Below are 140,762 nucleotides of genomic sequence, written 5' to 3'. Positions count from 1 at the left end.
TGCTTGGAGGCTCACTTTCCTACTCTGTCTTTCCAGGCTTAATGTTGGAAGAGTTAACTTCACAAAGAAGTAACAAAATAGGTGATGAATATCACTACTAAGGTAGCTCACGTAAGAACTAAGGAATAACCAAGATAATTCTTACCAGTTACAGAGATAAAGTTATCATTCAGCTATTTGACTGAATCTTTGACTGAAAAGTTGAATCTTTTCCAAAAGTAATGATGTTGGCCCTCGAAGTACAGAAATTCTCTTGCACTGGGTCACTTGCCTGCTCACCAAAAAGCAGAAATTCTCAATCCCATCATAAAACACATACTTTTTAAGAAACTGCTGAACTCACGGGAGGTAAGGGAAATCACTCAGGTATAAGATAAATGGAAACAGATATAAACCATCACCATTTTTTTCTAACACATATTTTGAAAATCTCGTTTAACCAACCTGAAATAGAATTTGGAAATAATATAACCTACCTATGCATATAATTTTTTAAATCAATTTAATGTCTTAATTGCAACATAAAGTAGAAATAAAGATAAACAACTTATACTAAAATATACTCATGGATACATGTATAATAATAACGAATAATAACTAATATAATAAGTAATAGTCTTACAATAAATAAATTGGTTTTAAGATAAACACAATGATATTCATCTAAACATTGTTGACTTCCTTGCTTTATAACTGGCACTGTAAGATAAGGACTGAAGTGTGTGGGTGTGTGTTCACTGTGAGTGTTTGGGTTGAATGCTATGAAGAAGTCACATAGGGTGAAAGACCCAAAAATGTCAACTAGATTTAGAAGCATGGAAACTTAATGGTGAAAATTTCAGTGGGGTGGTGGGTTACAATCTAGATTGGGTATGAGTAGGAGAGAATTGAAGATAGTAATTCTAGATAAATCTTTTGCAATTTAGCTATAAAGTAGGAAAGAAAAAAGATTGGCAACTGGAGGGGGAGGGTGTTAAAAGGTGAGCTCATTATATTTTCCATTGTTTGATCTGAACATGTTTTAAATGTTTCTGAGAATGGAACAGGAATGGATGAAGACACGAGAGAGAGAGAAAGAGAGAGAGAGAGAGAGGATGAATCAAACTCCTGGAAGACATGGGACAAGATGGAGCCCAGAGCACAGGTGGCTTCAGAGAGGAGGAACAGCTGGTCCTCTACAATTAGGAGGGAAGGGGGAAAGGACATTTGTCATCAAGGGAAAGGTTTAGCTGTGATGATGTGATTTGCAATAGTTCCCTTCTGATAGAACCTGTGTTCTTCATAAAAAGGTAGTCAATGCCACCTGCTGAGTGACAGGGAAGGAAGCAATTTTAGCTTTGAGGATTAAAAGATGGATGAAGAGGTTAAAAATAACTGTTAGAGAAAGTGAAAGGGAGATGACCAGAGAAACACGGTAGGGTTGAAAGAAAGACTTGATCATAACAGTTTTTGTCTAATATATCTAATTGTGTTTCTTGGGACATGCGCAAAGTAGATTTTTGTTAAGTTTAATTCTATTTCCCCCACCGCCACCAATTTCTATAAAAGTAGTTTCAAGTAGTTCGTCTCAGTGAAGTTTGATCTCTAATAGCTATTTTAAAATGTGTTGGCTTCATTTTTGTTTTCTGTGTTAGAAATGAACAATCACAAGTGCAACTTTGAGCTCTAGGCAACCAGAAAACCTCCACTCCCAATTTTCCCACAAAGTGAATAATCAACACCCTTGTTAATTGAATGTTGTTTGATTCCATTTATTGGACCTGAAACCTAGCTTACTTCTGTAACTGCCATCATACACACAGCGTACTGTTAAAAATCTAATTTTAACCAACAGTTAAAACTTTTCCCCAACTAGAGAATTCATTAGGCCTTTCTCTTCCTGGAGTGTCTTCCTGTTACAAAACAACTAGTTCCTACATAAAACATATACTTTTTAAGAAACTGCTGAACTCACAGGAGGTAAGGGAAATCACTCAGGTATAAAATAAATGGAAACAGATATAAATAAACAAATAAAACAAAGCTCTCCTTGGCTCCTGGTGGCAGCAAATTCAAGTCCTTTCTGGAAAAAAGCAACCTGAGTTCAGATCAACCAAATAAGGAGCTCAATGTTCAAGATCAGCAAACCACAGGTGAGAGTCAGTAGAAACACAACCCCCAAGGACTTCAAAGAACAGAATTATCAAATAGAATAATGACATATTAAATATCTAAAAAATTTAAGAATAGGGTTGCAAAAAATAAGTTAATCAATAAAATGATAAAGGATTTTATACCCCAGGGGTACTTAAATGGCTGAGTTTAAGCATTGTAGGGCATCCTATTCTGGGAGAAATGAAGACAAAGCCTGGGCTGCTCTGGATGGGTCCTCCTTATTTTACTGAGCAGGTTGCATTCTCAGTACATTCTGCCCTAGAATTGCAGGAACGAGTGGGGAGACCTGCATCAGCCAAGGCTATTCAGGAACTTTTCCTCCTGCAAAAATCACAGTAAAGGCTCGGCACCTGTAGCTCAGCAGCTAGGGTGCCGGCCACATACACTGGAGCTGGTGGGTTCAAACCCAGCCAAGGCCTGTCAAACAACAATGACAACTACAACCAAAAAATAGCTGGGCGTTGTGGCGGCTGCCTGTAGTCCCAGCTACTTGGGAGGCTGAGGCAAGAGAATCACTAGAGCCCAAGAGTTGGAGGTTGCTGTGAGTTATAATGCCATGGCACTCTACTGAGGGCAACATAATGAGACTCTGTCTCAAAAAAAAAAAGAAAAAAAAAATCACAATAAAATTAAAAATGGAGGGCGGCGCCTGTGGCTCAAAGGGGTAGAGCGCCGGTCCTGTATGCTGAAGGTGCTGGGTTCAAACCCAGCCCTGGCCAAAAAAAAAATTCAAAATGGATTAAACTTTTCAGTTAACAGATAGAGATTCTCAGACTAGATTTTTTTCAATATACTTACCTTCTATTTATAAGAAGCATACCTAATGATTAAAGGTAAAGATCTGGAAAAAGGTGTATTAAGCCAAAAAGGCCCAAATTAAAGTTGAGGTAGCTAGATTATTATCATATAAACCATACTTTATGACAACGGACATTATTAGGGATAAAGAGAATCACCACACAATAATTAAAAGAAGATTTAAATATTTTAGAATTATACACAACAATTACATACATAAAACATAAAGCAAAACATGAGAACAAATCCATCATCATACAGGAGACCACAACAAGCAAAACATTATGTGTATGTGTGCCCACGCATCTATGTGTATAACAACACAAGTTTGATATCAGAAGAAATAAAACAAATTGTGTTCTTCCCAAGAAAACAAATTGAAAGCATATTATACCATACAGGAAATGTCAATAAATTTCAAAGAATCATACAGACTGTCTTCTCGCAACTGAATTAAAGAAAGTTAGAAATCAAGAACAAAATGCTATATATTAAATGCCCACACATTTTGAAATTTCAAATATACAGTTCTAAATAATCAAAGAGGAAATTATAATGGAAACATTTCAAAAATTTAAAATTGATTATTAAGTATCTCCATATCTGCATTTGGGGGATGCAGCGAAAAATATTACTTAGAAAGTCAATAGCCTTGACGGAAATTATTACACAAAGAATCTAACCCACAGAAAGTAAAAGAACAGTATACTGAATGTTAGACTGGGAATTAGTGAAAATAAGAAAAAAATACACAATAAAGAGGACTGACAAAGCCAAAGGTTGGTTTTTGGATAAAACTAATGAAATAGGTTAATTTTTGATAAGGCAGATCATAATAAAAAGATAAAATGCTCGAATAAATAATTTTATATTTACAAAGCCAACACTATAGATGAAACAAATTTAAATGATAATAAGAGAATAACATAAGATTATGCAAATAAATTTGAAAACTTAGAATGGGCAAAAATATAACTTACCAAAACTGACCCAAGAAAACAAAAAAAATCTGAATCTTTCTAAAGCTTATATTAAAGAAATTATATAAGTAGTTTAAAATCCACCCCCCTGGGGCCTTGGTGTGTGTCACACTTTATGGGGGCAAGACATGATTGCAAGAGGGACTTTACCTAACAATTGCAATCAGTGTAACCTGGCTTATTGTACCCTCAGTGAATCCCCAACAATAAAAAATGAAAATAAAAATAAAAATAAAGTGGGCGACGCCTGTGGCTCAGTGAGTAGGGCACCGGCCCCACATACCGAGGGTGGCGGGTTCAAACCCTGCCCCGGCCAAACTGCAAAAAATAAAAATAAAATAAATAAAATAAAATAAAATCCACCCCCCAACATACACACACACAAACCCCAAGGCCAGGATAGATTTACAGCAAAATCCTACTAAACTTTCAAAGAACAAATAATTCTATGTTTTCCAATCTCTTTCAAAAATTATAAAAAGATGGACTATTCCACAACTTATTTACTGAAGCCACGAGTGATAATAAAACTGGACAAGAAATATATGAGAAAGGGAAAGTATAGGCTAATCTCACTCCTAACACAAATGTAAAAACCTGTACACAGATGTTAACAAACTAAACCTTTCTTTTTTCTTTCTTGGAGACGGTCTTATTCTGTTGCCTAGGCTAGAGTGTAGTGGCATCATCATAGCTCACTGCAACCTCAAACACTTGGGCCCAAGTGATTCTCCTGTCTCAGCCTTCCAAGTCATCGGGACTACAAGGAGAGCTACCATTCCTGGCTAATTTTTAATTTTTTGGTAGAAGTAGTCCTCACTATGTTGCTCAGGCTCGCTGAAACTCCTGGGCTCAAGCAATCTTCCCATTTTTGCCTCCAAAAGGCAAGTCAAAATCTTGTAATATATAAAAAGGTCATACCTCATGGCTAAATTTGTTTATTCCAGGAATGCAAGTATGGTTTAAAATAAGAAATCATAAATATCACTCATCAAATTCACCACATTAAAAATGATTATCGGCTCAGTGCCCGTAGCTCAGTGAGTAGGGAGCCAGCTACATACACCGAGGCTGGAGGGTTTGAGCCCAGCCCAGGCCTGCTAAAGCAACAATGACAACTGCAACCAAAAAATAGCTGGGCTTTGTGGCAGGCACCTGTAGTCCTAGCTACTCGGGACACTGAGGCAAGAGAATTGCTTAAGCCCAAGAGTTTGAGGTTGCTGTGAGCTGTGATGCCACAGCATTCTATCGAGGGCAACATAATGAGACTTTACCTCAAAAAAAAAAAAAAAAAGTTGATTATCTCAATAGATAGGGAAAGCAAATGACAAATTCTTTTTTTTTTTTTGAGACAGAGTCTCACTTTGTACCCCCTTTGGTTGAGTGCTGTGGTGTCATAGTTGATAGCAACTTCAAACTCTTGGGCTCAGCGATGCTCTTGCCTCAGCCTCCTGAATAGCTGGGACTACAGGCGCCTGACACAACGCCCGGCTATTTTTAGAGACCGGATTTCACTCTTGCTCAGGCTGGTCTCAAACTCCTGAGCTCAGACAATCCACCAGCCTCGGCCTCCCAAAGCAAATGACAAATTCTATACCTATTGGTGATTCTTACTTAGCAAAAGAGGAATAATGTGATCAATTTTAGCAGGTTGTTAAAAAAAAAAAATGGGAGAGAGAGAGGAATGAAAGGGAACTTTCTTAATCTGATAAAGGCAATCTAATAAAAACTTACAAACAATATCAGTCTACCGATGAAATGTTAATAAGCAGTCCACTTAAAATTAGGACAAAGGCAAGGGTAACCACTATTATCACTTTTGTTTAAGTTTATACCAGTAGTCCAAGGGAATGAAAAAGGAGAAAATAATTAAAACAAAACCAAAAAAATGTGTGTAGAACAAGAGAAAAAAACACAAAACTATCATTATTTGTAGATAATATATTGCTTACCCAAAAGATACCCAAAAGAACGTAAAAATTATTATAAGTAATAAGATAATCTAGCCAGATGGCTGATTTTAAATTAATATAAACATTCTTTGATTACACCAGCAATGAATGGCAAAACAACAACCAAAAAAAAAAAGCCACCTCTTTTAATAGCAACTAAAAAATAATAATAATAATAAGATACATAGAGTAAATCTAATAAATATGTGGGAGACCCTGTAATAAGAAAATCACACAATTTTTACTAACAATTGCAATCAGTGTAACCTGGCTTATTGTACCCTCAATGAATCCCCAACAATAAAAAAAAAAAAAAGAATAAATATAAGGCCGAAAAATGAAAAAAAAAAAAAGAAGAATAAGATATCTACCGTGTTCCTGGAAAGGAAAATTAACACTTTAAAGCCATTACTTGTCTCTAAAGTGATTAATAAAGTCAGTGCAATAAAAAACAAGCTTCTTTAAAAAAAGAGTTGGTAAGCTGGTTTTTTGTTTGGTTGGTTTTTGAGGCAGAGTCTTACTTTGTTGCTCTCCATAGAGTGCTGTACTGTCATAGCTCACGGCAACCTCAAACTCCTGGGCTCACAGAATTCTCTTGCCTCAGCCTCCTGAATAGCTAGGACTACAGATGCTCACCACAATGCCCAGCTATTTTTAGAGACGGGATCTCACTCTGGCTCAGGCTGGTCTTGAACCTGCGAGCTCAGGCAATCCACCTGCCTTGGCCTCCCAGAGGGCTAGGATTACAGGTGTGAGCCACCACGCCTGGCTCCGTAAGCTGTTTTAATAAGTTTCATTATTATTTATGTATGATAAGCCAAATAAATAAATTGCCATTTGTCGTACTCTGTATTGGTGGGTTTATATTTGAAAAGCACACCCACAGGAGGATGACTCTTCCCAAGAAGGGTGAACAAGAGAGGGGAGAGACTAAAGGCGAAGGTGGCTCAGCCTCACTCCCAGTGATAAGGTACCTTGAGCATATGCGTGCAGGACAGATGTTAAAGCATCAGGTTCACAGAGTTTAGAAACGTGGTGAATGCACAAGCTTATTCCAAAGTTTCTGTGGAAAAGTAAAGTCCCAAGACTAGTAAGAGACTTATAAAGAACAAGATGTGGGAAGTTGCCCTACCAAATATCAGAGTTATGCTAATTAAAACAACATGGTAAGCACAAGGACAGATAGAACAGAAATTTTAAAAGCGCGGTAGCTCAGGTTTATAATCCTAGCACTCTAGGAGGCCAAGGTGGGAGGATTGCTTCAGCTTAGCAGTTTATCTCTACTAAAAATAGAAATATTAGTTGGGTGTTGTGGCCGGCATCTGTATTCCCAGCTGCTTGGGAGGCTGGAGCAGGAGGATCAATTGAACCCAGGAGTTTGAGGTTGCTGTGAGCTCGGTTGACACCATAACACTTTAGCCTGGGGCAACCAGAATGAAGTTCTGTCCTAAAAAAAAAAAGAAAAAGAAAACTTACACAAAAGACCTACACTACACAGATCTGAAAACTTAATATAATGTAATATTGATTTTTAAGATACACACTTTTCACATTTTAACATCTTTCAATTTGGAATGCATCTACAATTGATAGCATCTATGATTACTAATGGCCAGGGAGCAGATACTTAGTTGTCTTGGCCCACATATATATAAACAGGATTTTTATTCCTATTGGCAGTATCGATCTTTCTGCCAACAACTGACTTAGGGAACATTAGTAGAAGAAGTTGGAATCCTGGTGGTTTTCACAGCTACCTTCTGGTAAAATCAAGAAAGTGGTTTTATTAGAATTTACAGAATAGATGTCAACAGCTTGGAAGAAAATTGCAGAAAAAATAGTGGAAGCACTTTTTTTTTAGGTCCTGTATTATTAAAGGGAATGACCTGCTGATACATACAACACAGATGGGCCACAAAATCTTTATGCTTATCTGAGAGAAGTCAGACATGAAAAAGTACAGACTACATGAATCCACTCGGATGGAGTTCTGAACAGGCAAAATCAATCTGTTAAGGGAAATAAACTCATCAATGATGATAGAAATCAGAACAGAAGTCGCCTCTGGGGAATGGACACTGGGAGTGGGTGTAAGAGATCTTTCTGGGATAATGGAAATGTTCTGTATATTGATAAAAGTGTGGGTTATAGAGGTGTACATAAGTGTTAAGAAGCATCGAATTGTATACCTAGGATCTGTACATTTACATTGTATAATTGAGGTATACAATTTATACCTCAAAAAATAAATTTTAGGCTTGGTGCCAGTAGCTCAGTCAGCTGGGGCACCAGCCACATATACTGGAGCTGGCAGATTCGAATCCAGCCTGGGCCAAAAAATATCTGGGCATTGTAGCGGGCTCCTGAAGTCCCAGCTATTCAGGAGGCTGAAGCAAGAGAATCGCTTGGACCCAGGAGTTTGAGGTTGCTGTGAGCTGTGATGCCACAGCACTCTACCCAGGGTGACAGCTTGAGACTCTGTCTGAAAAAAAGAAAGAAAGAAAGAAATTTTAAAATTATGTATCAACAACATTCTTGATGGACCAGAGTTTGATATTTTGTAGAAAAATATGGAATCAATTACTTTCAGTCAAAAGTGACTCCGAGAGTATGTCAGGGAAAATGATGGATAAAGACTTCTGAAATTCTCTCCTTCATAAAAGCAATGAGAAAACTAGCCAAAAAAAAAAAAGTCAGTATCAACTTTTTTTCAGAATGCTAGAAATTAACCAAAGACCTGTGATAATCTGGGGAGCATTTGTTCATGAAAAACAGCTGAATCCTCAATAAGAACAGAGAGCTTTGGGGTGTTATGACTTGCCTTACTCCCATCCCCCACTCTCTAGTTCTGCAATTGCCTTGAAAACCAGCAGCCTATAATCACAGAGAAAGCCTGGCAGCTCCTAGCAAGCACAGGGCGGACTGGAGCTCCTTCAAAGCCTCTTTACCAGAGCACTGCCATTGTCTGAACTGTGTGGGGATTTCCTAAAGTCCTCATGACAGAAAGACTGCCTATATTTGACCTGACTCTGAGTGCACCCAGCAAAAAATGCTTTTTCCCAGGGACATTTGTTTAAAATAATTACAGGAAATTATTTAACTTTGTGGCTACCTGAGGTCTTGGATAGTAGGTGGGGCAAAGAGTACACCAACCACAAAAACGTAAGAGGAAAAGCAGAGAAATGAGTTGTCTATAGGGACTTTGGAAAGCTGCAACGTGTTCCTTGGAATTTAGATGTCCACGTGCACGCAGAGGGTTGTGTCACGCTCAGGACTGTGCATATGCTCTGGAAAGACCAAATAAGGCTCTATGCCCTCCCCTCCCGCTGACCTTAAGGCACTGCAGAAACATGAATTGACATTAATCTACACATCCAAAAAAGTCAATAAACTCCAACTAGGATAAATTCAAAGAAATTCACACCTACTGCATCATAATCAAGCTGTCTAAAACCAAAGGAAAAGACTCTTGAAAGTAACAAGGCAGGAGTGATTAATCACATACAAGGGATCTTCAACAAGACTGTTAGTGATTTCTCTTCACAAACTACGGAGGCCAGTGGCAGCAGAATGGCATACACAGAGTGCTGAAAGATAAAGACAGTCAACCTCAAATTCCAGATGCAACAAATCTTAAAAAGTGAAAGAGGCTCAGCGCCTGTAGCTCAAGTGGCTAAGGCACCAGCCACATACACCAGAGCTGGCAGGGTTCGAATCCAGCCCGGGCCTACCAAACAGCAGTGACAACTACAACCAAAAATGGCTGGGTGTTGTGGCCGGCGCCGGTAGTCCCAGCTACTTGGGAGGCTGAGGCAAGAGAATAGCTCAGACCCAGGTGTTGGAGGTTGCTGTGAGCTGTGATGCCATAGCACTCTATCCAGGGCGACAGCTGGAGGCTCTGTCTCAAAAATAAAAGAAAGAAAGAAAAAGAAAAAGAAAGTGAAAGAGAGATCAGCATCTGGCATAAAAATGTAAGGAGTTCCACTGACCCACTCCCCAGTGAAACTGATAAACATTATTATTATTTGGGGATTTTTTTGAGACAGAGTCTCATTTGGTCACCCTCAGTAGGGTGGTGTGAGCCACCATGCCCAGCTCCTGATAAACATTATTTTTAAAGAACCATTTAAAGCCTCTAGACTGTATATGTTTTTTTCCCCTTTTTTTGAGGAACAGTCTCATGTCACCCTCAGTAGAGTGCCATAATATCACAGCTCACAACAACCTCAAACTCTTGGGTTTAAGCAATTCTCTTGCCTCAGCCTCCCAAGTAGCTGGGACTAAGGCACCTGATACAACACCCAGCTATTTTTTTGTTGCACTTGTCATTGTTGCTTAACTGGCCTGGGCCGGGTTCTAACCCGCCAGCCTTGGTGCTTGTGGCCGGCACCGTAACCACTGTGCTACAGGTGCCAAGCCTAAAGCCTCTAGGCTGTAATCCTAGCATTCTGGGAGGCAGAGGAGGGTGGATTGCTTGAGCTCACAGGTTCGAGACCAGCCTGAGCAACAGTAAGACCCTCTCTCAAAAAAATAGCGGGGCACTGTGGCAGGCGCCTGTAGTCCCAGCTACTCGGGAGGATGAGGCAGGAGAATCACTTCAGCCCAAGAGTTTGAGGTTGCTGTGAGCTATGACACCATAGCACTCTACCGAGGGTGACAAAGTAAGACTCTCAAAAACATAATAATAATAAAAATAAATAAATAAAAATAGCTGTGAGCTATGGCAGGCGCCTATACTCCCAGCTACTTAGGAGGCTGAGGCAAGAGAATGGCTTGAGCTCTAGAGTTTGTGTTTGCTGTGAGCTATGACACCATGGCACTCTTTCAGAGGTGACAAAGTGAGACTCTGTCTGAAAATAAATAAATAAAGCCTCTGGAAATGGTCCAAAGGTCTATGGAAAATGAAGAAATATATACTTAAGAATATTTACAAAAATAAATTGGTAAGAAAGCCAGAGGGTGTGGTATTTGAATCAGCTCAGTGAGGTGCACATTCCACTCTAGACTGCTACAGTCAAGGACAGAAGGCTACCTCTTCCCAAGATGCAGGTGAAGGAGCAACATCAGAGATTTAACACTGTGTGAGAGGAAAGGAATATATTCCACTAAAAAGATCTAGCCGGTCACTAAAAACCAAACATGCAAATAAAAATAACAAGCTGTGGGCGGCGCCTGTGGCTCAAAGGGGTGGGGCTCTGGCCCCATGTGCCAGAGGTGGCGGGTTCAAACCCAGCCTTGGCCAAAACGGCAAAAAAATAAAAATAAATAAATAAATAAAAATAACAAGCTGTGAAGGCACAGGAGTACTGGAGTTACTAAAGAATATTGTCTAAAACTTCTAGTCTCCAAGTGAGGCATGCAAGATGCAGGAAGAGTATGACCCATATACTGCGGGAAAAGGTACAACAGAAACTGTCTGTGGGAATGACCAGATGTCAAATTTCACAGAAAATACTTCACAACACCCATCATAAATACATTCAAAAATTAAGGTAAACAAAAACCAAGATAAGTTGTCACTAGCAGAGATGCCTTAAGAAACATATTAATGGGCTCGAAGCCTGTGGCTCAAGTGGCTAAGGTGCCAGCCACATACACCTGAGCTGGCAGGTTCAAATCCAGCCCAGGCCCACCAAACAACGATGACGGCTGCAACCAAAAGAAAATAGCCGGGTGTTGTGGCGGGTGCCTGTAGTCCCAGCTACTTGGGAGACAGAGGCAGGAGAATCGCTTGAGCCCAGGAGCTGGAGGTTGCTGTGAGCTGTGATGCCATGGCACTCTACCCAGGGTGACGGCTTGAGGCTCTGTCTCAAAAAAAAAAACATATTAATGAAGCTGGGCACAGGGTAATCCCAGCACTCTGGGAGGCCAAGGCTGGTGGAATGCCTGAACTCAAGCAAGACCCCTGTCTCTAAAAATAGTCGGGCATTGTGGTAGACTATCCATTAGGTCATATAAAACAAAGCTGGAGTGCAATGGCATGATCACAGCTCACTGCAACCTCCAACTCCCAAGCTCAAATGATCCTCCTGCCTCAGCCTCCAAAGTGTCCAGTACTACAGACAGGTGCCAACACACCCAGCTAACATTTTTTAATTTTTTGTAGAGATGGGGGTCTTACTGTGTTGCCCAGGCTGGTCTTGAACTCCTGGCCTCAAGCAATCCTCCTACTTTCAGCCCTCCAAAGTGCTGGGATTACAGGCATGAGCTGAAGTCCCTAGTCCCAATAAATTTTAAAAGATTGAAATCATAGAAAGTATATTTTCTGGCTGTAATGAAATTAAACTAAAAATTAATAACAAATTTGGGAAATTCATAAATATATGGAAATTAAGTAATACACTCCTTAGTAACCAAGAAGTCAAAGAAGAAATAACCAGGAAAATTAGAAAATAATGTTGAAATGGCTCGGCGCCTATGGCTCAAGCGGCTAAGGCACCAGCCACATACACCTGAGCTGGTGGGTTCAAATCCAGCCTGGGCCCGCCAAACAACGATGGCTGCAACAACAAAATAGCCGGGTGTTGTGGCGGGCGCCTGTAGTCCCAGCTACATTGGCAGGAGAATCGCTTGAGCCCAGGAGTTGGAGGTTGCTATGAGCTGTGATGCCATGGCACTCTACCCACAGCGACAGCTTGAGGCTCCACCTCAAAAAAAAAAAAAAGAAAAGAAAAAGAAAATAATGTTGAAATGAATGAAAAAAAAAACACCAAAATTTAGGGAATACAGTTAAAACAATGCTTAGAGGGAAATTTATACATGTAAATACCTACATTTAAAAAATCAGAAATAGGGCGGCGCCTGTGGCTCAAGGAGTAGGGCGCCGGTCCCATATGCCGGAGGTGGTGGGTTCAAACCCAGCCCTGGCCAAAAAAAAAAAAAAAAAAAATCAGAAATAAGTAAACCTAAACTTTCACCTTAAGAAATTAGAAAAGCATATTTCTGAGAATAAAGTTTCTTGTAATATTAAAAAAAAAAAAAAAAAGAAATTAGAAAAGAAAAAAACAAATCCAAAGAAACTATAGGCCGGAAACAGTGACTTGTAATCCTAGCACTCTGGAAGGCCAAGGTGGGTAGACTGCATGAGCTCAGAAGTTCTGAGACCAGCCTGAGCAAGAGTGAGACCCCATCTCTAAAACTAGTGGGCATTGTGGCAGGTGCCTTTAGTCCCAACTACTTGTGGGACTGAGACAAGAGGATCACTTGAGCCCAAGAATTTGAGGTTGCTGTGAGCTACAATGCCACAGCACTCAACCCAGGACAACAAAGTGAGACTATCTCAATAAAAAAAAAAAAGAAAGAAAGAAAGAGGGTGGCACCTGTGGCTCAAAGGAGTAAGGTGCCGATCCCATATGCTGGAGGTGGTAGGTTCAAACCCAGCCCTGGCCAAAACCCGCAAAAAAAAAAAAAAGAAAGAAAGAAAGAAACCACAAAGAAGGCAGTAGCACAAATTTATATAAAAACTTTAGAAAACAATTTTGCATTATCATATAATGTTGAATATTTACATGCCCTAAAAGCCTGTAATTTTTCCCATATGTGTATTTAGAAAAATTCTTGTAGGTGCGATAATAAACATACATTTAAAAATATTCATGGGAGTTCTAGGAAGGCAGCAACCTTAATGGCGCTATTATTTAATCTCTCCAAATCCCCCATAAAGACACACAAAGCCACCAGGATTGCAAAACTAAAAACCAATGGACAATAATCACAACAAACCAAATGACATGGAATTCCTACAAACCCTCCAACACTAATGGGTAGACATGCCTACAAGATCTGCATGGTATCAGCATCTATGTTAGAGGAAGCAACAGAGCATCCAGATGGACCTAAGCACTTCACAGTAACCAGCTGGCCAGCAGGGGAACAGCACCTGACTGGGGAAGTATCTCCAACCCCCGTGAGCGCCAAAGCAAAGTCAGCAAGGCCAGGGAAGACAGGACCTAATAAGCCCTCAAAACTAACCGGCCCCCATCCAGAACAAATGCCAACTGAGGAGCAACTATTAGGAACAGAATCCAAACAGAGCAGGTTAGCAAATAGAAAAAAGGGGAAGAATCCAGGCAGACCTAGGGGGAAACAGAATCAGAATATCTCAGGAAGGGAGGTACCATATTTTTTTGATGCTTAAAAAACAACAGAAGAGAGTGTTCTACCATTGTGAAATGAGAGAAACTCTTAAATTGTGCCTCCTTTCAAAAAGTTCAGGAAATCTAATATTATGTAAACATAAGTAGCAGAAAAGGATTGAAGTCAAATCCCACACAGTTACTCAAAGGAAAAATAAGGAGTAGAATAACATCCCTGCAGACAATAAAAGCTGCCAGAGAAACACAGTGAAAACTGTAGCCTAATATTTTGACAGAAAAGAAAAGAAAGAAGAGAAGGGAAGTGGAGGGGAGGACAGAGAGGGTAGGGAGACTGGTGGCTACTCCTAGCGGAAGAGGGCATCGTGTTTGGGAAAGGAAACGTGGCAGGCTTGTGGGATCAGAGAATCAGTTTCTTTTTCATAGGGATGCTTAAAGGTGTTCATTTTTCAATCTTATTAACCTTTCATTTTGTTTTATGCTACCTATACGTGTATGTGTGTAATATTCTTAACAACTATCTTTTTTAAAAAGAATATTCATAATTACTCCAAACTAGAAACAACTCAAATTCCATTCAGATGATGGCCTGTTATCCAGCAATGAAAATAAATGATCCAGAAACATTATGGCGTGGGAAGAAAGCAAGCAGCAAAAACTATGTGCTATATGATATCATTTTTATAAACCTCAGAAACCAAGTTAAAATGAAAGAGTATGTGATTTAGGGATACATACAGATGTAATTCCTAAAACTATATTTTAAAGAAGTGAGGCTGGTAAACACAAAATTTAGGATAGGCTATACATCAAGTGGTACCATTTTTATAATGCTCAGAAATGAGCAAAAACTAAGCAACATTGTTTAGGAATGCATACATATGTGATTTTTTTTTTTTGTAGAGACAGAGTCTCACCTTATCGCCCTCAGTAGAGTTCCATGGCATCACACAGCTCACAGCAACCTCCGACTCTTGGGCTTAGGCGATTCTCCTGCCTCAGCCTCCCGAGCAGCTGGGACTACAGGCGCCCGCCACAACGCCCGGCTATTTTTTTGTTGCAGTTTGGCCGGGGCTGGGTTTGAACCCACCACCCTCGGCATATGGGGCCGGCGCCCTACCCGCTGAGCCACAGGTGCCACCTACATATGTGATTTTTAAAGTATACTTTAAGAAAGTAAGAAATAATAACCCCCAAATTCAAGCTAGTTTGTATTTGTAGGGAAACAAGTTGGAAGGGAGAGGGGAGCTATCCCAAATTTTCTGCTTACATTATGTGGTGGATTCACAGTGCACTTTTTTTTTTTTTTTTTTTTAAAGAGAAAGAATCTCACTTTATCGCCCTCGGTAGAGTGTAGTGGCATCACAGCTCACAGCAACCTCCAGCTCTTGGACTTAGCGATTCTCTTGCCTCAGCCTCTCAGGTTAACTGGGACTACAGGCGCCCGCCCCAATGCCCAGCTATTTTTTTGTTACAGTTTGGCCAGAGTTGGGTTCAAACCCGCCACCCCTCTGGATATGGGGCCAGCACCCTACTCACTGAGCCACAGGTACCACCCACAGTGTACTTTTTATTATGATATTTCATAATTTACAAATATGTTTCATAAGAAAAGTTTATCAGATCTATACAAAAAGAAAAAGAATTAAAAATTTAATTGTCCCTTTTATCAGCCATTCATTCAGTCACTCAACAAAGAGCTATTGAAGGCTTACTCCGTGTCAGGCCCTATGCTAGGTCCTAGGAAGGGCCGTGAGCAGACACCACAGTGGCCCACTCAGGCAGCTCCCTGCACTTACTGTGCTGCTGGCAGTGGGGGCGAGTGGGAAGCAGTCTTTTATTAATAAAAATCTGCATGCTGGCGTAGTGGCTCATGCCTGTAATCCTAGGACTCTGGAGAGCCAAGGAGTTTGAGACCAGCCTGAGCAATAGCCAGAGCCCGTCTCTACTAAAAATAGAAAAACTAGCCAGGCATTGTGGCAGGCACCTGTAGTCCCAGATAATGAGGAGGCTGAGGCAGGAGGATCACTTGAGCCCTAGAGTTTGAGGTTGCTGTAAACTATGATGACACCACAGCACTCTACCCAGGGTGAGAGAGTGAAACTCTTGCTTCAAAATAAATAAATAAATGATTTAAAAAAAAAAAACCGTAGAGCATAACAGCCAGGACAATCCATGTTTAGAACATCCAGTTTCAGGATAAACAGAAGATACCGTCTTGGTATCACTTGAAGGCAATAATTTTTAAACTAAGGTAATTAAGACAACTAACAAAAGACAGCAGAAGTGGCTGGCACTCCAGGACGGTGGTTCCCAACACTGCCAATTCTGTTCCATGAAGTTTTCATCTATCTCAAGCAATATGATATGTGTACATATATGTATCCACCCATGCATGCACACACACAGAGATTATTCCGAGTTTGTTTCCTCTCTACATTTCCTGGTTATGGTCTGCTTTCATTTATGCATTCAAAGTGATGACAGATAGCTGCTGTACTTTGCTACTGTTTATGGAAATACTGTTTAGTTTTTAATGTCCTTACTTAAAAAAATAAAGAGCTGCCAAATCCAAGTCAGTCTCTAAGATTTAAATTCTTTATTATTTAAATTCCAAAGTATGAGAATCATGGCCCAGAGTCATATTTAGACCCAACATTTTCTTTCTTTGTTTCTGTTTTTTTTTGAGACTGAGTCTCACTTTGTCATCCTGGGTAGAGTGCCATGGCATCATAGCTTACAGCAACCTCAAACTCATGCGATTCTCTTGCCTCAGCCTCCCAAGTAGCTGGGACTACAGGGAGGCACTCGTTACATATCTAGCTACTTTTAGAGAGGAGGTCTCCTTTGGGCTCAGGCTGGTCTCAAACTCCTGAGCTCAGGCAATCCACCCGCCTTGGCCTCCCAGAGTGAGCCACCGTGCCCAGCCTCCCTTTCTTTCTTTTCTTTTCTTTGTTTCTTTTTTCTTTTTTTGAGAAAGAATGCAGGAAAACTGAGCTTACTTTTCCATATCAAATAATTACCAGAATAATCTGAGGTGGTTAAGTCCTAGCTTGGCTGCAAGAGCAACCCAGCCTTGCCACCCAGCCCAGTACCAGCCCTATGGGACTTACTACCTCAGCGGGCGTCCCCCCACTCTGGACAAGTTCCTCAGCTTGTCTCTGCTCAGCTTCCTCACTCATGAGTGGAAATGAAAACCACCCTATAGGTTGTCATGAAAATGCTTCTGGCTCAATTCCTGGTATGTAACAGTAAAGGCAGCAGTGTATGTGTGTATGCAAGACGTCTTACAAACACATCTGCTCCTGCAAGATGTCTCTGTTACAGAACCAGCCAAATCACCGAGGTTTATCTGAAGCTCCAGGGACCCTTTGGGGAGGAGCCATGGCGAAGGTCAAGCATTTAATCTGCTGGTCCCTTTCTCACTCTAGTGGCCAGTGTAGCCACCAACTGCACGCGTTTAGTTCACCCCCACACCACCTGCTGCTCCCACACAGCACTTGTACCTCATTCTCTTTACATCAACGTTTGCTTCAAATCAACTCACTTTTCCCCCAGAATACATTAACTTTCAATGGACTTTATGGAGAGCTGGCGTAACACAGGGTTAAGATCACAAGGTCTGGAGCCACGCCGCCAGGGTTTCCGCACTGCTTCCACCACTTCCTAAGCTAACCCTCCATGCCTCAGTTTCCCCATTATAAAACGAGGGTGATTATACTTCTTACCACATAGGTTCGTTATTAGGTTATGAGAATTATAAGAGTGTCTCCTTGTATAGAGTTGTTTTTTTTTAGAGACAGAGTCTCACTTTGTTGCCCTTGGGTAGAGTGCCCCATGGCATCGTAGCTCACAACCACCTCAAACTCTTTGGGCTCAAGCGATCCTCTTGCCTCAGCCTCCCAGGTAGCTGAGACTATAGGAGCCAGCCACAATGCCCAGCTATTTTTAGAGACAGGGTCTCAAGTTTTGCTCAGGCTGGTCTCGAACTCCTGAGCTCAGCCTCAGCCTCCCAGAGTGCTAGGATTACAGGCGTGAGCCACCACACCCAACCACTTTTTAGAGTGAAAACAGACCTTCTGGGCTTGGCGCCTGTGGCTCAAGTGGCTAAGGCGCCAGCCACATACATCTGAGCTGGTGGGCTCAAATCCAGCCCAGGCCCACCAAACAATGACGGCTGCAACCAATAAATAGCCGGGCCTTGTGGCAGGCGCCTGTAGTCCCAGCTACTTGGGAGGCTGAGGCAGGAGAATCACTTGAGCCCAGGAGTTGGAGGTTGCTGTGAGCTGTAAAGCCACGGCACTCTACTCAGGGTGACAGCTTGAGGCTCTGTCTCAAAAAAAAAAGCAGACCTTCTAAAAAAATAAAAAATAACAGAGTGCTGTGTAGGTGCTAAATGAACATCTCTGTCGTCAATGGAACACCAGTATTATTTGCCATTCAACCTTAAAACAAATGCAACATTAAAATAAAAACGTCATATTATTAAACTCTAGCTAGACATTTACCTGCTAAAAATGCTTAGTGAAGACCTGCTCTCTCCTTCAAAAGAATAAAGTAGAGGGAGGCTAGTGGAGAGATATGGACATACCAACACCAAACTGAGACCCCCATCCACTCACCCAGAAGACCTGAAAAAGAACTGGAACAAGAGTACTATCTTACCATGTTACCCGCCCTCAATCATCTCCAGGCCCACTCGGAATAGGTTATGCATGTTCTGGAAAGTTCTGGAAAGACCTAAGGTTTAAAGAGTTGAAAAAGTGAGAGGAGTCCTGAGTAGCCCATATAAATGAAAAATGAAGCCAGGCATTCCTGTGTTGATCTATTCATCACAAACACCCTTGGGCTGTGAGGGAAATATCTCACCCTGATAGGCTGGCTCTGATGCAGTGAATCTGTTTTCACTTTGAATTGAAGCTCTGTTGTCCGAGCAGCTGCCAGGGTGGGACTGTCACTCACCAAGCCTCCTTTCTGTCCTTGATCTCTGGGTGACTCAGCACTTCCTGGCAGGTGATTCCAGGTGACAGCCAACTTGTCCCCTATTCTCTTTCTCAGTCAGAGCTGGCTCTGAATTTTCATGTATTTATTCTTTAACCACCTGAGATGGATGGCTGGAGGGATGGGTAAGAGATTTGCAATCTTGGCACCTCCAAAACTGCTGTCCGGTGTGGCCCAGGTTACAAGCGCTGGTGAAGTGTCAGCTTGGCAGGCCCTGATGGATGGGGTGAGCACCCCAGTGCATTCTCCCCCCACAAAAGGATTAAGGGGCGGGGGGGTGGCGTTTAGAAAGCAGAGCTCCATCCCTGGAGGGAAGGTGCCACTGAGACATCAACACACCGTCTGCATAACAAGTTCAACAACCGAACAACAAAAATGAGAAGAGAAGATTAAAAGTAATCCAGATTTTGTAGCATTGAGAGGTGTGATGAAATGGAGAATCAGGTGGAAGCATTAAACCCAGAATCATTAAACACATTCATTTCGCCCTTCTAAAACCTCAAGGATGAGGCAGGAAGCAACAGCATGCCCTTGGGAAGACTCTTCCGTGTCCCTACTGAAGGAAGCGTGTCCACGTGTGAGGTTCTCTTGGATGATGAGCACAGAAGCTGTGGAGTCCAGCCATCTTGGAGGGTATCACCAATAATTAGCTGGGCTGTTCAGGGTAGAGAAGTCCTAGTTAGCCCCCACTCTCAACCCCAGAAATCTCTCTGCAGGGCCTCAGTGGGGAGGAAGAGCAGGTTCCTGAGAGATGCTTGGTGGCCTCTCCCTAGAGGCTTGGGCCAAGGCACGGTCGGGGGGTAGCACTCAGCAGTCTGCTGGCATCTCCCTCCCCCTCCCAATTCTTTGTTTTATATCATGTGCTTGGCAGGGGAAGCTTCAAGTGCCCCCCACTTCATGCTACAACCCCCCACCCCACATTCCTGGGCAAACATCCCAGGGTCTGCCTTGGTTCCAACTCTCTCCTCCCCCTGTCTTTCTGCATTCCTCCTCCAGTTCCTATCTCTGCCCCTTTCTCTTCTCCACATTCACTTCTATTTTACCATGTTTAAAGACCCAGACTTGAGGATTTTCCCACTTCTATACTGTATATGATCAAATCCAAAAAAAATCAGACACCGGGCTTTGGCAATGGGACTGAATCTTGGAAACTGGGGCCCCCATAGAGCCTCTTGTACAAGTGAGCCCGACGCAACTGCACGGTGACAGGGCCTCAGACTTTCAGAGGCACAGCAGAGGTGTTCAGGGTTGCTTTCCTGTGAGCATCCAGCTTTGCCACTTGCTCACTCATGAGAGTGAAAGCAGTTTCAGACATCAGGCTCATCTCTCCTCCAAGCCACATCCTTTTCCCCAAACCCTGAGGTCCACAGACACCTCTATGGTTAACAAGTACCCAACTCCCATCGCATGTCCTCTCAATCCTCATAGCCACGAGAAGTGTGCACATCCTACCAATGATGATAGTTCCCTAGCCCTAACAGAGCCATGCCACAGACAGGCACAGTGCCAAACTCTTCACAGACGTCCCAATTCAATTCTGACAACCCAGGAAGTAGGCACAAGTAGCCCGATTTTACAGATGATGAAAACAGGGCTCAGACTAAATCACCCAGAGTCAGACAGCTCATCAGGCCAGAGAACATTTCCCCAGCAGGTCTCTGCCAACCCAGAGTTTCTGCCTTACCGACTGCAGTACTGTACCCATAGAATCCCCAAGAGGCCTCAAGGGGTCACTGGGCTTGTTTAATTTTGATCTGGGTACATATTGCCAAATTATCTCCACCCCAAAAATATTGCTCCAGGTTTTCTTGTGCTGTTACTATATGGAAATACTCATGTACACATTGGCATGTGTTTATTTTGCATACTATCCATCTTTTTATTTCTTTGCATTCTAACAGCTAAAATATTTTTCATATTTAAAACTGAAATACATGTCCATGGATAAAAGATTTTAATTAATTTAAAATTTAAAATTTTTAATTAAATATGTCATGGATATTTACCAAGAAAATCTTATGGTGACAGTTTTCTAAAGGATTTAACTTATAATTTCATGTGGATGAATTTAGATTTGAGCATAATGTGAACCTGTCCTCTGTAGTACTGATGGCAGAGACTTTAGGCAAATTAACCTGTCTGAGCTTCAGTCTTCTCATCTGTGAGAAGAGGATTCCAGGCTCATGGAGGAAATCAGAGGGAGTCTGCTACAGAAAACCCACCACAGGCTGGGCACAGTGGCTCATGCCTATAACCCTAGCACTCTGGGAGGCCAAGGCAGGAGGATCTCTTGAGCTCAGGAGTTCAAGACCAGGCTGAGCAAGAGTGAGACCCCATCTCTACTAAAAATAGAAAAAGTAGCTGGACATTGTGGTGGGCACCTATAGTCCTAGCTACTTGGGAGTGTGAGGCAAGAGAGAGGATTCCTAGAGCCCAAGAGTTTGAGGTTGCTGTAAGCTATGACACCAGGGCACTCTACCCATGGTGACAGAGTGAGACTGTCTCCAAAAAAAAAAAAAAAAAAAAACCACCACAGTTCACACTAAACATCATCATTCTTGTCATTTCCTTAAATGGGGAATACAAATTTATTTACATGTTCTTACTAAATTCTTAAAAATTGATAGTTTAGTCAAATCCAAATTATAATATATATACACACATATATATAAGAAATAAAATTATCTACTGTGCATAAAACCATTTGGAAAGGATGTCACAGTAACTATCACCTGACATTTTATTTAACAAGATATAGTGCTGTAGTCTCAGGCACAAAGTGACCTTACCTGCTTCCAAATTCCTTGCCTTTTTTTCCTGCAACAAATCATATGGTGAAGGAAGACCTTCATCAGGGCCATGCATCTTGGAAGGGCTTCCTGGGGACATGTGCATTGGAGGAAAGTCTCAGTAATTGGCTTTAAGGGGGCTTTTCCCCCAAAGGTCAGTCTTGCCTCCCTTTTTATGTGTTGGGACCTCCATAGAGGAGACCACATTTTCTCTGTCATAGCCAGCTCAAATCAGCAAATACACTGTAAACAGGTGGTGCATATCCAGTGCTGTGTTAGGCCATGGAGAGATTAGAAAAGAAACAGAGACTATGGTTCTGGCTCTGAGACGCAGATAATCTCATCAAGTAATTTTGGCAGAGGCAGAGTTTTCTGGATATTATTGCTGAAATCTGAATTTCTTCTATCTTTTTTTTTTTTTTAGAGACAGAGTCTCACTTTATCACCCTCGCTTGAGTGCCATGGCATCACAGCCCACAGCAACCTCCAACTCCTGGGCTTAGGTGATTCTCTTGCCTCAGCCTCCCTAGTAGCTGCGACTACAGGCACCTGCCATAACGTCCAGCTATTTTTTGTTGCAGTTTGGCTGGGGCTGGGTTTGAACCCGCCACCTTCAGTATATGGGGCCAGCGCCCTACTCACTGAGCCACAGGCTCCGCCCTGAATTTCTCTTTTTTTTTTGGCCGGGGCTGGGTTTGAACCCACCACCTCCGGCATATGGGACTGGCGCCCTACTCCTTGAGCCACAGGCGCCGCCCGAATTTCTTAATATAAGTTCCAGAAAGCCCAATAACTTTGTGGAAGAGCATTATGATATAGCAGGGAAATGAATCCATTCACTCATATATAAATAGACCCACACACTTACGAACTCCCAATATGTGCAGGCAGTGGAGATACAAAAGCATGTAAGACCCAGTCCCCAACCTCAGGGAGAGCCCCATCTTACGGGGAAGATCAATATATAAAAAGGCAAGGCCACAGCATGCTGTCGGTGCTAAAAAGACTGGCCAAGACATGGTGAGGACCCAAAGGAGAGCAGAGCCATGCGGTGGTGGGAGGGCAGGACAGAAAAGACCTTCGGGACAAGGTGGTCCTGGGCTGTGTCTCCCAGGATAAATGCCAGTGTGTGGACGGAGTGAGGCGTTCCAAACAGAGAGTGAGGGACAGGGGAGCCCTGGGGGGGTCAAATGACACAGAAGAGACTGGAGGTGTGGCTAGAAATCAAACCAACTTGGAATAAATCATGTGCACTTTATTCCCAAGGAAATAGAGACTCATCAGATGGTTTTAAGCAAGGAGAAATACCATGAGACTTGCATTTTCAAAAGTTCACTCTGGCAGCAAGTGTGAAGCATGAGCTGGACGGATGAGAGTCTGCAGGTAAGGGCATCAGATGAGAAGGTGTCTGCGCCGTCAGGATGAGAAATGGGGAGGCCCCTGGACAGTGGCAGAGAGAAGAGGAGGGCATTCTTGTGGGCCATTAATTCCAGCAATTCTGAGCTGATTCCTGTTGAGGAAGTAACAGCAAGTAGTGAAAGGCAAAGAAGGGTATCACTTCCTCCATTACAACTAGGAGTTTCTTCCTAGCAAGCATCAGGAATTTCCCTTTACCCATGAAGTCCTTCCTGATGGCTGGTTGTGGCTGGCTCTGTCCCTTACCAGCTGGATGACCTTAGGCAGGTCACTTTACTCTGAAGTGCCTCCCTGCACATCTGTAATATGAAGATAGTAGCACCTACCTTGGGTGGGGAGGGATTAAGCATTAGTGAGTAAATACCTGTCACTAAATGCTGGTTATCACTACCCTGGCCCTGTCTCTCTTCTGATGGCTTAGCTCTTCCTACTGACCTTGCTGAACCTTGTGGGGAAAATACTTGAAATTTTGAAAAATACCTTTTGTCACCCAAAAAGGTCTACATAATGAAGGCAACCAGAAAGCAGGAAACTGTCACACTTTAGTCCTTACCACGACAATAGTATATGGGTTCTCTTTTACATTCACAAGTTTGGCCCAAGATCTACCCCTCACCCCACCACCCCTGCCATGAGGGCCTTGTACCCACAAGTACATGAACTTCAGCAGGTTACTGAAAAGAGAGAGAATACTGTGTTTTTTAATAAGAGGTCCCATATACTTTTTTTTTAAAGGGACGTTTCTGTGTTTGTTCAGAACAAAAGGGAATATGACATTGATGGTCCATGAAGGAGACTTGATGTCTGTTCAAAGACATTCAGATCCTTTTTGATTACATGAGTTTTTTAACTGACACACAGTTCTTATGAAGGAAACTTATAAAGGAAGCTTATGAAGGAAACTGATTTCCTTAAAAAGCCTTTCTAGAAAATAAAGCCATTCTCTCATCACTCTTGAAGAAGGTTAGATTTGGACAAAATTCTGTGTGGCTTTGTTTGTTTAATAAAATAGCATTGTTGTTAATAAAATTCCAGTTTCTGGCTCGGCCCCCATAGCACAGTGGTTACGGCGCTGGCCACATGCACAGAGGGTGGTGGGTTCAAACCCGGCCTGGGCCAGCTAAACAACAATGACAACTGTAACAAAAAAATAGCCAGTTGTTGTGGCAGGCACCTGTAGTCCCAGCTACTTGGGAGGCTGAGGCAGGAGAATTGCTTAAGTCCAAGAGTTTGAGGTTGCTGCGAGCTGTGATGCCCTGGCACTCTACCAAGGGCGACGTGGTGAGACTCTGTCTCAAAATAAATAAATAAATAAATAAAACAAAATAAAATAAAATTCCATTTTCTTATGATAATAGAATTTATCTTGGTTAGTTAAGTTGGGAAAATGAATTGGACCACATATATTTTACTCTCAAATATTCAAAAATAGCAATGGTACATTTCAAAACTATTAAGAAATGAGTATAATTGTGATGCACGTGTTACTTAGTCCAACGTAAACATTTCACGTTGTATATCAAAGCAGTACCCTGAACCCCATAAATGCAACAATGTACAAAGTTATGATTTAATACAAAATAATTTTAAAAAAATATTCAAAAATAGGGGCACAGAATTCATCTATGGTGACAGAAACCAGAAGGGCTGACGGATGACAGAGGAACACGGAGGAAACTGAAATGGGCACAAAGGGATTCCAGGGCAGCAGGCATACTTCTATACCTTGGTTGGGATGTGGGTTGTGCATTCGTCAAAACCCAGAGAACTGGTGGGGCACGGTGGCTCGAGCCTGTAATCCTAGGACTCTGGGAGGGCAAGGTGGGAGGATCACTTGAGCTCAGGAGTTTGAGACCAGCCTCAGCAAAAGTGAGACCTCCTCTCTACTAAAAATAAAAAAATTAGTCCGAGTGTGGTGGCAAATGCCGGTAGCCCCAGCTACTCAGGAGGCCGAGGCAGGAGGATTGCTTGAGCCTTAGAGTTTGAGGTTGCTGTGAGCTATGATGCCATGGCAATCTACTCAGAGTGACTGAGAGACAGTCTGTCCCCAAGAAAAGAAAAGAAAGATCTTCGCATCTCACTGTATGTAAATTATATTTCCTTTTTTTTTTTTTTTGAGACAGAGCCTCAAGCTGTCACCCCGGGTAGAGTGCCGTGGCATCATAGCTCACAGCAACCTCCAACTCCTGGGCTCAAGCGATTCTCCTGCCTCGGCCTCCCAAGGAGCTGGGACAATAGGCACCCACCACAACGCCCGGCTATTTTTTGGTTGCAGCTGGCATTGTTATTTGGCGGGCCCGGGCTGGATTTGAACCCGCCAGCTCAGGTATATGTGGCTGGTGCCTTAGCTGCTTGAGCCACAGGCGCAGAGCCTATATTTCCCTTTTTAAAAAGGAAGAGAAGAGCAAGAAAGCAGATTTCTAGTTTAACATGATAGAATGATGCTATGCATTTTTATCATCTCCCAGGAAACCCTGCCAAGATGGAAATAAAGGGATAATTAGGTATAAACCCATGAAGACAAAAACACCCAGAAAAAAGACATTAGGGCCACAAGAGGTGGCCCACATTTTGAAGGCAGAAAGTGGATGGAGGCGGAGGAAGAGACGGAGTTAAAAATCTCTGACTCCAGCACCGGTAGAAAGCCACCTCCACCAGAAGCTGTCACACTCAAGACTCCTGCAAGCCACAGGCCTGTCCTGGGCAGGACACTGGGGTTATTCCCTGGACTCCAGGGCCAAGAGCACTGACGGAGAGCGGTGACTCTGGGTCACCATGGGTTCATGACCAGCTGAAAGTAGGTGGGGTCCATGCTCTTCCCCTCACCTGCTCACCAAAGGCAAAAAATGGAGGCTTGCTCTCTGCAGGAATTGAATAACTCCAGAAAAGATACTCCTTTTGAGGAGTTTTTGAGTTTCCGATACTAATATTTAAGGTGCTTGCAACAAGATGATGGTGTATTATTCAGAGTAGTCTGGGTAATGCTGTGGTAACCAAAAAATTCTCAAATCTCTGTGCTTCACATCATTAAAGTTTATTTCTTTTGCCACCAATGAAAGGCTGGTGACTTTCCAGGGCAGCTGTCCCCTGTCTCCCTCTGGGACCCCAGCAAACCAGACAGCTCTGCCTCCTGGCTCTGCCATCCAGTATGTTATCTCCATGACTGGTGAGGAAGGAGCAGACAGACTCTCCTGCACTGGCTTGTAAATGTTTCATTTAGCAGAGCTGGTCCCATGGCCACACCTGCCTGCAAGGAGGCTGGGGAAGGTGGGGAGGTGGGAAGCCAGAAGGAAATCAGATGTTAATGATCAGTGAGCATCAGGGCAAAAGCCAGCTTGGTCCCCAATCACCCCGCAGAGCCCCTGTCCTGGGCAGCCTCCATGCCTCGCTGCTGGTGCATTCTCAACCGGCATTTGAGAAAACCCTCCAACTACAAAAGAAGTGACCAAGGCTGGGCATGGCAGCTCACACCTGTAATACTAGCACTCTGGGAAGCCAAGGTGGGTAGACTGCCTGAGCTCGTGGGTTCGAGACCAGTCTGAGTAAGTGAGAGACCCCCGTCTCTAAAAAGTAGCTAGGCATTGTGGTGGGCGCCTGTAGTCCCAGCTACTCAGGAGGCTGAGACAAGAGAATTGCTTGAGCCCAAAGTGAGACTCTGTTTCAAAAAAAAAAACAAGAAGTCGGGAGGCTGAGGCAAGAGAATCGCTTAAGCCCAGGAGTTGGAGGTTGCTGTGAGCAGTGTGAGGCCACGGCACTCTACCGAGGGCCGTAAAGTGAGACTCTGTCTCTACAAAAAAAAAAAAAAAACAAGAAGTGACCAAAAGAAAGTGGGGGAAGGGAACCCAAAGAAACAAAGTAATGCGGGAAGCAGATCCAAGCATAGAGGGCTTGTGAGGAGCTTGTTAGGACCTCAAGCTTAAACACAAATGGGCAGACATTTGACAAATGTAAGAAAGAAACTAAAGCAAACAACTAGGAAAAGGAACCCGGAGAAAACAGGCAATTCAAGGAGAAGAACAAGAGATTTAAATAAAACTGCAATTAACATCTTTTATTTATTTTTTTTTTTTAGAGACAGAGTCTCACTTTGTCATCCTCAGTAGAGTGCTGTGGTGTCACAGCTCACAGCAATCTCCAGATCTTGGGCTTAGGCGATTCTCTTGCCTCAGCCTCCCAAGTAGCTGGGACTACAGGCACCTGCCACAATTTTTTTGTTGCAGTTTGACCAGGGCCGGGTTCAAACCTGCCACCCTTGGTATATGGGGCCGGCACCCTACTCACTGAGCCACAGGCACCACCCCAACATCTTTAGAGAGAAAGAGATGCTATTATGCCCACGAGAAAAGAATGCTCTAAAAAATAAAAACTAGACATTGAAAATATTACATAATAAAAGAAACATTTAATAATCAACAGAAAAATAGGAAGATAAAATTTAGCAAATTTCCCAGGAAGGAAAACTAGAAGACAAAGATAAAAGCTCTAAAATGAAAATACAAGAAGTTGAACATCTGGCTAAGAGGAATTCCAGAAACAGAGACACTGTTCCTCAGAGAGGAATTCTAAACAGAGGAGAAAGAAATCATCAAAGAACCCCTACAAGTACCTTTCCCCAAACTGAAAGAGATGAGTTTTTAGGTTTAAAAAGTCTACCAAATATCAAATCCAAAGACTGAGTTGTTTGGGGGGCCTGAGATTAGGGAGAGGAATTAGATCAGGCAACTATTATTTAAAACTTTTAGTACTATTAGGCTGTTTTTTAATTTGGTAAAAATATATGTTTTTAATTCTCAAGTAAAAAAGGGGGCTTGGCGCCCATGGCACAGTGGTTATAGCGCCAGCCACATACAACAAGTCTGGCGGGTTCGAACCCAGCCCAGGCCAGCTAAACAACAATAACTGCAACAAAAAATAGCCGGGCATTGTGGTGAGTCCCAGCTCCTTGAGAGGCTGAGGCAAGAGAATCGCTTAAGCCCAAGAGCTGGAGGTTGTTGTGAGCTGTGAAGCCACTGCACTCTACCAAGGGCAACATAGTGAGACTCTGTCTTAAAGAAAAAAAAAGGGTAAAATAAATAAATAAATAAATAAAAATAAAATAAGGGTAAGTTTTAAGTTCTTTTCATAACTTGGGAGTAGAATTTCATCTCCTTTCCAATTCCATTAACTTATCTATTTTCCTGGTAACTGAGATTAAGAGGCAACATTGTCCTTCATTAAATATTAGGCTGGGCCAACATGGCATAATATGTATGAATTTGCAATTATAAACCCATCTGTGAAAGAAATGTTGTATTTCTTTCTTTTCTTTTCTTTTTTCTTTTTTTTTTTGATACAGAGTCTCACTCTGTAGCCCTCTGTAGAGTGCTGTGGCATCACAGCTCACAGTAACCTCCAACTCTTGGGCTTAAGCGATTCTCTTGCCTCAGCCTCCCTAGTATGGGACTACAGGCGCCTGCCACAAAGCCCAACTATTTTTGTTGCAGTTGCCACTGCTGTTTTAGCTGGCTGGGGCCAGGTTTGAACCTGCCACCCTCAGTATATGGGGCCAGTGCCCTATCCACTGAGCCACCTGCGCCGCCCTATTTCTTTATTTTCTTAAGTTGGATTCCAAGTCCTCATCTGACAGGAAATTCAATCTCAGTCATTTTGGACTTCCCTGTCCCATTACCTCAAGTTTACTCGAACTTCCTGGAGCAAAGTATTCCAGGAAGGCTCTTTTAGACTTCAGTTCACACTTTCCCGGAGATGCCTGTTGTCTCAATCCTTGTGGTTCTGAAAAGGGCCTACTTGCTCCCTACCAAGTGAAGGCCTGGCGTCTTGGGCAGCAGTGGTTGCCCTCTGAAGATAGGCCACCTCCCCAGAACCAGACACCTACCAGGGGGAGAACCCACAAGCTCCATCTCCTGGGTCCCAGTCTTGGTAAGTCACTCCAGCCTCCAGCCTCCTGTCCCTCTGCTGCCTCTCAAGCCATCTAGCACTGAAAGAGTCTGTCTTCAAACTGTGCTGTCTCAACCCCACAGCACCCTTGGGCTAGGATACTAAAGAGCCCAGCTAGCTACCTGAGCCTGAGTGGAGAAGAGAAGACAGTGAACTGCAAGCGAATTGCTGTCTCCATAAACTATGCTGTCCCCTTGATCTAGGGACCCCAAGGGTTACTAAGACCTTCGCACAGCAGGTTCCGGCACACTTCTAGTTAACACAGGGGACTTAAGGCGCGGAAAGCACACAAGGTCAGAGAGTCCCATTCAGCCCAGGCTGTAAGAACTGGGGAAAGGAGAGCTGGGTCAGGGCTGGCATACTGTATGCTCCTCCCTCACATAACTTTCTTAGGACCCTCCTCGCCCCTTTTCAGCTTCTGTGTTTCATCTTATACTTAACTAAGTCTGTCCTGGACATCTTAGTCTAGAAACATCTGCCAGCTGTGGGGCATGTGTTAAAGGGCTGCATGGCTTCAACAGGACCAGGGACTAAACCAGACACCAAGGGAGTTCCCAAAGGTTGAAGAGATGCTGCTGTCTTAGACCCACTCTCAGGCCCCGCACCTGGCCTGTGCCATGGTAGCTCTCTGCTACTGGCCGGACCCAGCAGAAGCAGGAAGAGAACCCACAGAAGCACAGTCCTGCACCTGGGCAGTTGAGCTTTTATACTGTTTGCTATCCTAAAGTGAAATTCCTTAATTTTTATAATAACTTAGGAGCAAACACAGGGTTTTGTACACAATCAAAGAGTTAATGGTGTTGGGGTCGTCTGATCACGTGTGAAACATCAAGCCTTGAGAAGGGAAGAGGGACATGCCTTCCTGCAAAGCAATTCCCACGTCCCTGCAGTGGGAGTTACTCTTTGACCCCTAAAGCTCTGAGGGCTGCTTGAAGGCTCCCCTTCGCACAAGCCAAAAAGTAGCTTCCATGCACCTCCACTGAGAAAAAAATTCTCTCTGCGATTGGTTTGGGAAGGAATCTTTCTGGTTTTTGAGACAGAGTCTCACTCTGTCACTGGGGCTAGAGTGCCATGGTATCAGTCTAGCTCACAGCAACCTTCAAACTCCTGAGTTCAAGCTATCCTCCTGCCTCAGTCTCCTGAGTAGCTGGGACTATAGGCATGTGCCACCATGCCCCACTCATTTTTCTATGTTTAATAGAGATGGGGGTCTTACTCTTGCTCAGTCTGGTCTTGAACTCCTGAACTAAAGCAAGCCTCCCTCCTCTGCTTCCCAGAGGATTACAGGCATGAGCCGCCATGCCCGGCCTAGGAATTGGTTTAAGCATCTCACCTAGGCCAACAAAAAGGAAGTTGCATACGATACAACACAGCATGCTCGGGAGTTCTCAGCAAAGGACCCATTAAACTTGCTTGCCATCTTTCAATGTTCAGCTTTAAAAAATAATCCTCAACAGATAAACAGGGGTATTTTTCAAAGTGTTAACACATTATTGATGTTCTTTTTAGAAATAAGGTACAGACGGACAGCTGACTAAAGTTAGTTAATGGGTTTGAAATAATTATGCACTGACTGTTTTGTTTTTATTTTTGTTTTTGGTAGAGATAGTCTCACTATGTTGTTCAGGCTGGGCTCAATCTCCTGGACTCAAGCAATCCTCCCACCTCTGCTTCCCAAAGTGCTGGAATTACCCATGTGAGCCACCATATCCAGCCTAAGCACTGACTGAAAATAAATCAAAAATTTAAGTAGAAGCAATCAGTCAATCACTTTTCAGCACTAGTACAACACTCCATGCCAATACAAGTTGAAGCTGCAGGACTCCAAGGCTGACTTACAGGATAAACCTACTAAACCAATAACCAATAAGTGAGTCCTTAACCAATAAGTGAGACAGGCTCTGCCCACCTTGTCCCAGGACCAGGTAAACTCTGCTGCCACCTGGTGGCTACAGGTAGGCAAAATAAGGGGGAGTCCAGAACCCATTTTCCTGGGCCTGACCTGTACTTCTCTGGGTAATAAATACTGGCTAAAACAGCAGGAAAGGTGTTATATGAGAAGGAGAGCTGCTCTGCAACACCTACAGATTAATTGCTGGGTATTAATATTCAAACTGCAAAATCTGCCTTTGCAAGATTTTTCTTCCCAAAGATTACATTTGTTTGGACAACCTCTGTTCGTTCATTCAACCATTCATTCAACCAACCCACCCAAACCCACCTCATTTTAGCAAGTTAGAGCCTGAGAATAGAGAAAAGGATGGAGTACTTTTACTCTCACAGAAGGGAAATTTACATTGTTCTGCTGTTGTTACGAGTTCATTAGTCCTGCTCGGGGGAAAAATTCCAATAAGAAAGAAAAGGTCGTGTAAAAGAAACATTTGACAGGTAATGCATTTAGCATTAGCCGCATCCAAGAGCAAGGCACTTCAGGAAAGGAAATGGGAAGCTAAGTATTCTTGGAAAACTAAAAATGAGTCCTTCCCTGGGTCCCCAGAAAGCTGCTGGCCCTGCTGGGTTGTGCAGCTGGAGCTGACAGGTGGAGGAAAGTGAATCACCCGCCAGGCTACAGGAATACTAGGGCGTGCAGGAAAAGACCCAGCTCCAATGGTGGACAAGGGATAACCTCCCATTCAGCACCCAATTTTTCTCTCTGTGTGTTGGGATTCATATCCTTAGAGGAATAGCAATGTGACAGAAATTCTCTCCCAGACAGAATATGTGTGCCTGGGACTGAGCTAGATCACCTTAATGAAGCCTCAGAGGAATCGGTGAGGTCAGTGTTATCCCCATTTAATGGAGTAAGAAACTGAGATCTAGAAAGGCTGAACAGTTCGCCCAAGGTCACATCTCTAAGCTAGTGACCCTGTGTGCATTCTTCCAACCCCGGGCCATCTGACGTCAAAGCCTCCTCACGCTTGCCTAAAGCAGCCTCAGAAAGATAAATAATTCCAGTCCATACAAAAGTGCAGCATTTACTTTTTCCCATTTGTATAATTTTAAATGTCACCACAAGTTCACTTCTAGGTCACTTTTAAAACAAGCAACTTTGCTTTAAGGCAAGTGGGGGAGAAACTCTGCCTTCATTTGTACAGTTGTACAATCCACTGTTCGGTTTTCTACTCAGCTTTCCAGGGAACAGTTCAAACAGAAACAAATGACAATCTAGGACACGCGTTGTGCCTGTTGTGAATAACCACCACAACGTTTTTTCCAACTGGTAAAAAAGCCCTCACACAAGGTGCAAGATCGCCTCCGGGCACACACGGAGCACGCGGGGGAGGGAAGAACTGTCAGCAAGCAGCATGAAAACGCAGGGGTGTGGCAGCAGCCCAGTTCAGACCCAGAAAACTGACTTTAAACTCGGTTTTTCATCTGGTTCTCTCTACTCCATCTGACACACATATGGACTCAGGGCCGCTGACCAGTTATTCCAGAGCTCAGTTAACATCAGTTTACAAATCTGGATGATTATTCCTCAACTAAAGACACTTTTAGAGAGTTTAGATCTATCTTGCTATGAGATGAGCTTTAAGAATCTGCAAAATTTTGCTTTAAAATTCAAATACAATCTTAAAGTCATTCATTCATTCAAGAAATATCTATGCTGGCCTGTTAAGTGCCAGCCACTGTTCTCCACACTGTGGATATTCTAACAATAGAAGACAGAACAGAAAAATATTTTTTAAAAGAAAAAAGGAAACCAGAGTTAGAGAAATGATTTCTGCAGAGATGGGCATTTGCTATACATAGGGTGAGCAGAGAAGGCCTTTTTGATGGCACCCGAGCAGGCACCTAACAAAGGGGATGACCCTTGCAAATAACTATAGCAAAGGCATTGTGAGCAGAAGGAGGAGCCAGTGCAAAGGCCCTGGGGCGTGAGCATACTCGGTGAGTACCAGGAACAGAACCAAGGCCAGAGAGGCTACTGCAGAGGGAGAGGAAGTGCTAGATGAGGTCAGAGAGGTGGTAGGGGCAGGTGACAGGGGACCCAGCAGGGTACTGCCTTTTTCTCTGAATGAGCATTCTGAAGTGAAGCATGAAAAGATCCGACTTATGTTCTAGAAAATCACTCTGACTGCAATTTAGAGAACTGTAGTAGGGCAGGAGCAGGAGGAAGAAGCCCAATTAGAAAGAAGGCTTCTGGCTCAGCACCTGCGGCTCAAGTGGCGAACGCACCAGCCACATACACCTGAGCTGGCAGGTTCGAATCCAGCCCAGGCCTGCCAAACAACAATGATGGCTGCAACCAAAAAATGGCCGGGTGTTGTGGTGGGAGCCTGTAGTCCCAACTACTTGGGAGGCAGAGGCAGGAGAGTCGCTTGAGCCCAGGAGTTGGAGGTTGCTGTGAGCTGTGATGCCACAGCACTCTACCCAGGGGGACAGCTTGAGGCTCTGTCTCAAAAAAAGAAAAGAAAGGAAGAAAGAAAGAAGGCTCCTACAATAACCCAGTGAGGGACAGAATGCCTTGGACCCCATGGTAGTAGAGAAAAGGCTGAGACAAGGCAAGACTTGGGATGTACGTTGAAGGTGGAGCTAGACTGGAAGTGGGGTAGGAGAAAAAAAGAGAAGTCACTCTAAGGTTTAGGCCTGAACAAACGGAGCACTGGAACGCCTTTCCCTTGGTGGGGAGGACTGAGGCTCAGAAGATCAACTTTAACATGTTGGAGTCTGAGGCATCTCACTGGACACCTGCCAGCCACCTTCCCAGGGAGGGACAGTCACCAGGGAGAGACTCCAGATCTGGGCTGTGGCAAAAAGCTGGGAGTCAGCAGCATCTAGCTGTTAAAGCTGTGAGCAGCAGGGCAGCGCCTGTGGCTCAAGGAGTAGGGTGCCGGTCCCATATGCCAGAGGTGGTGGGTTCAAACCTATCCCTGGCCAAAAAAAAAAACAAAAAAAAAAAAGCTGTGAGCAGCAGAGGTCATCTTGGGAGTTGAGGTAATCAGAAAAGTTAGAGGACTGTGCCCTGGGGCGTTCCACTGCGTAAAGGTACAAAGATGAGGAAGACCCAGCAAAGGGCAATGAGTATGGCTGGTGAGGCCGACCAAGGAAAGGGGGTTGCAAACAATGGTCCATTGATGCTGTCTGTCAAATGCTGCTGATGGGTTAAGCAATTCGAAAGCAGAGAATTAAACTCTTATGACAACTAGAACATTTCTTGACTTTGACGAGAGTTGTTTCAGTAGCGTGATGGCCAGAAGCCCCACTGGAGAGAGTTCGGAGGCAATGAGGGGAGAAAGTAGAAAACAGAGGGTGTGGATAACTCTGTTCAGGGATTTGACTATGAAAAGAGGGGGTGGCTCTTGGGCAGGGTTCAGCTGGGAGACATTAGAACATGTCCCTATGCTGGGGGGGTGGGTTCCAGTGGGGACAGGAAGCTCGATGACGCAGGAGCGGGAGGACCACGCTGAGTGCGCTCAAGAGAGGTGGCAGGACCCGTGCACAGTGAGGACAGACTCAGGGATGGGCACTACTAGTTCCCCCATGAACACGGGACGGCAGGCAGGGGACCTAGGTGCAGTCACAAGGAGAGGGCACCAGCACACGGTCTTAAGATGGTCCCATGCGGGGGTAGCAGCTTTAGGAGGGGGAGTGAGGGGAACTGCAGCATGGCTTCAGGGACAGACTGGCATTTAGCAGTAAGACCTATTGCTCGGTCAGGGAACAGGTGCAGCCCGTCCAGTGCAGGTGTGGAGAAGGCATGAAGCAGGGACTAAGCCCAGGCAGAGGGTTGTCAGGGAGGTGAGGGTCTACACAGAGCAATGATGAGTAAGGCTCAGAGGATCTCAGTCAGGACGGGCAGAAGAGTGAGAAGACAGTGGATTAGTGAAGTGTGGGTCAGTGGAGCAGAAGAACCCTTGAGGGGGTCAGGGAGGGTCACCAAAGGCAGAGACATGGAAAGGCAGAGGCTGGGAGCTGCAATATGGAGACTGCTGTGGCCCACAGTGTGGTGACTGACAGTGACTACGGCTCAGGTAAGCCTGCAGGCTGGGATACAGGAGATGAGAACCCTGCAGTTGAGTTCTGACCTAAGGGGCCCCGGGGTACAGGAAGGCTTGTCATGTCTACCCTGAATTATGACAGGAACCATATTATAGACAGTGGCAGCCAGGACCTAAAATCATCGAGGGAGAACAGCAGGGGGCCCTGTCTGCACAGAGGTGGGGGCCTGGGGACAGTGTATCGTCTGGTGATATAAGGCGCAAAGCCAAGCTGGGGTTACAGGGAGGCAAAAGGAGCAATGATCAGGAAATTAAACAAGGTGGCTGTGTTTTGATGAAAAGATTGCAGAGGACAGCTCTCCAGCTTCCCAGCTCTCATTCCTTACCAAGTCAGAAATAGAAGGGAAGATGCCCCCACAGTCCTCATCCCTATTCTCAAAGAGTCAGAGGCAGAAGATTGTCACTGCCTTGACTCACCAAATTTGACTGATCACAAGAACACCGTTATCAGTGGTGGAACTATGTGTTGGACTTAGTAAGAATGAAGCTAAAACCAAAAGCTCCTGTCTCTAAAGCCACATTCCCCAAATGGTCTGCTTTTACTTAGTTCAGAAGAGTCATATGCTTCATCAGGGACCTGAAATGGATTTTCTCCATTTTAAATCTCACCGCCTATGAATGAAATTACTTACTGAACACCCCTAGGAAGAGCCAGCAGCACAGAAGAGGGTCACTGTTCTCTAAGAACTACATTGTAGAGCAGAGTGACACACATCCTGTATGTTTCTTTTAAGTCATTACACATTATATGATTCTCTCATTGACTAATTATAAAAATGACTCTCCAAAGGCCATTATCTAAACTCTTATGTTCATATTCTAACCCAAAATGCACATTTGGGGATGGGGAAAGCTGGACACGGGTCTTATTCATTGAATAAATTTATCTCCTTTGAAGAAAAGAAATGACAAAAGCCGAGCCTTCCTCCTCATCTCACCTGCTCTAAATGCTGGAGGTACAGAGTGGAAGGCAGAGAGTGGCTGTGGGATTCACACTGGGTTCAGTGTGAGAAGTGGATACTTTCCGGGTCCACAGACATTCAAGACCCATTGTCTCCATGGGGTAGAGTTCAAAAAATTAACCTCAAACCGAGTAAGTAAATATTCCACTTCAATTACCTTTGCTATTTTCATTAATCTTGAGTTGCTGAGAGTACAATGAAGTGAAATCGCCAGTAAGCAATAATCAGAGCCTTCCTCCAACACACATGTGCACACACAAAAAATGAAAAAAAAACAAGAATCTGGCTCCCTGGACACTGTCGTACTGGACGCCTCTGCCCACCAGAGAAGCGGACCAGCAACGTGATGCCCCCTTCCCACCACGCACACACATTAGCAGACAAGGGGAAGCCCTGCTCTTCCCTCGCCCTCCTGACCCCAGCCAGCAGCAGCAGTTTTCCAAAGGATCCCAGGCCAGGCCACTTTCTCTGGGTATCCTAAAAAGGCAGAGCATCATCTCTCCTGCCTGTGTCTGGAGCAGCTGGGAAAAGCAAGCACGTTTGCTTTGGAAAAAAATCCCCAAGCTCACATGAACCCTGGCCCAGCCGCTGGGGCTCAGGCCTGTCTGCTCCTTTGGCACAGGAAGAGAAAATAAGTTCTCTTCAACTGCAAATGACAGAAAGGCAAGCGAAGGGGTGCCAGCCAACACGGACGACGGGGAACTTGGCCCCGATGACAACCTTTCCACCATGTTTCTCTAAGTGCCTAACTCCCCTTGTTTTCAGAGTAGCAGAAAGTGGGATTTGAAGCCAGAAGAAACCTCTTTAACTTATCAGATTTTAGGCCTCGGGCAAGTGGCTTAATACCTGGTAGAATCAGGGTTCCTTGCTCCAAGATGAAGTTGAGCTTCTGCACACCCAGCTCACAATGAGCACAATTAGAGGTGTAATGAGCACTTAACCTCGTGCTCGGCCCTCTCTATTAAATGCCTTGTCAGTAATGTTTCACTTGATCCCTAAAACTCTATAAAGTAGCCCTTCTTATCTTCCTCATTTCACAGACGGCGGGGCTGGGACTCCCCAGAGCTCTATCACAGCCTAGTGTGAGAATGAAATGAGATAGTACATAAAACACCTAGTATCTGGCACATAGCAGTGACTGGAAAAATGAGACTTCCTAACCATATTTAAAACAATAATCATGGCTCAGCGCCTGTGGCTCAAGCAGCTAAGGTGCCAGCTATATACACCTGAGCTGGCGGGTTCAAATCCAGCCTGGGCCCGCCAAACAATGACGGCTGCAACCAAAAAATAGCTGGGTGTTGTGGCGGGTGCTGTAATCCCAGCTACTTGGGAGGTGGAGGCAGGAAACTCACTTGAGCCCAGGAGTTGGAGGTTGCTGTGAGCTGTTGACGCTACAGCGCTCTACCCAGGGGGACAGCTTGAGGCTCTGTCTCAAAAAACAACAACAATTGTAGGCTTGGTGCCCATAGCTGAGTGGTTATGGAGTCAGCCACATACACAGAGGCCGGTGGATTCAAACCTGGCCAGGGCCAGCTAAACAACAATGGCAACTGCAACAAAAAAAATTGCTAGGTATTGTGGTGGGCACCTGTAGTCCCAGCTACTTGGGAGGCTGAGGCAAGAGATTAACTTAAGCCCAAGAGTTGGAAATTGCTGTGAGCTGTGATGCCATGGCACTCTACCCAGGGAGGCACAGTGAGACTCTGTCTCAAAAACAAACAAACCAAAACAATTGTAATACATCATGTAAAGCATACAATGGTGCTTTAAAATGCATACCTATGTTTAAATAATGATGTATGTGCAGAATGAAGGGTCCAAAAGTATCCACACCAAGCTATGCAAAGGAGTGACATTCAAAGAAGGGAATTTTTACTTCTCCTTCAGAATTGGCTGTTTTTAACAAGCAGTTATGTAGTATTACTTGTATAACTTAAAATACATTTAAAAAATCAGAAACACAAAAAATATACGGAAAAAATAATCTAGATGAAAATACGTCCAAATGTTTATGGCAGTTGATGAGTTTTTTCCTGCTTCTTTTTATTTCTACACATGTATTCGTTTCCTCTTTACCAACTTTTTAACAGACAGCATCTTGCTATGTTGCACAGGCTGGACCAGAATTCCTGGACTCCAGGGCTCCCTTCCGCCTCAACCTCCCGAGTAGCTGGAACTATAGATGTACACCACTGCTCTCAGCTTGTTTTTACTAATTCTTAACACCAATACAGTCTTCTTTTTTTTTTGGTTGCAGTTTGGCCGGGGCTGGGTTTGAACCCGCCACCCTCGGCATATGGGGCTGGCGCCCTACTCACTGAGCCACAGGCGCCGCCCCAACACTAATACAGTCTTCTTACAGAGTTAAATGACAAGACTTTCTACCACCTTCACCTCCCAGTTTTAGCCCCCTCCCCAGAAGCAGTCGAGGCCATCAATTTGCTGTGTATCCTTCTCACTGTATGTATGCACGTGTACACCATGTGTATAGTCTGCCTGCTGTAAAAGAATACCATAGACTGGATGGTTTATAAACAACAAATTTATTTCCCACAGTTCTCTAAGTTGGGAAGTCCAAGGTCAAGGCACTGGCAGATTTGACGTCGGCAAGGGCTGACTTCCTTACAGACAATTGTCTTCTCACTCTAACCTCAAGTGGTGGAAAGCAGGAGAGGTCTCTCCCGGGATTAGGACACTATGACTGCAGTACCACACTGCACTCCTGCCTGGGTAACAAAGTAAGATTCTGCCTCTTAAAACAAAAAAATACGGCCCTTAATCATTTTTTAAAAATTGTTTTTAGCAACACTGAAATTTGTGCTTTCTGCTGAAACCTGAAGCTCTGGCACGGTGCTCTGCCTGTACAGATGCTAGTCCCTCCTCCTGAAAGCCTCCCCTTCTTTCTTTCTTTACTTTCTCTCTCTCTCTCTTTTTTTTTTTTTTTCAGTTTGGCTGGGGCCAGGTTTGAACCCGCCACTCTTGGTATATGGGGCCGGTGCCCTACTCACTGAGCCACAGGCGCCTCCCCCCCCTTCTTTTCTTCTAAGCAAAAATCCCTATCCAATCTTAAGTACAGCTCAGGTGGTACTTCTTTTAAAAATAAGATAAAAATAATCCCACACAGAATTACCCTGTCAACAATTTTCTTGTAGGGTTTTTCCGATTCTATTAAAATCATTTGTTTATACTCTACTTTTCTGCACTCACTCAGGTGAAAACTGTGTCTTATTTTTATTAACTCCCCAGAAACTCAGCACTTGGTTTAGTAAATGGAACAATAAATAAAATTTGGGGGTTTTATTTTATTTTTGCCAATCTTCCTCCCTCCTTCCCGTTCCTCTTCCCTTCCCCACTGTTTTCCTTTCGCGTGGGCATGTAGTTGTTTATATATTGGTTTCATATTAGTATTGAATACATTGGATACTTGTTTTTCCATTCATGTGCTACTTTACCAAGACGAATATGTTTTAACTCCATCCAGGTAAATACAAAAGATGTAAAGTCTCTATCTTTTTTATGGTTGAATGATACTCCATGGAGAATTTCTGTTTCAAAGAAGACTCAATTCCTTCGATAAAACAAAGTATCTTCTGATCATGTTAATCAGACATTCAAAGTTGATTTTTAAAAAAACAAAAACAGTAAGTTTTCTTAAGTTAGAACTTATGTCAATGAAAACAGTTTGCCCTCCTGGCAATTTTAAGAGTTCACGGAGTAATTCTAGAGCCAGCTAAGAGCTCTAGGAGTTGTGATTAGACACAGCTGACTGAGACACCCTTTGAAACCACTACTCCTCAGGTGCTGGCAGTCCGCTATCATCAGGAACCAAAAGTAATATATTATTTTGAAAGAACGTATCTTCCAGGACAGAGATTGTGCTCAGAGAACAATTTTTTTCCAGGTGTGCAAGCATCCTGCTACCTCCTCTCTCAAAATAAATGAGTTTGGTTCCATTATATCATAGTAATTTGTTCTGAAATTGAAAAACACAGCTAAGAAAAAAAAAAATTCAGCAAGGTTATTTGCATAGGCTGAGATTCTAAAAAAGAAAAGTAACCCTCTTACATCATAAAGCCTCTCTAAACTATACAGAATTCAATTTCACACATGGTGACGTACATCACACATTCCCTTAACTACAAGACAGCACTGACCATGGGGTCTAAGACTCAAAATCTCTAGTAGCCAAAGACAATAACAGTTAGTGTAATTAGAAACTATGGGGAAAATACAAAATAAACGATATGACTTAGTCTTACGATCTTTTTAACGAACTCAACATACAAGTCACCAAAATAATTCCGAATTTTAGAAAACAAATTAGGATTTAAACACCAATATACCAAGTGATTTTTGAGTAACAATTTACTTCACTTCTTAAAAAATCAAATGTTTTTCTCATAGTATATTATTTCACAAGAGAGAGAAAGTGCGCGCAGACCTGCAGAAAGAGAAATCACCAGATTTTAGCTCAAACAGTACAGCCTAGGATTAATTTTTAAAGATTTGTTTGTCAATTGCAAAAACTCAGTAGTGGAATAAAGAGCTTAATACAGGTATGCAAAAAGGAAGCCCCTGAGACGCTTTCACCAGGATGAAATGGGATTAGCTTTGTAGGTCTTATAATCTTCTTCACAGAAGAATGCAATTTCAGTTTCACTGGCTGAAAAACAGAAAATGGAAAAAAGATATTAATGTAGAACTAAATTTTAAACAAGTATGGAAATCCATATTACTTTGATTCAGTATTTTAGAATAGCCTCAGGTGCCCAGTGAAAAAGATGAATTATTTGTGGGTTTGCACAATATATTTCACCAAATCAACAAGAAGTTTAAAGAGCAGTTACAAGAAACTAAAACTCAAAATATTTAAAACTAAAAAGAAAAGGAGCCCCCAACAAATTAAAATTAGGAGTTCATGAAAGAAACTGGGTTTTCAGGAAATCATAAAATTGCTCCTTTGTAGTTCTAGAAAATAACAAACCTTGATATTTTTTCAAATATCTACTCAGTACCTGAAGGAGGGGAAAAGGAACTCCCCACACCCCCTCCCAAAATTAGCCTGTAGGTATAATAATTTAATACTTAGAGGATCAGTAGAATATTTTACAGATCACTTTACATTCTCCCTCATGACCCATCAAAATATGTGTCTGAAGAAGTTAATTTTTGCCCTGCTTATGATTAATTCATGAGGCTTCAACAATATGCAAAGTGAAAGACACAAATTAGCTTCTACCTCAATACCTTCAAATACTTCTAATTATTCACAGGGGATATGGCACAGCTAAAGGACCCACAAAGGTTCAGAGCAGTCACAATTCTTTCAACCTAGCAGGTCAAGGACTCTGTCTTCTAAAACAATAAGTCAGCAACATTATTAATTCAGACTGGAGACAAATCTGATGGAGAGCCTTCCAATTATTAAACATGCAATTCTTTAAGGTGTTGTGCCAACAAGCTCCACATTCGCTTTTTAAATTAAACCAGAAGTTAATACAGTCTGCTTGGCTTTTACAGAAAGAGCAAAAGGGCCTTCAGAATCTCCACGAGAAAACAGACAAGATTATTTGTAATGAATACTGAGCACTCAATTAACATACACTCTAAAAGCAGACAAGTAAAACTCTTCAAGTCAAATAAATAGGATAATAAGGAAGAGTGCCAAGGATTACCACTGGTCTCTTCACTTACAACTCTCATCTCATCATTAGAATTTACCACAAAAGAATGAAATTAAAGAGATTAGCATGACATTGCATTAAAAATGATTTTGCTGTTTTTAAGAGTATCAAATTTAATGTCTTTCAATCTTAAAGTTACCCAGGCTTGTTACAGAAAGAAGTGTAGAGAGAAGAAAATCAAATAACCCATCTTTTGACATCCTTCTGGTCCTATGCTATATCATCAAGATTAAATTTAATTTGAGTAGATGAAAATCAGATTGCAAACTCTCATCACAAGGAGCCTGGGGGAGACAGCAGAGAGAAATGGGGGATCAACGGGGAGGCTCTGTAAACAGATGCCCCCTAGGCAAAGAGTAAATTAATGTACCATTAAATTTCACAAGAAAATGGCATTTAAGAGAATGGGCAAGGGGCTCCGTGCTTGGAATTAGTTTTTTTTTTTTAAATCAGAAAAGGGGGCTTCAAAAAAATTCAATATTCAAAGATAAGATATTTAGAGATCTATCCTCTATACTAAAAGCTCCTGGGGTTTTCCTTTTCTGAAGGGAAGCATGCCCAGAGGGAGATTGATATAATTTGCAAGTGATTCTAATCAACCTTCTGACAGAGAATCAGCAAAAGACACCCTGCTCTTAATAATCACAGAGCAAGCGTTTATCTGTGACATGCTATTTACATACAGAATTTTACACAAGCACTTCACTCAATCCACACTAACTGTAATTACAATTTTCACTTACTGCGGCTGACATTTACCTGCACCCCTTCTCAAAAACTAATATGTTGTGCAGCTCTTCAGCACAGCAATAGTAGGTTCAGAACATGATGGGAGGACCGACAAGGCAGTTTTGTTTTGACAGCAGGTTCTCTTGGGTCTAATTAACTTACAGATCAACCCATTATTTACATAAAGTATTTATGCCATCTCTCATAATATAGGCTCAAAATGAGATCATCTAGGGTAAAGATTTTTTCAGATGCTAGCAGTTTTTTCAAGAAAACTACATTGACCCATGGGTTAAACACGAATACTTCAGGTTGATAAAAAACCAAAAAGAAAAAATTCACCCTTTGCAAACTGGAAAACACACAAAAGTCACTCTGAACATTCAAAAGTAAAACATAAAATTTTAAACTTTAGAAATGTGGTCCTTCACTTAATGACAATTAAGGTCATGGCAGGGGAAGGAAAAGCAGAGAAAGGGATGGAGGGAGGGGGGTGGGGCCCTGGTGTGTGCCACACCTTCTGGGGACAAGACATGATTGCAAGAGGGACTTTACCTAACAAATGCAATCAGTGTGACCTGGCTTACTGTACCCTCAATGAATCCCCAACAATAAAAAGAAAAAAAAGAAAGAAAGAAAGAAATGTGGTCCTTAAATAGAAGTAGAATATAATGGTTTTTAAAACCTGTAAAACTCCATTGAAAATGTTTGAGAGAATGATTTCAGGGACTTTACATTGCAAATTTGCCAATTTAAGTATAAACATATTAGAAGTGAGTTTTAAGACCTCTACATAATCACTTTCTACCATTATCCCTTAAATTCCTCCCAAGACCTGTTTAAAATGGCTCCTTTAAAAATGGCTGGGGATGAACCCTCAGGAAGTCAACCATGTGCTGGTCCCCTAGGGCACCTGATTTTAAATTAGATGTGCTGCAGGCGGCATGCAGTCAGGTGCTGAGTGCCTTGGCATGGGAATCTGAAATGAATGTGCAATCTAAAATCCAATAAATACATTGCCATTCATCCCTTCGTCTTACTATCAAATGAAATCAAGTAAGAACCCTCCAAATGCATTTGCAGGATCATTTTAATGCTGATGTTCAAGTTTAATGAAATGAACACAAGCCAGGGCCATTCAGACTTTAGATATAAAATTAATAATTTTATAATGCTTCCATATAGGTCAGATATACACACACACGACTTTAAAAGGAAAAATAATGACTTTAAGCAAGTAAGGACAACCAATTTTAAGTGCAAAATCCCAAGAAAAATTAAATTCTTCAACTAATTTCTCTCAATAAACTCATCTCTTAACAAGGACCTATCATACACTTAGTCCCTAGCCTCTGGTCAGCAACCAAATGGTATGAGGGACAGCCCCTGTCGTCTGGAAATAGCCTGAGATACATGTGCTGACTTGGTCCTATGAAGAATCCATGAGCAGGGCAGGCTGCCACATGGCACAGTAACTGGAGATCACTGATAAAAAAATTACATCAAGGGCAAGGTGTGGCCTCTGCAGCACCTTAGGCCAAAGCCAAGTCTCACCCTCTCTCCTACTCTAGAAACACAGCCTATCCTATACCAAACCTCACAAAATCCTAATCTAAAATCATGCCAAGCTGCACACACAGCTAAGTTATATTTCTAAATCTTTCACCAAAAGAGGCCAGGATTTCAACAAAGATATCCCAAAGACTATGCCTTTCATTTCACATTGCTTCAAATGTCTGTTTTGGATCAGCTGGCAGAGAGGATTTCAAGCTACAAGAAAACAAAATACTTTTTTTAAAAAACCTGATCTTCAATAAACTGGTCCACATGCCTGCAATTTCCACAATGGGGGAAGGGTGATAAAAAGAGAAGAACGATCTAGGGAGGTTCATCCTGACTCCTTGTTCTGGAATCCCCTGATTCCCTGAGCTCACCACCCCCTACCAAGAACCAGACTATGTTGCTATTTCCACGTAAACGTATAAACGTGAAGAAGGGCCACCGTAACTCCCTATTGAGGAAGAAAACATGCATGTCCTAAGATATTACTACCCAAAATAAAAAAGGCAAGGGGACCCAAACCAAGGAGACACAAATAAAACACCATCCTGATAAAGAATCTGGAGCCAAAGAATCCTACAGCATTCACAGTGCGTATGGGATACCCAAAAGGCACCAAAAGGCTCGGTGAGGCGGAACAGGCTTCTGTTTGGGGGCAGATGACAGAAGGGGCATGTACAATGAAAACAAACCACAAGGGAGTTTTGGAATTACTATGGGGCCTGACTTGACGAGAACTCGCCCCTCAGACAAGGATTTACTGTTGGGCCCACTGTACCTTGTTTTAAAATCTTTCCAATAGGCTCGGCACCTGTAGCTCAGCAGCTAGGGAGCCAGCCACATACACAGGAGCTAGCGGGTTCAAACCCAGCCCGGGCCTGCTCAACAACAATGACAACTGCAAAAATAACAAAAAAATAGCCAGGCGCTGTGGCGGACATCTGTAGTCCCAGCTACTTGGGAGGCTGAGGCAAGAGAATCACTTAAGCTCAAGAGTTTGAGGTTGCTGTGAGCTGTGACACCACAGCACTCTACCGAGGGTGACATAGTAAGACTGTCTCAAAAAACAAAAAAAAAAATCCAATAAAAAACAACCAGCTTTGGAAGAGATACCCTGCCACAATTTCTCTCTGAAACCAAAATGGATTCAACAGATAACAGCAGTTCAATATAGCAACTACTTGCTGTTATAGTGATACTTTGTCTTTTATGAAAAAGATAAAATATCACTGAAGAAACAGAAACAAAGCTTGCTTACGAATTTATTACCTAGGGAAATTAGTGCATAGAACTACAAGGTTAAAAATGTTTAAATTATAAATAACACTTCTAGGTAAAAATAGCTTCTTCCTTTTACAAAGCAAATCTTTCTTATTTATGTATTTCTGTACTAAGTCCACAAGCAAAAACTGCCACTGACGTCAGGTGTAGAATATACAATGGGGATCTGCAGTGCAGATAAAAGGCCAGAGAATTTCTCCATGAGAAAAGAAACCTTCAAACAAGTTTTTCCCCCCTAAAATCCCCCCTCAAAGCCTTTCTTTTCTTTTCATGATTCCTACGGAAAAGTCCTAATGATAAATTTGTTACACGGGCATTATTCCCATGGCAACTGGCTGTGATAGCAGAGTGACAGCTCTACAGCAAGATCAAGTGGTGAAAAGGCAGACAGGGATGACTTCAAATTTTTCTTTTAAACCTCTCAAAAACCTAACCAGACATGGCACCAAGGGAGGGAAAATTCCCTAGAAAAATCACATGCTTCAAGTCATTTTTACAACTCGACTCCCACTCAGACTTTTTTTGCTCTCCAGGGACCCTCTTCTCCTTCCCTGGGTACACCCTTGGCTTATTCCTGGAGTACAGCAACACTGCTCTAGGGCAACAAAAAAGAAATGGCTCTCTGCAGGGACCCAGGTCACCCATGCCTGGTGCTGCTGGCTTGCCAGGGGCAGGAGGGCAGTTTGGAGCCCTCATCCACCCTGAAAGAAGTGGAGCAGGGTGGAAAGGATCTGACTCTGATCCAACAACTGTGGCCTCAAAACAAGACAAAAAGGATTTGATTCTCACCTTTACAGATGACTCATTACATATGTCAGTCTGAGATTAAGGACAAGAGCAACAACTCTGTTTTAGTAAAGTCAAAACATTTGCCAACTACCTTCTCCAGGACGGTTTCCAAATAAAACAGGTGCTCTTGAGGGCCTTTTACATGTGTTACTCCCCAGGCCTTCATTCTTTTACACAACCCTTCTGACAATTTTCTGAAACAAGTTTCATCATTCCAATTTTAAAGAGAACAAAACAGAATTTCATAGGGTCACAAAGCAATTTAAATGTACAGCCTTCATTCAAACTGATTCTCCTCAACTTCAAGGGTTTATTGCTTGTTTTTTAAAATCAGTCTCTTAATTATAAGAAACACAGGTAAGCTGTAGAAAATTTTTAAAGCACCAATGGCAATTAGGTAATATAGAGAAGAAAGGGAAATGTTAATTACTAACAGTGCCACTGCCCTAAGAAACCATTTCTATAATTTTGGTATAGGAACCTTTCTCCATCTACACATATACACATGTAAATATCAAAATCTTTAAATAGTAATGGCACAGGCAGTGTATCCTCTTTCCACTCAATAAACAAAGCTCTCCATTGGTGATTTACCAACAGAGAATGTAAGAGATGACCCCACCGTCTCTCTGAAGACGTATCACAACTCATGGCTTCTTCCTGCTGGCTTAGTAATAAATATGACAGAAAGTTAAACTTCAGAAGTCTTGTCGGTCAAACTGACCTACGGAAAATTAGAAATAACATACATTCCCAGTGGTGAAGAAAATTCACTGGAGAAACATCAGAATATTCATTTTGCCACACCATCAACTTCATTTTTGTTCATGTCTACTAATCCTGTAATAGTAGGATTACTTTCTTACCCAGGAGGATCCAGACAATAAGAGACAGAATTAGGTTTTCACATTTTTAGGTGTTTTTGAATGTTTTTTTTCTTCTTTTAAGAGACAAGTGTCTCATTATATCCCTCAAGCTAGTCTTGAACTCCTGGCCTTTCTCCCACCTTTATCTCCCAAGAAACTGGTACTACAGGCATAGGTCATTGTATCCAGCTAGTTTTTCTTTTTTTTTTTTTTTTTTGAGACAGAGTCTCACTTTCTTGCCCCTGGTAGCGTGCCATGGCGTCATAGCTCACAGCAACCTCAAACTCTTGGGCTCAAGTGATCCTCTTGCCTCAGCCTCCCAAGTAGCTGGGACTACAGGCGCCTGCCACAACAGCCAGCTATTTTTAGAGGTGGGGTTTCGCTCTGGTCCAGGATGGTCTCGAACCTGTGAGCTCAGGCAATCTACCCACCTCTGCCTCCCACAGTGCTAGGATTACAGGTGTGAGCCACTGTGCCCGGCCTCCCAGCTAATTTTTAAAAAAAAATTTTTTTAGAAATGGGGTCTCTCTCTGTTGCCCAGGCTAGTCTCAAACTCTTGACCTCAAGTGATCCCCCACCTCTGGGATAACAGGCAGAAGCCCTATGCCCACCTCTGGACTCTCATTCCTAACTACAAGACTCTATTACAAAAAAAAAAAAATCTGTTTTAATGTGTAAATTTCTCTTATTGCTAATAAGGTGGAACTGTTTTTCATGTTAGGCTACTTCTTCTATCAGTAAAATTTCTTATTTACCTTTTTCATACTAATTACAAGAGCTCTGTATAAAATCAGGCCAATAACTTATCTGTCAGATATGCTACAAATTTTTTTCTTTCTTTTTTTTTGAAACAGAGCCTCACTTTGTCGCCCTTAGTACAGTGCCGTGGTGTAATTGCTCACAGCAACCTCAAACTCTTGGGCTTAAGCAATTCTCTTGCCTCAGCCTCCCAAATAGCTGGGACTACAGGCACCCACCACAACGCCCAGCTATTTTTAGAGACGGGGGTCCTGCTCTAGCTCAGAGCTGGTCTCGAACTTGTGAGCTCAGATGATCCACTCACCTTGGCCTCCCACAGTGCTAGGATTACAGGTGTGAGCCACCGTGCCCAGCCCTTGTTTGTTTTTTTTGTTGTTTTGTTTTGTTTTGTTTTTTTATCACTTATTGTTTCTCACTCTGTTTACAGTTTTGGTTTTTATGTGGTCACATCTATCACTTCTCCTCGTTTATGGCTTCTGCCTTTGAGATCGTACTTAGAAAGCTCTTCTCTTCCCCAAGAATATGAAATTGAACTATACTTTCTTTTCTTTTCTTTTTTGAGACAGAGTCTCACTATGTCACCCTCGGCGGAGTGCAGTGGCGACACAGCTCACAGCAACCTCCAACTCTTGAGCTTAAGCGATTCTCTTGCCTCAGCCTCCCACCACAGGCACCCACCACAATGCCCAGCTATTTTTTGTTGCAGTTGTCATTGTTTAGCTGGCCAGGGCCAGGTTTGAACCCGCCACCCTTGGTGAATGTGGCTGGCACCATAAGCATTGTGCTACGGGCACCGAGCCGAGCTATACTTTTTCTTTGAAAATATTTTTTCCATTATAATTTATTACATTACAACATTTAATCCATCTAGAATTTATATTGTAATAAAGACAGAGATAAGGATTTGAATGTTATTTTCCTGAATGTTTTGGCAATGGGTTTTGATATAATTTTCTGGCTCATTCTTTTCCTGCTTATTTGAGATGTCAACTTTATTATCTTATGAAATCTTACCTTTTTTTTTATTAGTTTGTTTTTGTATTTTCCCGTCTTTTTCATGGAACTATGTGTCAGTTCCCATGTAAATAGCAACATATCATATTCATTATAGCTTTACATTTAACAAAAAAAAAGCAAAGCTACCTTCTAGGTACCACATGCCTCCTTAACACAGGTGCCACCTGCTATAATAGTATAATAGTATTTGAAGAAACAAATGCCATGTTAAAAATTCCTTTTCAAAAACAACGATCAGCCTTGTGTATTCATAATATAGGAAGGACACTCATTCTAGCCAAAATTGTAGACTTCAACAAAGAAAACAAATTTAAGATTTCACAACATGTTAGATTCTATTTATTAAATAGGAAGACCTATGTCAGGAATTCACATTAGTCACATGAGTCATTCAAAAGTAAACTTCTGACATATGTGATTAAAGTAACTCAATAGAATACCTATCAAAAAAATGTAAGGCTTCCCAATATGGACCTCACTTATTGTGTTCTTTATCCAGTGTGTACAAATAATTGCAAAGAACCATGTGATTTGTGACACTCTATCATAGTACTGACCAAAGGCGTGTCAGAGACACAGTACCTTTAACTGCTCAGACCTCTCCAATAACCTTCGCTGTCTTTAATGCCACACATCTTTAGGTATACATATAAGTAGAATAACAGTGACATCTAATGGCCACAAAACATGTCACATAACATCCTTTTAAAATAGAACTATATTCATGTTCCAAGTTGAAAGGCCAAATTGGGTAGTTTTTCAGCTGCACACTAGGCTATTTTAAATTCCATGAATTGGTGGGCTCTGAGTTATTTGGAAGATCAGAAACGACCCTGCATGTTACACAGACAACACCTCACATCATTATTCCACATAACTCTACTACGTCCATTTCTCTCAAACCATCAGCTCAAATGACGATAGTAAGAGTAAGCAGACATGGTACTAATAGCCTGTCAATCACTTAAAAGGACCCTCAGCAGAATTCTGAGCACACCTTCTGAAAGGAACTACTTGCATTCTGCACATTTAGAGAGTCGGTATCTGCTGCCTTCAGTCAAGGGATCAGAACACACATCATCCTTGTCATCCACTGAATAGTGATTAGGTAATGTGAAAAGCGCAAAGGGGAGCATTTACTTTGCAGGGAGTTACCCAAATATAATCAGCCGATCCCCATCATGCAAACCCCGAAAAGTGAGTGCCCCCTCTAGCAACGTACTGTCCCCTTTCTTACCAACTCCAGCTGCTTTCAGGGTCCTGTCTTCTTTTAGCAAGAGTCTGTCATCATCTTCTAAACTCAACACAAGTTCATTTGACTAAAAAGAAAGAAAATCTGCATTTTATCCGTACTTACATGAGTTTCACGTTTGGTGGAACTTGTCAAAGACATAGAGTTGCTAGTCTGAGTCACATTCTACTCCTGCTACTGTAATGAGGGGTGTGAGCAGGTGCACAGGGAGAACCTACCAAGTGCACCCACCATGTGAAGCCCTGGAGAGACAGGGTCTCTGGCCTTGGAGCTAGATCTGGATTCAAACCCAGGCTTTGCCAGTACCTAGCTGCATGTTCTCAACAAACTATATAACCTCCCTGAGACCCAGCCTCCTCACCTGTAGAATACGGGAAGAAAATGACTTTTCTTATCGCCTTATGGTGAGGATGAACTAATGCCCCAAACCCTCAGCACAGCGGCTCTGTGCAACAAGTGCCCTCTGTTAGCCATCACTGCTCTGCTGGTGCACTGTCATCATCTTTTCGTATCACCTTCACAATAATCCAGATTAGGGTAGAGGCCCAAGGCAGTGGCCACTGAGGTTCAAGATCTGGCCAGTCTGACTTCTGGGAGAAGCAAGTTTACTTCAAACGGCCAAAGTCACATATCCAAAATCCTTGCCCCAGCTAACAAGCATTTGGTTTCTCGTCGTATTAACTGGAACATTACTCTATGAGATTTGGGGTGGTGGTGGATGATGGTACCCTCCAGTGACATTTACAAATCCAGTCAGACTTCACAAATACATGTGAACGGCACATGGAACTGACCACTACTTGGGCACACAGTACCACCTGTAAACCAGAATGCAGCTGTCTAGTGATGTATTCTATTTCTAGAATATGGCTGGGCAGAGTCAACAGAAAGAGCTCAGAAAGCCAAAAGAGAAGCCCCAGGGCTCGCAGACTTTATTTGCTGGAGAGCACAGGGGCTTGAATTCCAGAGCCACAGATTAAAAGTAAGAAACTTTAGGCCAGGCATGGTGGCTTATTCCTATAATCCTAGCACTCTGGGAGGCCGAAGTGGGTGGATTGCTCGAGCTCACAAGTTCGAGACCAGCATGAGCAAAAGCGAGACCCCATCTCTACTAAAAATAGAAAAACTAAGGCAAGAGGATTGCTTGAGCCCAAGAGTTGGAGGTTGCTGTGAGCTATGACGCCATGGCACTCTCCCTAGGGTGACAGCTTAAGACTCCGTCTCAAAAAAATAATAAATAAATAAATAAATGAAGAAATAAATGAACAAGAAAGAAACTTTACTTTAAAAGAAAATTTTAGAATAGGTAATACATACTCATGATACAAAATTCTCCAACCACAAATGATTGTAAGAGGGACTTTACCTAACAAATACAATCAGTGTAACCTGGTTTCTTGCGCCCTCAATGAATCCCCAATAATAAATTGAAAAAAAAAAAGGTCTCCAACCACACAGGGGTAAAAAGTGAAAACTCTCTTCCCAGCCCCTATCCTCCCAGCTATCTAGTTCTCCTCCAGAGAACTTGTACTAATAATTCCTGTGGGTCCTTCCAGAGACCATCTCTGTGCGTACAATGCAGGCAAAGATGTGCCTGTCAATTTTTCCACACCATTGTAGCCTATGATATGTTCTAACATCTTACTTTTTTCTTTCAAAATGTAGTTTAAAATCATTCTACACTAGTAAGAGCTGTTCATAATTTATCAAGGCTGTGGCATATTCCACCAAAGGGGCACACCTGCACACACCCACTCAGTTCCAGCTGATGGACGTGGATTGTTTCCAATCTCTTCCTACCATAAATAATCCTATAATGTACATCCTTGTCCATATGTTAGATTGCACATGTACAAGTTTTACCTGTAAGATAAATTCCTAGAAGTACAATCATTGGCTCAGAAAGTTAGATACAGCTGTTATTTTGACAGACGTCACCAAACAACTCTCCAGAGAAGCAGCACCAATTTACACTATCCCCACCAATCCCTGAAAGTGCCTGCCTCCCGCCTCACCAACAGTGCATTAGCAAAACCTTCTTCTGACCTTTCCCAGTCTGACAGATGTTGATTAAGCATAGTCTTTAATTTGTACTTATTATAATTAAAGTTTTAAATCTTTTGTTTTTCAATGGAGTTGAAGGATGATTTATCTATGGAATTGTAGAATATCTTTACATACTAAGGAAATTAGGCTTTTTCTATAAGTGGAAAATTTTTTTCATTTGTTCCTTGATTTTTTTTATATAGTTTTTTTTAAACAGAAGGTGCTAAATGAATTCTTGCTAAGTAAATTAATAAAAGAAGTAAAATGTATCAGTCTTTCATGGTTTCTCAGTTTTCTATTATACTTTGAAAGACTTTTTTCCACTTCAGGATTATATTTTAAATTCTACTTTTTCTTCAAATATGTTTATGAATTTCACATTTTACACTTTCAATTATGAGGAATTTAAAAAATGTAATACATAAAGACTAGGGTAATGAGCACCCTGCTCATAACTATGACCCAACTTGAACAAATTATAAAGTCATACTCAATCCATTTTGTCTCCATCCTCCCAATGGGTTTAATTTTTACATTTAAGTCATTAATCTAATGGGTATTCATACTGACATAAAGAGAAAGATACAGATTCAACATAAATTTTTTTTTTTTTTAATTGTTGGGGATTCATTGAAGGTACAATAAGCCAGGTTACACTGATTGCAATTGTTAGGTAAAGTCCCTCTTGCAATCATGTCTTGCCCCCATAAAGTGTGACACACACCAAGGCCCCACCCCCTCCCTCCTTCCCCCTTTCTGCTTCCCCCCCATAACCATAATTGTCATTAATTGTCCTCATATCAAAATTGAGTACATAGGATTCATACTTCTCCATTCTTGTGATGCTTTACTAAGAATAATGTCTTCCACTTCCATCCAGGTTAATACGAAGGATGTAAAGTCTCCATTTTTTTAATGGCTGAATAGTATTCCATGGTATACATATACCACAGCTTGTTAATCCATTCCTGGGTCGGTGGGCATTTAGGCTGTTTCCACATTTTGGCGATTGTAAATTGAGCTGCAATAAACAGTCTAGTACAAGTGTCCTTATGGTAAAAGGATTTTTTTCCTTCTGGGTAGATGCCCAGAAATGGGATTGCAGGATCAAATGGGAGGTCTAGCTTGAGTGCTTTGAGGTTTCTCCATACTTCCTTCCAGAAAGGTTGTACTAGTTTGCAGTCCCACCAGCAGTGTAAAAGTGTTCCCTTCTCTCCACATCCACGCCAGCATCTGCAGTTTTGAGATTTTGTGATGTGGGCCATTCTCACTGGGGTTAGATGATATCTCAGGGTTGTTTTGATTTGCATTTCTCTAATATATAGAGATGATGAACATTTTTTCATGTGTTTGTTAGCCATTCATCTGTCGTCTTTAGAGAAAGTTCTATTCATGTCTCTTGCCCATTGATATACGGGATTGTTGGCTTTTTTCATGTGGATTGATTTGAGTTCTCTATAGATCCTAGTTATCAAGCTTTTGTCTGATTGAAAATATGCAAATATCCTGTCCCATTGTGTAGGTTGTCTCTTTGCTTTGGTTATTGTCTCCTTAGCTGTACAGAAGCTTTTCAGTTTAATGAAGTCCCATTTGTTTATTTTTGTTGTTGTTGCAATTGCCATGGCAGTCTTCTTCATGAAGTCTTCCCCCAGGCCAATATCTTCCAGTGTTTTGCCTATGCTTTCTTTGAGGATTTTTATTGTTTCATGCCTTAAATTTAAGTCCTTTATCCATCTTGAATCAATTTTTGTGAGTGGGGAAAGGTGTGGGTCAAGTTTCAGTCTTTTACATGTAGACATCCAATTCTCCCAACACCATTTATTGAATAGGGAGTCTTTCCCCCAAGGTATGTTCTTGTTTGGTTTATCGAAGATTAGGTGGTTGTAAGATGTTAGTTTCATTTCTTGGTTTTCAATTCGATTCCAAGTGTCTAGGTCTCTGTTTTTGTGCCAGTACCATGCTGTCTTGAGCACTATGGCTTTGTAGTACAGACTAAAATCTGGTATGCTGATGCCCCCAGCTTTATTTTTATTACTAAGAACTGCCTTAGCTATACGGGGTTTTTTCCAGTTCCATACAAAACGCAGAATCATTTTTTCCAAATCTTGAAAGTACAATGTAGGTACTTTGATAGGAATGGCATTGAATAGGTAGATTGCTTTGGGAAGTATAGACATTTTAACAATGTTGATTCTTCCCATCCATGAGCATGGTATGTTCTTCCATTTGTTAATATCCTCTGCTATTTCCTTTCTGAGGATTTCATAGTTTTCTTTATAGAGGTCCTTCACCTCCTTCGTTAGGTATATTCCTAGGTATTTCATTTTCTTTGAAACTATGGTGAAGGGAGTTGTGTCCTTAATTAGCTTCTCATCTTGACTGTTATTGGTGTATACAAAGGCTACTGACTTGTGGACATTGATTTTATATCCTGAAACATTACTGTATTTTTTGATGACTTCTAGGAGTCTTGTGGTTGAGTCTTTGGGGTTCTCTAAGTATAAGATCATGTCGTCAGCAAAGAGGGAGAGTTTGACCTCCTCTGCTCCCATTTGGATTCCCTTTATTTCCTTGTCTTGCCTGATTGTATTGGCTAGAACTTCCAGCACTATGTTGAATAGTAAAGGTGACAGAGGACAACCTTGTCTGGTTCCAGTTCTAAGAGGAAAAGCTTTCAGTTTTACTCCATTCAGTAAAATATTGGCTGTGGGTTTGTCATAGATAGCTTCAATCAGTTTTAGAAATGTGCCACCTATGCCTATACTCTTCAGTGTTCTAATTAGAAAAGGATGCTGGATTTTATCAAATGCTTTTTCTGCATCTATTGAGAGGATCATGTGATCTTTATTTTTGCCTCTGTTAATATGGTGGATAACGTTTATGGACTTGCGTATGTTAAACCAGCCTTGCATCCCTGGGATGAAGCCTACTTGATCATGATGAATGACTTTTTTGATGATAAGCTGTAATCTATTGGCTAGGATTTTGTTGAGAATTTTTGCATCTATATTCATGAGTGAGATTGGTCTGAAATTCTCCTTTTTGTTTGTCTCTTTTCCTGGTTAACATAAATTTTTTTTGATGTCTACCCAGTTGTTCCAATACCACTTATTGAATCCTCCATCTTTTCTCCATAGATTTCAAATGCCATGCTTAGTATACACTAAATTCCCATATATATTTGGGCTTACTTTTGGACTTTTAATTCTGTGTATTAAACTACCAACTCATATGGTAGTACCACACCATTTTAATTGCTATAGTTTTATAATATGTCTTAATATATGTTAGACCTAGTCACCTTCATTTTATTCCTTTTTAAGAATTCTCAGGCAGCGCCTGTGGCTTAAAGAGTAGGGCGCCGGCCCCATATACCGGAAGTGGTGGGTTCAAACCCGGCCCCGGCCAAAAACTGCAAAAACAAAAATAAATAAATAAATAAATAAATAAATAAATAAAATGTTAAAAAAAATCCTGCTATTCTTATTTGTTTTTTCCATATTAATTTTTAATTAGCTTCTTCAGTTTCCATATAGTATATGTAAATATTCTTTTTGCTGGGTTCGAACCTGCTAGCTCCAGTATATGTAGCTAGAGCCCTGGCCACTGAGCTACAGGCACGAAACTAAAATATTCTTAATATTTTATTGGGATAGCATCAAATTTATAACTTAGTTAAGAGAGAATTGACATTTTGCTGTTGCATCTTCCTATCCAAAATATCCTAAGCATTTCTATTTAAGTCTTATTTGGGGTTAAATTAAGTAGAAATTCACAGAATAAAATACACAGGTCTTAAGAGGAGTTCACTTACTGAGTCTGGACAATTAATTGCAGACCTTAGATTCGTATTTTCAAATAAGTGTGTGTGTGTGTGTGTGTGTGTGCATGAGAGAGACAGAGAGGAAAGAGGTAGAAGACAGCAGCATTTAAAAAAATGTTGGGGGGCAGTGGGAGAGATAAAGTCTCATTTTGTCACCCATGGTAGAGTGCTGTGGTGTCACAGCTTACAGCAACCTCAAGCAGGGCAAAAGAGATCCTCCTGCCTCAGCCTCCCAAGTAGCTGAGACTACAGGCACCCACCACAACGCCACAGTTATTTTTTAGTGGAGCCTATGGCTCCACTCTTGCTCAGGCTGGTCTCAAACTCCTGAGCTTAAGCAATCCACCCACCCTGGCATCCCAGAGTGCTAAGATGACAGGCATGAGGCACCGTGCCCAGCCTTTAAAATTTTCTTCTTCAAGCTCTTACACATTTCTCATAAAATTTTATTCCAGGGTATTACTTCTTCCTTTTACACACTTATAACAAGAAGTATCTGATTTCCAATTCACAAAATATTAGATGAAATTAAAGTTTTTTATTTCAAATATTTATAATAGAAATTTTCTGACCTTATAGTGATTGTAATCCATAACACATACACACATTTTTTAATATTCACAGTCATATAATGGTAATTATTTGCAATGTACTATTGGTTCAGTCATTCCACAAACACTTAGCTCATAATCCAAACAGGGGGCTCCGGTGGGAAGCTGAAGCTTCATTTTTTCATTTTTGGTGATAGGAAGAAATTTCTGAGGATACCTGGTAATTGCAACTAGGAAAGTCTCTAAACCCAGAAAATTGGGAGAAATGGGGAAAATTTATAAGTTCATTAAGATACAGAGGTTATTTGGAAGTCTCTCCCTTTGGCTAAAGAAAGAGATTAAAATTATAGCTGGACTGGAAAACTGACAGGCTGTGTGATGCCACAGGGTCCACAGATGGGGGTAGAAGCTGACAGAACAATCACTTGGAAATGAGAAAAATGTCTGGGAGTTGGACAAGGCACAATTGAGGACATGTAAGTTTTAAAATTCTACCTATAAAACTATATCAAGCGTTTTCCTTATAACATTTGAAGTACACCCAAACCATCCCCAGATGTACCATAATGGGGTACAGATGGGTACCCCAGATGTTTGAACCATCCCCAGAGTACATAATCTGTACTTAAGTAGAACAGTTATGGTCTAAAGCCAGATTCCAGAAACACTGCAAGTGACTTAATTTGTTTTGGGAATCCCCTCTTAAGCAAATACATTGTTCAACTGAAAAAAGAAGCCCTAATTTTACAACTAGAACATACCCGGGTAAAACATTGTTTTTAAATATAAGTAACCTTTCTGAGATTTTTTTCTTCCCATTACAGGAGGACAATTTCGTGATTTTTTAAAAATGTCATAATACTGGGCGGCGCCTGTGGCTCAGTGAGCAGGGCGCTGGCCCCATGTAAGGAGGGTGGCAGGTTCAAACCCAGCCCCGGCCAAACTGCAACAAAAGAATAGCCGGGTGTTGTGGAGGGGACCTGTAGTCCCAGCTACTCGGGAGGCTGAGGCAGGAGAATCGCCTAAGCCCAGGAGTTGCAGGTTGCTGTGAGCTGTGTGAGGCCACAGCACTCTACCGAGGGCCATAAAGTGAGACTCTGTCTCTACCAAAAAAAAAAAAAAAAGTCATAATACTGATTATTTGAACATGATGAACTATGTCATCGTTTACATAAAGGAATAATCTACCAATTACTCTCTCCAGGAAAAATGAGCATATGAATCAGCCCAACAATGTAAAACATGCGACACTGAATGGAGAATGACACACTTTGCTTTACAACCTTTTTAAAGAGCACACTTTCATTTTAACTTTATTTATACTTTAATGACATATTTACATGTACTTGTCGCCCATAAAATCGGAGCAAACTTCCTATTCTCTACATGTTAGGAACTAAGTTGGAAACACATTCTAGAGAAAATGAAGTCTGTGGCCAGACACAGTGGCCGCATGTCCCTGTACACCCCACACCGCAGCTGCAGGCTCACGTGAGCACAGCACTTGGAGGGATTTACATACATAATCCTTGGTATAAAAAAATAAAATAAATAAAGGAACCAACCCTGTCAACTTTTGCCCAGTGAAACTAATTTCAGACTTCTGGCCTTCATAACTATAAAAGAATAAATGTGTGTTGTTTTAAGCCACAAAAAAAAAAAAAAAAAAAGCTACTCTCGAAGGCCCAGGTGGGTGGACTGCCTGAGCTCACCGGTTGGAAACCAGCCTGAGCCAGTGTGAGACCTTGTCTCCAAAAATAGCTGGCGTTGTGTTTGGTGTCTGTAGTCCCTGCTACTTGGGAGACTGCAGCAAGAGAATCACTTAAGCCCAAGAGTTTGAGGTTGCTGTGAGATGTGACGCCACAGCACTCTACCGTGGGCAACAAAGTGAGACTGTCTCAAAAAACACACACACACACACACACACACAAAGCTACTGACAGAAATATCTTCATGCCATTTTCTTTGTGATCTGCGACATACCTTTATTAGAAAGCTGATTGAGTTTGTGAAGTACAACTATGGCAAGAAGAGAGAACGAAATAAAATAAAATGAATTAATAATTACTTCATTAAAAATTATTATGGAAGCCAGGCACAGTGGCTCACGCCTGTAATCCCAGCACTGTGGGAGGCTGAGGAGGGAGGATTGCTTGAGCTCAGGAGTTCAAGGCTTGTCTGAGCGAGAGTGAGACCCCGACTCATGGAAAAAAATGGAAAATCCCTGCAGGGCGCCGCGGCAAGTGCCTGTAATCCCAGCGGCTTCAGAGGCTGAGGCAGCGGGGTGCCCACAGCCCGGGTCTGAGGTTGCAGTGAGCTATGATGCCATTGCCCTCTGCTCAGGGCATAGGGTAGAACTCTGTCTCGACAAAAAAAAAAAAAAATTATTATGGAAAAACTTCTATGAAGCAGGTATTGGAGAGATGAAGAATATTATCTTGTCCTTGGTAGTTTATATAATAGAATAAGATTACTGCTTTTCTGAGGAGCATATAAAAGGTCATTGAGATTAAAAACAAAAGAACAGTCTTAAGAAGCAAACCTCTGATTGTGGCTTCATAAGAAAAAAACATATATATGTGTGTATATATATAAAACAAGAAAAAACATATATATAAGCAAGAAAACAGAAATGTAAACATATGACAAATACATAAATAAATAGTTCTCTTTGGGGAAGGCAAGGCAACTTCAGGATTGCAGGCTATGCCCTGGGTGGAACTAGATTTGTTCCTAGAGCTAAGGTCCAGATTCTTCTCTAATATACAGCCAGTGGCAATCAGAAGAAGCAAATTATTTGTATCTGGCCCTTTTCTTCTGGTGCAGAACTAAGAAAATCAAAGCTACTAAATAGACAAATAAAAATTACTTTTAGGGCGGCGCCTGTGGCTCAGTCGGTAAGGCGCCGGCCCCATATACTGAGGGTGACGGGTTCAAACCCGGCCCCGGCCAAACTGCAACCAAAAAATAGCCGGGCGTTGTGGCGGGCGCCTGTAGTCCCAGCTACTCGGGAGGCTGAGGCAAGAGAATCGCTTAAGCCCAGGAGTTGGAGGTTGCTGTGAGCCGTGTGAGGCCACGGCACTCTACCGAGGGCCATAAAGTGAGACTCTGTCTCTACAAAAAAAAAAAAAAAAAATTACTTTTAAAATATGTAATCCAAATTTGCTTTTCCAAGTTTTATCCTTATTTTATGTTAAATGTGTGCTTGATAAACAACATGTACTATGCTTTTTTTAAATTAACAATTTTTAAAATTATCTGCTACTAACAGAGGTATGATTTCACTTTTTTTTCTTTAATGGAAAAATAAGATAGTAAATAGGGTACCTACACAATAAAACATGCTAGTAAAATGAGAAATTTTTTGTTTATTAAATCACAGCTGTGTACATTAATGCAATCATGGGGTACAATGTGCTGGTTTTATATACAATTTGAAATATTTTCATCAAACTGGTTAACATAGCCTTCATGGCATTTTCTTATTTACTGTGTTAAGACATTCATATTCTACATTTAATAAATTTTGCATGTACCCTGAGAAATATTTTAGATGCACACTGATCTACTCACTTACTCACCAATTCAACCAACACTGATTATTCGCTAGGTCCACATACTATATATATAAAACATACCTTTGATTTATGTGCTTGATGAATAATCTTTAGCTTATCTGAAAGAAAAAAGCAAGTTGTCTTTTTAGATAGATTATTCTAAAACTTCTTTACAAATTACTAAAGTGGGAATGGTTATGAAATTGAGAAATTTAAGTTCTTGCTTATGACCAGATCCATTTAAAAACCTGGTATACGGTAAAATAAAAATTATTTTTGCAAATCACTAAAAATGAAAATAAAGTACAAAGATCCCTTAAAGCCTTGGCCTTTGTGTCAGAGACTAACATCAACTCAGCACACTTCTCTTAAATAGAAGACAAGCCAAGCACGTTATTCTGGTTTTTTTGGAGTCACTACAGGCCAGGATTAGCAAATAATGTTTAAAAAAAAAAACTGTCTTAAATAAAGGCAAACATTAACAAAAGCAGTTCAAAAAATAATCTCATCTCTCAGATTAGATCGGATGGCAAGAGGTCAAATGATGATACTGAAAAGGGGTTGGCACTCCCAGAATTCAACACCATTTATCTAGGATCATTGGTAATTGAGTAAGGCTGCTAACGCTCAAAGAATATCAATAACTGCCTCCTTGATTGCAAATCCTCAAGAGGCTCATACCATCTAATCTGCTCTATTCAAATCCAACTTCTCTCCTTAATCTGTTTTTCTTGGAGTCAGGCTACACTGTGTTTTTCCAATAAGTAATTTCTCCATACTTGGGTAAATGATTAACTCCACAATAATCAACTCTCCATTATATAATAGATGTAGCCATTCAACAGGTTGAAATTCAGAAAGTTTACAACTCTTTACTCAGTTTTCCTTTGCCATTTAATTTGTGTATTATGATTAAAAGGTATTATTATATCTGAATAACTCTCAAACTAAAATTAATTTCTACCAACCATGCTGTAACAAGGAATTCCAATAAGTGGTGTTAACATGAAAGGATCTATTTAAAAAACAGACCTTGACTTAACTAAGTCCTCATAATACAGAATAGGGTACCTATCAGGTTAAGAACCAGCACTCTGAATTATCCATTGTTTTACTTCTTTTTTCTTTTTCCCCACTTTTTTAGTATCCATTAAAAAGTCAGCTTTCAATCACCTACTGCAACTTTTAATACAAGGTCAACATAATCCTTGGACTTTTAACTCTGCATTTTTTTGTTGTTGTTGCAGTTTTAACCCGCCACCTCCAGCATATGGGGCCAGCGCCCTACTCCTTGAGCCACAGGCACCACCTAACTCTGCATACTTAAGAAATATAAATCTAACCTAAGTAAAATATGTACATTAGGAATGTCAATATGCCACAATTACTAAAAATAAGCTTATAATATACACAAAAAAATTTTCAAATGGGACTTTTGGGTTATCTTTTACTCTTGAGTTACCTATTATAACCTTTTCTCCCTGTAAATAGATACCAGTTTACTATTTAAGACAAGTAAAAGCTAATAGTAATTTTTCTCTCTTTTTTTTTAATCTGGAAATCCCCTTATCTTCTAACAAATAGTAATTTTTTTTAATAACGGGAGCCTAAAGTCTGTTACAATCAACCTACAAAACTGTAGTGTGACCTTACTAAATATTAATCACGTTCTATATTATATTCTGTTACTGAGGAAAGGCTTGAATTAGAAACATCATTGTTCTAATACGTTTGGCAGACTTGCAATAAATAGGCTACAATTTTTAGCAGAAAAATAATTGTTTTGAACAGAAGTTTTTGCCGGATATTTTTCTCCAACAGAAACTAGTGAGACCTAAGCAGAGGGTAAGAAAGGAAAAATGTCAAGCCAGCAAAAGCTGTATTAATGTTCCTTTCTTTGTTGAAAATCCACGCCATTTGTTCTTCATTTAAAAGAAAACTCACAAAACAAAAAATTAACAAAAATTGTACCCGTGGTTATTGTTTCTTTAATGCAAATTCCTTGACGAAAGCAACTTAATAACAATAAAATAACATGTGTGGAGCATTTAACATGCTGGCACATGCCCTACGTAATGTAATCTCTGTTATCTCACACAGCTTTATGAAACAGACAGGATGAGCAGCCCACACTGTACAACAACCAACATCTGTGTGTGTGCCTGCGTGCGCGATGTCTAAGCAATGGGGATTCTAAAATAAGTTGTATGTGTCGTAAATCGATAATACATGGAGATGCCAATTAAATGGGAGGAGGGACTCCAAGAAATCTGAGACTGTCAGTGGCAGAAAAAAACCAGTCCTTTGCCCAAGGACAGGGAGACAGTCACCAGCAAAACTGAAATCTGACTCTGCACCCTTTCTACTCCTAGTGCCCAGGGCAGTGTCCTAGTCCCACAGACCATGATGCAGCAAGAACAGATGACCAGGACAGGTGAAAAAGTAACCCTTTGGCCTTTCTTGTTCAACACAAAGCAGTAGATTGTTAGAGCCAAACTCAGACAAAAAGCCACTTGACGTCTATCAGAACTCCAGTGGTTCTATGATTTCTTCACAGACAAATGTATTCATTTTTTTCTGACAATTCATCTGAATAGTACAGAAATACTAGGATGAAAGGGGGATTAATAAAATGGAATAATCTAAAAGGTACATGTCTAACACAATAATGCTTAGCAACTCAGATATTCTAATGCTTTCTAAATCTAAAATTTATTTCAAAATAACTTACATGGAACCCAAGGTTGCATATGGACATATATACATATGCACATGTACTATGCTAAAAGGGAAATCATATGTAACTATTCTGATTTGAAAGCTATATTTCAAGGCATTATGCTTTGAAAGCCATGAAAGCCACATATTTACCTTAATCATGCTTTTTGTTCCTTTTTCTCATTCAATACTGAGTATGTAAATTCTTTAAGTCCAATAAACGAAAGGACTTTCCACTCACTGCCTTCAACTTCTGCTTGACTACCCCTTATAACCTCACAATTAGTCTGTGGATATTAAAATGCATACACACAATGAAGATTGTGATTTCAAAGGATTTTAGGTCATAAGTTGTTCTATCAAATGGGAGTGGAATGAAAAGCCACACCAAAAAATAATCTAGGGTAATAAAAAATTTTAAATGGCAGGTGGCGCCTGTGGCTCAAGGAGTAGGGCGCCGGTCCCATATGCCGGAGGTGGTGGGTTCAAACCCAGCCCCAGCCAAAAAAAAAAAAACCAAAAAAAAAAAAAAAAATCCTAAATCTCTTCTTTTAATTCTTAGTTCTCATTTTTCCTTTTCTGATTACCTGGCAAAGAAACCCATCTTCAAGATACTTTTGCCAAACATGCTATTCTTGAAATATACAATAGTTCCCTATTAATACAATTGATTTTCATGATACGCCAGAATTCCTAGATTTCTATTTTTTTTTTTTTTTTGTGGTTTTTGGCCGGGGCTGGGTTTGAACCCGCCACCTCTGGCATATGGGACCGGTGCCCTACTCCTTGAGCCACAGGCGCTGCCCATTCCTAGATTTCTAAACAAACGTCTAAATTGCTTTTTATTTACAGATAGTAAATTCATCTGTCAAAACCAAATTTAAATTCATATCAACAAAAACATGCAAAATTATATTAATGTACTTACGTGTATTTAAAGAATAAAAAAACTGCTTACCGTATTTATAATTTCTGAATGGTGGTGGCAGGTTGGTCCTTAAAGAGACATCTATAAGAGAAAGATTATTTTTATCACAAAATACTAAAATACTCGCTCATAGTACATGCATAGTCTTTTGGTTCTGTTCTCTTATATCTACAGACTAAGTTACTTTGAAAAAACTGCTAGAACACAAAATGAAGCTAACACACTGCCAAAATCCAAGGGTCATCTAAAACAAAGGAACCAACATTAAGATGTTGGTCTGTTACTAGCTAAACTAGGAATTCACAAGCACCATTAAAATAATTGATATTTTATTAAATACAATAGTATTGGCCGGGCATGGTGGTTCACGCCTGTTATCCTAGCACTCTGGGAGGCTGAGGCTGGTGGATTGCTTGAACTCAGGAGTTTGAGACCAGGCTGAGCAAGAATGAGACCAGTCTCTAAAACAAACACACAAACAAAAAATAGTCAAGTGTTGTGGCAGAAGCGTGTAGTCCCAGCTACTGAGGAGGCTGAGGCAAGAGAATCACTTGACCCCAAGATTCTTAAGTTGCTGTGAGCTATGATGCCACTGTACTCTACCAACAGGGACAAAGTAAGTCTCTGTCTCAGAAAAATTTTTTAAAAATAATAAATAAAATATACTCCAAATACCAATGTTGATTTTAATAAATAACATCTGATGATACAAACCCCAGAGAAGACAATTTGACACTATATATCAAAATTACATATGCATGCACTCCTTGACCTAGCCTTTCCACTCCAGAAATTTGCTATCATACAGATAAACTTTACACACATGTGTACGGAAAATGACATATATATAAGGGTACTAACTGCAGCATCATTCAGAGTAGCAAATGGTTAGAAAAACCCAAATGTCCTTCAATGTGGGACTTGTTAAATAAATCATAATATGCCCAAACAATGAAAAATATTGCCAACTGTTTAAAAAGAAAAGGAGGAGGAAGCTCTCTACTAATATAAAATCTTCAAAATTTCCAGGGTAAAAGGTATAAGGAGAACATTACTTTTAGAATGCCATCTTTTGAGTAAAAAGGGAATAGGGTGCTATATATGGCACATGTTGGTACTTAAATAGTGGGAGGGCAGGGAGCCCCGGTCAGGAAACAGAAGCGGGAAGGCGGCTTTTCACTGTATTCTTTTTTTACATTTTGATCTTAAAACCACATAAATGTATCATCTGCTAAAGAAAATTAAAAAACAAAACCCCCACATCCATCTGAATTCATAAGTATATTTTCTGGGTGGCGCCTATGGCTCAAAGGAGTAGGGCACAGGCCCCATATGCCGGAGGTGGTGGGTTCAAACCCAGCCCTGGCCAAAAACTGCAAAAAGAAAGTGTATTTTCTTTAGTACATATGCCTTTCTGTGGCCAAACATACACCAAAATTAAAATATAATTTATCCATTAATGTTACAAACATTTAAGGTGCCTACTACCAGGTATTCTAGTGGTAACCGAGCGGTTGCCGGCAGTCCCCGCTGTGAGAGCATGCACACCAGAGGTGAACGCTGTAACAAAGGTGCACGCACAGCTGAGTGGTGGCCTAGACTGTGCTTCTCCTCCCTGGCTGCACAGTAGACTCACCCGGGCCAGCACCAGTGGATGAGACTCAAGGAAGCTTCCCAAGCAAAACAAAAATGCCTGAGACAAATTCCACCTTTCCTTCGATTCACATTAGCATGGATAACTTGCTCATCCTTTTACCTTTAACTAATTTTTACCTTCATGTCTAAAGCATACTTCCTATAGGGAACATAGAACTAGGACTTTTGTTATATGCCTGTCTTTTAATTGGAGTGTTTAGACTATTCATAATGAGATGACTGGCATGGCTGGGTTTAAACCTTGCTATTGTTTTTTATTAGTCCACCTATTCTTTTTTTTTGTAGAGACAGAGTCTCACTTTATGGCCCTCGGTAGAGTGCCGTGGCCTCACACAGCTCACAGCAACCTCCAACTCCTGGGCTTAAGCGATTCTCTTGCCTCAGCCTCCCGGGTAGCTGGGACTACAGGCGCCCGCCACAACGCCCGGCTATTTTTTGGTTGCAGTTTGGCCGGGCCGGGTCTGGACCCGCCACCCTCGGTATATGGGGCCGGCGCCCTACCGACTGAGCCACAGGCGCCGCCCAGTCCACCTATTCTTTATTTCCTCTTTTTCTACTTTCCTTCAGACTGACTATTTGACAATATTTTTATGATTCCATTTTATCCCTTTCATTAACTTATTAGCTATAACTCCTACATTAGGGGGTGTTGCTTTAAAGTTTGTAATAAAAATCTGACAATTAAGTTTATGAACTCATCCTAGAAGAAGTGCTACATAACCTCATGGGTCCTTTCAATGATTACTTCATCTTTGTTTTGGGTAAAGAGAAAAGTCACTGGGGACCAGATGAGGTGAGCAGGGAGGGTGTTCCAATACAGTTATTTGTTTACTGGCTAAAAACTCCCTCACAGTAGTGCCATGCCACCTGGTGCATTGTCATCATGCAAGAGCCAGGAGTTGCTGGTGAAAAGGGCTGGTCGTTTTTGTCTAACCTTTTCATGCAGCCTTTTCAGCACATCCAAATAATAAACTTGGTTAACCATCCAGCTGGTACAAATTCATAATGAATAATCTCTGTGATATCAAAAAAGGTTAGCAGCATTGCTCTCTTGATTTTGACCAACGGAACTTGTTTGATCTTGGAGAACTGGCTGACTTCCATCATGCACCTTGTTTTAGGGTCATACTGGTAACCCATGTTTCATCACCAGTGATAACATGGCCCCAACATTGTCCTGCCTCTCCAAAAGATCTTGGCAAACCAACTTTCTTTTGCTTTTGTTTGTTGATAAGCTCTTTTGGAACCATTTTTGCATGCACCTTTCTCATGCCAAGATTTTCAGTTAAGATTTTCTCTATCGGGGCAACACCCATGGCTCAGTGAGTAGGGCGCCACCATGTACACTGAGGCTGGCAGGTTTGAACCCAGCCTGAGCCTGCTAAACAACTGACAACAGCAACAAAAAAAATAGTTGGGCATTGGGGCAGGCACCCGTAGTCCCAGCTACTTGGGAGGCTGAGGCAAGAGAATTGCTTGAGCCCGAGAGTTTGAGGTTGCTGTGAGCTATGACGCCATACCACTCTACCCAGGGTGACGGCTTGAGACTCTGTCTCAAAAAAAAAAATTTTCTCGATCAATGTTTAGTTGGTCTGCTGTGCTTCTCACAGCCGACAATTTTAACACACAATTCGATGAATTTTTGCAATGTTTTTGTCAGTTCTGCTCATTATTGGCCATGCAGATACTCTCTTTGTCAGTAACACTTTCTCTCCCTTCAGAAAAACATTTAATTCATTTGCACACTGATGTCTTTTTTTTTTTTTTTTTTTTTTTTTTTTTTGAGACAGAGTCCCACCCTATGCCCTGAGCAGAATGCAATGGTGTCATAGCTCACTACAACCTCAGACTTGGGCTGTGGGCATCCCACTGCCTCAGGCTCCAGAAGCCTCTGGGATTACAGGCAGTGGCTGCACCCAGCTGGGTTTTTGTTTTTTTTTGTTTTTTTTGTTTTTTAATGAGTTGGGGTCTCACTCTTGCTCAGGCAAGTCTCACTGCTGTCTTCTTCATGGCATTATTCTCATAAACTTGGACTAACATGTTTCTACTCTTGCCAAGCTTAACAAGAAATGTCATCGTTGTTCATCATTCTCATTCAAGCTCTGATATTATCACAATGGCACACAAAAACACGTAAGTCAGCAAGACTGCCACATGTTGACATGAACACAGCTGTCAGACACTGATATATCGAGATCATGAAACTTTACTAAGCTGTTTGTATAGTGCTGCCAACGCAAGCAGGTGGTGCCAAGTTCAAGAACTTAATTGTCACACCTTCACAAACATCTTTAACTTACCTGTCTCCAAGTGATATCATAATACTTGATAGATAATAAAAGAATCTTCCATTTCTCCCCTCTTGGTCTTTTTGCTATTGCTATCACCAATTTTATTATAAACTCCACAATACATTATTGTTTTTCCTTAACTGACCAAATATCTTTTTTAAATTATTATTATTTTTTTGAGACAGGTCTTACTCTGTTGCCCTGTGTAGAGTACCTTGGTGTCATAGCTCACAGCAACCTCAAACTCTTGCACTCAAACGATCCTCTTGTCTCAGCCTCCTGAGTAGCTGGGACTATAGGTGTGTGCCACCACACTCAGCTAATTTTTCTATTTTAGTAGAGATGGGGCCTTGTTCTTGTTCAGGCTGGTCTCGAACTCCTGAGCTCAGGCAATCCACCCTAGGATTACAGGTGTTAACCACCCACTGCTTCATGGTCTGCCTTCCTGTAATTGCTTCTATAGATAACACCACTACTGTAAAAACTAAGACCAGCCTTTGAGATATTTTCTGGACTTCTCATTCAGGAGGACCAACTGACACCAACCAGATCAGTGGCCACACTTGGGAACTAACTCAACAGGTCCTGGGACTCTCTACCTAGGAACTCAGTGTAAGAAGACAATTTCTACTTCCCACTCCTATGAATTTATTCCCAACCTATCAACAGACACAATTCCCTAGCCCTTTGTCTTCCAAGCTATATTTCAAAACTCTGGCTGCAAAATTCTTAAGAGAGGTGGATTTGAGATATTTCTCCCATCCTGGCTCAGCGGCTCCAACACTGCTGTCTCAGTGCACTGGCTTCCTTCTGTGAGTGGGCAACAGAACACAGCTGGGCAGTAACATGCTTTCCCCGTCCCCGCCCCTCTCCTGCATAGCCTCAATTACACATGTATTAAACACAGCAGAACCTCCATAGTTAATCACCTCCCTACACTGACCACCTCCTTAAACTGACCTAATTCTCATGGACGGACATACACCAGATGTACATACCAGTATAGTAGGCCTAGTTCCTTATGCTGACCACCTCCATATGTTGACCAGTTCATTACAGTCCCTTGGGTGGTCAACATACAGAGATTCTACTGTATTTGGCTACTGGAAATTATCCCATACTTCTCCACTGCCTTTTTTTTTTTCTTTTGGCAATCTTTTACATTTTATTTTAGATTATTTTTGTTGCTTTCTTTTGTTTTTTTTTTTTTTAGAGACAGGGTCTCACTTTGTTGCCCTCTGTAGAGAGGAGTCACATGGAGTCACAGCTCACAGCAACCTCCCGCTCTTGGGCTTAGGCGATTCTCTTGCCTTAGCCTCCCGAGTAGCTGGGACTACAGACGCCCACCACAATGCCCAGCTATTTCTTTTTTCTTGCAGTTTGACCGGGGCTGGGTTCAAACCTGCCACCCTCAGCATATTGGGGCTGGCGCCCTGCTCACTGAGCCACAGGCGCTGCCCTGTTGCTTTGTTTTCAAATTGATTCCTCTAATCCACATGTTAATTGTATCCAGTGTATATCTACACAGACATTGTGTTTTCATTCTAGAAGTTCAATTCAGGTCTTTTTAAATATCTTCTGTCGTTATTATGCTCAGTCTTTCCTCTACCTTCTTGAGCAATGGCCACACCGTTACAACTATTTCCATCATCCTTGTCTACTAATTCGATCACCTGCAGTATTTCTGCATTGGTTTCAATTGACAGATATTTTTCTACTCATTCCAGGTCATATTTTCTTGCTCTTTTGCATGACTGGTGAGTTCTGATTTGATGCCGAATATTGTAAATTTTATCTTGTTGGTTGTTGGCTATTTTTTTATTCCTATAAACCTTTTTGAGCTTTATTAAGGACACTGTTAAATTACCTGCAAATAATTTGATCCTTCTGAATCTTGCTTTTGAACTTCATAGGAGGGACGAGAGCAGAATTGAGTCTAGAGCTAACTTTGCTCTACTACTGCAGCAATGCCCGTCTGGATACTCTGGCCAATGACCTGTGAATAATGAGAGCTCCACTCCAGCTGGTAGTATAAAAACTATTCCCATCTTGTAGGAGGTCTGAGCATTTTGCCTCTGCTACTTTCAGGTGGTTCTTTACCAGGCATCTAGTCTTTTCCTTACATGCTTGTACTGATCCGTATTCAACTGAAGACTCACACTCTGCAAATCTTCAACGATACCCTACAAATCTGCAGAGAAAGCTTTGCCCAGCTTTCTCTATTCCAGTCCTCTGCCCTGTGAACTCTCCAGGCCCCAATCCAGACTGCCAGCTCTGACTTGTAAACGTGTGGAACCTACCAGGCTTTGCCTGGGTCCTCCCTCCTTGCTGGGTGCCTACAAGGTGGCACTATCACAGAGGTCACCTTGTTTCCCCTATCCCAGAGACCACTGTCTTGTACTGCCTGCTATCCAATATTTGAAAACCACTGTTTCATTTATTTTGTGCAGTTTTTCAGTTGTTTCAAGTAGAAAAGTACATCTGGTCCCGGACGTTACTCCATCCTAGCTGAAAACAAGAGTCTATGGCATATGTATCATACTCTAGAAAATATTTTCTGCTTTGTAATGCATTTTTATTTCATGTTTTCCTACCTTTGAACTTAATTAGGGATTTCATCAAACTTTCACAGAGCTTAAGATTGCAAAATGCTGCAAAAACCAATTTAATATTTCATTACTCGAAAGAAAAGTTTACAAGAAGGTTACCACTGGGCAGTGCCTGTGAATCAGTGAGTAGGGCGCCAGACCCATATACGAGGGTGGCAGGTTTGAACCCAGCCCCGGCCAAAATGCAACAACAACAACAAAAAAAACAATAGCCGGGCGCTGTGGCAGGCGCCTGTAGTCCCAGCTACTCGGGAGACTGAGGCAAGAGAATCACCTAAGCCCAACAGCTGGAGGTTGCTATGAGCTGTGATGCCATGGCACTCTACTGAGGGCAACAAAGTGTGACCCTGTCTCTTTAAAAAAAAAAAAAAAAAAATAGAAGGTTACCACTAACTTTATTCATACATTTCATTCATTGATGCTTTCATACATAAAAAGCATCAATAGAAAAATAAATTATTAGGAAACTAAGGCAACTTAGCAAATATATTGCTGGGAATAAGGATGCCACAGAGGCTTCCAAAATGTTAAAACATACATTTCAATACAAAAATCAATGCAGTCTGAAAAATTATTAAAATATCAATAGACAGTAAAATAATTCTTTATCTCAAAGTAAAGGCTCTAAATTAGAAGTGGTATGATCTATAACTTTTTTTTTTTTTTTTTGGAGACAGAGTCACACTTTGTCACCCTCAACAGAGTGCCATAGGGGCATACCTCACAGCAACCTCAAACTCTTGCGCTCAAGCAATTCTCTTGCCTCAGCCTCCCAAGTAGCTGGGACTATAGGCACCCGCACAACTCCTGCCTATTTTTAGAGACAGGGTGTCACTCTTGCTCAGGCTGGTCTTGAACCTGTGAGCTCAGGGCAATCCACCCGCTTTGGCCTCCTAGAGTGCTGGGATTATAGGTGTGAGCCACCACGCCCAGCTGATTTATAACCTTATTAGATACTGAATGTACATATGAAGCCTCTCAGGAAAGCATAAACATCTAAGAGGAAAAAACTATTGTCCAACTCAATGACTATCTGTATGGGAAAGAGTACCAAAGTCCTAACATTAATCAAAACAACGTGCCAACATTTTAACCTGATAAGGTGTCCTAATCAGATATGACAGCAAGATTCACGGGGTGAGCTATATTAACATGCTTTTTATTTTAATTATGTAATAATCTAAACCATAGAAAAGCATAGAGAATAGAGCAAAAAGTTCATTTAACTCAACAACCAAATTTAATAAATGTTACTATATGGTCATAACTACTTCAGATTCTTTGCTATTATTTTTACTGAATAAAACCCGTGGATACAGTTGAAACTTTCTTTTTATATTTCCTCAGTCCCACTACCCCTCCCCGTCCTGGAAGAAACCCCTAACTATGCTTAGGTATCGTGCCTGTTTGCTGTTATACTCTCATTCTATAGGTAATGTGCTTTAAAACCACATAGTTAAGTATCTAAGTGAAATACCCTACAGTATGTAATGTAGAATAAACAAGAAAGCATCGCCTCACGATGATGTGTTAGAATAGTCCCTATGTGATAAGGTAATAATGTGCCATGACTGTGCTACTACAAAATTACTCTGTATCTTTCAAAAACAGAAGGGTAACAGGAAAGGGTACGGTAGAATGCCAGAAAATAAATGTAGAGAGGCTCGTAGAGTTACGAAAATCATGATTTTGCAACATACCAGAGACGTTTGCATAAATGTTAAAACCATTAGGAATAAGATGTGCTAATGGTCTCCATGTTTATTACTCCATAGACTACTTAAAAATTAGATAACTTCCACACCAAAAATCAAGTGGATGACACCTTTAATCAAATCTGTGACACAGATTTCAATGAGACAGATTTCAATCGATGAGACAAACTGACATTAAATGCTTCCTAATATGATACAACAAGGAGCAAACTCCTACACCAGAGTCAACAAACTAATTTTGCAAAGGCCAGCTAGTCAATATTTTAGGCTTTGTGGGCCAGTCTCTGTCACAACTCTGCAACTCTGTCATTAAAGCACAAAAGCCTATATATTATGCTTTCAAATGGGCCTGGCTGTGTTTCAGTAAGACTTCACGTACAAAACAGATGGCAAATCAGATTGGTCTGCAGGCCATTATGTGTTAACCCCTGACCTATGTGGTAATCTTGCCAAAAATGTTCAACATGAATCTAATCATAAGAAAACAATCCAGACAAATCCAGATTACCCAACATTCTATTAAACACTGCTCTAGATTTTTCTTTAAAAAACAATATAATGAAAGACTAAAGAAAGTGGAGAACTGTTGGAGACTAAGGGAGATTAGAAAGATACAACTTATCACAAAAAGACATAAAGCAAAAGAAGCCAGTCCAAAAAGGCTACCGGGGATTTCAGAGCAGTGAAACTGTTCGGTATGACACTGTAAAGGTGGCAACATTACACCATACAGCTGTCAAAAACCCACAGAACATTACAGCACGAAGAGTGAACTTTTATACAAAGTTAAAAAAAAAATTATCTGTGGCTCAGTGAGTAGGGCGCCGGCCCCATATGCCGGGGGTGGTGGGTTCAAACCCATTCCCGGCCAAACTGCAACAAAAAAAATAGCCGGGCGTTGTGGCGGGCGCCTGTAGTCCCAGCTGCTCGGGAGGCTGAGGCAAGAGAATCGCGTAAGCCCAAGAGTTAGAGGTTGCTGTGAGCCGTGTGACGCCACGGCACTCTACCCGAGGGCGGTACAGTGAGACTCTGTCTCTACAAAAAAAAAAAAAAAAATTATCTAAGGAGTCAGAAGATCCCAGGAAAGAACGCCCATGGGACAAGAGTATCTAGCTTGTCTTACAAGTACATAAAACAACCCTACTGAAGGGGGTAGAAGAAAAAGTGCCGGTAGAACTAAGCTAAGAAGCCTTAAAAGAAATGACACTCCAGTAGCCGTGAGTACACCTAGGATCCAGTCCTTGGTTTCTAACACCATTTTCCAATAAGGAACCAAAATTCTTTGGACAAAGGGCTGATTCTGGGCATGAGACAGGAAATATACAAGATGACCTTGCAGCATCCTGAAGTGCCAGAAAGGTGAGTTAGCACACCTTTACTTCATTCAACACACCCATGCACAGAGCATGTTACAGGACCAGAAGAAACACTTGATACACACCCAGATGGCAAATGTCACAGGAGCCCACCAGCCAACTGGAAGACTTCTCAACTGCCAAAGCTAGAACAATTGGAGCAACAAAATAAATAAAATTCCCCATGCAGAAGAACTACAAATGAATTATGTACATACTCCACCCTGAAGGAGGGAGAGCATGACCCCCCTCCCAGCCCTTAACTGTGGACTGCACATGTGACTTCCTTCCAAAAAGCACAATATGAAAAGGGAGGAAAAAAGAGTAACTTTACAGTGGAGAAACCTGACACTACTTCCACCACATAATCAAGGTTAACACCAATCATCATCAATCAGGTGGAAAATACATACCCATGATATGATGGGATAAAAGTGACACTTTACCTCGGCGATCTTCCACTCCAAAACTCATAACCCTAGTCTGATCATCAGAAAAAAACATCGGACTGAACTGGAAGGTTGGACAGAACTTCCAAAACTCCCTTTTGTTTCATGGGTGGGAGGATTTTACATTCAGAAGCCAGCTCTGAAGTATTAATCAGTATTAAAATGCTTTCAAATCAAAGAATTACAACAATCTCATACTATCTAAATAATTGGTTTGTGTATTATACAGAGGGTGCCAAAAAATGTATACACATGTTAAGAAAGGAAAAGCGCATATTAAAATTATAATACCCAAGTTACTTTTCACTTCTGAAATCACAAGAGATACAAAATACAATATACAAGATAACAACTGTTATCAGTATATACTATTACAATTTTAATGCAGGTTTTCCCTGTCTAAAATGTGTATACATTTTTTGGTACCCTCTGTATTATGAGGCAACTGTGATCAGAATATTTAACATTCATTACCCATATGTAAGCAATAGGCTTATTATAGATAAATATACATATTTATATTTATTATTTTTGCACACAACTTCAGTTTTTGATGACATGATACTCTAGGATGATAATTCTCAATGTTAAATGAATCAAATTTAATCAAAGCTTTTTGGCTAGAGAAAATAATACAGACATTTTGGCAGATGACTAGGTTAAGCCATCGATGGCAAAAAAAAAAGTTAGTATGATAAGAAAAGAACACTTGGGCGGCGCCTGTGGCTCAGTCGGTAAGGTGCCGGCCCCATATACCGAGGGTGACGGGTTCAAACCCGGCCCTGGCCAAACTGCAACAAAAAAATAGCCAGGTGTTGTGGCGGGCGCCTGTAGTCCCAGCTACTCGGGAGGCTGAGGCAAGAGAATCGCTTAAGCCCAGGAGTTGGAGGTTGCTGTGAGCTGTGTGAGGCCACGGCACTCTACTGAGGGCCATAAAGTGAGACTCTGTCTCTACAAAAAAAGAAAAAAGAAAAAAAAAGAAAAGAACACTTAGAACAGCAACAAAACATCAATTATAACAAAATAAACGCAAGAGATAATTCTTTACAATGACCATTTCTGTCTCTGTGCAAAATTCACCAGCCTGTAAAACCATTCTTCCTTCCAACACTCAGCATTCAAAACACTTGAGCAGGATGAACTAAATTCAAAGACTTTCTTGGCACTGAGTGAATCCATTTTTTTTGGAGATTCTACTCAAGCAAGTGAGGCAGCAGAGAAGAATAAAGAGGCCATTTAGTGTAGAGCTAAGAGTACACTTTTTTTAACATTACACTGCCTTGGGCAATTTGCAGCTTTGCTTTTTATTAGCCATGTGGCCTCAGGAAGGCTTCTTAAACTCTCTGTTCCTTAGTTTCTCCACTTGAAAAATGCAGATAGTAACAGTTCCTACTTTACTGATACATAGCAATGCTAACTATCATTATCATGTATTTCAAAAATTCCTCAATATCAAACTATGTGGTTAAGTACACAATTCATAAAAGGTAAATATGTGGCCCACCAACCTTTCAGAGTTCCCAGGACCTCAGATCAGATGGCAAGGATAGACTTGGGCACAGTTGGGCACAATTCAAAAAAGTCTATACCCCAAAAGTTCACCTTCTGATCAGTGGGACAAGTTTCCCAAAATGTACACTTGAAAGCAGCAGTGGCTATGTTACCACTAACACAGGTGAAAGGTGGGAGTTAGCAGATCTGAGCATCTCGCTGTGACCAGTACCACTGCTCCACCAGGGAAAGCATTCTGTGGTACCCAGGAAGAAAAGTACACAGTGACCCAGGAGAGAAGACATCTTGCCCTGCCATTGTAGCAGCTTGCAAATTATATCTCACTCTCAAGGACTTCAAGAAGAACCTACTCTGCATTGTACTAAGAACATCACAGCACTCCCTGTTTCAACATTAACAAACATTGTAACCCATAATACACATGAAGATTTCAAAACAAAAATGTAGGGCTGGGGCAATGCCTGTGGCTCAGTGAGTAGGGCAGGGCACCGGCCCCATATACCAAGGGTGGCAGGTTCAAAACCAGCCTTGGACAAACGGCAACAAAAAAAATAGCTGGGCATTGTGGCGGGCGCCTGTAGTCCCGGTTACTCGGGAGGCTGAGGCAAGAGAATCGCCTAAGCCCAAGAGCTGGAGGTTGCTGTGAGCTGTGATGCCACAGCACTCTACTGAGGGCAACAAAGTGAGACCCTGGCTCTAAAAAGAAAAAAAAAAAAATGTAGGGCTTTTTCTACTTCAAACCTGAGTATGTTTGGGACCATGATCTTTCAAAAGCAGGACACCCTGCAATTTAGAGACAGGGTCTCACTCTTGCTCAGGTTGGTCTGGAACACCTGAGCACAAGCAATCCACCCACCACGGCCAGGTGCTGGGATTATAGGCATGAGCCACTACACCAGACCTTGAAATATGCCTTTTTTGGTATAAACATTGTTTTGAGCAAAAGGTACTTAAGAAGTGTACAGGAAAGCTCTCCACCCTCCATTTGCCTAAAGGCCACACCCAGATTTGCAAAGACAAAGGTATCCTTCCCCTTTCTATGGGGAGAGCAAAGGTTAACCCAGGGATGGGAAACCTGTAGCCTTAAGGCTACGTGTGGCCTTCTAGGTCTGAAGGACTAGACTGAACCTTCATTTTACAGAATCCTTGTATTATTATTAATACATTTTGTTTGTCTTTTATATTTTTATTTTATTTTTTAAATGAACATATTTGAAATACCAAAGAAAGAAGTAAATTTCTTTTTTTTCTTTTTTTGAGACAGAATCGCCCTGGGTAGAGTCCTGTGAACATCATAGCTCACAGCAACCTCCAACTTGGGCTCCAGCAATCCTCTTGCCTCAGTTTTTCTATTTTTAGTAGAGATGGAGTCTTGCTTTTCCCTCAGGCTGGTCTCAAACTCACGAGCTCAAGCAATCCACCCGCCTTGGCCTCCCAGAGTGCTAGGATAATAGGTGTGAGCCACCGCGCCCGGCCTGAAGTAAGTTTCTTTCTTTTTTTTTTTTTTTATTAAACCATAGCTGTGTACCTGAAGTAAGTTTCAATGAAACGAAACTTCCACGTCATGAAGTCGGACTGCCCCTGGTAAATTCAGTGAGTGTATGCACAGATGGCGTACCTTACATGATAGGAAAATATGAAGGGTTTACTACACAGATTTTAAAAAGTATTAGCAGATCCAGATGCTTTCATTTCGTTTCATTTTATCTTTCATCATCAAAATCTCGATGCTAAAGCTACTATTTTAAGTGTCACTTTGCAATAAGTTGTTAAGTATTGTTAACTATATTCCTGCAAATGCACATAGTCTGTCAGTTTTTTATAGGATACAAGCCTAACTGTGTTACATGCTTAGATAGTGCGATGGTGAGCACAGGGCTTTGGGGGTATCCCTCACCCAAATAATGCTCATTGTGCCCAATAAGTAATCTCTCATCCAGGACCTGAACCTGAGGGCTCAAACAAGGATAAGAGAATTCTATGAAGTGCACGAGAACCTGCTTTTTACCACTAGTTACTCTCCTCACAGAATGACGCATGGCAGTCTTGCCTTCAATTAGCTTACCATGCTAGATTTGCCATACAACGCTGGTTAAATTTTATGAAGAACAGAATCAGTGTGAATTACTGAAAGAAGATTTCTATAGGAATACAGCTTGCTGTGTGGTATGTCAAATCAAAACAACTTGAATATTTCTTCGTAAGGTAAAATAAAGTCTATATATGATATGTGGCAAAAAAAAAAAAAAAAAATCCAACCATTTTGAAAAAAACTTTTTTTTTTGCAGTTTTTGGCCGGGGCTGGGTTTGAACCCACCACCTCTGGCATATGGGGCTGGTGCCCTTTGAGCCACAGGCGCGGCCAAAAAACTATCTTTTTTTCAAAACCCTTCTTCAAAAGTAAATTTCAGGTAACTGACCAACAGGATGATATATGCAATCATTTGTTGCATCTGTTAATTAGTTGGAAAATACAATAAAGATTCACTGACTCTGAGAATCATGACATCACACTCAAAGTAGCATTTCAGCCTTACTTAGTTGACCTAAAAAACTATAGATGGAACTGATTAAGGTCTCAGTAGATGATATTTTAAAGTCATTGTTTGATGCTAAAAAAAAAAAAACGAATTGAAATATGGAAAAATGTAGCAGAACATCCATACAGCATGCCTGAAAAATGTTTTCTTGGCCGGGTGTGGTGGCTCACCCCAGTAATCTTAGCACTAGGGGAAGCCAAGGCAGGAGGATCCCTCGAGCTCAGAAGATTGAGACCATCCTGAGCAAGAGTGAAACCCTGCCTCTACTAAGAATAGAAAAATTAGCTGGGAAGTGTGACTACGACTGTAGTCCCAGCTACTTGGGAGGATGAAGCAGGAGACAGCTTGAGCCTAGGAATCTGAGGTTGCTTTAAGGTAGGCTGACACCATGGCACTCTAGCCTGGGCAACAGAGTGAGACTCTGTCTCAAAAAAAAAGGAACTGAACACTGAGATTTGTACCTTGCACTATATACAAGTTATACTTCGATTAAAATGATAAAAGCTTATTTTAGATGTTCAATCAAATGTTAATGATTGGAACACTGCAATGATTAAAACAGAGATGAGAAACCCATCATAGTAGGACATAACAAAATGAAGACCGACTTTTAGTTGGAAATGATAAACGAGCCTCAGTGGTGTACGACATTCCTGTGACCACAGTGACCAGCAGCTCTTGTGGTTTCCTGGCTGCACAGGTATCTGCTACCTTCCTGCAATCCCCTCCCACCCAACCCTGTATGACCCCTGTAGGTGACACTATCAGCTACACACACTGCCTGAAAATCCATCTCCAAATACATAAGCCCATTACAAACAAACCTAGGTATTATTTTTTAATTAAAAAATAACCAACAGCCACTAAACATGATGATAACATCCCTGATGAGCACACACACTACTAAACAGGTAACTTTGGGGCAGGCATTTCCGCAAATGCCTCAAGCCCAGAACAGGGAACCAGACTAGCACCCAGCTCAGAACCTAATCTTTCAAAGTACTTTGGTATTTTTTAAAAGGTTATTATGAATATTATAGTCAACTGTTTTTTCAAAATATTAAAACACAATGGCTATTACGTCTCATACCTTGCTTTAAAAATGCTATAAACTCCTTTACAGTCTGATCCAAGTTCACTCCATGATACACTACAGGTTTGAAATTGCGATGCTCAAAGGAACGAATGAGACGCACTGTGATGGTCACTTTTTCAGGAGCCATGTGAAGAAATTCCTGTGGCAAGAGACATGAGATCAGTCTAAATGAAATCAACACACGGTTACCTACAAGCACGTAGCCTGCATTCCTAAGATCAGCTCCCTGGCAGCCAACACATCTCCTCCAAGCTATATAGTTACTGACAGTCACAAACAGAAGTCAGGTTCCGAGGTACCCAGAGGCATCTCAAGACTACACCCACCTGCCCACTATGACCCTGGACAGCTTTGTTACAGTCACAGATGATCTGATCATCAGAAAACTGACAGGCCACAGAAGGTGAACAGAAGTGACACGGGTGTATGCACATATGCCCAGGGAGAAGCAGACAGCCAAATACAGGTACACAGCAGACACATGATAGCTTTGGGTTTTCTGTGCCAGTGGGCTCCTCAATTGGCCCTGAGATAGAAGTGTATTTACATCAGAGTCAACTATCAACACACAACATTGCAACCTCATAATCGCGGCCAGGTTTCGGGGCTGATTTAATTACATGCTATGGTGTCACCCATCTTTCACATTACTTGAGCATGTATGTTGCATCCTAAAACTAAGTACCAGTCCCATTTGCCAAGTGTTAATGTTATCTCATTTAATTCTCTCATCAAACTTATGAGATATTATGCCCATTTTAAAGATGAGAGGATTGGCTCAGTGCCTTGTAGCTCAGCAGCTAGGGCACCAGCCACATACATCAGAGCTGGTGGGTTTGAATCCAGACTGGGCCTGCCAAACAACAACTACTACAACAACAACAAAAAGAAGCCGGGGATGTGACAGCTGCCTGTAGTCCCAGCTACTTGGGAGGCTGAGGCAAGAGATCGCTTAAGCCCAAGAGTTTGAGGCTGCTGTGAGCTGTGACACCTTGGCACTCTACCCAGGGCGACATAGTGAGACTCTGTCTCAAAAAAACCCAAAATAAATAAAATAAAGATGAGAGGATATACTCAGAGAGAGATTACATAAATTGGCCAAGATCATAAAGCTTGTAAATAATGATGAACCAAGATGCAAACATCAATTTAATTCCAAAGTTCAGGCTTTCTAAGAGACTATCACAAAAATCATCCCCAATTATTTCCTCCCCCAAAAAATATGCAGAATTACTAAATCTTTTTCTATGTGTAAAAATTTTTTACTTTGGGCTCAACACCTGTAGCTCAGTGATTAGGGTACTAGCCCCATACACCAGGACTGGCAGGTTCAGCCGGGGTCTGCTAAATAACAACGACAACAATAACAACAAAAATAGCCAGGCTTTGTGGTGGGCACCTGTAGTGCTAGCTATTTGGAAGGCTGAGGCAAGAAAATCACTTAAGCCTAAGATTTGAGGTTGCTGTGAGCTGTGACTGCCACAGTGTTCTACCAAAGGCGGCATAGTGAGATTCGTCTTAAAAAAAAAAAAATTATTTTTCCTTTGAATTGTTTTGAGTAACAGTTAAAAAGAATCCACCACACTATCCTGTTAAATCTTTTTTTTTTTTTAGAGACAGAGTCTCACTTTGTCCACCCTCAGTAGAGTGCTGTGAAGTCACAGCTCATAGCAACCTCCAGCTTTTGGGCTCAGGTGATTATCTTGTCTCAGCCTCCTGAGTAGCTGAGACTACAGGCATCCGCTACAACGCCTGGCTATTTTTTTTGTTGCAGTTTGGATGAGGCCAGGTTTGAACCCACCACCCTCAGTATACGGGGCCAGCACCCTACTCACTGAGCCACAGGTGCCACCCAATCCTGTTAAATCTTAACATTCTGGCTGGGCCTGGTGGCTCACATCTATAATGCTAACAATACTCTGGGAGACCAAAGCAGGAAGACTTCTTAAGGTCAGGAGTCTGAGGTCAGCCTTAGCAAGACTGAGACCCTGTTTCTTTGTTTTTGTAGAGACACGGTCTCATTTTACCACCCTTGGTAGAGTGCCATGGCATCACACAGCTCACACCAACCTCCAACTCCTGGGCTTAGGCAATTCACTTGTCTCAGCCTCCTGAGTAACTGGGACTACAGGCGCCCACCACAATGCCCAGCTATTTTTTTGTTGCAGTTTGGCTGGGGCCAGGTTTGAACCCGCCACCCTTGGTATATGGGGCTGGCACCCTACCACTGAGCCACAGGTGCCACCCAAGACCCTGTTTCTAAAAAAAAAAAAAAAAAATTAGAAAAATTAGCCAAGCGTGGTGGCAAGTGCCTATAGTCCCAGCTATTTGGGAGGCTGAGGCAGGACGATTACCCAAACTCAGAAGTGTGAGGTTGCAGTGAGCTATGATGACACCACTGCACTCTTGTCTGTGAGACTGTGCAACAGAACAAGGCCCTATCTCAAAAACAAACAAACAAACAAAAAAAAAACTGATACATCCCCATCACTTCTTTTTTTTTTTTTTGTAGAGACAGAGTCTCACTTTATGGCCCTCGGTAGAGTGCCGTGGCTTCACACAGCTCACAGCAACCTCCAACTCCTGGGCTTAAGCGATTCTCTTGCCTCAGCCTCCCAAGTAGCTGGGACTACAGGCGCCCGCCACAACGCCCGGCTATTTTTTGGTTGCAGTTTGGCCGGGGCCGGGTTTGAACCCGTCACCCTCGGTATATGGGGCCGGCGCCTTACCGACTGAGCCACAGGCACCGCCCCCCATCACTTCTTAGAAAATGTAACTAAAGCCTCCATGTTGCCTCCCCAATTCCATTAGCATTTCCTGCCCTGGTAAGGCAGAGCAATGACTCACATCATTCCAATACTTGATTTTACACTCTTATTTTGTATCATTTAAACCTATAGAAAACAGATTATTGTGTAAATCAATATCACTTTCTATTATAGGCCAACAATGCCTACATGCCAGACACCATTCTAAGCACTTTACATGCATTATTTCATTGACCATCTCCTCGCTTGCCATCACCTTGTGAGGGAGATTTGATTATCCTATTTTACAGAAAAAGTGAAACATAAGTAAGTGAAGTAAGGTGCCCACAGATACACAGTGCAGTTAATGTTACATAAATGATATACTGTCTGTAGCTTCAGTAACTTTCTCAGGATCATTTTTCATTTATTTGTATTAAAAGATAAAACTCTAACTCTTACATATTCACTTCCCAAAGTGCAAAAAAAAATCTGTTTGTTTCAAAGATGCAAGTAGGGTATAGTTCTACCTAGTAGTAGCTATTTCATGCTACTTTCAACTTTTCACGTAGCTTTCAACTACTGTACAATAAGAGTAAGTATTTGGGGGAAAAAGCTGTAATAATAATATAGTAAGAAAAGATATACGCCCTCACTGGTAATCAAAGAAATTCAAAATAACACTCACAGAATTGAAAATTGTGACAATCTGACAGTATCTAGTGTTTGACAAGTGTGCAGAACAACAAAAACCTAATCAGTCAAGGTGGGCACCCAAAGGAGTACTACTTTTAGAGATAACTGGGCAATATTTACTAAAATTAAGATACAGGGGCGGCGCCTATGACTCAAAGGGGTAGGGCGCCAGCCCCATGCGCCGGAGGTGGCGGGTTCAAACCCAGCCCCGGCCAAAAAATGCAAAAAAAAGAAAGAAAGAAAGAAATGCTCTTGTATTCAAAAAAAAAAAAAAAAAATTGAAGATACAAATACCTTTTAATCCAATAATTTCATTCATAGGCAGATACCTAGAGAATCTCACATAAATGCACAAGGAGAACTGGAGAAGAACATTAACAGCACAGTTTGTTTATTGCAAAAACTGGAAACAACTGTGATCCACAGGAGAATGTAAATGGGGCTTACTCATACAACAAAATATCACAAGCAACAGGAACGCACTAGAACTACATTTGTCAACATGGGTGAATCTCAAAAATATTGAGTAAAAAAAGTAAATTACAGAAGAATCAAAAGTATACAGTACTACCATTTATATAAAGTTAATAAACATAGTTTTTACTATGCTTAAAATGAGACAAGTACTTGTTATACCTGAAGCAGAAAAAGAATCATGCAACTGGGGAGAAATGCACAGGGGCTTCAATTATATTCGTAACATTTTAGGTGTTAAACAGATGTTAGGCATATGGATATTATTTTTTATGCCTCTTAGATAACTGAAATGTTTCATAATATACATAAAACAAACCATATTAATTTGGTCTAGAAAATCTCTCTGAATGTTAGATTGCTTATACAACTATTTTACTAAGTTTAAGAGAATATACAGCACATTATATACAAAACAGCACATGGTCTAATTGCTTTAGTACATAAAATTATTTTTAATTATAATCAGCATACAGTTTACAATGAAATGAATGGTTCTTAAGGACCTGAAAATAGAATTTCCCCTTTTAATAAGGCAAGGATTCAATATTACAATCTTGCTTAGTGATTAATGGACTTAACAAATCTTTTGATAATTCCAATATTAGTTACTACACTATTTCTTAGTAAATCTGGTTTACAATGCTTCCCAGAATATCTATTCCTAGAATCTGCCACCTAATAGCAGTTCAGCAAAATCTACAGAATTAAAATGTAAAACATACTGAAGTACTTAAAGAATAAATAAAGATGTAGAGTATAAATGTCTTAATACAATAACTAAGGAAATGTGGTGAAGGCTATGTTAACCAGTTTGGTGAAAATATTCAAATGGTATATAAAACCAGCACATTGTACCCCATAATTGCATTAATGTACACAGCTATGATTTAATTAAAAAAAAAAGAATAAATAAAGAATAATAAAGAACAAATAGTTCTTTTTTTTTTTTTTGTTGAGACAGAGTCTCACTTTATGGCCCTCGGTAGAGTGCCGTGGCCTCACACAGCTCACAGCAACCTCCAACTCCTGGGCTTAAGCGATTCTCTTGCCTCAGCCTCCCGAGTAGCTGGGACTACAGGCACCCGCCACAACGCCCGGCTATTTTTTGGTTGCAGTTTGGCCGGGGCCGGGTTTGAACCCGCCACCCTCGGTATACGGGGCCGGCGCCTTACCGACTGAGCCACAGGCGCCGCCCGAACAAATAGTTCTTGAGAAAGAGGTGTCATACAAAAGCCTCCTGTATTTTAGAGCAGCACTAACAGGTCTGCTAAAGCTATGACCAGTTCTCCCTCCTCTCACTTACCCTCCAAATAACAATAAAAAAGCCCTTGAGGCTGGGCACCAGTAGCTCAGTGGTTAGGGCACTGGTCTCATGCTCCAGGGCTGGTAGGTTCAACATGTTTTGCCCAGACCTACTAAACAAAAACAAACAAACAAACAAAAAAATATCCGGGTGTTGTGGCAGGCACCTATAGTCCCAGCTACTTGGGAGGCTGAGGCAAGAGAATTGCTTGAGCCCAACAGTTTGAGCTGTACTGTGAGCTATGATGCCACGGCACTCTACCAAGGGTGACAAAGTGAGACTCTTGTCTTAATTTTTTTTTAAAAAAGCCCTCAAAATATACCCACATGCATACACCTATGCCCACACACCCTGGGAAGCCCTGTAATGCAGCCCCTGGCCCCAAAGAGCTTAGAGCTGGACAGATTTTTAAATATCAACTTTGCCTTTTAGCTGCAACTGAGTTATATGTCAAATAAAAAGAATTCCTTAAAAAGTTGTTCTTTAAATTAAGAAATTAATCTATATTAAACAATTAAGACAGTTTCTAGCAGTAGGAATAGCAGCTACTTTTATCATTATTATTCTACTTAGGGTAGAATAGGTTTACCTTCAGATAAAGGTAATAAATTCCCAGGTGCAAAGAAAGCTGGGCAGGTTGGCACTTGTGTGCCTTATGAAACTGTTTTATAATTGTAGGTTTGTTTTTATTCACTTAATAAAAAGCTGCTGAGATACTGTATTTAAATAACTGAAGTTTTCGATTTAAAATTCCAAATCTGTGTCCGTATCTAATTTTTGTCAACAATGTATTGTCATCTTTCTCAGAAATTTGTTATAGTTTATAATCAGTAACTAAATAGGGGCCATTAGATAATTTGCCTTAAAGACGGTGGGTCACATAGCTTGTTAGCTTAGGGAGGGCAACATGAGGCAGTTTAGGAAATAATGTTATAGATTTTCAAATCTGACATTTTTTCCCCAGAAGGTTTGGCCTACTTAAAAAAAAAAAAAATCTGATCAAGTTTTAAAGGCATCCCTCAAATGAGGGGACAGAAAAACCAGTAACAATAAAGTTAGGGATCAATTAACAAAAAATATTCAAGGACAGGCTAGGTGTGATGGCTCAAGCCTGTAATCCTACAGGCCGAGGCAGATGGATTGCCTGAGCTCAGGAGCTCAAGACCAGCCTGAGCCAGAGTGAGACCTCATCTCTAAAAATAGGCGGATGTTGTGGCGGGGACCTGTAGTCCCAGCTACTTAGGAGGCTAAGACAGGAGGATCACTTAAGCCCAGGAGTTTGAGGTTGCTGTGACTATGATGCCACGGCGACTCTGTCTCAAAAAAGAACAAATTAGTCTACTTCTGCTTATACAATATTATGTTTATGTTTTTAAGTTCTTAAAAGATTGAGGAACAGGGCGGCGCCTGTGGCTCAAGGAGTAGGGTGCCAGTCCCATATGCCGGAGGTGGTGGGTTCAAACCCAGCCCCAGCCAAAAAACCACAAAAAAAAAAAAAAAAAAGATTGAGGAACATAAAAGTGAAATGATATTATAACTGATATGTGCTTTCAAATACCCTAGCAAAGGAAAATAATTATGGAAGTATAGATTTAAAAAAGAATAGTAGACAGGAAAAAAGTAATTTGGCTCCAGGTATAGAAAAGGATAGATAATCTTCTGCATGTGAAGATGACAGTAAAGAGTTCAGGGCCGAGGGAGCAAGATGGCGGCCGAGTAACAGCTTCCTTGCATCTGGGCACCATGAGTCTGGGGAGATAGGACTCCAGGCATCTCTGGCTGGTGGGATCTGCCTATAATCATCCTTGTGAGGATACAGGGAGTCAGCGAGAGACTTCTGGACCCCAAGAGGAGGACTAAAACAGTGGAAAACCGGCAAGTGGTCGCATGTGTTCAATGGGTCTAAACCCGCTAGTAACTGTAAGTAAGTTCAGTAGCAGCGAGACTGCAAACTGGAAAGGCCTTACCTATGAACTGTTTTGGTGTCTTTAGACTTGGCACTCAGTTGAACTGCCTTGGGGAGAGGCTGAGAGGAAGTGCGGAGAACTTTGGCCTTGTCTAGGGCCGCAGTCTGAGCTACTGAGCCAGACGGAGCTAATAGCATTTGGCTGTGGGCCACAGGTAGCCATTGTGAGTGATCTTCCCTGGCAAGCTCCGCCCTCAGGGTCGCAGAGCAAGAATCGGGTGGGAGCTGGTAACCCAGCGACTGACTAGCCTAAGGGCGAGGTCTGAGCCGCCTTATAGCCCTAACCCTCAGTGGGAGAGTGAGACCAGTTTTGGCACACTGGGTAAGTGGATAGCAACTTCAGCAGTAATTCCAGCGACAAGCATTTTCCTGGGAAAGTTTCTACTCAGCAAGTTTACAAGTTCAAAGTGCCTTTTAAGAGGGCTGAAGAGAGATTTAGGGTGTCTACCTACTGGGGTTGGAGAAATCTGCAGCCTCCAGTCGTATCAGAACTGTGATTAACATCTCATACCCCAGAAGACCACGTGTTGCCCAGACAATATTCAACAACATATATATACTGCTTTGTTTTTGGTTGTGTTTTTTTTTTTCTGTTTTTTTTTTGGTTTGGTTGTTTTTCTGTTTATTTTGATGTTGTTGATGTTGTTTTGTTTTTTAATTACAACCTTTTCTGTACACATTTTTTTCTTTCTCAATTTTTCTAGTGTAATTATAATTTCCCATTGCTACCTTTTTCAATAACTAGAACTTCATTTTTCCTAGTGTTATTATTTGGTTTTTCACCCAATTTTATCCTATAAAGTTTTCTGTTTGTTTTGGTTTGATTTATAGTATTTTTGTCTTTCCTCTCTACTTGGTGCAGGTGGGGTACTGTGTCTCATCAGGTTAGCAAAGAGCTGCTGAACTCAAGGGAACCACCCAACGGGGCACCCCGAGAAGGTGGGGTTTTTTTTTAACGTTGTGTCAAAATACCCTACTGTACACCTATATTGCTCTGTCTCCCTCTTTCTGTGCCTCTCTTCTTTCTGTCAATATTCCTTTTACCCACCCCCTGTCCTTTCTCACTTTTCTTTTTCTTTTCGCTCGCCCCTCCATTCTTCCATCCCTTTCTCGCTCTTCAATCTTCTCATCCTTCTGGTCCTGCACCAAAAGGACTCATCGAAACCTTAGTCCACAGGCACGAGAACTTAAAGAGCAAGAGGAAGTGAAAGGAAAATTAGGGCAAGGAAACAGATAAAAGAAATCACTCATGAGGAAGAATCAGCAGAAAACTCCAGGCAACATGAAGAGCCAGTCCAGAACAACCCCGCCAAGGGACCATGAGGTAGCTACTGCAGAGGATTCCACCTATGAAGAAATGTTGGAATAACAGAAAGGGAATTTAGAATACACATGATGAAAACAATGAAAGAAATGATGGAAAGAATAAAGGAAACTGCTAATAAAGTGGAAAACAACGAAAAGGAAATCCAAAAACAGAATCAAATAAGAGATGAACGATATGAAGAATATAGAAAGGACATAGCAGAGCTGAAGGAACTGAAACAGTCACTTAGAGAACTTAAAGATGCAATGGAAAGTATCAGCAACAGGTTAGACCATGCAGAAGAAAGAATTTCAGAGGTAGAAGACAAAGTTCTTGAGATAACTCAGATAGTAAAAGAGGCAGAAAAGAAGAGAGAGAAAGCAAAACGTTCACTGTCAGAATTATGGGACTTTATGAAGCGTTCCAACATACGAGTTATAGGAATCCCAGAAGGGGAAGAAGAATGCCCCAGAGGAATGGAAGCCATACTAGAGAATATTAGAAAAGAAAATTTCCCAAATATCACCAAAGATTCTCACACACTGCTTTCAGAGGGATATCGGACCCCAGGTCGCCTTAACTCTAACCGAGCTTCTTCAAGACACATTGTGATGAACCTGTCCAAAGTCAAGACAAAAGAAACGATTCTGCAAGCTGCCAGGAGTAAGCACCAGTTGACCTACAGGGGCAAATCCATCAGAGTGACCACAGACTTCTCTAATGAAACTTTCCAAGCAAGAAGAAAATGGTCATCTACCTTTAATCTACTTAAACAGAACAATTTCCAGCCCAGAATTCTGTACCCTGCTAAGCTAAGCTTTAAAATTGACAGAGAAATCAAATCATTTACGGATATACAAACATTGAGGAAATTCGCCACAACAAGACCAGCTCTACAGGAAATACTTCAACCTGTTCTACGCTCTGACCATCACAATGGATCAGCAGCAAAGTAAGAACTCAGATATTAAAGGACAGAACCTAACCTCCACACTGATGCAAAAGATAAAACTAAGTGATGGACTCTCACAAAGTAAGACGAATAGAATACTACCACACTTATCAATTATCTCAATAAATGTTAATGGCTTGAATTCCCCACTGAAGAGACATAGATTGGCTGACTGAACTAAAAAACACAAGCCATCCATCTGCTGTCTGCAAGAAACACACCTGGCTTCAAAAGACAAATTAAAGCTCCGAGTCAAGGGTTGGAAGACAATTTTTCAGGCAAATGGAATTCAGAAGAAAAGAGGAGTTGCAATCTTATTTTCAGATACATGTGGATTTAAAGCAACTAAAGTCAAAAAAGACAAAGATGGTCACTTTATATTGGTCAAGGGAAAAATACAACAAAAAGACATTTCAATTCTAAATATCTATGCACCCAATTTAAACGCTCCCAGATTCTTGAAACAGACCTTACTCAGTCTGAGCAATATTCTATCTGATAATACCATAACAACAGGGGACTTGAACACTCCTCTTACAGAGCTGGACAGATCCTCTAAATAGAAATTCAACAAAGATATAAGAGATTTAAATGAGACCCTAAAACAACTGTGCTTGATAGACGCATATAGAACACTCCATCCCAAAGATAAAGAATATACATTCTTCTCATCACCCCATGGAACATTCTCCAAAATTGATCATATCCTGGGACACAAAACAAATATCAACAGAATCAAAAGAATTGAAATTTTACCTTGTATCTTCTCAGACCACAAGGCACTAAAGGTGGAACTCAACTCTAACAAAAATGCTCGACCCCACACAAAGGCATGGAAATTAAACAATCTTCTGTTGAATAACAGATGGGTGCAGGAAGAAATAAAACAGGAAATCGTCAACTTCCTTGAGCATAACAACAATGAAGACACAAGCTACCAAAACTTGTGGGATACTGCAAAAGCAGTTTTGAGAGGTAAATTTATCACTTTAGATGCCTATATTTGAAAAACAGAAAGAGAGCACATCAACCATCTCACAAGAGATCTTATGGAACTGGAAAAAGAAGAACAATCTAAGCCTAAACTCAGTAGAAGAAAAGAAATATCCAAAATCAAATCAGAGATCAATGAAATTGAAAACAAAAGAATCATTCAGAAAATTAATGAAATAAGGAGTTGTTTTTTTGAAAAAATAAATAAAATAGATAAACCATTGGCCAGACTAACGAGAAACAGAAAAGTAAAATCTCTAGTAACCTCAATCAGAAATGATAAAGGGGAAATAACAACTGATCCCACAGAGATACAAGAGATCATCTCTGAATACTACCAGAAACTCTATGCCCAGAAATTTGACAATGTGAAGGAAGTGGATCAATACTTGGAATCACACCCTCTCCCTAGACTTAGCCAGGAAACAGACCAATTTCAAGCACTGAGATCAAAGAAACAATAAAAAATCTTCCAACCAAAAAAATGCCCTAGTCCAGATGGCTTCACTCCAGAATTCTATCAAACCTTCAAGGAAGAGCTTATTCCTGTACTGCAGAAATTATTCCAAAAAATCGAGGAAGAAGGAATCTTCCCCAACACATTCTATGAAGCAAACATCACCCTGATACCAAAACCAGGAAAAGACCCAAACAAAAAGGAGAATTTCAGACCAATCTCACTCATGAATATAGATGCAAAAATTCTCAACTCAAAATCCTAGCCAATAGATTACAGCTTATCATCAAAAAAGTCATTCATCATGATCAAGTAGGCTTCATCCCATGGATGCAAGGCTGATTTAACATACGCAAGTCCATAAACGTTATCCACCATATTAACAGAGGCAAAAATAAAGATCATATGATCCTCTCAATAGATGTAGAAAAAGCATTTGATAAAATCCAGCATCCTTTTCTAATTAGAACATTGAAGAGTATAGGCATAGGTGGCACATTTCTAAAACTGATTGAAGCTATCTATGATAAACCCACAGCTAATATTTTACTGAATGGAGTAAAACTGAAAGCTTTTCCTCTTAGAACTGGAACCAGACAAGGTTGTCCTCTGTCACCTTTACTATTCAACGTAGTGCTGGAAGTTCTAGCCAATACAATTAGGCAAGACAAGGAAATAAAGGGAACCCAAATGGGAGCAGAGGAGGTCAAACTCTCCCTCTTTGCTGACGACATGATCTTATACTTAGAGAACCCCAAAGACTCAACCACAAGACTCCTAGAAGTCATCAAAAAATACAGTAATGTTTCAGGATATAAAATCAATGTCCACAAGTCAGTAGCCTTTGTATACGCCAAAAACAGTCAAGATGAGAAGCTAATTAAGGACACAACTCCCTTCACTAGCTAGTTTCAAAGAAAATGAAAGACCTAGGAATATACCTCACGAAGGAGGTGAAGGACCTCTATAAAGAAAATTATGAAATCCTCAGAAAGGAAATAGCAGAGGACATTAACAAATGGAAGAACATACCATGCTCATGGAAGAACATACCATTAACAAATGGGAAGAAGCAACATTGTTAAAATGTCTATACTTCCCAAAGCAATCTACCTAGTCAATGCCATTCCTATCAAAATACCAACATCGTACTTTTAAGATTTGGAAAAAATGATTCTGCGTTTTGTATGGAACCAGAAAAAGCCCCGTATAGCTAAAGCAGTTCTTAGTAATAAAAATAAAGCTGGGGGCATCAGCATACCAGATTTTAGTCTGTACTACAAAGCCATAGTGGTCAAGACAGCATGGTACTGGCACAAAAACAGAGACATAGACACTTGGAATCGAATTGAAAACCAAGAAATGAAACGAACATCTTACAACCACCTAATCTTCGATAAACCAAATAAGAACATACCTTGGGGGAAAGACTCCCTATTCAATAAATGGTGTTGGGAGAACTGGATGTCTACATGTAAAAGACTGAAACTGGACCCACACCTTTCCCCACTCACAAAAATTGATTCAAGATGGATAAAGGACTTAAATTTAAGGCATGAAACAATAAAAATCCTCAAAGAAAGCATAGGAAAAACACTGGAAGATATTGGCCTGGGGAAAGACTTCATGAAGAAGACTGCCATGGCAATTGCAACAACAACAAAAATCAACAAATGGGATTTCATTAAACTGAAAAGCTTCTGTACAGCTAAGGAGACAATAACCAAAGCAAAGAGACAACCTACACAATGGGAAAGGATATTTGCGAATTTTCAATCAGACAAAAGCTTAATAACTAGGATCTATAGAGAACTCAAATTAATCCACATGGAAAAAGCCAACAATCCCTTATATCAATGGGCAAGAGACATGAATAGAACCTTCTCTAAAGATGACAGACGAATGGCTATCAAACACATGAAAAAATGTTCATCATCTCTATATATTAGAGAAATGCAAATCAAAAGAACCCTGAGATGTCATCTAACCCCAGTGAGAATGGCCCACATCACAGAATCTCAAAACTGCAGTTGCTGGCGTGGATGTGGAGAGAAGGGAACACTTTTACACTGCTGGTGGGACTGCAAACTAGTACAACCTTTCTGGAAGGAAGTATGGAGAAACCTCAAAGCACTCAAGCTAGACCTCCCATTTGATCCTGCAATCCCATTACTGGGCATCTACCCAGAAGGAAAAAAATCCTTTTATCATAAGGACACTCGTACTAGACTGTTTATTGCAGCTCAATTTACAATCGCCAAAATGTGGATACAGCCTAAATGCCCACCAACCCAGGAATGGATTAACAAGCTGTGGTATATGTATACCATGGAATACTATTCAGCCATTAAAAAAAATGGAGACTTTACATCCTTCGTATTAACCTGGATGGAAGTGGAAGACATTATTCTTAGTAAAGCATCACAAGAATGGAGAAGCATGAATCCTATGTACTCAATTTTGATATGAGGACAATTAATGACAATTAAGGTTATGGGGAGGGGAGGAAAAGCAGAAAGAGAGACGGAGGGAGGAGGGTGGGGCCTTGGTGTGTGTCACACTTTATGGGGGCAAGACATGATTGCAAGAGGGACTTTGCCTAACAATTGCAATCAGTGTAACCTGGCTTATTGTACCCTCAATGAATCCCCAACAATAAAAAAAAAAAAAAAGAATAGTAGAACATTACCGTTAAAGTTGGGTATATATAAAACCTCATTATACTATTTCACTTTTGTATATGCTTGAAATTTTTCATAAGAATATCTTAAGAGAGTGTGCAGTTTTCCTCAGGATCTTCCTATGGAGACTGTGAGCGTTTGCTTGGGAATCTAGGTTAGAGAAACTGTATTCTGCTTCAGAATTCAGCCTTTGATTATCGCTGTGATAATGGGCGAGTTTGCCTACCTACCCTGAGTTTAACGACCTACTACGTTAGAAGCACTTTTAACAATTTGATAGGCAACTTCTCACGCTGATGTGACCAAACCGCGCCCAACTGACGATCCTTTTTGTAGGAAAGATAAGAGTTTCCAGATGCAGAAATTCAACTCAGATCCAGAAGTGTTTATCTTCTTAGTGAGTACTCGAGCTGGTGGCCTGGGCATAAATTTGACTGCAGCTGATACAGTTATCATTTATGATAGTGATTGGCTAAAGTCCGGGAAGAGATTGACTGTGTGGTTGGAAGACACTGGAGTCCCTGCATGCAGGACAAGAGCGGCATACCCTACACAGATGCCATGGTGCATGAGATCCAGAGATACTTTGACCTCATTCCCACCAACCTCCCTCATGCGGTGACCCGTGACGTTAAGTTTAGAAACTAACTGATCCTCAAAGGGATAATTACAATAGCTTCACTGTCTTCTGCAGTGCACGATGACAAGGAATTCCCCAACCCAGAAATCTTTGACCCAGGCCACTTTCTGGATGAGTGTGGCAACTTTAGGAAAAGTGATTACTTCATGCCTTTCTCAGCAGGAAAACGAATGTGTTTGGGAGAGGGCCTGGCCCAAATGGAGCTTTTTTTATTTCTTACTACCGTTTTACAGAACTTTACCCTGAAATCTCTGGTTGACGCAGAGGACATTGACACCATCCCAGTTGCCAGTGGACTTGGCCATGTGCCACCCTCATACAAGCTCTGCTTCATTCATGTCTGAAAAAGGGCAGATCATCTGGCAGATCCTGTGTTGTTCACAGCTCCCCTCTGGGGCATTGATCTCCTCCTTCTCACTTTGGAAATGCCTTCCCTGACCTCTCTCACATCTCCCCATTCCTTTAAGATCCAGTGAACATCTGTCCTCCTCCAACTCAATGAGAGCTTTTTGAGTCATTGCACCAATATATCTGCTATTCCCTATACTCTGTAATATATGGCCACAACATATGCTAATATTTACCCAGTACTGAATTGTTAATATGATATCACTATAAAACAGAAACATGATTAATGTATGACATTCAGAGCCATTTCTCCTTGATATGTTCTAAATAAAAGGCATTATTGTTTGCTGAAAAAAAGAAAAAAGAAAAAGAATATCTTAAGAAAAGATCATGGGTGGCGCCTATGGCTCAAGGAGTAGGGCGCCGGTCCCATATGCCGGAGGTGGTGGGTTCAAACCCAGCCCCGGCCAAAAACCACAAAAAAAAAAAAAAAAGAGAAGATCATAAGTATAAAAAGTTACATATTCGGAGAAGATTTTCTTTCTTTCTTTTTTTTTGGTTGCAGCCAACATTGTTGTTTGGCGGGCCCGGGCTGGATTCGAACCTGCCAGCTCAGGTGTAAGTGGCTGGCGCCTTAGCTGCTTGAGCCACAGGCACGGAGCCAGAAGATTTTCTTTCATTGAAATGTTTCTAATAGTTAAAAAAAAATAGAATACAACTAAATGTCCACTGGTTAAGTAACTTATGTCACACCATATAATTATAGACCCTACAGGATGATTTTGATCTATGGACACTAACTTTGAAATATGGCCATGATATATCAGTGAATTTTTTTTTTTTTTCATAAAGACAGTCTCACCTTATCGCCCTCGGTAGAGTGCCGTGGCGTCACACAGCTCACAAGCAACCTCCAAATCCTTGGGCTTAGGCAATTCTCTTGCCTCAGCCTCCCGAGTAGCTGGAACTACAGGCGCCCGCCACAACGGCTGGCTATTTTTTTGTTGCAGTTTGGCTGGGGCTGGGTTTGAACCCGCCACCCTCGGCATATGGGGCCAGCGCCTTACTCACTGAGCCACAGGCGCCGCCCCATCAGTGAATTTTTTTAAAAGGTAAAAAGCCACAGGCATATAGTGGCTTTCTATAATGCGGGTAACTTACTGTGTGAACGTAAGCATAGAGAGATATCCAGACGTGTTTACCAAAACGTCGACAGTGGCCGTCTCTGAGAGGTAGAAATCCAAGAGACTGTTACTTGTTTCATACGCTCGTTAATATTACTTGATGTTTTAATAATGATCATATGTTTTAAATTATTTCCTGGTATACTTTGTACTTTTCTGATGTATGTATTTTGCGTAAAAAAAAGTTATTTTTAAAATTCAGCTATTTTCATTTCTTTCTCAGAAAGAAGAGATGACTGAATAAAGCAAATAACAGAGAACTTACAGAATACTGGAAAAGACAAGGAGAGCTAAGACTTAGTTATACTCCTGATCCATGTCGAGGGATACTAAATAAACCTAAACAGCAGCAAAGGACCAGAAGTAGGTCACATGCCCAGAGGAGTTTGAACTTGTTCAAGATGGCACAGCCTTCTGCACACAGCCCCTCCTTGCCTCTCTGACAGTGTACGTCACCACCATAATCCACCATTCACATACCTTTCCAGCCACAATGACAGCAGTGATGGCTCTGCATACCTGGCACAGCTGCAAAGCCTCTGCCACACCTTTCCTAGCTTCTCCCCAAACCCACTCTGCACGTCACCCTCTTTGCCTTCCCATGTAACCATCCATCAACTCAGCACAAGACTCGGCTCCTGTAGCTCAAGTGGTCTAAGGCGCCAGCCACATACACTTGAGCTGGTGGGTTCGAATCCAACCCAGGCCTGCCAAAACAACGATGGCTGCAACCAAAAAATAGCCGGGCGTTGTGGCAGGCGCCTGTAGTCCCAGCTGCTTGGGAGGTGGAGGCAGGAGAATCGCTTGAGCCCAAGAGTTGGAGGTTGCTGTGAGCTGTGATGCCACAGCACTCTATCCAGGGTGACAGCTTGAAGCTCTGTCTCAAAAAAAAAAAAAGACTCAGCCCAAATACCATCTTCTGCAAGATGCCTTTGGGGTGAGCTGCAGGCCCCTCTGTCTGCCACCTACCTGATCATTTTCCATTGACATCTGTTTAAGGGGCCTAACCTGCAAGCCCCTTGAGGAAAAGAACAGTGTATGGTTTATTTTTGCTGTCCCAGCAACTTGTGTAGCATGAGGCTCATCAGAGGGCCCAGAAACGTCTGCAGAACTGAAGAGCTATGAAAAGGCTGGGGAAAACCTGCACTCTTCTGTTTCCTGGGGACACACTGCACTAAAGACACAGGGCCCAAGAAAATAATTATTTATTTCTTGCTTGGAATATGGAATTTTTTAAATCACTATTTAATATTTATAAAACACACATTTCAATAGCAATTATTTAATATCTATAAAAACACATTTCAACAGCAACACATTTCAACTCATAATTATCTGTAAGTTAGATTTAATGTGGAATATAGGAATATATAGGTATAGTATAATACATTTTATATGACCCAAGTGGGACTTTAAAAAGTAAGAGTGCCTAGGGCTTAGGCAGATCTTTAAACCTCCCTGCCTGTAATACTTGTTCTGGCTGGTTATCTTACCCAGCTGGTTTGGGACCAGGAAAAAAAACCCATATGCAAAGCAAAACAAAACTCTTATAAGCAAAGGAACAAACAAAGCAAACACAAAATTCAGGTGGGAACTGCCTTGCATTGAGCTCTCAGTTCACACTGGCCAGCAGCAACCCCTGCATCAGGGCAGCCCAATACTCCACCTTCCGGGACCAGAGTTCCCTGGTCCTCAGACAGAGCTGCTGTTTTCATCCAGGCTCCAGCACGGTGAGGAGGTAAGTCTGGCTTGGGAGTTTTGAGCCCCCACAGATGAGATGGGCCTTTAACCTCCAGTCTCCAGCCTGCGATGGAAATTCAGCAACAAGGGAAAGGCAGGACCAGCTGCATGCGAGGCTCCCTAACTAGTCCACAGCTCTCCTTCACAATCTGGCCCCCAGCCCCAGGGCAGGCTTCCCACCTGAAGAGCTAAGCTAAGAAACAGCAGGGGCAGGCTCCCAAGGTGAAAAACTAGGCACAGCACATAAGAGCAGCAAGAGCTCAAAAAAAGCATGTAAGTACAGACAACTCTGGTTATTTGCAGTTGTTATGGTTTATAAAGTTGGCTGCAAACACTAATTTAGCAAATCCTGAACCACTGCTCCTAGGAAAAATACAAGGTTAGGATCCTGTGAGGCTTTCCTCACATTTTCATCAATTAACACACTGAAAGGGGAAGCCTTGCTGAAATACCAGGAAAATAACTAACCCGACCATTTCTCTAATAACACTCAAAGATTAATCCTACAAGTCCTCTCTCTAACAGGCACCCCGCTGAGTTGTTTTGTACAACTTCTAAAAGGCGCTGAAAAGTTGGAAAAGAGATGTAAATCTTTCTCCTTAAAATTGCTTTTGAGAATCTGCTTTTCTACAGAGTTCCTGAGTGAACAACAGGAGTCCCTGCCCAAAACTGTTTCTCAAGGGCAGTCACATCTCCAAGGAAAGGCAGAGGAACAACTCTTGGTGGCATCCTGCCCCTTTCTGTTATCAACTAACAGCAATCACTAATCACTACTTTTTCTTTCTCTTTGTCCCCCTTAAAATCACCGAGACACAAGGCCTTGGTGCTGGCACCACCCTTCCGTTTCTTTGGGATGCCCCCACCCCCACCCTCACGTCCCCCTCTCTCCGTCACCTAATCTCGGTGTGAGAAATCTTCCTCTAGCCGTTCCATGAGCTCCTGAGTTTTCAGACCCTAATACACATAACCTTTCTTCACACATGTTTCTGTTTAAAGATGCCTTACCTAACATATACTATTGATTCATTAACATTGAATTCACGGGCGGTGCCTGTGGCTCAAGGAGTAGGGCGCAGGTCCCATATGCTGGAGGTGGCGGGTTCAAACCTAGCCCCAGCCAAAAGCCACAAAAAAAAAAAAAAAAACATTGAATTCACAGCCCACAGCACTGTAACTCATGCCTGAACAAAGCGTATCTGATACACATTTTCTCTGTAAGACACATACAGCCTTCTCGTCCTTAGGAACACCAGACAGCGCTTTTGTGCTATACTTGGAGGCCATTTTAAAAAGCGGAATCACCAAGAAAAAACATAAATATGAGAAAAACATGACACTAAATAGACCACAAACTGGACACCTGTTTACCATACTAAGTACAAGAGCTGAAACAAGAAGGCAAAGTAATGCCTTGTTTGACCTCAGGCGGACGTGCTTTGGGTGACTCAAATTTTTCATGGCTCTGCACATGTCCAAGAATTATTGAGAAAGTACCTCAACTATTAACTTTGGGGGTTGCAAGTAAATGTTAGTGAGCAGGTGCATATGGGTATATAGAATCTGCAAATAATTAAGATCAACGGTATTACCAAAAAAAACAGTATATGTACCGTCCAGTATTTGAAGAAGGCATGCACTCTCGACCTTTTTGTAAAACAATGGAATCCGCAATGAGCTAACTAAAAGCATTGTTAAGTGTAGGAAGAGCACGTGGGCAGTAAGGCAGTTAACACGGAGACGCAGATCACCACCGGCACTGGCTGACCTTCCTTCATGCAAAGGGCAGGTTTCTGATAAGTGACATACATGACTGGAATTTTAACAGTCTCCTAGAGTGAATCTAATATTTTATAAGTTATATCTACTCCCGAAATTTAAGTATTATAAAATCAAACTTGTTACCTGTCAAGTTTGCTTTAAAGCAGGGGTGTCCACCCTGTGGCCCAGGATGGCTATGAATGGGGTGCAACATAAAATCACAAACTTACTTAAAACATTATGAGTTTTTTTGTGATTTTTTTTTTTTTGGCAGAACTTGCTTGTGCAGTTCTCGAGCGTGTACTTCGTAGATGACAATGCTGTGTTGTAATGTCACATAAAACAAACATACATATGCACATGGCTTCAGTTTTACGGCATTGTGTGGCTCCCAGTGCATTATCTCCCAACTACAGACAGTCAAATAGACACCAACAGACATTATGTATACTCGTGGTGACTTGGCAAGGCAGGCAATATCAATAATATTTCAAACTGGGCTGAGCATGGTGGCTCATGCCTGTAATCCTAGCACTCTGGGAAGCCAAGGTGGGCAGATTGCCTAAGCTAAAGCGAGACCCTATCTCTAAAAAATAGCCGGGCGTTGTGGCAGGTGCCTGTAGTCCCAGCTACTTAGGAGGCTGAGACGAGAGATTCACTTAAGCCTAAGAGTTAGAGGTTGCTGTGAGCTATGATGCCAAAGCACTCTACTGAGGGTGACAAAGTGAGACTGTCTCAAAATAATAATAATAATAGTAATATTTCAACCTATCACTGCAACATTAGGCATTTAATGTTATTTAGAGTCAGGTAAGCATTCATATTTGATTCCCTTTTTTTTTTTTTTGAGACAGAGTCTCACTATGTCACCCTCAGTCGAGTACCATAGTATCAGAGCTGTAGCTGTCATTGTTGTTTGGCAAGCCCAGGCTGGGTTCGAACCCACCAGCCCTGGTGTATGTGGCCAGAGCCCTAGCCACTAAGCTACGGGTATCAAACCTCATATTTGATTATTAAGGCCACTTCCACACCTCTGTGGCACCTCACGTCGCTTGCCACACTCTGCATCAGCAGCCAAGATGTAGAAGGACCCAAACCACGCTATTTTCTTGTCAATAATTTTCATAATAAAAGTAAATATAGTCCCTTATCTTTATGGGTTTTGTTTTTGTTTTCTTTGAGACAGAGCCTCAAGCTGTTGTCCTGGGTAGAATGCTATGGCATCACAGCTCATAGCAACCTCCTATTCCTGGGCTCAAGCAATTCTCCTGCCTCTGCCTCCCAAGTAGCTGGGACTGCAGGCACCTGCCACAACGCCTGGCTATTTTTTGTTGCATCCGTCACTGTTGTTTGGCGGGTTTGGGCTAGATCTGAATCCACCAGCTCAGGTGTAAGTGGCTGGCGCCTTAGCCGCTTGAGCCACAGGCACTGAGCCTGTCTCTATGTTTTTAATCCCAGCATGCTTCTACTGTGCCTCAAAACAGAACCCAAAACAAAAAAATTACAAATGGGGGACGATTGTTCAGTGAAAAGTGGACAGTTAACTACTTTTTTGTCAAGGCAAATAGTAAGGTACTCTAGTTAACTTGCAGGGAATTTTGGAAAGTTTTCAAAGACTATAATTTGAAGTGATATTATATGCAAAAACATGCTGCCAAATCCTATGCTTAGGAAGGATTGTGTCCTGAGGACAAAGTAGTGGAACTAAAAAAAAAAAAGTCTGTTTTCTCAACAAAAAAATGTTTTTAAAAGTTACAACTCAGGGAGGCGCCTGTGGCTCAGTGAGTAGGGCGCCGGCCCCATATGCCAAGGGTGGCGGGTTCAGACCCAGTCCCGGCCAAACTGCAACAAAAAAAAAATAGCTGGGTGTTGTGGCGGGCGCCTGTAGTCCCAGCTGCTCGGGAGGCTGAGGCAAGACAATCGTGTAAGCCCAAGAGTTAGAGGTTGCTGTGAGCCGTGTGACGCCATGGCACTCTACCCGAGGGCGATACAGTGAGACTCTGTCTCTACAAAAAAAAAAAAAGTTACAACTCAGACCATTATAAAAGCTGGTTATGGGGCAGCATATTTAATAGCAAAAAAAAAAAAAAAAAAAAAACCATCTACTAATGGTGAGTTTATTAAGCCATGTATGGAAAGCATGGCAGATATAATTTGCCCTGAAAAAAAGGGAGATATCTCTAAAATCAGTCTGTCTCATCAGACTATAGCTAGGCAAAGTGAAGAAACTGGAAAATCTATTGCAAGATGTTTGGAGAATAAAGATGATAATTTCTTTTTTTTTTTTTTTTTTAAGGCAATCTCCCTCTGTTGCCTTGGGTAGAATGCGGTGGCATCATAGCTCACAGCAATCTCAAACTCTTGGGCTCAAATAATCCTCTTGCCTCAGCCTCCAAAGTAGCTGGGACTCTAGGTGCCCACCACAATGTCCAGCTAATTTTTCTATTTTTAGTAGAGGTAGGGTCTTACTCTTGCTCAGGCCTATCTCAAACTCCTGAGTTCAGGCAATCCACCCACCTTGGCCTCCCAGAGTGCTAAGATGATAGGTGTAAGCCACCACGCCCAGCCTCATGCTGCTAATTTTAAATTTCATGCTTTGGCAATGGATAGCATTGATGCTACGAATAGGGCTTAACTTGCCATTTTTATTAGAGGTATTGATGATGAATATAATGTTACTGAAGAAATGGCCTCTTTGGTGCCATTAAAAGCCACAACTAAATCAAGAGATTTATACAAAGCAGTAAAAAATATGTTAAAGCGATTTTCTTTGCCCATTCAAAATATCTGATATCGTTATCGATGGTACCCTGGTGATGGTAGGTAAAAGAGAAGGACTTGTAAAATTAATAGAAGATGATGGAATTGCCACACCAAACTCATGTTTGATGAAGTATCATTGCACAGTACATCAAGAAAATTTATGCACAAAAGATAAAAGGTTGGCTCAGAGCCTATAGCTCAGTGGTTAGGGTGCCAGCCACATACACTGAGGCTGGCAGGTTCGAACCCGACTGGAGCCTGCTCAACAATAATCACAACTACCACAAAAAAAATAGCCGGTAATGGTGGGTGCCTGTAGTCCCAGCTACATGGGAGGCTGAGGCAAGAAAATTGCTTAGGCCAGCGGTTCTCAACCTGTGGGTCGCAACCCACAGGAACTGTATTAAAGGGTCACAGCATTAGGAAGGTTGAAAACCTGGGGCCTTGGTGTGTGTCACACTTTATGGGGGCTAGACAGGATTGCAAGGGGGACTTTACCTAACAATTGCAATCAGTGTAACCTGGCTTACTGTACCCTCAATGAATCCCCAACAATAAAAAAAAAAAAAAGGAAGGTTGAGAACTGCTGGCTTAAGCCCAAGAGTTGGAGGTTGCTGTGAGCTGTGACACCACAGCACTCTACCAAGGGACAACCTACAAACACTGTCTCAAAAAAAAAAAAATGGATAAGGTCATGCAAATCATCATCAAGACTGTGAATTTCATTAAGAACCAAATAATCGAATCATCAGGGCTGAGCACAGTGGCTCATGCCTACAATCCTAACACTTTGGGAGGCCAAGGTGGGTAAATTGCCTGAGTTCAAGACCAGCCTGAGCCAGAAAGAGACCTCATCTCTAAAAATAGCTGGGCATTGTGGCAGGCACCTGTAGTCCCAGCTACTTGGGAGGCTGAGGTAAGAGAATCACTTAAGCCCAGGAGTTTGAGGTTGCTGTGATCTGTGATGTCACAGTACTCTAGCAAGGGCAACAAATTGAGCCTCTGTCTCAAAAAAAAAAAAAAAAGAACCTAATCATCATCAATTCCAGGAATTCCTTAAAAGTACTGCTGCTGACTATGAAGACATCTTTTACTTTTCGAAAGTAAGATGGCTGAGTCGAGGCCAAATGCTGAAAATGAATTGCGATGTTATCAAGTCATTCATAGTATAAAACCTAATTTGCGCCAGAAATTGATGATGAAAACTGGCTTACAGATTTAGCATTTTTAGTAGATTTAACTGCTCATTTAAATGAATTAAATATGTGTCTTCAAGGTGAAAACCAACTTATCAACACAATGTTTTAAACCATAACAGCATTCCAAATGAAACTGAAATTTTAGGCAAGCTCAAATTAAGGCAAACAATTTTAGTGTATTTCAACACATTGGCTAGACAAAGTCCTATGATCAGCAAAAAATAAGCAGCCTTGCTTTTCAATTTGATAAAAGAATGAGAAAAAAGATTTCAAGATTTCTGGGAAAATAATCAACATTTTGGTACATTTGTGACTCCATTTTCAGTTGACATAAATATATTACTTGCCAATTTTCAAATGGAATGCGTAGAGCTGCAATCTGACATGCAACTTAAAATTTGATCATGTCTCTTTCCTGGACCTGTATAGGTCCTATCATCCCAGAGACAAATATCCTTCACTTCACAATCAACCTTTGGATACTGAAGACAGTATGTGCCTCGGGATGGCTTTGTGATGTATGGCCACATCATTGTTGATGGCCAACCTGAACTATACTCCTCAAAAGCACTTTCTAATATGTTTCCTACTCAGGTGGACCACAGGGACATTAGAGGTTGGCTGGGGCAGTGGCTATTTTGAAGCACACACACCTTCTCCCAATTATTCAATCACATCAAAGTCCTAGTGGGTACGTATTTTGAGGTGTGAGCCTCCAGTCAGTTTAGTTGATCAAAAGGGAGACTACCCTTCATGGCCCCCACTCTATAAGCCTTCCCTGAGGCCAGAGACAACCAAACAGTACCTGGTTCCGCTCTCCCTCTCCCAGGGTCCTCTCTCCTGACTACTGCTTGGAACAAGCTTCAGCTCATGCCTGCTCTTCATTGGTCCTTTCCAAACTAGACTTCAAACTTGCTTAGCAAGACCCATAACTGAGTAATCCAGTTCCTTGTACGCTATATTATTGTTTTCCCTACTGGTTTTACTTTTCCAGCTGAACCCTCAACAAGATAGTCCACACCTGGATATTCTACTATGTCCTCTGTGTTGGCTACCTCACAAATCAGCGCCCCAAATGGTACCCAAACCGATCAAGCTGCACAGCAAGCTGTCTAGCAAGCTATGACACGTTCTCTACCTTGGAGGCACCGTAACCCCAGGGACCTCCTTCAAGGCACCAGTCTCTGTTTTACCAAATGAAGCGTCTTGCAAAGGAAGGCAGCCTCCACTCAGAGGTGCCCCTTAAGGTTTCCAACTTCTTTTTCTTTTTTTAGAGACAGTCTCACTTTGTCGCCCTCAGTAGGGTGCTGTGGCATCACAGCTCACAGCAACCTCCAGCTCTTGGGCTTAGGCGATTCTCTTGCTTCAGCCCCCTGAGTAGCTGGGACTACAGGCACCTGCCACAATGCCCAGCTATTTTTTGTTGTTGTTGCAGTTTGGCCGGGGCCGGGTTTGAACCCGCCACCCTCGATATATAGGGTTGGCGTCCTACTCACTAAGCCACAGGCACCACCCAAGATTTCCAACTTCTTGCCCACTGACACAGCCCCCAGGTACACTCCTTTTAACAAGCAGCTATTAGTTTGCTACACCTATCAAGCTCTTGTCAAAATGAACGCTTGACTCATGGCACCTTGACACTCTTCAGCCTGATATTCCCCTTTTGGAGTGAGTCAACTCCAGCTCAGTGAGTATGAAGGTGGAAAGTGCCAAACAAACAAGTTCACTTGTCACATAGAAATGATACTGCCAGGCCCCAGTAACATTAGCAGCTTAATGTGGAAAAGTAGTAGTTTTCCTCTTGGGAAAAACTTTTACTCCACACTCCACTACCTGAAGCAAAGTTGCTGCTTCATTAGGACCCTCAAGTCACCAAAATCCCCCTAAATGCCTGGGCCTCATTCATGGGTGGTTTGGCTAATCTGAAACTCAGTGGTATCCACCAGGCTGCTGGGGCTGTTGAGCTCAACTCCAGGTACAAAAAACTGAAAATACACATGGTCACTGTTCAGTGGGCAAAAGTCAAGGCCATCCCCATAGGTCTGGCTGATGTTCCCCTGGATGAATCTTATTATATTTTTACTGACTTCTCGGCTATGGGTCAAAAGCCTAGCTATTTTGGTCTGCTACAGACCAGCAGATGAATGGCATCTCTCTTTAGAGCTGATTGAACCATGTGGGTACCTCACACAGATACCTACAGAAAGGGGTGTTTTATGATGCAATGAGTGGAGTCAAACTGTGGATTGAGCCTACACTGCCCAGACTGCCACCATTGCAGGCTGAATCCACCATCATCCTGGACACAGTAATATATTCACAAAGGACTGGTATAGAGGAATGGACACCATGCTTGCAAGGACAGTTACTGATTCTTATCACATTAAAAGAAAATGCTGACAAAAGAAGTCTCCTGGCAAGCCTAGAGATGTCTTGCTGAGAACAGAACAGTCTCCTGGCAAGCCTAGAGATGTTTTGTGACTTAGGGGCAATCCCCCAAGTAACTCAGTGTTCCAGAATGAAATACGATGGGTCACTTGTTAGTAAGCAGGTGTTAAACATTGATGCTTGATGCTCCTTCGTGGGGGTTATGGGGAAAGAACGTGTGAGGAGAGAGCATGTGGCAATCCTTATGCATGCAGCCATATGAAGGCTTATTACTTTAACTCTCCATACCTGTTGTGTATGTAATTACCTTAATTCTCCACACCTGTTTTGTATAACCTTAACAAACAGCCATTGCAGAGGGAGCTCAGGGCTCTCCTGCACCTCTGGTTAGCCTGCCTCTTGCAAGCTAGCACTTCAATCATGTCCAGCCTTGTTCTTTCCTGCGGCACCAGGACGCGTGGCTGGCGGCAGTGGCAGCGGTGACTTGCTTGAGTTCAAGACCAGCATGAGCAATAGCAAGACCCTATCTCTAGTAAAAATAGAAAAATTAGCTCAACATGGGGGCAGTTGCCAGCTACTTGGGAGGCTGAGACAGGAGGATCACCTGGGCCTAGAAGTTTGAGGTTGCTATGAGCTAGGTGTCAGTATGGCACTTTAGCCTGGGTGACAGAGCAAAATCCTATCTGGAAAAAAAAAAGAAACACATAGCCCACCCACCCACTGCTCGCTGGAGCTGCCCTGCCGCCCGGCAACCACAGTGATGGCGGCTGGCCAGAGGCCCGCAGTGCTGGCAGTGAGGAGCAGTCGGGTTTGGCACGCTCAGGTCCTGTCAGAGCGCAGCAGATCGTGCCCAGGGACCCCAAGTTGCCAATTTTTAAAAAAACAAAAAACAAAAAAAAAATGCAAGGTATTTGGTAGGCCTTCCACAGCTCCCTGCTATCTATAGGTATCTCATACTGTGTACTGGAAGAGTCTCTGAAAAAATCAACTCAAATATTTCTCTCGGCTCAGCACCTGTAGCTCAGCAGCTAGGGCACCAGCCACATACACTGGAGCTGGCTGGTTTGAACCCAGCCCGGGGCTGCCAAACAACAATGACAACTACAACCAAAAAATAATCAGGCATTGTGGCGGGTGCCTGTAGTACCAGCTACTCGGAGGGTGAGGCAAGAGAATCGTTTAAGTCCAAAAGTTGGAGGTTGCCGTGAGCTGTAATGCCATAGCACTCTACTGACATGAGACGCTATCTCAAAAAAAAAAAAATTTCTCTCATCTCCTCCTGGTCTACACAAACCAGTGAGGAAGTTTGCTCACCCACTTCTAGGCTGTCTAGCCTAGAAGTCAGTAAAAATATGAAATCCTCTCTCACCTGTTTCCTGGGCAATGAGCATATATTTTGATACATGTATATATTGTGACTGTACAATAGAGCAGAACAAAAGGGACGAGGGGAAGGGCGGTGTACAGACCAGCTTGAAATCCTGGGACTCCATCCTAACCATTCCTGGGTATACTGTTTCCTTCTTTCCTGCAGAACTCCAGGGCAGCCTGGCCAGTATACTAACCTCCAGGTGGCAGCCAGCCAAAAGAGGGCTTAGGGGATTTGAACTTAAGTCTGGTCTAAGCATCTGGACTCTCTTATGGGAGTCACATGGTCAAATTCACAAGGACAACCATGTGCTTGAGTACACTGTGGCCCAACGTGGGAGGCATAATGGCTCTCTGTAAGTTTTATAAAAATCCTTTTCCGTGGGAGGCACCTGTCAGTGAGTAGGATGCGGGCCCCATAAACCAAGGGTGGCGGGTTCAAACCCGGCCTTGGCCAAAACTGCAACAACAACAACCAAAAAATAGCCGGGCGTTGTGGCGGGCGCCTGTAGTCCCAGCTACTTGGAAGGCTGAGGCAAGAGAATCACCTAAGCCCGGGAGTTGGAGGTTGCTGTGAGTTGTGATGCCACAGCACTCTACCAAGGGCGACAAAGTAAGACTCTGTCTCTAAAAAAAAAAAAAATCCTTTTCTGGGAATAGGAGTTGATTAGAAAAAAAGTGAAGTTACAGCTATTGGAATGGGACACACTGATCTGTGGAAGGGAGGGAGAAATAACCTCAGCGTCTAGGGAGAAAACAGGCTATACTCAGGGGAGTAGGGCAAAGAGCACATTCATTAAAACTCATTTGTCTTTCAGAACTGTCCGTGGAGCTGTCCTCATGAAGCAAAACACCCTAGAGAGGCTCTCCCAAACTGCTGTGAGCACCTTAAATTTTTTTCAGTTTTACTGAGGTATAATTAACAAAAATTGTCCATACTCAAGGTATCCAATGTGATGTTTTGAGATATCTAGAAAACCTCACTCTCAGCCAGGCATGATGGCTCACAGCAACCTCAAAGAGAGGAGAGTCATACTGCAAGCCACCACAACCCCTTGGCTTCCCCCTAGTACTTCTGGAAAGCCAAGGCCAGTGGATCACATGAGCTCAGAGTATGAGACCAAACTGAGCAAGAGTGAGACCCCATCTCTACTAAAAACTGAAAAACTTGCCAGGTGCGGTGGCTCATGCCTTGTAATCCCAGCACTATGGGAAGCTGAGGCAGGAGGGTTGCTTGAGCTCAGGAGTTCAAGGCTTGTCTCAGCGTGAGTGAAACCCCAACTCATAAAAAAATGAGAAACACAGCCTGGCGCTGCAGTGAGTGCCTATAATCCCAGCGGCCTCCAGAGGCTGAGGCAGCAGGATGCCCACAGCCAACACCACTGCACTCTGCTCAGGGCACAGGGTGGGACTCTGTCTCAACATACATACATACATAAATAAGTAGAAAAACTAGATGGGCACAGGAGATGGGCATAGGGGTGGGCACCTGTCGTCCCAGCTACTCGGGAGGCTAAGGCAAGAGGATCCCTTGGGCTCAAGAGTTTGAGGTTGCTGTGACTATGACACCATGGCACTCTACTCAGGGCAACAGAATAAGACTCTAAAAAAAAAAAAGAAAAAATTTAAAAAACATTTTTTTTTAGGTCCCAAAACAATAGATGCTAGTGTGGATGTGAAGAGAAAGGAAGAGTCATTTGCTGCTGGTGAAACTGCAGACTACCACAACCCTATGGAAAGCAGTATAGAGATTACTCAAAGAACAAAAAGTAAGGGCGGCGCCTGTGGCTCAGTCAGTGGGGCGCCGGCCCCATATACCGAGGGTGGCGGGTTCAAACCCGGCCCCGGCCAAACTGCAACCAAAAAAAAAAAAAAAAATAGCCGGACATTGTGGCGGGTGCCTGTAGTCCCAGCTACTCGGGAGGCTGAGCCAAGAGAATCACTTAAGCCCAGGAGTTGGAGGTTGCTGTGAGCTGTGTGAGGCCACGGCACTCTACCGAGGGCCAGAAAGTGAGACTCTGTCCCTACAAAAAAAAAAAAAAAAGAACAAAAAGTAAACCTACTATTTGATCCAGCAATCCCACTACTGGGTATTTACCCAAAGGAAAAAAAAAAGACATTTTCTAAAAAAAGACACTTGGATTTAAACATTTATAGCAGCACAATTCCCAATCAGAAAGATACAGAAACAACCCAAGTGCCCACCATACATGAGTAGGTTAATAAGATGTGCTATATACGTATCATGGAGTACTACTCTGACACAAAAAAATGGTGATCTCGTACCTTTTGTCACACCCTGGATGGAACTGGAAACCATTCTTCTAAGTTAGGTATCACAAGAATTAAAAAAAAAAAAAAACACATTTACGCAATACTAAATTGGAACTAATCAACACGTATGTGCACATATGGAAGGAAAACTCAACAGAATCAAGCAGGTGAGGGGAAAAGGAGGGAAAATTCACACCTACCGGTACAATACTCACTCACCAGGTGAAAAGCACACTTACAATATTGACCCAAACTGTACAAAAGCAAATTACATAACCAAAACTTACGCACCTCTGTAATACTCTGAAATTTAAAATTAAGAGAATCGCTTAAGCCCAGGAGTTGGAGGTTGCTGTGAGCTGTGTGAGGCCACGGCACTCTACCGAGGGCCATAAAGTGAGACTCTGTCTCTATAAAAATAAATAAATAAATAAAACAAAAATATTTGAGAAAAAATTGTAAATACTCAAGGTATACAATGTGATATTTTGATATATGTATATATTGTGACTGTACTACGACATTCCATATCCATCACCTCACCTTGTGTTTGTATGGTAGGAACACTTAAGATCCATTTTTAACAAATTTCAAGTACATAATACATTATTAACCATACTCAACATGCAGAACATTAGGTATCCAGAACTTATTCATCTTATTACTGCAAAGTTTTGTAACATTTGACCAGCATCTCCCCACTTCCTCCTCCCCTTAACTTCTGCCAGACACCTTTGTACTATTATCTACTTATGTGAGTTAAACTATTTTAGATTCCACATACTACACATAAGTAAGATCATGCGGTATTTGTCTTTCTGCATTTAATTTATTTATCATAATGTCCTCCAAGTTCATCCATGTTGTTGTAAATGGCAGGATTTCCTTCTTTTTTTTAAGGCTGAAAAAAAGATGGGCACTTTAAATTTAACTGATGCCTATGTCTGCCAACCCCTCTGACAAACATCTCAAAACACAATGTGGTCACCGTTACCAATAAGTCTATTCCAAGCAGTAGTCTATGAGAAGCTTCTATCCTGCACCTCCCACACGAAACACCTCTGTATGTCTGCCCTGCCCATCCCTACAGCTATCTCTCAGTCATTCAGCACAGCAGACAAAATAAGACAGATCAGACTGACTGGCCACCCCCCAGGGCGGACCCTCCAAACACAAAGGCTAAGTGAAATGAGGTGGGCTCAAAGGAAAACTTAAGCCTACCAGCTGGCCAAAAGGTTCTGACAGGGTGGTGCCTGTGGCTCAAAGGAGTAGGGCCCCGGCCCCATATGCCGGAGGTGATGGGTTCAAACCCAGCCCCTGCAAAAAACTGAAAAAAAAAAAAAAAAAAAGTTTCTGACAACTTTTGTCTTCCAAATGATGCAGGGCCCAGTTGTCAATTGTGAAGAACACTTCCTCTCTAGGCCACCACATGCACCCCCTGGCCTGTGCTTTTTTTGTGGAAATCAGTATTAATTTGGCTTCCACGGGAAAACACTGTTATTCTCATCGTAGGGTTAGTCATAAGAGTCCTATAGATGTTGCAGAAAACATCACCAACAAGTCTTCAGATGACCATGACAATCTTTCCCAAGAGTGCCCTTAGTTATTTGGGGGAGCTTCCCACAGGGTTAACTGACTCGTTTTACATGCATCCTATGGGCAATTTCCCTACAATGACAGTCATTAGATTAGAAAGGTGGTATGAAGTCAGTCCCCAACTTTAAAGAGTTAACACCACTTTGCCCTGCAAGGGATTCAGATCAGCAGCTGACTCACTGGCTAGGGTTGTTAGGGATGCCAGAATTGCCCAAGACTTCTCCCTGGGAGCCCTGGTGGGATCTGCACTATCACTAGTATGTGCTGCCAGACCTGGATTGGGGCAAGGTCAGCAGAGAAATGAGGAGAAAACGAACTGGTTTTTAAGACATCCCTCATGGTATGGAATTTGTGCAGCAGGCTGACTGGACCCTAGGGCATGGTTGAGGTCAACACTGCAGGCTGGCCTGGTCCTGCTGCTTCTAGTCCTGTTCGCAGTGGCCCTAATTAAATGCTGCACGAAAGTGACTGAACTGAGGTGGCACCAGCCCCTGCTCAGTCAGATTACCCAGAGTGGCTGACAGAGAGGCACACTCGCGGGAAAACTCCCAGGACATGATGTAGAAAGGAGGAGTGGCTCTTACTGAAGAGACAATTATCCATGAGTCTCTTGAGTTTCATCTGGGCAATCTTTCCTACGTGTGTACAGACAACAGCTCTAGAAGACAGTGACAGTGTCTCCTCCCACAGTAGCACTTAGGTGTCCAGAATAGCACAGACAGATAGGGATTTTAATCCATTCTAAACTAGACTTTACACCCACCCCTCAGTTAAAACAGCACTTACTCAAATCCAGTAAACTTGTCTCCATCCTTACCTTCCAGTTCTCAACCTGTGGGTCACAACCCCTTTTTTTTTTTTTTTTTGTAGAGATAAGAGTCTCACTTTATGGCCCTTGGTAGAGTGCCGTGGCCTCACACAGCTCCCAGCAACCTCCAACTCCTGGGCTTACGCGATTCTCTTGCCTCAGCCTCCGGAGCAGCTGGGACTACAGGCGCCCGCCACAACGCCCGGCTATTTTTTGGTTGCAGTTTGGCCGGGGCCGGGTTTGAACCCACCACCCTCGGTATATGGGGCCGGCGCCTTACCGACTGAGCCACAGGCGCCGCCCCACAACCCCTTTTTAACAATGAAAATACATTAGGAAGGTTGAGAACCACTGCTTCACATCATTTTGCTGTGAACTTACTCAACTCCTCAGAAGTACTGGACACAGCTGAAGAACTTGCTCACTCTCCTTTTCTCGCAGGACACCACACACCGCAGCTGCTCTGACTGCTCTGCTGCTTTGCGGTACCTCTTCTAGGCTCCTCCCCAAGACCTCCTCACATTAGTGCTCCTCTACACTCAGGACTCACCCATCCTCTACTTCCCCTGCACTGCCCTTGGACAATCTCTCTCCGTCTCCCAGCCATGGCTTTCACTGTCGTCTAGCCTGGCCACTCACTAAAGTACATTTCCAGCCCCAAGTTCAAAACTTATAAACTGGCTACTTAACTTGTCTACTTAGATATCTACCCTGTTTCCCCGAAAATAAGACATCCTCCGAAAATAAGACCTACTTACAGGAACGATAAGACGTCCCCTGAAAATAAGACCTAGCGCATCTTTGGGAACACACCTTAAAATAAGACACTGTCTTACTCTCGGGGAAACAGGGTATCACTAGACATCTAACATTTAAATGGATCCCAAGTAAGCCATCAGCAAAGGATTGCTCCTTTCCCCTTACTCCTTAGTTGATCCATCACCAGACCAACACTCACCCCAAAATGGATCTTGAATTTCCCCATCTCTCCCCATCTCCATTACTATCACCCTAGTTCAAGTCACCATCCTCTCCTTCTTGGAATAATGGAAAGCCTCCCAGTTGGCCTTCCCACTACCAGTCTGGCCCCTTCCATCCATACTGCACACAGCTGCAAGAGTGATCTAAAAATATACACTCGAGCATACAGGGTGGCCATAAAATTCCTGTGCAATTTAAAATTTAAAAATTGCACAGAAATTTTATGGCTACCCTGTATTTCTTCCCTGCTTAAAATTCTTGATAGGCTCCCCTTACCCTTGACAGTTAAGTGCAAATGCTCATCCTGGCCAACAAACCCCTCCCCCAGCCATCACCCAACAGTCATGCTGGCCCTCCTTCATTCAATTCTCCAAATACAAGCTATTTCCTACTTTTGCACAGGCTGTCAACTTGATTGAAACATTCTTGCATTTTCCCAAACAGGATCCCTCTCATCTTTCTGTTCTCAGCTTAAACATCACCTCCTCAGAAGGACCTTTCCTGACCAACTCAGACCCATTGGCTCCTCTTTGCTCTCTGTTCCACACCACCATGAAAATGGAACTCAGGAGGAGAAGGACTATGTCTTTAATATTGATGGCTTACTTTTTTTTTTTTTGAAACAGAGTCTCACTTTGTCACCCTTGGTAGAGTGCCGTGACATCATAACTCACAGCAACCTCAAACTCTTGGGGTCAAGCAATTCTCGTCTCAGCCTCCCAAGGAGCTGGGACTACAGGTGCCTGCCACAACACTCAGCTATTTTTAAGGACAGAACCTCACTCTTGCTCAGGCTGGTCTTAAACTCACGAGCTAAAGGGATCCGCCTGCCTTGGCCTCCCAGAGTGCTAGGATTACAGGTATGAGCCATGGCACCTGGCTTATTTCTGGTTTTTAGATGAATGTTGTGTGGGTTGATTGGGTCCTCCAAAAAAGATATGTTAAAGTCCTAACCCCTAGTACCCTATTTGGATTTTACAGGGTCACTGCAAGAGTAATCACATAAGTTAGAATGTGCTACAGCCTCTATGTTTATATTCCCCCAAAATTCATACATTTAAACCTAGTCCCCAATGTGGTGGTACTGGGAGGTGATTAGGTCATGAGGATGGAACCCCTGAGAAAGTGTTAGTGCCCTCATAAAAGAGGATTAGAGAGCTTGGTCTTTCCTCCCACCATGTAAAGACTCAGCAAAAAGGTACAATACATATGGGCGGCCCCCAGGGCTCAAAGGAGTAGGGCACCAGCCCCATATACTGGAGACGGCAGGTTCAAACCTAACCCTGGCCAAAAACTACAAAAAAAAAAAATAAGGTACCATATATGCACTAGGAAGTGGGTCCTCACCAGACATCAAATCTGCCAGTACCTTGATCTTCAAAATCTCCAGAACTGTGACCAATAAATTTCTTTTGTTTATAAGGTACCCATTCTATGGTTGGTTGTCACAGTAGCCTGAACAGCCTTAAGATGAAGTGGGACCCTAATCCAGTATGACTTGTGTTCTTAAGAGAAGACAGCCACATAAATAAAGACAGACACAAAGGGAGAATGCAGTGTGAAGATGGAGGATGGAAGTGACACTCCTATAGGCCAAGAAATACCTGGGGCCGCCAGATGTCAGGACAGCAGATTCCTTCTCAGATCCCTCAGGAGGAACCAATGCTGATCGCACCTTGATTTTGGACTTCTGGCCCCAAAAATTATGGGATACTAAATTCCTATTGTTCTGAGACATCCTGCTGGTGGTACTTTGTTAAGGCAACCCTACAAAACTCTAAGAAATTGGCTGGGCACCTGTAGCTGAGAGGCTAGGGCACCGGCCAAATACACTAAAGCTGGACGGTTCAAACCTAGCCCGGGCCTGCCAAACAACAATGACAACTACAACAACAACAAAAAAAAAAAAAAAAAAAAAAACAGCCAGGCATTGTGGCAGGCGCATGTAGTCCCAGCTACTTGGGAGGCTGAGGCAAGAGAATTGCTTAAGCCCAAGAGTTTGAGGTTGCTGTGAGCTGTGTCACCACAGCACTCTATGAAGGGCAACATAGTGAGACTCTTGTCTAAAAAAAAAACTCGCAGAAATTGAAAAGCCAAGAGGGAAAGGAGCTTTTGAGAAAGAAGAAGAGGGCCAGAGAGGTATGAATGGCAGATTTAATATTATATTTCTTTGTTTAAACTAAAATTTTCATTTTTGAAAGTAACCTAATTATTAAAATATGGACTGCAACTACAATGAAGCCAGGCAAATACACACACACACACGGATCATGTAAATGTTTTTTATTACATCAAACCATGTTAAAAATACCACAAAGACAAATTATAACGGAGTCAATGAGATAAGGCCACAGACTTGGTGTAAAGACCTCAAAGCTTTACAGTCACAAGACTCCTCATTCTCAAATCTATGACCTTATTACAAGGACCAAGGCAAGTCATATGACCTCTGTTTTGTTATGAGTTTGCATTAACATTTCTAATAACAGCTCTAATAAACTGCATTAATGATGGTGGTAACAGCTATTCCGTGTGTATCAAACACTGTGCTAAATGCTTCACATACATCATCTGTAATCCCCACTTAAGAATCCAGCAAAGTAGGTGTGATTAGAACCATTTTATACATGAGGAAATGAAGGATGTGTTAGTTATGAATAATCCTGCTAATGCGGTCACAGAGCCAAGGCTAGACATGCATCCTCTGACTTCCCTCACACACTACCCACTCCATCACACTAACAATGTGTCTGACAGATGACAATAAAGAACAAGCTTTACTGCAGCAGCATTCCCAGTACTTCTGAGTATATATAATCAGGAAATACTGTTAGAAAAGGTAAATGTACAACTTACTTTTGAGTGTCATCCATCCCAGAAGGATGCTTTCTAAAAGAAACTATTTCTATAGCTAATACTCAAAAATATACATTACTAGCTGAAGCTGGATTTGGTCTTGCTAAAATTCATTATTAATGATCAAACCAATAAATAACTGACCACTGGCTTCTTAAAAAAGAAAAATATCTTATTAAATTTGGTAGGGAATAATCTTCAACCAGGTGAAATGCTCTGCAGTGGCCAAAACAGCACTAATGTTCTCCTCAAGAGAAGGAAAGAACATTGAGTCCTTTTTCAACTTCAATGGCCACAACTTAAGTCACAAATTCAGGAACCAAACCAATGTACTTCACAAAAATAGCAATAATGATAATTACATTTTAAATGGCATCAAGTATAACTAGTTATATACTTCCAACTAATAGGAAAATGGAGGAGACACACTATTCTCTATACTTTCCATTAAGTACATTAAAACCCTGGACATTATGCATTAAACAAACGTAACACCCTGAAAAGGAGGCAGATACGTTCGGAGCTCTGGATTCAAGGCATTACGTGATGGTGAGTCCTTGAGTTTTTATGTCTCAGACTTGGAGCTAAAGAATCTACAACCTGGAAACACCAATCGGTGCAGAGGGGGAAAAGCCTCAAAGAAAGCCTGCTCTCGGGGCGGCACCTGTGGCCCAGTCGGTAGGGCGCCGGCCCCATATACCGAGGGTGGCAGGTTCAAACCCGGCCCCGGCTGAACTGCAGCCAAAAAACAGCTGGGCGTTGTGGTGGGTGCCTGTAGTCCCAGCTACTCGGGAGGCTGAGGCAAGAGAATCGCTTAAGCCCAGGAGTTGGAGGTTGCTGTGAGCTGTGTGATGCCACAGCACTCTACCAAGGGCCATAAAGTGAGACTCTGTCTCTACAAAAAAAAAAAAAGAAAGAAAGCCTGCTCTCTCCAGCCAAAGGACCAGGACAGGGAAAACCTAGCAAGAGAGAACACTTTTAGACATTAGCCATTCTCCTCCAGGGAGAAAGCACCGAGAAAACTGCAGTCCTGGCTCGGCACCTGTGGCTCAAGCAACTAAGGCGCCAGCCACATACACTTGAGCTGGCAGGTTCGAATCCAGCCCCGGCCTGCCAAACAACAATGACGGCTGCAACCAAAAAATAGCTGGGCATTGTGGCAGGCACCTGTAGTCCCAGCTACTTCAGAGGCTGAGACAGGAGAATCACTTGAGCCCAGGAGTTGGAGGTTGCTGTGAGCTGTGATGCCACAGTGCTCTACCCAGGGCGACAGCTTGAGGCTCTGTCTCAAAAAAAAAAAAAAAAAGAAAGAAAAATGCAGTCCTGTCCCAACTCACGCCCACAAAGGCCGAGTAGGGAGCTTAGACTTTCACTCTCACCAGAATTTAATGAGGCATCCTATGTCCCCCACCACCCTCAGGGCAGTGTTAGAAAAGACCAACTCAGGTCAGTAGTGATCACCTGGGAGTGTGGACTTCCACCCCACTGTCAGGCCTCCCCTGTCCACAGTGGGGTGATGTCAGAGGAGGCCTAGAGGAGAATCAGGACTTTTACCACCTCCCACCCCCACCCCAGTGTCCCTAGAAGACATGTAGAGAGCAGTAACAAGGCACTCCTGACCCTGCTAAGCAGAAAGATGAACTCGGAGGCCTAGTGAGAACTGGAACCTCCACCTCTAAGATCAACAGGGCCGAACGAAGAACCTGGACTTCTACCCCCACCTGGTGTAATAAGTTAGCATCCCCCCTTCCTCCACCTGAGTGCTCTCAAAGAAAGTTACTAAAAATAGGAGATTTAACTATGATCCAGAGTCTCAGAACATAACACCAAAAATGTCCAGGCTTCAACCAAAAAAATCACTTAACACACCAAGACCCAGGAAGAGCTCAACATGAACAAAAAGACAATTAACTGATATCAACATCAATATGGCAGACATGTTAGAACCTGACAGGTTTTAAAGTAGGCATCATATAAAGGTTTCAGTGAACAATTACAAATATGCTTGAAGAAACGAAAAATGAATAGGGCCAGGCGCAGTGGCTCACACCTGTAATCCTAGCACTCTAGGAGGCCGAGGCAGGTGGATTACTTGAGCTCACAAGTTCGAGACCGGCCTGAGCAAAATCAAGACTCCCATTTCTATTAAAAATAGAAAAACTAAAGCAAGAGGAACACTAGAACCTGAGTTGGAGGTTGCTGTGAGCTATGACACTACAGCACTCTACCCAGGGCAACAGCTTGAAACTCTGTCTCAAAAAAAAAAAAGGGAAAGAAATGAAAAATTAAAAGTGTTCATCAAAGAAATAGAAAGATACCGACTCAGCGCCCATAGCACAGTGGTTATGGCACCAGCGGATCTGAACTGGGCCCCGACCAGCTAAACAACTGCAACAAAAATTAATAGACAGGCATTGTGGTGGGCGCCTGTAGTCCCAGCTACTTGGGAGGCTGAGGGAACAGAATCACTTAAGACCAAGAGTTGGAGGTTGCTGTGAGCTGTGACGCCACAGCATTCTACTGAGGGTGACATAGTGAGACTCTGTGTCAAAAAAAAAAGAAAAAGGAAATGAAAAGAAACAAAGAGGGCGGCGCCTATGGCTCAAAGGGATAGGGCGCCAGTCCCATATGCTGGAGGTGGTGGGTTCAAACCCAGCCCCGGCCAAAAACCACAAAAAAAGAAAAGAAACAAAGTAGAACCAAAGGAAAATTTTAGAACTGAAAAATATAATAACCAAAATAAAATGACTCAGTCAAGGATCTCAACAGCAGAATAGAGGGAACAGAGGAGGGAATAGGTAAACTGGAAGATAAAACAATGAAGCTACCCAGTCTGGACAACAAAGAAAAAAAAGACTTTAAAAAGTAAATACATGAACAACCCTCAGGATCTGTGGGACTGTAACACTTCTGTCATCAGAGTTCAAAAACACTGAAGAGTAGAGCGGCGCCTGGGGCTCAGTGAGTAGGGCACCAGCCCCAAATACTGAGGGTGGCGCAATTGAACCCAGCCCCAGCCACACTGCAACAACAACAACAAAAATAGCTGGGCATTGTGGCGGGCACCTTTAGTCCCAGCTACTCAGGAGACTGAGGCAAGAGAATCGCCTAAGCCCAAGAGCTGGAGGTTGCTGTGACCTATGACACCATCGCACTCTACCAAGGGTGACAAAGTAAGACTCTGTCTCTAAAAAAAAAAAAAAAAAAAAAACTGAAGAGTAAAAGGGTGGAATTGACTCAGTGCCTATGGCTCAGTGGTTAGAGTGCCAGCCACATGCACCAGGGCTGGTGGGTTCAAACCTGGCCCTAGCCTGCTAAACAAACAAACAACAACAAAAACAAATAGCCAAGCATTGTGGCGGGCACCTATGGTCCCAGATACAAGGAAGGCTGAGGCAAGAGAATTGCTTAAGCCCAAGAGTTTGAGGTTGCTATGAGCTGTGATGCCACAGCACTCTACCAAGGATGACATAGAGAGATTCTGTCTCAAATAAATAAATAAAATAAAAGGGTGGAGCTGAGAAAGTAATGGCTGAAAACATTCTGAATTTGATAAAAGCTATAAACCTACAGACTCAAGAGGTGAACCCTACACCAGACAAAAATCAAAGAAATCTATACCAAAACATAACATAAACTTTCAACACTAAAGACAAAGAAAAGTCTTTTGAAAAGCTCTCAGAAAGAAAAAACTGTATAACTCATAGGAGAAAAACAATTCAAATGACAGTGGGTTTCATAAATCCTTTAAATCTCCTAGATCCTCTTTTTGGATGCCTACCCACTTATGGGACTATCTACCATACGTAGATACCTATCTACCGTAGTCTGTCAGTGTCTGTCATTTTATCAGCTTGAGTGATACCTATGGGAATATAAAATGGAACAGCCACACCAGATAAAAAGCATGGCAGTTTCTTACAAAAGAAACTAAAAGAAGTGGCACAACATTTTTCAAGTGCTGAAATAAATCAATCATCAACTCAAAATTCTGTGCCCAGTGAAAATACTTTTCAGAAATGAAGGGGAAATCAAGACATTCTCAATGAAGGAAAACTAAGACACTCTCCTCTAAAAGAGCAGATGCCAGAGGTTAAACAGAAAGAAGGCAGTGATTTAATAATAAAAAAAGAAAGAAAAAAGGCAGTAAGGGAAGGTTTGGACCAACAGAAAGCAGGAACAAATTAACATATCTTCCTTCTCCTCTTGAGTTTTCTAAATTATAACAAAAATTATATGCATAGGGGCGGCGCCTGTGGCTAAGTGGGCAGGGTACTTAGCACATATACGGAGGTTGGTGGGTTCAAACCCAGCCCGGGACAGCTAAACAGCAATGATGACAACAACCACAGAAAAAAATAGCCCGGCATTATGGCAGGTGCCTGTAGTCCCAGGTACTTGGGAGGCTGACATAAGAGAATCACTTGAGCCCAAGAGTTTGAGGTTCCTGTGAGCTCTGATGCCACAGCACTCTATTCAGGGCAACAGCTTGAGACTCTGTCTCAAAAAAGTTTAAAAAAAATTATATGCATATACAGAAGATAAAAATTTTAACACTAATGTGATTCTAAATGTATACAGAGAAATTATTGATAGCAAAGATAAACAGGGAGAGAAGGGAGAAGTAAAGGGAGGTGAGGTTTCTACACTGCACTCAAGCTGATAAAATGACAAACACTGACAGACTGTGATAGATAGGTATCGATAAGGTAATTAGCCATTCCCTTAAAACCATAATGAGTTATCAGTAGAATGACTAAAACAAAAAATAGTGATAACATCAAACGCTTGCAAGGATGTGGAGGAAAATGTCAATCTCTAATTCATTGCTGGTGGGAATATAAAATGGAACAGCCACACCAGTTTAAAAGCATGGCAGTTTCTTACAAAACTAAACATGGAATTACCATATGGCCCAGAATTATACTCCTGGCAATTATTCCAGAAAAATAAAAACTTGTTACCCAAAAACCTGTACACAGGTTTTTAGCAGCAGCTATATTCGCAATAGCCAAAAAGTGGAAACAATCTAGATGTCCTTCAACAGGTGAATGGTTAAAAAAACTGGTTCCATCATACGGAATACTACTCAGCTACAAAAGAACCAAACCTTACTGGTATACTCAACAACTCAGATAAATCACCAGAGAATTACTGTGAGTGAAGAAAAATCCCAAAGGCTGTATACTGAAAGATTTCACTGGGCAGTGCCTGTGGCTCAAAGGAGTAAGGCACCAGCCCCATATGCCAGAGGTGGTGGGTTCAAACCCAGCCCCAGCCAAAAAAAAAGATTTCACTTATATAACATTCTTCAAATGAAAAAGTTACAGAAACAGGGCAGGCGCCCGTGGCTCATGCCTATAATCCCAGCACTCTGGGAGACCAAGGTGGGCGGATTGATTAAGCTCAGGAGTTTGAGACCATCCTGAGCAAGAGCGAGACCCCCCTCTCTAAAAATAGCCAGGCGCTGTGGTGAGCACCTATAGTCGCAGCTACTTGGGAGGCAAGAGAATCACTTGACCCCTAGAGTTTGAGGTTGCTGCGAGCTATGACTTCATGGCACTCAACCCTAGGGCAACTAAGTGAGACTATGACTCAAGAAAAAAAAAAGAAAGAAAGAAAAAGTTCCAGAAACAGACAAGAAATTCCTGCTGGCCAGGAGCTAAGGAGGGGGAGAGAGTAGCATGGCCATAACAAACAATGAGAGAAATCAATGAGACAGCAATATTCTGTTACCTTACCTAAATGTATGAATAGCAATGTACTGACGTCTCTAACAACCTCGTTTCAAAGTGTTTTGTCGTCATGTGCGACCAGGAGCTAGGGAACAGGCTAAGATGTAGAAGACAAAGTAAACTAAGAAGAGAATATTTACTTCTAATGAAGCAACAAGAACTGCCACATTGAATTCAAGATACCTTCATTTTTCCTGACCATAATCATAAATGCTTCTAAATGGAGTATAGGTAATCCATGACCAAGCTATGGACAAGCAATTCTAAATCAAGTCTTTTTCCCTTCCTTACTCCCAAACAGCCTAGGACACATCCCTCGTAGAATCTCCCGCTTCTACTTCCAAGCCATCTGTGTGTTTCACCTCACCCCTAACCACTCCATCCCAGGTTGGCTGTATAGAAACAAGAGGATGGAGAAAGGAAAAATTGGTATCCACATGCACAACCCCCAAATTCACTCTTCTCTGCTGCCCGCCTTGCTGTAATTCCCCTGACACCCAAAGGAAGAAGAGGGTAAGGAAGGGCTTGGCAAGATCTCCAGCTTTCAGGCTTCCTCTCACCAAGGTGAGGAAGAAAGCCACACTGCATTCTTATCCCTCCTCAGCTCTCAACTTCCTCAGCCTTCACAAAACAACACCCCGGACCCCACCCATCTCTCCCCACTCCCATCTCAGTATTTCCCAAGCTCCTTCCCTTTGAAACTAGTCTCCTCCTGGCTTTGCTGGAACACTGCCATGGGAATCACATTGCAAAAACCGGAACGCAAATACAGGATGAATGTAATTCATCGTTTGAACGCTCTCCCTTGCCTTCTAGTAAAATTCTCCTGTAACTGTAGTTCGTTTTTTAACGATTAAGTTACTTTTAGAAATTAGAGGTTTAGTTTATACCAAGAAACCTAATATCAAACTACTGGGCAAGAATTATTTTCACACCCACTGAGCAAGAAGTGTTTTCACCTGTTAATACCATCTCGCTTTTCTAGCTTTAAACTGAGAACCAGCAAGTGAGGCTTGTGGACAATCAAAAGTGGTATCCCCAGATGTGAGGGCAAGATGCAACAGTGGCAATGGACTTTCTCTTGCCTGGCAGGGTAGATTTAGCTGACAAGCTGTGTGGTCAGGTGCTCTGCTTCAATGCTTGGTTCAAAGAGATTGATTACACAGTCCTTGCACCAGAGGTCATCTACCTTATTCAAATCCATAGTTGCACATTCAGTTGTAGCAAATTTAGCTCATTTCCAATCTCGCAGTGATCAGAAGAAACAAATCTTCACAGACATAAAAGAACTTTATTCATTCAACAACCTTTTGTTGAGTATCTAAGAAGTGCCGGGCACCTGAAGATAAAACCATGACCAATACATAGTGACCTCCTATCCTCTCCTGCTCGTATAGAGGAGAGAGCTCACACAATAGAACAGTAAATTAAAATAAAAATAACTGTAAATAAGATCATTATAACACCGGGCTCAGTGGCTCTCGCCTATAATCCCAGCACTTGGGAGGCTGAGGCAGGTAGATTGCCTGAGCTCACAGGTTCAAGACCAGCCTGAGCAAGAGCGAGGCCCCATCTCTAAAAACTAGCCAAGTGCTGTGGTGGGCACTTGTAGTCCCAGCTACTTGGGAAGCTGAGGAAAGAGAATTGCTTCAGCCCAAGAGTTTGAAGTTGCCGTGAGCTATGACACATCGCACTCTACTGAGGGTGACATAGTAAGACTGTCTCAAAAAAAAAAAAAAAAAAGATAATTGTAACATATGACAGTCGGTAAGGACATAAACAAAGCTGAAGATCTTGCACTTTCTGAGGACTATGAAGAACTATCCTTTCCAAAACTGTAGAAATATAGAATTAAAAAATACAATTTATGGATCCTAAATACACTCTAAAATTTATCTTAAAAATGAAATCCCAGGCTCGGTGTCTGTGGCTCAAGTGGCTAAAGCGCCAGATACACCTGAACTGGCAGTTCAAATCCAGCCCGGGCCCGCCAAACAACGACGGCTGCAACAAAAAATAGCTGGGTGTTGTGGCGGGGGCCTGTAGTCCCAGCTACTTGGGAGGCTGAGGCAAGAGAATCGCTTGAGCCCAGGAGTTGGAGGTTGCTATAAGCTGTGATGCCACAGCACTGTACTCAGGGCGACAGTTTGAGGCTCTGTCTCAAAAAAAAAAATGGTATCACAGATGCCAGGCTGAGGGCCTATAGCTCAGTGGTTAGAGGGCCGCCCCCATGCACCAGGAGTGGCAGGTGTGAACGCGACCCGGGGATGCATAATGAAAGAAATTCCAGATGCCAGCATACTACCATCTCCTGATATCAAAAGCCAAATGTTATCCCAACTCTCTAGAGCAGAAGAGCTAAGTAGAGAGCTTTAAATCAGCATTTCTGGCCAGGCTTAGTGGCTCACAGCTGTAATCCTAGCACTCCGGGAGGCCGAGGTGGATGGATTGCCTGAGCTCACGAGTTCAAGACCAGCCTGAGCAAGAGCAAGAACCTGTCTCTAAAAAAAATAGGTGGGTGTCGTGGCAGAAGCCTCTAGTCCCAGCTACTTTGGGAGGGTGAGGCAAGAAGATTACTTGAGCCCAAGAGTTTGAGGTTGCTGTGAGCTATGAAACCACAGCACTCTACCAAGGGGGACAAAGTAAGACTCTGTCATAGAAGAAAAAAAAAGGCTGCATTTCTGTGGATGGAGGTACCGAAACAGTCACTGAGAACTGAAGGAAGGAAGCAGAAAGTATGTCAAAGGACATGCCTTCCACTATTTTAAAAGACGGCCTAGAATGGGCTTTGTAACAAGAAAAACACTTCTTTCTCCTCGTTAAGATCACATAGCACCCTACTCCCTGGGGTCCACAATCTTTACTAGTTCTGTACTTCAGTTGTATTAAACAACCGTTATAGAATAACCTGGCCACAAAACCACTACATGGAAAACATTTCTTTGGGAAAGTGGAGTGTATTCCAAACAAGTAACCAACAAATCAACTCTACTTAAACTGGAGACTGGCAAGTTAATGTCAAAGGCTAGCCTTAATTCCTACACTTAAAAAAAAAAAATCTCAGCAGCAAATGATCTTTGAGAAGTGATAAGTGATAATTACATTATCAGGGTGCCTAACCTTTTTAAATCTGCCTAAGTAAACACAACACCCTAATACTAAAAGTAGGCGACATACTTTATTACAAAACTGACACACACAGGCAATTATCTGTTTCCATCAAAGAAGCTATTGTTAGGTCTAGGCTAAAGTAGGAAAAATACCAGTTAACTCCTAAAAAATTCCTGGGCTGCAAGCCCTCAACAAAATGGATTAAGTCTGGTTCACTACCAAGATAGATGGGAAAGTACTCACTAACTTCTTGCTTGACTAACTCCTGGGCCTGGTAAATGAACTGACTATCCCCAGACTGACCTTTAAATAATATGAGGTGGTTGGGCGGCGCCTGTGGCTCAGTGAGTAGGGCACAGGCCCCGTATACCAAGGGTGGCGGGTTTGAACCCAGCCCCTTCCAAAACTGCAACGACAACAACAAAAAAATAGCCAGGCATTCTGGTGGGCACCTGTAGTCCCAGATACTCAGGAGGCTGAGGCAAGAGAATCACCTAAGCCCAAGAGCTGGAGGTTGCTGTGAGCTGCGATGTCACAGCGCTCTATCAAGGTTCAACAAAGTGAGACTGTCTCTTAAAAAAAATACATATATACCATGTGGAGAGAATACTGAGACAAAGATATATGAAGGAAAAGTACAGGAACTAAGATGTATGGCAAAATATTAAAACAAAAATGTATGACATATAGCTAAGTAACTGCAAATTCTGCTTCTGTGATACAGGCATCCTCAAATTTTTTAAACAGGGGGTCAATTCACTGTCCCTCAGACCGTTGGGGGGCCAGACTACAGTTTAAAAAAAAAACTATAAACAAATTCCTATGCACACTGCACATATCTTATTTTGAAGTAAAAAACAAAACGGGAACAAATACAATTCACACCGCTTCATGTGGCCCACGGGCCGCAGTTGAGGATGCCTGGTATAATGCTTGCTTGCTACCCCACCTGAATGCACCTGGGCAGCCTTCATGTCAACCAGGATGCAGACCAAGCCTTAAAAACCTGACTCCCGGGTGGCACCTGTGGCTCAATGAGTAAGGCACTGGCCCCATATACTGGAGGTGGCAAATTCCTACCCGGCCCAAGCCAAAAAAAAAAAAAAAAGCCCTGACTCCTTAAGCACTGGCGGCTGCCCTCAGAAACCCCATGTTGGGACACTAAGGCAGTCACTGGCCAGCTCTTCAATAAAAGGATTCCGCTGTAAATTTGGCTTGTTTAGCAGTGTGGTTTTGTGGAACTCCTGGGCACAATACTAGAAGTTACCAAGTGGAACAAAAATGATGCCAGGCCTCAAAAAGAAAAAAACAACTCTGAATTGTTATTTTGGAAGAAACCTGCATTTCTTACACTTCAGTGTCATTTCTCTAAATTTGACTTAAGATCATTGTCCCTTTGGTTTTCCTTTCTGAAACAATATTATTGTTAGATTGAAGATCCTAGATTTATTTTCTGATGTTAAATCTCCACTTCTTCCCAAACATTTAATAAAGCCTGACCTACACTAAGTTAAAAAGTTAAGTCTGATTACTCCTGGCCTTTCTTTCTAAACATCTGAAGCCGGATAGGCTGGGTAGCTCACATCTGTAATCCTAGTAAGCCAAGGCAGGTAGATTGTTTGAGTTCAGGAGCTTGAGACCAGCCTGAGCAAGAGTGAGACCCCATTTCTACTAAAATATAGAAAAACTGAGACAAGATGATCACTTCAGCCCAAGAGCTTGAGATTACTGGGAGCTATGATGGCATGGCACTCAACTCCGGGTGCCAGAGTGAGACTTTGTCTCAAAAAAATAAAGAAATAAATAATAAACACCTGCAACTGTAAAGGGGAGGCAGCAGAAAGGAAGGTGGAGATCTGTAGTCCAGCCCTCTTACTACAAATTAAGATTGGAGAGGAATGATCTTTTCTAATGATCTCCAGAGAATTTTCTATCACTTCCCTCCCTTCAGCCAGCTCCTTTGTAACCACTACCAGAAAATTCTTCCCTTAGCCTTTTTTTCCTGAGAATTTCACTGTCACCCTCTGTAGAGTGCTGTCATGTCACAGCTCACAGCAACCTCAAACTCTTGGGCTTAAGCGATTCTCTTGCCTCAGCCTCCCAAGTAGCTGGGACTACAGCCATAAGGCCACAAGCAAATCAAAGAACACGCCGTTAAGTTCGAAGGAAGAAACCTGGGCTTTGTCTCTCTAGGGACCACTCTGCTTTCGCACAGCTTACCAGGGACCATCCCCAGAGGGTCTTTCCCAGACCACTCAAGAGCAGCGAGTCCCGCTCGTCATCCCCAGATCTGAGAAGTTACTTGCCCAGAGACGAAACTTCAGGCCGAGCAAGAGATTTAAGGAAACAAAGACCTCTGCGCTTCGGCCTCCGCCACCGCCCTCTTGCCCCACCACCCCGCATAATGACTCGGACTGAACCTCGCCCGGGACCAACGTGACCTCACTACCAAGAGCTCCTTCCGCGGTTCGCACCTGCTCCCGGCGTCCCCTTCGGCTCCTCCCGGCGCCTGCGCTAAGAGACCCACGTGGGTCTTCCGAGGGGCTGGCGCACCGCCGACGCTGGGCACGCCCTCAGCGTAGGTTTGGCTTCTGATTGGCTGCCTGCCGCTCGCCCGAGCAGGGCCGGGGCGCCTAGGGCTGCTCCTCTAAAAGCGCTGGCTAGTAGACTCTCACGCTGTGGCTTCCTGCTCCTTACCTCCTACGCGACTGCCGCGAATCTTTGCCACCCTGCCAGCATGTCTCAGGTACAGCGCGTGCTCTACCGGGCTGCGAAGGTGCAGCGGGGTGGGAGGCTGGTGTGGGGCTCGTGCTGCAGCCAGAATCTCTCGACTCTTCCCTTTACTGTCCCGCAGTTCCTCCTGGACCCATGCCCAGCCCTAATTCTTTGGACAGAGCCTTGCGAGCGAAACTTTATGTTTGGGAATTTCTAAATCCTTCCCACCCGACAACTACTAGGAAGTTGCCTATGGCAAAGAGCGGGAGAGGTGCAGGAGGCGAGGGTGCCCGAGAGAAGGATGGGGGCGGGGGTGCACGGATAGAAAGGGCCAGGACACTGAATCCCTATCCAGAAGAACAAGGCGGGACTAGGGTGTCGCGGCCGAGTGGGGAAGCAAGGAGACTGTGGCTGGGAGCTTGGAGGTCAGGGAAATAGGGGCCGAATGCCGGGCATCCGAAGAGAGGAGAGGTGACCCAGAGGCCTTTCCCTTCCCTCCACTGTAGACATTTGTCTGGACCGAGCCATGGGGGCAGCATCTGGCTTCTCCCGCCTGCCTGTCCCCAGTGCGGGCACTGGAACACAGGTCGGTGCTGACCTCCCAGGCCCCAGGGAGGAGGGGCCAGCGGGCTCCGGCCGCCGACAGCGCCGCGCCCATGCCGGATTCCAGGCTGTTTAGTCCTTCGCAGGAAACCAGTCCACCCATAGTCTGGCCGGTGGCTAGTGCATGCACACTGCGGGCAAAGGCTCACTGTCTCTGTCACTGCTGCATTTGCAGCGCCTGATGCCTTCTATGGTGAGAGCACCTGATAACGTTAGTGTCGACTGAATGAGGGAACAGATGTGTTTCTGAGTCTTTCTAGCTGCCCTGTTGGAGCTGCCTGGCAGGGGAGACACACTTAAGGGGGCTGCTTTGCAGGACGAGTGTTCTGCCTTTCTGACGGGTCCTGTTCAGTCTACAGCAGGACTCCTGCCTGCTGCTCCCACTTATTCCTCTCCTCTCCCTCCTAGGCTGAGTTTGACAAAGCCGCCGAGGAGGTTAAGCACCTCAAGACCAAGCCTGCAGACGATGAGATGCTTTTTATCTACAGCCACTACAAACAAGCGACTGTAGGAAATGTGAATACAGGTATGCTGGGCAGGGGCTGGGACTGGAAGGGCCATCCCCATCAAAGCTGGCTCAGCAGCCTTGCAGGGGAGTCTGTGGGAACTTCACCTGAAAACCACCAAGGCTTTACTTTTCAGGTGGAGCATGGTGATGTTCCTGGGGTTTAAGCTGGGATAGTTTTCCCCAAAGACTTTATGCTAGCCACAATTCTCAGTGGCTCATGTAGCAGAATTGAAATCCTGATTTTAGAAAGAATTTACTGGTTATCACCAGCACCTCTCTCCTGGGGAGGAAAGATTTGCTCAGTAGGTTGGGGGCGGGGGGGTTGATCACGCCTGTAATCCTAGCACTGTGGGAGCCCAAGGTGGGTGGATTGCATGAGCTCATAGGTTCGAGACCAGCCTGAGCAAGAGTGAGACCCCACCTCTAAAAATAGCTGGATGTTGTGGCAAGCACCTATAGTCCCAGCTACTCTGGAGGCTGAGGCAAGAGGATGGCTTGAGCCCGGGAGTTTGCAGTTGCTGTGAGCTATGACGCCATGGGCACTCTACCAAGGGTGACAAACTGAGACTCTGTCTCAAAAAAAAAAAAAAGACTTGCTCAGTAGTAGCTTTGTTGAGCCACACTTCTTCTGCTCCATATAAAGCTAAAGCATTTGGCAGCCTGGCCAGGCCTGATGTTGTGAAGCAGAGAAGCGCCTGGCTTCTAGGGGCAGGTTAGAGGTATTTTTGTTGACAGTAGTCTATACCATCCTGGTATAGGAAGGTATAGACTATACAAATGGTATAGACTATATCATTTGTTCCCTTTCCAAAATTCTTTTTTCGGGGGGTGGGGGGGACAGAGCCTCAAGCTGTGGCCCTGGGTAGAGTGCCATGGCATCACAGCTCACAGCAACCTCCAACTCCTGGGCTCAAGCAAGTCTCCTGCCTCCGCCTCCCAAGTAGCTGGGACTACAGGTGCCCGCCACAATGCCTAGCCATTTTTTGGTTGCAGCCATTATTGTTGTTTGGCAGGCCGGGTTAGACTCAAACCCGCCAGCTCAGGTGTATGTGGCTGGCGCCCTAGCCGCTTGAACCACAGGCGCCGAGCCTCCAAAATTTTTGATACAGATTTCAAGGCTGTGCTTTGGATTACCATGTTTTGTAGTAATGTATTTCCTACCTGGGGCAGTTTTAATTTTGCCCCCAGCCTCTGAAACTTGGGTATATACTGAGTGTATACAGCAGAGTGCATTTTGTGGAAGGATTCAGAGTTGGTGGTCATTACAGCACTGAAGGAGGTCTCTTATACTCCTTTCAGGAGGAGGGTGATCATGACCCCCAATTCTATAGTAGCTGGAATGGAGAGTGGTAGCCAGCCCGGAGCAGGAAATGGCACCCAGAGCTAAGGATCTTGACAATGCCAAATCAAACCCTGGGATTCACATGGAGGACTTAGTTAAGGAAAGTCTTGTGGTAATAATAAGTTTTACAGTGAGTTTATAAATTCTATCCTCCCGGGAAAGGAAAGGGAAGGGAAGGGAAGGTGAAGTGGGAGTGGCGGGAGGTGCTGAGATTCTGCTAAACAGTATTTTCAGAGACAGCCCTTTGCCCATTCTGGAACTACCTGTTTTCACATGAGTATAGGAAGACTGGCTTGGGATCTACCACTTTCTGACCAGGGAGGTATAATTGGTGCTCTTTAGGGCTGTACTATTTGAATATAATTGCCACTAGACACATGTGGCTATTTAAATTTTAACTAAATAGTTAAAGTTAAATAAAGTCAAGTTCAGTTGCATGAGCCACATTTCAGGTGCTTAGTAGGCACATGTGACCAGTGACTTCTGAATTGGATGTTGCAAATGTACATTTCCATCATTGCAGAAAGGGGTGTGGGAGAGCACTGATCGAGGAGTCTGATAATTGTAGGTGCAATTTGTTTTTTTGTTCATTTTGTTTTTTTGAGACAGTCTCACTATGTCACCCTCAGTACAGTGCTGTGGCATCACAGCTCACAGCAACCTCAAACTCTTGGGCTCAAGCTATTCTCTTGCCTCAGCCTCCCAAGTAGCTGGGACTACAGGTGCCTGCCATAACCAGCTATTTTGTTGTTGTTGTTGCAGTTGTCATTGTTTAGCAGGCCCGGGCTGGGTTCGAACCTGCCAGCCTTAATTTAAGTGGCTGGCACCGTAAGCACTGTGCTATGGATGCCAAGCCCGTAGGCGCAGGTTGTCTCCAGTGCCCCTGAGAACACTCCCCGTCAAACACTCGGGAACACATTTTCTCATATATAGTGTCCCAAGCTGTAGAGTGATTGCTCTCTTTGGCTCTCCTTGGTAAGGCAGTGAAATAGGGAAGCAAAAGGTGTGAGTTTCCCAACTGCAGATGAAAACAGTTTTGTAGGCATAAAGTAATAGTCTAATTTAAAGAAACCTTCCCCCAGTAAAGAAAGACCCCTGCAAATCAACAAGAAATAGACTAACAATTTGGTAAGCAAACCGAGCAAGGATGTGAACACACAGTTCACGGGAAAGGATACCCAGAAAACAATAATGATTAGAAAGAGAATTTGGGTGGGTACGAGTGGGAAAGAAGCTTTATGATACTCCTCTTTGTAGCTTTTAAATTTTGAGCCATGTGAATGGAGGTTTTATTTATTAAAGAAAAGATTACGTGTAATTTGTAAAAGGAGAAATTCTGGAGTTATTCAACTTATAATATAAAAAATGGTGTTGTAATGAAAACCGTTTTCCTCCTATTTTCTCTAGATTTTAGAGAAATGGGCTCAAGTGATTCTCTTGCCTCAGCCTCCCAAGTAGCTGGGATCACAGGTGCCCTCCACAATGCCTGGCTATGTTTTGTTGCAGTTGTCGTTGTTTAGCTGGCCTGGGCTGGGTTCGAACCGACCACCCTTGGTGCATGTGGCTGGCGCCATAACCACTGTGCACAGGCAGCAAGCCACACCTGAGTTTCTTAAAGCAGAACCCACTGTACTAGACCCATGTAACTCTATGATGGAGCCAAGATGGAATAGGTGTAATAAAAGATGGCTTTCATGGCAAGAAAGTTGAAGCAGATCTAATGTCTTTCCTTCCCTTATTTAAGAACGGCCTGGGATGTTGGACTTCAAAGGCAAGGCCAAGTGGGATGCCTGGAATGAGCTGAAAGGTAATTGTTCTAATCATTTTCTCTTGTTCATGAAGCCCAGTAATGAAAGACTCTTCTTTATTGAGTGTAAGGGGTGAGGAGAGAAAACAAAGCAGGTGAGGCACACATTAGAAACCCGCCTAACCTGCGTCAGAGAGAAAAAAAAAAAAAATAGGCCACCTACTTTTTCTCCTAATACTGTTTATGCCTTTTTAAAAAGCACTGTCTCTGAGCAAGGGTATCATGTGTAGAGAAGGGGCTGGGGACCAGCCTACTGAAAATCAGGTTGGGAGGTAGGGTAGTTGATGTGGATTTGGGATGTGTTTAGAATAAGGATGGTTTCCCGCCCTCAGCTCCCTCTCCCCCATAAGCCTAGGCAGTGACCCCCTAGCCTGAGTGGCCTTCCCCAGGTTCCTGCCAGCCAGAAGGGCACATAAAAGAAGGAATGAGCTAATGCATGGCAAGCTGCTGGCACATCGTAGGCTCAGTGAATGGGGCTATTATATGCTAAGCACCAGCAGCCAAGAAGTATCCAGGCTTCTACTTAATCACGTGCCACCTATGGCAGTAAGACCCAAAAGTTGGCACCAAAGTTCCTGGCAGCCTTAGTGTTCTCTCTAGTTACTTTCTGAATAAGCCCTCTGTCTTCCTGCAAATGAGAAACCCTGGAATTCAGAAAAGCCATAATACAGTAACTACACTCCTAGGATTTGCAAGTGACTGGAATGGGAATGCCTGTCTGACTGTCCGTTTTCTTCAGGCCTTTCCACACCATTCTCTTCAGTGCTTCGGGACAAGCTCTGAGTCCCAGAGGGTCTCTCTCCTTCACCATAGAATCCAGGAAGCTGGGTGTCACCATCTCTGAGGGATATATTCAGTGTCCTTTGTACTTCAGCAGGAAAACAAAGATTTGTCTCATTCCCCTCCAAGAACCAGCTGCTTTTGCTCGGCTTTCAGAACTTTTCTCATAGCTTCTCTCTGGGGAGAAGAGAGTGCCTGGCTTGGCTTTGTTACTGCCAGCTTACAGCTCTGGGACTTAAGAGCCTAGCACAGAAATACTTCATAGGCCAAAGCCAACCAGGAGAGTCAACATGACCAGTAAAGTCACCACAGTGAGTCTCTTGTAGAGGGCTGAGTGTTTCTCCTGAGGCTCACACTGAAATTCCCCCACTGCCTCGGGGAGACTCATGTAGCCACCAGGTAGAGGACAGGCCTCAGCCAGCCCCGCTGGGCATTCTGACCATGGTGGTTTATGGAGCATGCGCCCTGGGCCAGGCTTCTCGGGTGCTTTAAGTCTAATGCTTGGCAGGCGTCTGAGATGTAGGTAGGAGGATTTTACAGGTGAGAAACTGAACCTCAGGGAATTACCAGAGCTGTCTAGGGCTCTAAAGCCTGCTGCTTTTCTACCATGCTGGCTCCCTGACAGATAATCTTTGTTGATTCCTTACAGGGACTACCAAGGAAGATGCCATGAAAGCTTACATCAACAAAGTTGAAGAGCTAAAGAAAAAATATGGAATATAAGAGACTGGATTTGGTTGCTAGCCAAATGATTAACCTAAACTGATACGATGCCTTGTTTTTTCTAATACTGTGGATGATGTGAAATAACCAGTTAACCCAGTTCCTCAAGGCTGTGGAGGATACAGGTCTAACAGATTAGGGGCTAAAATGATTACTGACCTTCTTTTAGTAGTTTTTATCAGAGATAAATTAAAAGTGTATTTGTTACTTTAAGTCTTTGGTAAGCTGGGTTATTTTTTTTTAATTTAATTTTATTATTAAGTCATAGCTGTGTACATTAATGCGATCGTGGGGCACCATGCACTGGTTTGGTAAGCTGGGTTCTTTTTTTCTTTTTGTGGAGACAGAGTCTCACTTTATGGCCCTCGGTAGAGTGCCATGGCCTCACACAGCTCACAGCAACCTCCAACTCCTGGGCTTAAGCAATTCTCTTGCCTCAGCCTCCCGAGTAGCTGGGTTCTTTTTTTTTTTTTTTTTAATTTAATTTTATTATTAAGTCATAGCTGTGTACATTAATGCGATCATGGGGCACCATGCACTGGTTTGGTAAGCTGGGTTCTTTTTTTTTTTTTTTTTTGTAGAGACAGAGTCTCACTTTATGGCCCTCGGTAGAGTGCCGTGGCATCACACAGCTCACAGCAACCTCCAACTCCTGGGCTTAAGCAATTCTCTTGCCTCAGCCTCCCGAGTAGCTGGGTTCTTTTATTTTTATTTTATTTTAATTTTATTATTAAGTCATAGCTGTGTACATTAATGCGATCGTAGGGCACCATACACTGGTTTGGTAAGCTGGGTTCTTGAAACACTTTCTTCCCGTCCTTGCTTCCTTTTTCTTTTTTTTCTTTTTTTTTTTTTTTTTTTTGTGGTTTTTTGGCCAGGGCTGGGTTATGGGACATATGGGACCGGCGCCCTACTCCTTGAGCCACAGGCGCCACCCCTTGCTTCCTTTTTCTAAAGATTTTCTCTGGAAGTGCTTTGGCTTCCACACCTGCCTGCTATGTGGCTCCCTCGACACCCTGCTATAGTGTGAGGTGGAGAGTGCCACCCTGTCCCCAGCCCAGGGTGTGCTCACCCACTTATAGAAGTGGCCTTTCTATCGCTGGCCCCAAACTCTGAGAGAGGCAGGGTTGACTAATGTTTGAGGTTTGTCTGAGGTTCAGTCAGGAACAGAGTGAGCATCTGAGTTGAGTCCAGTTGGAAGCCACAGGTGGCCACGTGGGCCTGAGCAGGGAGAAGGGGAGGAGGACCCAGGGAGGTTGCAGAGAAGAAGGGCTGGAGGATGTAGTTATTTCAGAGGAAGAAGGAAGAAAAGGAGACAGCTGTCAAGATCTTCCTTGCCAGATACTCCCCTTCAGTTCTTGGATGTGTAATCCCATAGTCCTTTGAGGTAGGGAGTTATGCTTCATTATCATGTGATAGGGACTAATGTGCCCATCATTGAAATGAAATTAAGGTTCAGAGGTGACATACATGGGAGGCCCTATTGTCCCCTTCCACCAGGTTCCCTCTCTGCCCACTGGCTGGCACTCAGCTCTGCATCTCCAGTGTCTTGTCAAACAGTGAGTGACCTCCATCCCACGGGGCTAGCACAAGATGCTGATACAAAAGCCTCACTTGCTGTGCAGCACATTCCTGAAGAGCGGCTTGGAAAAGCAGGTCCCATCTGCAAAGCTGGAGCAGGGCACAGGGGAGCTGTATGGGAGATTTTTGTTTAATTTTATTTCAGATTTTGTTTAATTTTATTTGTGTACAAATGCTTTGGCTACATAAATCACTTTTGTACAATCTGAGTCAAAGTCATAAATGTGGGTTTGAACCCGGCCCAGGCTAGCTAAAACAACAATGATAACTGCAACAACAACAAAATAGCTGGACATCATGGCGGGCTACTGTAGTCCCAGTTACTTGGGAGGCTGAGGCAGGAGAATCGATTAAGCCCAAGAGTTGGAGGTTGCTGTGAGCTGTGATGCTACAGCACTCTACTGAGGGTGACATTGTGAGACTCTGTCTCAAAAAAAAAAAAAAGCAAAGTTATAAGTGTGCTCATCACCCAGACAGTGTGGGGTACTGTACCCTTACGTGTGAATGTACCCCTCCCCACCTCCCCCAACCTACTTGATTTTGATAGTGTTATGTCCATACGGGCATGTGTCAATTGAGTAGTTCCAATTTAATAGTAAGAACATGTGTTTGTTTTTGCATACTTAGAATGGTCTCCAGTTCTACCCAAGTTACAAAAGGTATCAGTTACCCCTTTTTATGTACTCCATGGTATACATATAACACATTTTATTAATCCACTCCATGGGCACTTGGGGTGTTTCCACATCTTTGCAGTTGTGACTTGTGTTGCTATAAACATTCACATACAGGTGTCTTTATAAAATGTCTTTCGGAGTTGTATGTTCTTAAGCACCTCGAGTGACCCTGGGACTCATCCAGGTTTGGGATATGCCTTCCCTCTTTGGAAAGTAGTTGGACCGGTTTCTCAGAAGGTAAGGTTCTGAGAGCAAATCGTCAGTCTGTCAGTCGCCTCCGGGCTGTGCTCCCACAGCTCCCACAGTAGCCTGTGTACCGCCCAGGGGCAGCGTGGAGACAAATGAGATAGGTGGTGGTGGCAGTGGCAACTCAGCAGTCTTTACATTCTCTGTGAAGAGCCCACAGCACCTATGTGATACTTCTTACCTCACATCTGGCTTTGAGGACAGGCTGACTTGTGAGTCCCACTTCAGTCTCTCAGGTGCTAGGTCACTTTTTTGTTTTGTTTTGAGACAGTCTCAAGCTGTCGCCCTGGGTAGGGTGCCATGGCATCACAGCTCACAGCAACCTCCAACTCTTAGGCTTAAGCCAGCAGTTCTCAACCTTCCTAATGCTGTGGCCCTTTAATACACTTCCTGTGGGTCTAGACGAAGGTTGAGAACTGCTGGCTTAAGCAATTCTCTTGCCTCAGCCTCCCAAGTAGCTGGGACTACAGGTGCTGGCCACACACCGGGCTATTCTTTGGTTGCAGTTGTCATTGTTTGGTGGGCCCGGGCTGGATTCGAACCCGCTGGCTCCAGTGTATGAGGTTGGCGCCCTAGCCACTTGAGCTACAGGCGCTGAGCCCACTCATCGTTTTGAAGTCATAGCTTCCTCATCTAGAAAATGGGTAGACTCTCAGGGCTAACAACATGGGTCAGCACCTAGCACCTTGCCCACCAGATGGCAGCTTGCTCTCAGCCTGGGGGTCCCCAAGTATACGCACACCCTCCACACTCCCTCCCAGCACGGCGCCACACAGCACTGCTACTCACTTTGGCAGTGCTTCAGTAACTTGGTGTCAACCATGAAGTAAGTGGGGATTGTCCAAGGATGTCTTTCCCTCACCAGGTACAGTAGATAGAACCTCCATAGTTGACCACCTTCTCAAGTTGACCTCATTTTCATAGACAGGACATGCACCACAAGTAAATATCAGACAGAAGACCTAGACCTTTTGTTGGCCAGTTTGTTATAGACCCTTGGGTGGTCATCTTACAAGCGGTTCTACTATAGTTCGAAGACCCATAAGTCTGAGAACCACAGCTATTGAGCTATATTGATCATGAACCGGACATCTCAAGGGAATAAGAGAAGGCCACAGGATTGCAAGTTGAGGGCTTTTGGTTCTGTGGCTGTCCGTGTTAAATAGTTATAGGGCAAATTATGTCACCTCTGTAAGCTTCAGTTTCTCTGTCAATAAAATGCTGCTGAGCAGAAAGTCACATGTCCATTCAAAGCCAAAGGAAGAGGAAGAGAGGTTCCCAGGACCGGCTGGCTTGATTGGAATCCAGCTGGGAAGTTGTGAGGGGGTGGGCTTAACACCCACATGATTAAGGGTGCTTAAAATTAAATTATAGGTATTTGGAATTGAATGAGCCAAGAGAGATCATCCTCAAAGCAAGCTGTCAATGAGTTGTACCTCTGGGGTCTGAGTCAGAGCAAGACAAGGCCTGTGCCCTGTACAGCTCCCAGGGAAGAGAAGATTAGAATGTGTCTTTCCTTAATTTTATCATCACAACCAACTTCCCTTTCAAATGACCTGAAGTAACTAAGAGCAAACCCAAAACTAAGGGAAGCCCTCTGCTGGACTCTAGTGTTTAAAGGTATCAAAGACTAGGGTGGCACCTGTGGCTCAAAGGAGTAGGGCGCCAGCCCCATATGCGGGAGGTGGCAGGTTCAAACCCACCCCTGGCCAAAAAACTGCAAAAAAATAAAAATAAAGGTATCAAAGACTCATTCTGGTCTGAAAGGACTGTGAACCACAAACCACAGTGCAACGGAAATGCCCCATGGTGCCCTCTCTACTGGCTCCAACAGAAGATCCTGCTTGGCAACACCCCCTGCCTTGGTTAAAGTCAACCTTCAGAAGACTAGTAATTTTTTTCTTCTAGTCTAATTTTTTTCTTGTGTTTTATGATTTTCTTATTTTCATGATTTTCAATGCTAAATGATGAATGAAACTAAGTCTACACTGTAAATATTTTCTTTTTTATGTAGCCCCATAAAGTCTTTCCAGGGAAATTGGTAAGTATCAAAGATAGCACAGGACTCTGCACTTAGGAGGGATAATGTTGAGTAGCCCAAGGGTGTGTGATTTGTGGGGTCCCAAAATACTTTATCATAGTGAGTTGAATTGTCCCCCCAAAATATGTCCAAGTCCTACCCCCTATACCTTTGAACATGACCTTATTTGGAAATAAGATCTTTATGGATATAATTAAGATAAGGATCTCAAGATCATCCTGGATTTAGGGTGGCCCCTAATCCAGTGACTGGTGTCTTTATAAGAGAGAAGAGAAGGATATTTGAGACAGGCATAGAGAAGAAGGCCACGTTAAGATAGGAGTTGGAAACATATTCTTCTTAGCAAAGTATCTCAGGAATGGAAGAAAAAGTATCCAAAGTACTCAGCTCTACTATGAAGCTAAATTATAGCTTTCACATGAAGGCTATAACCCAACTATAGCACAAGACTATGGGGAAAGGGCCAAGGAAGGGGAAGGGAGGGGGGAGGTTTTGGTGGAGGGAGGGTAATGGGTGGGGCCACATCTACGGTGCATCTTAGAATGGGTACAGGCGAAACTTACTAAATGCAGAATACAAATGCCTACATACAGTAACTAAGAAAATGCATGAAGGCTACGTTGAACAGTTTGATAAGAATACTTCAGATTGTATATGAAACCCACACATTGTACCCCTTGATTGCACTAATGTACACAGCTATGATTTAACAATAAAAATAAATAAATTTTAAAAAATTTAAAAAAAAAGATAGGAGTTGGAGTGATGCACCTCTATGTCAAGAAATGCCAGGAATTGTCGGCAGTCCCCAAATGTTGAATTATCCCTGGTCTGCTGACCTGAAGACTTCTTTCCAGTGAGGGGATACATCCCTGTGTGTTGAAACCTCCCCTTTTCAAGGCCCTGTTACACACAGCCAAATGCATTTCCTAAGTGATCCAGGTACTGTGATTAGTCAGGACTGTGCCCATCTTATAAAGTAAGTTTGGTAAAATCCTAGGATATGGGACGTAGGACTCTGGAACTGAAACAACTGCATTTATAGTGATTTGGGAGATCTCAAAAAATTAATGTGCCGAGAATAAAAAGTGAATAGTTTACAAATTTAGTGAGTTCCTTTGAGTAAGAAAAATTTCTTAAATTTGGGTTGTGAGTATTTTGGCATTTACTATACTACTCTCTGCACTTTTCTATTTTCGATCTTTTTTAAAGTTGGGGGGGTGGGAATCAACTGAGTAATCCTCCAGGTCACATGAGCATGAAGAAGGATCCCTATATATCTGCCCCGCTGTTGAGGAAAGTGCTTTGGCTTAGGTCACTGTAGTAAAATGGATGGTTATTCCCGACCCTTTAGATCTTCCGTGTAAAGATTATTTACCCTTGGGCGGCGCCTGTGGCTCAATGGGTAGGGCGCCGGCCCCATATGCAGAGGGTGGCGGGTTCAAACCCAGCCCCGGCCAAACTGCAACAAAAAAATAGCCGGGCGTTGTGGCGGGCGCCTGTAGTCCCAGCTGCTCGGGAGGCTGAGGCAAGAGAATCGCGTAAGCCCAAGAGTTGGAGGTTGCTGTGAGCCGTGTGACGCCACGGCACTCTACCCGAGGGCGGTACAGTGAGACTCTGTCTCCACAAAAAAAAAAAAAAAAAGATTATTTACCCTTGTCCTTCACTGTGCCACACCCTAGAGAGAGGAGGAGGGGTGCTGCTACCCACCATTAACTCCAGCTTGCTCATGTGACTTGCTTTGGCCAATGAAATGTGACCCGGCATGCAGAGCGTAGGATCTTTCAATGAGCTTCCTTGGCCTGTCTTGCCCTCTTGCACTTCTGCCATCCGCCATGGGAAGAACGTGCCAAGGAGCAGCCGGTGCCAAGTGGATCATAGACAGGTAGAGCACAACTGAACTTAACCACAGCCTAGAGTCAAGTCCAAGACAAACCTGGCAAAGCCACCATCAACTGAGAATCTGTGAACTAGAAATCAGTGAAGAAATGTTGTTGTAAGCTACTAAGTCTTAGGGGTTGTTGATCATGTAACATTATTGCAGCAGACATTTGTAGGAAACACCCAATGTTTTACCTGTCTACCATCCCTTTTCTCATTCTACTAATAGCAATTCCTCTTTCTTTGGGAGCCCTGCCAAAAAATGGTTCTGGCAGGCAGCCAGTCATGATACCTCAACCCAGAAGTGGACATATCATGAGTCCATTCAAAGCAGCAGGAAATAGAAAGAAAAAAAAACAAGCACCCTTCCTTTTTAAAGCTCTGTGGTTAACAGAATAATGATCACCCCAGTGATGTTCATATCTGAATCCCCAGAACCTCAGAATACATTAGATTGCCAGGCAAAGGGGAATTAAGGTTGCAGATGCAAATCTGATTGCTAATCTACTGACTTTAAGTGGGGAGATAATCCTGGATCACCCAGATGGGCCCAGGATAATCACAAAGGTCCTTAAGTGTAGAAGAGGCAGGCAGAACAGGTAATGTCGGGGTACAATGAAAGAATGATTCAACTGGCCTTTCCTGACTTTGAAGGAGGAAGGAGCCACTAGTCAAAGCATGTGGCAGCCTCTAGAAACCAGAAAAGGTAAGTGGGCACGATGGCTCACACCTGTAATCCTAGCACACTGGGAGGCCCAGGTGGGAGGATCCCATGAGCTCAGGAGTTTGAGACCAGCCTGAGCAAGAGTGAGAGCCTGTCTCTACTAAAAATAGAAAAATTAGGCATTGTGGCAGGCACCTGTCGTCCCAGCTACTTGGGAGGCTAAGCCCAAGAGTTTGAGGTTGCTGTGAGCTACAATGACCCCATGGCACTCAACCCCAGGGCAACAGAGTGAGATTCTCTAAAAAGGAAAGAAAGAAACTAGGAACAGGAAGGAAACAGACTCTCCCCCAGATCCCCCAGAAGAAGCAGCCCTTCTGACGCTTTGATGTAACCTAGTCATAGCAGACTTCTGGCCTCCAGAGCTGCAAGACAATAAATGACAGTTGTTTTAAGCAGCTAAAATTGTGGTGATCTGTTACAATGATAGGAGGCTAATGTAGGATCTTTCCATAAAGGACCACGCATACCTCTAGCTTATGTATCATTGACCAGCGTTTAATCACAGAGCCTAGCTATAAGAGAGACGAGGCACGTTGCCAAGCTGAATAAAATCAGGATGTCAATGCCGAATAAAACCCGGAATAAAATGCCAGGGAAAGGGAGAATGTATGTTGGATAGACCAATGGCAGCCTCAGTCACAGAATCCCATTCTTCCAGCCATGATGACTTTCCGCAGGTAAGTATATGACTTAACAGACCAGCTCCTCCCTGCGATCTTATTTGGACATTAGAAGAAACATCCCCTCATGGAGTTAGCAGTGCTACTCACTCTGGATTCTCCCTATGTACCCCCCGTAGGAGAGAATGAGTTCAACCACAAAAAGAGGAAGAGCTAAGAAACGGAGATTGTCTTAGTTATCTATCTGTGTGACGAGTCACCCTCAAAATAAGCAGCTTTAAGTAACAACAATAATTGTATTAGTCTTCAAAATGGTTCTGGGGCTGCCTTGGCTCAGCTGGGTGAATCTCCTTCAGGATTGCCGTCCTGTGGCTGCAGCCAGATGATGGCCAAGGCTGGAGTCATCTCAGTCTCCTCCCTCTCATGTTTGGTAGTTGGATGTCTAGCTGTTGGCCAGAACTCCTACACTCGGCTCTCTGTGGCCTGGGCTCCCTCCCAGCATGGTGGCTGAGTTCCCAGAGGGAGTGTCCCCAGAGACCCAGGCAGGATCTGTGTCATCTCTTATGATCATGCTCCACAAATCACATAGCATCCCTTCCAATATAGTGATGTGCCCACCCAAATTCAAGAAGAGGGAACACAGACCCCCCCCCCCTTGATGGGAGGAATGCCAAAGCCACAGTGTAGGAAAGGCCCCAGGACATTGGAGAATCTGTTGCAATCATTTTTGGTAAATATAAGCTGCCAGAGATTCTCAATATTATCACATGAGACTTCAATCAAGCTGTTGCTTCTGGTTAACCACACGAGTACCTCTCCTTTCTGCTTATACTAGTGTGACAGGGATTTCTGTCCCATCATGCCTACAGCGTTATGAGGTGCATCTCCTAGGGCAGCTCTAAGGATTAGATGAATGATAATGTTTGTGAAAGTCCCACCACAACGGCAAGCAGTAGGGGCCCCTTAAGGGGTAGTTTCTTCTCTTCCAGTGACCCTTCCCTTTCCCTGTGGATGGTGGCAATTTATCACTAATGCCACCTCTGTTGCAAGAGGGCAGTAGCAACAACCTTTGCCACTATGGACAGCTCATAGCCCCGTCTTGCAAGTATATTCCCAGGAAGTTGTATACGTCTAATACATTCGCTCCAGCCCTGGGGAGACAGAACTCTGCTCTTTGGTTATATCTTTATTTCTTCCAACCACTGACTTAACACTTTCATCAGTGTGATTCGAAACTGGGACCCACACTGTCTTCATATTATAAGCAAAAGATTTAAGAAATCTTAAAGAAGGCTTTGACAACACACTTTCTTTAAA

General features: G+C 42.6%; 2 protein-coding genes and 1 pseudogene across 9 annotated transcripts; 2 read left to right on the top strand and 1 right to left on the bottom strand.

Annotated features, from left to right (window-relative positions):
* Positions 1-22,968: 22,968 nt before the first annotated feature.
* C7H2orf76 (chromosome 7 C2orf76 homolog) lies at positions 22,969-125,695 on the bottom strand. Of its 7 annotated transcripts, XR_008381167.1 has the most exons (8): positions 84,094-84,201; positions 78,865-79,009; positions 63,678-63,728; positions 60,083-60,120; positions 50,010-50,091; positions 24,909-24,991; positions 24,358-24,472; positions 23,162-23,277 (listed from the first exon to the last, which is right to left on the bottom strand). XR_008381167.1 is itself a non-coding variant. In XM_053596972.1 (7 exons), exons 1-7 carry the CDS (start codon positions 84,187-84,189, stop codon positions 23,184-23,186), a joined length of 621 nt encoding a protein of 206 aa, XP_053452947.1. In that variant the 5' UTR covers positions 84,190-84,201; the 3' UTR covers positions 23,162-23,183. The 7 variants fall into 7 exon arrangements, 6 of the variants coding, with proteins under 6 accessions (XP_053452946.1, XP_053452949.1, XP_053452950.1 ...); XM_053596972.1 differs by lacking the exon at positions 24,909-24,991; XM_053596971.1 differs by lacking the exons at positions 24,358-24,472; positions 24,909-24,991 and having other exon boundaries at positions 22,969-23,277.
* On the top strand, positions 92,923-93,432 carry LOC128589678 (cytochrome P450 2C18-like; annotated as a pseudogene).
* A 97-nt stretch (positions 125,696-125,792) lies between the features above and the next one.
* DBI (diazepam binding inhibitor, acyl-CoA binding protein) lies at positions 125,793-131,888 on the top strand. 2 transcript variants are annotated; one of them, XM_053596978.1, is made up of 4 exons: positions 125,793-125,943; positions 126,924-127,041; positions 130,110-130,172; positions 131,602-131,888. In XM_053596978.1, the coding sequence occupies exons 1-4, from the start codon at positions 125,935-125,937 to the stop codon at positions 131,673-131,675; spliced, it is 264 nt and encodes an 87-aa protein (XP_053452953.1). In that variant the 5' UTR covers positions 125,793-125,934; the 3' UTR covers positions 131,676-131,888. The 2 variants fall into 2 exon arrangements, with proteins under 2 accessions (XP_053452953.1, XP_053452952.1); XM_053596977.1 differs by lacking the exon at positions 125,793-125,943 and adding an exon at positions 126,557-126,708.
* Positions 131,889-140,762: the final 8,874 nt, after the last annotated feature.

The sequence above is a fragment of the Nycticebus coucang genome, chromosome 7 (assembly GCF_027406575.1).
Source record: "Nycticebus coucang isolate mNycCou1 chromosome 7, mNycCou1.pri, whole genome shotgun sequence".
NCBI lineage: Eukaryota > Metazoa > Chordata > Mammalia > Primates > Lorisidae > Nycticebus > Nycticebus coucang.
The sequence above is the reverse complement of the archived record's forward strand: the minus strand, read 5'-3'. Positions and strand labels throughout refer to the sequence as shown.

Coding starts and splice junctions, on each gene's coding strand:
- DBI (XM_053596977.1), top strand. CDS start 126,640: ATGCACACTGCGGGCAAAGGCTCACTGTCTCTGTCACTGCTGCATTTG. Junction 126,709..126,923: donor AGCGCCTGATGCCTTCTATG/GTGAGAGCACCT, acceptor TCTCCCTCCTAG/GCTGAGTTTGACAAAGCCGC. Junction 127,042..130,109: donor TGTAGGAAATGTGAATACAG/GTATGCTGGGCA, acceptor CCCTTATTTAAG/AACGGCCTGGGATGTTGGAC.
- C7H2orf76 (XM_053596971.1), bottom strand. CDS start 84,189: ATGTTGAACCTACCAGCCCTGGAGCATGAGACCAGTGCCCTAACCACT. Junction 60,121..63,677: donor ATTCAGAAATTATAAATACG/GTAAGCAGTTTT, acceptor TTTTTCTTTCAG/ATAAGCTAAAGATTATTCAT. Junction 50,092..60,082: donor ATCAAGCACATAAATCAAAG/GTATGTTTTATA, acceptor CTTTCTTTTTAG/TCAAATGAACTTGTGTTGAG.